This window comes from Salmo trutta, chromosome 2 (genome assembly GCF_901001165.1).
Source record: "Salmo trutta chromosome 2, fSalTru1.1, whole genome shotgun sequence".
Lineage (NCBI taxonomy): Eukaryota > Metazoa > Chordata > Actinopteri > Salmoniformes > Salmonidae > Salmo > Salmo trutta.
Genome location: NC_042958.1, coordinates 23108705 through 23212433, shown reverse-complemented (window position 1 = coordinate 23212433; position 103729 = coordinate 23108705). Strand labels below are relative to the sequence as shown.

The following is a 103729-nucleotide window of genomic DNA, read 5'->3' as shown; positions in this document are numbered from 1 at the left end:
GAGAGACTACGTTTAGTATGATAGGGTACGTTTTGTATGGTATGTATTAATTTGTCGACATCCAACACCCATGTCGTATGATAGGAAGAGTGGCGCTGAAGGAGATGGATGCCGTTTTACTATCCCGTAACCAATTGTGCTATTGTGTATGTTTTTTCGCGTTATTTGTGGTCAGATGAAGCAGATGCTAAGCTACAGGACTGTTTTGCTAGCACAGACTGGAATATGTTCCGGGACTCTTCTGATGCCATTGAGGAGTACACCACTCCTCAATGGCCTCATCAATAAGTGCATCGATGACATCGTCCCCACAGTGACCGTACGTACCCCAACCAGAAGCTATGGATTACAGGCAATATTTGCACTGAGCTGAAGGGTAGAGCTGCCGCTTTCAAGGAGCGGGACTCTAACCCGGAAGCTTATAAGAAATCCCGCTATGCCCTCCGACGAACCATCAAACAGGCAAAGCGGCAATACAGGACTAAGATTGAATCATCGTACTACACCGGCTCCGATGCTCGTCGGATGTGGCAGGGCTTGCAAACTATTATAGACACAAAGGGAAGCACAGCCGCGAGCTGCCCAGTGACACATAAGTACCAGACGAGCTAAATTACCTCTATGCTCGCTTCAAGGCAAGAAACACCGAAGCATGCATGCGAGTATCAGCTGTTTCGGGCGACTGTGTGATCACGCTCTCCATAGCCGATGTAAGTAAAACCTTTAAACAGGTCAACATTCACAGGGCCGCAGGGCCAGACAGATTACCAGGACGTGTACTCTGAGCATGCGCTGACCAACTGGCAAGTGTCTTCACTGACATTTTCAACCTGTCCCTGAATGAGTCTGTAATACAACATGTTTCAAGCAGACCACCATAGTCCCTGTGTCCAAGAACACTAAGATAACCTGCCTAAATGACTACCGACCCGTAGTCTTCATGTAGCCATGAAGTGCTTTGAAAGGCTGGTCATGGCTCACATCAACACCACTCCAATTTGCATAATCTCTATTGCACTCAACACTGCCCTTTCCCACATGGACAAAATTAACACCTATGTGAGAATACTATTTATTGACTACAGTTCAGCATTCAACACCATAGTGCCCTCAAAGCTCATCACTAAGCTAAGGAGCATGGGACTGAACACCTCCCTCTGCATCTGGATCCTGGACTTCCTGATGGGCCGCCCCCCAGGTGGTAGGGGTAGGTAACAACACATCCTCAACATGGGGGCCCCTCAGGGGTGCGTGCTCAGTCCCCTTCTGTACTCCCCGTTCACTCATGACTGCATGGCCAGGCACAACTCCAACACCATCATCAAGTTTGCTGATGACATAACAGTGTCACCAACAACGATGAGACAGCATATAGGGAAGAGGTGAGAGACCTGGCCGTGTGGTGCCAGGACAACAACCTCTCCCTCAACGTGACCAAGACAAAGGAGATAATTGTGGACTACAGGAAAAGGAGGACCGAGCACACCCCCATTCTCATCGACAGGGCTGCAGTGGAGCACGTTGAGAGCTTCAAGTTCCTTGGTGTCCACATCAGCAACAAACCATCATGGTCCAAACACATTAAGACAGTTGTGAATAGGGCACAACAAAGCCTATTCCCCCTCAGGAGACTGAAAAGTTTTGGCATGGGTCCTCAGATTTTCAAAAGGTTCTACAGCTGCACCATCGAGAGCATCCTGACTGGTTGCATCACTGACTGGTATGGCCACTGCTCGGCCTCCAATCGCAAGGCACTACAGAGGGTAGTGTGTACGGCCCAGTACATCACTGGGGCTAAGCTTCCTGCCATCCAGGAACTCTATACCAGGCGGTGCCAAAGGAAGGTTCTAAAAATTGTCAAAGACTCCAGCCACCCTAGTCATAGACTATTCTCTCTGCTACCGCACGGCAAGCGGTACCGGAGTGCCAAGTCTAGGTCCAAAAGACTTCTTAACAGCTTCTACCCCAAAGCTATAAGACTCCTGAACAGCTAATCAAAGGGCTACCCAGACCCCTCTTTTACACTGCTGCTACTCTCTGTTTATTATCTATGCATAGTCACTTTAACTCTACCTACATGTACAACATGTACATATTACCTCAATTACCTTGACTAACCGGTGCCCCCGCACATTGATTCTGTACCGGTAACCACTGTATATAGCCTCGCTATTGTTATTTTACTGCTGCTGTTTAATTATTTGTTACTTTTATTTTACATTTTTTACTAAACACTTTTTTAAAGCATTGTTGGTTAAGGGCTTGTAAGTAAGCATTTCACTATTGTATTCGGTGCATGTGACAAATACAATTTTATTTTATTGGAATTTTCAAAACGTATGACATGTTACAAATTCTAGCTACGTAGCTAGGTGGCTAACGTTAGCTAGGAGGTTAGGGTCAATGATTAGGGTTAAGTTTAGGAGTTATGTTAAATGGTTACGATAAGGGTTAGCTGAAATGGTTATGGTTTGGGGAAGGATTATCTAAAAGAGTTAAGGTTAGGTTTAGGGGAAGAGTTAACCAACATGCTCGTAGTTGCAAAGTAGCTAATTACCTAAAATGCTAAAGTTGTCTGTGATGATACTCAAACTCGCAACCTTTGGGTTGCCTTAAGTAACCATCTGTCTTATGTAACCATTCCAAACGTTACATATCATACTAATACCATATTTACGTTTACTATGTTACGTCTAGTCTGAGACCAGGCTGTTCCAACCTGTGAGGGTGTTACCATGGTGAGAGGAAGCTAGCCAAACACATGTCAGTAGTATCTTTTCAAAGCTTGGGGGACACTGAGCTGTGGGTTGTCAGGGGTATTTTGTTATTTCGTTTTCTTTATCTTCTTTACCCCAAATCTATTATTTTATCCCTAGGGAAATGCAGCTTCATCCCTCTGGTTTGCTGCGCACGGGTATGTTTTGCTTCTTTTAGGTGGTCAAAAGAGAAACAATGTTGCAGTAGCTAGCTATCATGCTAGCATCGGCGGCTAACTTAATAGAGCTATCATGTTGATTCATTGTGCGCACAAAAATTACACTTTGTAGCTAGCTACTTACTGTAGGTGTAGCATCACGTCCTTCCTACAACAATGTGGTGATGACCTTGAAAAAAAAAGTGTTACCTTCTAAGAATATTGTCGTAGCTAACTACAAAAAAATGGATCAACTGCCTGCCAAGTGAAGTTGCTGTTGATTTATTAAGTGCCACATTTATTACGCCAACCTTTATTCATGTATCTCTCATCAGATGATCAGAAATTCCTGGGGATAGATTACACTAATTTGAAGGCTTTGTGCAGAATCCACGGGCTTAGACTCAGAGACAGGTAGGCCTATGACTCTCTACTCTACCTTTAATGAATTAAGCTTCTTTCAGTTTCAGTTTATTCATATCAGTCAGTGACAGTGTACATCGGAGACTGTATTTAATGTGGTGGTTTCTAAAATACCAACAGATGCCTACAATATCAATATTGTAGGCTACCATGGGCACTTTTTAAAAAAATCATCATGATTCAGAATAGCTCTTGCACTCTAAATCACATCATCACATTTAATCAGTTTGTTGTTTACTCCTTTGATAAACTTGTTTTTACAGCAACAGATACCAATCAACTGAAGAGGCCCATAATGATTTCATGAACTCCTATCAAAATATATTTCTCCGGCCAAAGAAAATGGTTGCCCGGAACCCTTTCCAGGCAGATAGCAAAGTGTAAGTATCTTACAGCTAGATAACAACACCCTATGCAAAACCGATATCCTTTTCTGGCTAGACTACTTTATAAATGAATCAAGGACAGCCAGATAGCAGCATACAGTTCTCAAGGATCATCATTTTAAATAAAAAGTTAACATAAGAAAATTGTCAATTTAACAGTAGGAGTGGTTTCCCGGACACAGATTAAGCCCAGTCCTGGATTAAAAAACAAGTTCAATGGGAAATCTTCATCGGAAATAGTTTTTAGTCCAGGACTAGGCTTAATCCGTGTCTGGGAAACCGCCCATAGAAGTTTGTGAAGAAGAAAATGGGATCACTGCGCTTTTTCTAGATACCAGCAGATGTTAGTAGCTAATTGTTTTCATAGCCAGACTAGTGTCGCAAGAAATGATTTAAGTTACATGTTTATGAACCTAAGTAGAGGGGGATGCTTTCTGTAGCATCCAGTTAAAAAAAACAAAAAACAAAAAAAAATGTTTCTCCATGTAGTAAATAACCAAATGGAGAGAGAGAGGCGAGGGGGGGAAGAGCGCAGCTGCACCACTATTTTATACCTTTCCAGTGTTTACTGATGCAAGGAGGGCGGTCATTAGATCTCTCCATCTCATCCATTAAACTGATTAAGCTCAGAATTCGAGCTGCGGACCTTTTCGCCAAAGCTCTCACTCACTCCCTAAGCCAAAAAGCTAAGTGCATGTAGATCTTGCTTTGTACTAATGAATTCACAGAATGTTTAAGAAATAGACCTCTCCATAGTGGAAGAAGAACAATATTTAAAAAAATATTCATAACATTTTACTTTAACTTTGACAAACGTTTAAGCAAGAAAAAATAGGTATACAAGTGAAAAGCAGCGTGGGATGTTTTTACTAAGTGCCCTGGAGTGGAGTGACGCACAGTAGTGAAACCTGTCAATCAAACATGGTTTGACAACACAACAACAAACCCACTCACAGAGAGATGGATGCATTGAGTAATACATAATGTGGTACAGTGGAAAGAAAGGAAGCGCTACTTTCAGCTACTGTAGAAATTAGTGTTCTGGTGGGCAGTGACATATGAGTCACAGCTTTAATTGCCGTGAATATAGATCCGCTCTCAGTCGGGGTTGGGCCGCTTGAAACGGCCTTGCCATGAGAATGCCGGTGCCTGTACTCATTTTCGGTGCCAGTATTCTTTATATTTACACTACCGTTCAAAAGTTTGGGGTCACTTCGAAATATTCTTGTTTTTGAAAGAAAAGAAAATTCCTTGTGCATTAAAATAACATCAAATTGATCAGAAATACAGTGTAGACATTGTTAATGTTGTTAATGACTATTGTAGCTGGAAATGGCTGATTTCTAATGGAATATCTACATAGGCGTACAGAGGCCCATTATCAGCAACCATCACTCCTGTGTTCCAATGGTACGTTGTGTTAGCTAATCCAAGTTTATCATTTTAAAAGACTAATTGATCATTAGAAAACCTTTTTGCAATTATGTTAGCACAGCTGAAAACTGTTGTTCTGATTTAAAGAAGCAATAAAACTGTCCGCCTTTAGACTAGTTGTGTATGTAACAGTGTAGGTTCCGTCCCTCTCTTCGCCCCAACCCGGACTCGAACCAGGGACCCTTGCACACATCAACAACTGACACCCACGAAGCATCGTTACCCATCGCGCCACAAAAGCCGCGGCCCTTGCAAGGGGAACAACCACTTCAGGTCTCAGAGCGAGTGATGTCACCGATTGAAACGCTGTTAGCGCGCACCACCGCTAACTAACTAGCCATTTCACATCGGTTACACTCACCCCCCTTTTGACCTCCTCCTTTTCCTCAGCAACCAATGATCCGGGTCAACAGCATCAATGTAACAGTGCCGCGGCTTTTGTGGCGCGATGGGTAACGATGCTTCGTGGGTGTCAGTTGTTGATGTGTGCAAGGTTCCCTGGTTCGAGCCCAGGTTGGGGCGAAGAGAGGGACGGAACCTACACTGTTACATGTATCTGGAGCATCAGCATTTGTGGGTTCGATTACAGGCTCAAAATGGCCAGAAACAAAGAACTTTATTTTGAAACTCGTCAGTCTATCCTTGTTCTGAGAAATGAAGGCTATTCCATGCGAGAAATTGCCAAGAAACTGAAGATCTCTTCACAGAGCAGCGCAAACTGGCTCTAACCAGAATAGAAAGAGGAGTGGGAGGCCCCGGTGGACAACTGAGCAAGAGGACAAGTACATTTGAGTGTCAAGTTTGAGGAACAGACGCCTCACAAGTCCTCAACTTGCAGCTTCATTAAATAGTACCCGCAAAACACCAGTCTCAGCGACTCCGGGATGCTGGCCTTCTAGGCAGAGTTGCAACGAAAAATCCATATCTCAGACTGGCCAATAAAAAAAAAGATAGGCAAAAGAACACAGACACTGGACAGAGGAAGATTGTTAAAAAGTGTTATGGACAGACTATTCTAAGTTTTTAGGTGTTCCGATCACAAAAAAGAACTTTCGCGAGACGCAGAAAAAATGAAAAGATGCTGAAGGAGTGCTTGATGCCATCTGTCAAGTATGGTGGAGGCAATGGGATGGTCTGGGGGTGCTTTGGTGGTGGTAAAGTGGGAGATTTGAACAGGGTAAAATGGATCTTGAAGAAGGAAGGCTATCACTCCATTTTGCAACGCCATGCCATACCCAGTGGACGGCGCTTAATTGGAGCCAATTTTCTCCTACAACAGGACAATGACCCAAAGCACAGCTCCAAACTATGCAAGAACTATTTAGGGAAGAAGCAGTCAGCTGGTATTCTGTCTATAATGGAGTGGCCTGCAGTCACCAGATCTCAACCCTAGTGAGTTGTTGTGGAAGCAGCTTGACCGTATGGTACGTAAGAAGTACCCATCAAACCAATCCAACTTGTGGGAGGTGCTTCAGGAGGCATGGGGTGAAATATCTTCAGATTACCTCAACAAATTGACAACTAGAATGCAAAAGGTCTGCAAGGCTGTAATTGCTGCAACTGGAGGATTCTTTGACGAAAGCAAAGTTTGAAGGACACAATTATTATTTAAAGAAAAAATCATTATTTATAACCTAGTCTTTACTATATTTCCTATTCGTTTTGCAACTCATTTCATGTATGTTTTCAAGGAAAACAAGGACATTTCTAAGTGACCCCAAACTTTTGAACAGGAGCTCAAGCAGCAAAACATGGTAGGTGCTGGTACTCAGCTCCGGTGAGCTCCTGCCCAAGTCGAGCACTGTTAATAGGATTAGTCTACATAGGACATGCCACTATGATTAACTTAACCTAGTTCAATTAAGTGAGTTTGTCAGTGGGGTCTCTCTGTCTGGTTGAAAGAAAGTTAACATGCTCAATGTGACGTTTCCCCTGAGAGGATTTAAGTGTCGTCAGTTGAAATGTGTTTCCTCCTACACATTGGTGCTGCTGGCTTCCGGGTTAAGCAGGTGGGTGTTAAGGATCGCGGTTTGGCGGGTCATGTTTCGGAGAACGCATGACTCAACCTTCATCGCATGACTCAGGTAGCCTAGTGGTTAGAGCGTTGGACTAGTAACCGAAAGGTTGCAAGATCGAATCCCTGAGCTGACAAGGTAAAAATCTGTCGATCTGACCCTGAACAAGGCAGTTAACCCACTGTTCCTAGGCCATCATTGAAAATAAGAATTTGTTCTTAACTGACTTGCGTAGTTAAATAAAGGTAAAATAAGACTCTCCCGAGCCCTTGGGGAGTTGCAGCAATGAGAGAAGATTGCAATTTGGGGAGAAAAGGTGGGTAAAAAATAATTGTCATTGTTCCCACCAGCGCTCCCGGCCCTGAGAAGCTGAAGGCCAGTGAGAGCCAGGAGCCAGTGAACAGGAGCCAAGGTCATGGGAGACAGACTCAAGAGACCCTCATCAACCAAATGATCAAAACCCTCAAAAAGTTGTGAGTAGAGAATTGTCTGTCAGGGTGATAAAGCCATGGCCTGATCTAATACTGAGGCTAGTTCAACAAAGGCTTGTTTGCAGCGAACATGTTGCCAGAGTGACAATTTCACTTGAACGATTTGAATGAGCATTCCAAAATGTTAGGTGAAACATCAAACAGTTACTTTTTGTAAGGATTACTGTGACTTTTTAGCGACAATATTCAAATGTAAAACAACTTAACTATTCCTACTAAATATAGTAGAAAGTCTACATGGCCACTTTATTATTTTTAATGGCAGTTTAGACCCGAACACACACTTACGCTCGCTGCACATTATCATCTCAGACTGTTGGCTAACACAAAACAAATGGAATATGTTAGCCAATTATTTCCCTTGTTGAACGCACCTCTAGTTATATTGAAGTAAAGAGTAAATACTGTGATGTATGCAAATTAAAGTGCAAGGACATAACTCCTGTCCACTTCCGATATATTATTGCATGCGTTCGTTGCTTCTTAAAAAAAGTGATATTACCTTGAAGTAGTACATATTACTGTATAACATCCCTGCACATAACTTCTGTAGCTTAAATTAATTCAGGTTTTTACTGTACAGTACAGTATCTCTGGTTGAGTCATAGACAATGCTGTGAATATTGCACTTCTCTCCAAAACCAGAAGGGGGCAGTGTATTCCCTTTGTAACTGTCTCAGCATCAACTTTTCTGAACATGTGCTGCGCTGAGCTCCTTCTTCACATTTCCCCCCTTGGCTGGCCAACAGATGATGAAGTACTGTTTTCATTAGAATTAGCCAGATGCAGTCGAGGATCATTCTGGCTGCGTCCCAAATGGCACCCTATTCCTTTTCCCTATACAGTGCACTTTTTGACGGGGGTCCATATGGCTCTGGTCAAAAGTAGTGCACTTTGTAGGGAATAGGGTGCCATTTGGGTCAGAGCCCTGAGTTCTACAACAACAACTCCAGCAGGATGACATATTAAGAATGTCAAATCAATAGCATTTGGTGCCTCTACTACACATGGAACTGTCTCAAAGTAAACGAACCAAATCACTATACCAGCCCCAGACCTCCTTGTAATCATCAAAGCTCCTTGTAGCCTTGATTCATTTGGATGGGACAGAGAGTTTATGTATGCCCTTTTGCCTTCATGTTTTGATTTCCCTGCTATCATGGTTAATCATTGTGAGATTATCCCTGACCAGCATGTTCAGTAAATTAGTTTATTTGGCCCTCCCTGGCCATATCGTGACAAAGGCTGTCTGAAATGGCACCCAACATACAATGCCTTCAGAAAGTATTCACACCACTTGACTTTTCCCACATTTTGTTGTGTTACAGCCCGAGTTTAAAATAGATTCAATTTAGATTTTGTGTCACTTATCTACACATAATACCCCATAATGTCAAAGTGGAAATGTTTTTAGAAATGTTTATAAATAAATAAAAAATGAAAAGCTGAAATGTCTTGAGTCTACTGTAAGTAATCAACCCATTTGTTATGGCAAGCCTAAATAAGTTCAGGAGTAATATTTGCTTAACAAGTCACATAGTAAGTTGCATGGACTCAGTATATGTACAACAATAGTGTTTTATTTTTTATGACTACATCATCTCTGTACCCCACACATACAATTATCTTTAAGGTCCCTCAGTTGAGCAGTGAATTTCAAACACCTATTGGTAGATGGGTAAAAATAAAAAACATACCTTGAATATCCTTTTGATCATGGTGAAGTTATTAATTACACTTTGGATGGTGTGTCAATACACCCAGTCTCTACAAAAATACATTTGGCCTTCCTAACTCAGTCACCATGAGGCCAATGGTGACTTTAAAACAGAGTTTAATGGCTGTGATAGGAGAAAACTGAGGATGGATCAACAACATTGTAGTTACTCCACAATACTAACCTAATTGACAGAGAAAAAAGGAAGCCTGTACAGAATAAAAATATTCCAAAACATGCATCCTGTTTGCAACAAGGCACTAAAGTAAAACTGCAACAACAACAAAAAAATTCAAAGCAATTAAGTTTTTATCCTGAATACAAAATAGTACGTTTGGGGCAAATCAATACAACACATTACTGAGTACCACTCTTCATATTTTCAAGCATTGATGTGGCTGCATCATGTTATGGGTATGTTTGTACTCATGATAAAAAACAGAGTGGAGCTAAGCACAGGCAATGTCCTAGAGGAAAACCTGGTTCTTTTCACCAGACAATGGGAGATGAATTCACCTGTCAGCAGGACAATAACCTAAATCACAAGGCCAAATCTACACTGGAGTTGCTTACCAAGAAGACAGTGAATGTTCCTGAGTGGCCGAATTACAGTTTTGACTTAAATCTGCTTGAAAATATATGGCAAGACCTGAAAATGTTTGGGTGATCAATTTGATAGAGCTTGAAGAATAATGGGCAAATGTTGCCCAATCCAAGTGTGAAAAAGCTCTTAGAGACTTCTCCAGAAAAACTCTTTAATCACTGCCAAAAGTGTTTCTAACATGTATTAACTCGGGGATGAATACTTATCTAATCAAGATATATTAGTGTTTTATATTTAATATCTTTTTTACAAATGTTAGAATTTTTTCTTCCACTTTGACATTGCAGAGTATTTTGTGTAGATTGTAGACAAAAAATGGCAATGAAATTCATTTTAGTCTCACTTTGTAACACAACAAAATGTGGAAAAGTCAAGGGGTGTGAATACCTTCTGAAGGCTCTGTAGTGCAGTACTTTCTTCCTATAGCGAATAGGGTGCAATTTCAAATGCCGAGATGGACATCCCTCTGGTGAAATAAGGTAGCAACACCCTCCTGGATGTTTTTATTTGGGGTGTCTGTTTCCAGCCTGCCTGTGTAGAATTGATTCATTGACACTCCTAGTGTTTTTTTATTTAATCTTTCCTTTTCATCGAGGCAGTGGGTTTCACAAAGTTGCATTATAATGTGGTGTTTTTGGCTTCTCTTTGCCTGGTAGTGTTGGACAGAACAGGCCCTGTGCAGAGAGAGAGGCCTCAGAGTGCTGTAGTATTTCATTGAGGGGATCATTGGGATCTAATGTGTTGTACAGTAGGTGTGTGAAGTACTATTAGAACGAAGCCCCTCAGTGTCATCACCGACTCTCTATTCAAACATTACATCAGGGTTGGGGTCAATACCATTTCAATTAGTCAATGCAGAAAGTACACTGAAATTCCAATAACATTGAATGCTTTTCAATTCGGAAAATTTTAAATTTGAATTTGGTTTTCTTTCTGAATTGACTGTAATTGAAATGGAATTGACCCCAATTCATGTCTTCCCAATTCATGTTCCTGATACAGTGCTCTGTTCAATAAAGACAAAGGATTTAGAGAAAGCAATTTATATTAATGCAGTAAGGCTCCCAGAATTGCTCTGAATCCGAAAAAGCGCCACACAGGTTTGGCAGGGTTTTGTACAAAACCCATGTTACCCCCCTGCCTCGAAATATCCATTGTCTGAAGCAATCAGAGGCTAAACTAACTGCACCAACCTCCCACCAACCTTTGTGCAGTATTAAGCTACTGTATTATTCTTACTTTAAAGCTCTGTCATTGTGTTGTTTTACCATCGGCTTATCTTCTGATCTGAGGTCAGTGTGTCAGCATCAGCAACAACAGGAGGAAGGTCAAGGTTAATGAAAGGTGTTTCTCTCTCCTCTCTGCCACCTGGCCTACACAGATGGAACTACAGATAGCACCATCCTTTTCCTCCCATCCATATGCCTGGTCTGAGTGACTATGCAGCCCTGCCTGCACTTTTTTGGCCATAGGCTCCTGCCCTGCTTGCCTCACTGCTTCCCTAGTTTTTCACTTCCACTCTGTAAACGGTTTGCGCTAGGCTGGGGTATCTTCATATCTAGGCTGTGGATGCCAACTGGAATCTGTCAGGTTTAAGAATGAGTCTGTCTAAATGATCTGCGCTCTGGCATGAGAAAACAAGGGTTGTGGTTGTTTCTATGTTAAAACATTTCTTAGTTGTTCAAATCAAATGTTATTTGTCATATGCTTGGTAAACAACAGGTGTAGACTAACTGTGAAGTGCTTACTTAAGGGCCCTTCCCAACAATGCAGATGTTTTTTTTAAGAGGTAATAAAACGAGGAGTAAATATACAATGAATAACGATAATGACGGGGGTACGAGGTAATTGAGGTAAATATGTACTCAGGTAGTGACTAGGCAACAGGATAGATAATAAACTGTATGTGACGAGTCAAGAGTTAGTGCAAAGGGGGGTCAATGCAGATAGTCCGGGTAGCTATTTGGTTAACTATTTAACTGTTCAGGGTCCTGTTGGTTCCAGACTTGGTGCATCGGTACCGCTTGCCGTACGGTAGCAGGGAGAACAGTCTATGACTTGGATGGCTGGAGTCTTTGACAATTTTTAGGGCCTTCCTCTGACACCGCTTGGTATAGAGGTCCTGGATGGCAGGGAGCTCGGCCTCAGTAGTGTACTGGACCGTACACATTACCCTCTGTAGCGCCTTCCGGTCAGATGCCAAGCGGTTTTCATACCAAGCGGTGATGCAGGCAGTCAAGATGCTCTCGATGGTGCAACTGTAGAACTTTTTGAGGATCTGTTGTCCCAGGCTAAATATTTTCAGTCTCCTGAAGGGGAAGAGGCATTGTCGTGCCTTCTTCACAACTGTGTTGGTGTGTGTGGACCATGTTAATTCTTTAGTGATGTGGACACTGAGGAACTTGAAGCTCTTGACCCGCTCCACTACAGCCCCGTTGATGTGGATGGGAGCCTCCATTTTCTATAGTCCACCATCAGCGCTATTGTCTTGCTGACATTGATGGAACCACACTGCCAGGTCACTGACCTCCTTCCTATAGGCTGTCTTATTGTCATCGGTGGTCAGGCCTACCACCGTTGTGTCGTCAGCAAACTTAATGATGGCGTTGGAGTCTTGCACAGCCATGCAGTCATGGGTGAACAGGGAGTACAGGAGGGTACTAAGCACGCACCCCTGAGGGGCCCCCGTGTTGAGGGTCAGGCCTAGTTTTAATCTATTCTAACAAGTGCAGTTATTGTAGTTCTCTGCCTGTGACATATGTATACTCAAAATAGAGTTAAGGAAATAATCTGTCTGTAGCCCAGTTACAGTATTACACAAGTCTCTTCAAAGAGAAATAACCAAACAGTCGTGTTGAAATAACAAAATAAAATTGGCATCTGTGAAAGGGTGCATGTTGCGCTTCCTATCAATCTTTTGGAAATAGATTCACACTTTTGTTTTGAACATGATGTCATGAACAGATAAATGGGAGTTAAAGGCACCGAATGTGTATTGCACACACAGTGTGATTTCTACATTCTGTGCTGACACACATACTCGTTCTTCAATCCTCGTGGGGACCTAAAATGTTTTCAATTCAAAATCCTGTTTTGCCTAACCCTAACCCCTAAGCTTAAAATAGCCTTTGTCCTCATGGGGATGTGGAAAATGACCCCATGAGGGAGACTTTTCCTTGTTTTACTATCCTTGTGGGGACACTTGGGGATTTCAGGTCCTCACGAGGATAGAAGAACAAGACCACACACACACACACATACATATGTCTCTTGCGCGTCGCTGTGCTAGCACTGGGGGCAGGAAGTGTGTGTGTGTACCTCGCAACCACCCTGCCCCTTCCCACCCGTGCCTCGATGGACAAGCCAGGCCAACGGCCTCAGCGCCGGTGCTTCTGGGTAATGGTCCAAGGGAGAAGGGGGCCTCTGATGCTCTGGCCAGCAGGAAGAAATGGGCTTGTTTTATGAAGGAAACTGGCCCGCACAACCTGCTTTGTCTGCACTTTCACTCTGTTTTTGTTTTATTTCGTGTATTTATTTTTCTTTATGAATCAGCGCCCTGCTCTGTCCTGTCCCACTCCACTCCTCTGTGCTTTCCATTCCGAAAGGATTTCCTCTTCCCAACCGTTCTAGTGTTGGGAGCTTCCTCAGCTACGGGATGCCGGTATGGGTTGGTTTGGGGAAAATGGTGTAACCTACCTACTTTTCTTTTGTCTGTCTGTCTTGTCTGTAATTCAATCCAACCAGGTTGTGTGCAAAGATTTATTGTGCTGTGTACATGCCTTTATTTACACGTGTGTTGTGACTGGTGAAGGGTTGCAAAACCTACTGGTAATTTACCAAAGTTACAGGAACTTTCCGTAATTAACAGGCAATCTATTGTATCGTTGGTCATGTATTTATGTATAGTATTATTTTTTTTGTGTCCATATTTTCCAAGAGTTTCTAGTGGATAGACCATATGGTTCAAGAGAGATTTGGCATTATTTTCAATGAGCTCTACAATTCTCCCAACTATCAACTTTTTTCACAACTGCCACCAGTTTGGCACCAACACTTTTAAAATAAAGAAATTGACACAGTAAAATAAATAAGTGTGTAAAAAAATATAAAGGAGATTTCATGCTGAAACCCTCGTATTAAACACAATGGTATTCACTATGTTGATGGTTTACATTTAGCATCATGTTTTACAGCTTTCCCAGTCTCTTATTTGATTATTTTATATTTTACCTGTGATAAGACAACACAGAGGGCCAGAGATTATTACAGACGTACCCAAAAGGCCACTAGATGTCATGCGATAAAATTTTCCCCAAAACCTGGTAGTTTACCTCTAAACTTCAAAAGGTACCAGTAATATACCCTCTCTTTGCACCCTAGACTGGTGTGTGTTTTGTGACTAGATTCTTGTACCTAGAAGGATTTATATCAATAGCACAATGACATGACATAAACCAGAAATCCAAGAAAATCTTGTAACACCAGAGTCCAGATATAAGCATCTCATTATGAGGTAGTGATGGGAGAGAGACTGCAAGATAATCAAACCATTCAGCATACTGTCTGTCTGCACATTAGGCTTTTTCAATCTATTTCAAAAGATAAGTCAAATACAATAGACACAGAGAGAGAGAAGAGCCAGACAGGCCTAGAATCTACCTCTATGTGATATACTCTCAGAACACAGCAAATCAATGTTGCTGTATGCCTTCAGCTATTAATTTCCCTGATTCATCCTCCACTGATGGGCTGGTGCTCCGAAACCCATCTATTATCATTATCCATCTATTTGGCAGACACCATTATCCAATATATATATATACACACACACACACATATACATATATATATATATATATATACACTGCTCAAAAAAATAAAGGGAACACTTAAACAACAAAATGTAACTCCAAGTCAATCACACTTCTGTGAAATCAAACTGTCCACTTAGGAAGCAACACTGATTGACAATAAATTTCACATGCTGTTGTGCAAATGGAATAGACAACAGGTGGAAATTATAGGCAATTAGCAAGACACCCCCAATAAAGGAGTGGTTCTGCATGTGTGGACCACAGACCACTTCTCAGTTCCTATGCTTCCTGGCTGATGTTTTGGTCACTTTTGAATGCTGGCAGTGCTTTCTAGTGGTAGCATGAGACGGAGTCTACAACCCAGCCAAGTGGCTCAGGTAGTGCAGCTCATCCAGGATGGCACATCAATGCGAGCTGTGGCAAGAAGGTTTGCTGTGTCTGTCAGCGTAGTGTCCAGAGCATGGAGGCGCTACCAGGAGACAGGCCAGTACATCAGGAGACGTGGAGGAGGCCGTAGGAGGGCAACAACCCAGCAGCAGGACCGCTACCTCCGCCTTTGTGCAAGGAGGAGCAGGAGAAGCACTGCCAGAGCCCTGCAAAATGACCTCCAGCAGGCCACAAATGTGCATGTGTCTGCTCAAACGGTCAGAAACAGACTCCATGAGGGTGGTATGAGGGCCCGACGTCCACAGGTGGGGGTTGTGCTTACAGTCCAACACCGTGCAGGACGTTTGGCATTTGCCAGAGAACACCAAGATTGGCAAATTCGCCACTGGCGCCCTGTGCTCTTCACAGATGAAAGCAGGTTCACACTGAGCACGTGACAGACGTGACAGAGTCTGGAGACGCCGTGGAGAACGTTCTGCTGCCTGCAACATCCTCCAGCATGACCGGTTTGGCGGTGGGTCAGTCATGGTATGGGGTGGCATTTCTTTGGGGGGCCGCACAGCCCTCCATGTGCTCGCCAGAGGTAGCCTGACTGCCATTAGGTACCGAGATGAGATCCTCAGACCCCTTGTGAGACCATATGCTGGTGCGGTTGGCCCTGGGTTCCTCCTAATGCAAGACAATGCTAGACCTCATGTGGCTGGAGTGTGTCAGCAGTTCCTGCAAGAGGAAGGCATTGATGCTATGGACTGGCCCGCCCGTTCCCCAGACCTGAATCCAATTGAGCACATCTGGGACATCATGTCTCGCTCCATCCACCAACGCCACGTTGCACCACAGACTGTCCAGGAGTTGGCGGATGCTTTAGTCCAGGTCTGGGAGGAGATCCCTCAGGAGACCATCCGCCACCTCATCAGGAGCATGCCCAGGCGTTGTAGGGAGGTCATACAGGCACGTGGAGGCCACACACACTACTGAGCCTCATGTTGACTTGTTTTAAGGACATTACATCAAAGTTGGATCAGCCTGTAGTGTGGTTTTCCACTTTACTTTTGAGTGTGACTCCAAATCCAGACCTCCATGGGTTGATGAATTGGATTTCCATTGATTATTTTTGTGTGATTTTGTTGTCAGCACATTCAACTATGTAAAGAAAAAAGTATTTAATAAGATTATTTCTTTCATTCAGATCTAGGATGTGTTGTTTAAGTGTTCCCTTTATTTTTTTGAGCAGTATATATATTGCAGTGGTCTGTTAATTTTTCATTCCAGGGTTTTTCTTTATTTTTACTATTATCTACATTGTAGTATAATAGTGAAGACATCCAAACTATGAAATAACACATATGGAATCATGTATTAACCAAAAAAGTGTTAAACAAATCAAAACATATTTTATATTTGAGATTCTTAAAAGTAGTCACCTTTTGCCTTGATGACAGCTTTGCACACTCTTGGCATTCTCTCAACCAGCTTCATGATGTAATCACCTTGAATGCATTTCACTTAACAGGTGTGCCTTGTTAAAAGTTAATTTGTGGAATTTCTTTCCTTTTTAATATGTTTGAGCCAATCTGTTGTGTTTGTGACAAGGTAGGGATGGTATACAGAAGATAACTATTTGGTAAAATACCAAGTCCATATTACGGCAAAAACAGCTCAAATATGCAAAGAGAAACGACAGTCCATCATTACTTTAAGATATGAAGGTCAATCCGGAAAATGTCAAGAACTTTGTGCGGTCACAAAGACCATCAAGCGCTATGATGAAACTGTCTCTCATGAGGATTGCCACAGGAAAGGAAGACAGAGGGTAAGTTCATTTAGAGTTACCGGCCTCAGATATTGGCAATTAAAACTGCACCTCTGATTGCACCTCACAGAGTTCAAGTAACAGACACATCTCAACGTCAACTGTTTAAAAGAGACTGTGACTCAGGCCTTCATGGTCAAATTGCTGCAAAGAAACCACTACTAAAGGACACCAATAAGAAGAAGAGACTTGCTTGGGCCAGGAAACACGAGCAATGGACATTAGACCGGTGGAAATCTGTCCTTTGGTCTGATGAGTCCAAATTCCAACCACCGTGTCTTTGTGAGACACAGAGTAGGTGAACGGATGATCTCTGCATATGTGGTTCCCACCGTGAAGCATGGAGGAGGAGGTGTGATGATATGGGGGTACTTTGCTGGTGACACTGTCTGATTTATTTAGAATTCAAGGCACACTTAACCAGCATGGCTACCACAGCATTCTGCAATCGATACGCCATTCCATACTACAATTTATACAGCAAGACAATTGGTTCAACAGTTACAGCAAGCTCTACAAGTAGATTTGGAAAATATCAGGGAGTGGGTTTGTCGGAACAAACTTGTTTTAAACACAAAGTTATGTTGGTCTGTTCCACCTGGAAAAGGCCAACACAGCGATGGATGCAATTAAGTATGGGGAGAGTACAAATTCAGGAAGTGGCAGAAACCAAACTACTGGCAGTACAGCTAGACAACTGATTATCATGGCCGTCTCAAATAAATCATCTATGTAAAAAAAAGTATTACAACTGCATGCATGATCAAAAGGATAGCTAAATATTTACCGGAAAAAATTCTTAAGCAAATAACCCAAGCATTAATTGAGAGTCAGGTGAACTCCTGTTCTGTGGTTCGTCGGGGGAAATGCATCAGCAAGTGAAATTAGGAGGCTGCAGATTGAACAGAAAAAAAGCAGCAATGAATGTTTCAAGGTGGAGATATGGTTCTTCTGTTGTAGTCATGCTCAATGCTCTTGGTTGGTCATCAATCGACAAGATAATTGAAAAACACATGCTTATTTTATTCATAATATATACCATTTAAAACAGCCAAACTCTTCACAACAGTATTCAGTTGGTAAAAGACAGACATTCAGTAAATACTTGGAATAGATTGTCCACCATCTATGTGTTATCCAGACAAAAAGAGAAATGGGCGAAGAACATTTCGATTTGGAGCAATAAAGAAATATAATAATTTATCTGAGCAAACCAGAAACCTCTCAATATATAAATTCAAACAATACTTTAAAACCATTTAAATATAATACATAGGAAAGTTGTGCTGGACTATGGTCGATGAAGAATCAATCTATCTTTTAAGACTGTTAGAGTATTTATCTGGTGAATATGTCAGTGTATTATGTCTCTTTGTAACAGTGTGTTATATGTGAAAATGTGATCGTATAATAAATTGTATTTTAATGTTTAAGGACTTTTGGAAGATTAGTCCAAATCAGGACTAAAAGATATCCTAATCAAATCAAATCCCATCTCGTTTGCGCTTAGTGGGACTATCATTTGTTTTTCAACAGGACAGTGACCCAAAACACACCTCCAGGCTATGTAAGGGCTATTTGACCAAGAAGGAGAGTGATGGAGTGCTGCATCAGATGACCTGGCCTCCACAATCCACCGGCCTCAACCCAATGAGAAGATTTGGGATGAGTTGGATCGCAGTGTGAAGGAAAAGCAGCCAACAAGTGCTCAGCATATGTGGGAATTCCTTCAAGACTGTTGGAAAAGCATTCCAGGTGACTACCTCATGAAGCTGGGTCTTGAAATTGTACCGCTTGACTGACCTTTGTCTTAAATTAATGATGGACTGTCGTTTGAGAGTTTGCAAATTTGTCAAGGGAAAGAGTGGCTACTTTGAAGAATCTCAAATTTAAAATGTTTTGATTTGTTTAACATTTTTTGGTTACTACATGATTCTATATGTGTTATTTCATAGTTTAGATGTCTTCACTATTATTCTACAGTGTAGAAAATAGTAAAAATAAAGAAAAAACATTGAATGAGTAGGTGTGTCCAAACTCTTGACTGGTACTATATATACAGTGTATTCAGACCCCTTTTCCACATTTTGTTACATTAGTCTTATTCTAAATTTGTGTTAAATACAAAAAAAAATCCTCATCAGTCTACACACAATACACCATAATGACAAAGCGAAAACAGGTTTTTAGAAAATTTTGCCTTACTACATAAGTATTTCCAATCCTTTGCTATGAGACTTTAAATTGAGCTCAAGTGCATCCTGTTTCCATTGATCATCCTTGAGATATTTCTACAACTTGATTGGAATCCACCTGTGGTAAATTCAATTGATTGGACCTGATTTGGAAAGGCAGACACCTGCCTATATAATGTCCCACAGTGCATGTCATGGCAAAAACCAAGCCATGAGGTCGAAGGAACTGTCCGTAGAACTCCAAGACAGGATTGTGTCGAGGCACAGATCTGGGTAAAGGTACAACAACAATGTATGCAGCATTGAAGGTCCCCAAGAACACAGTGGCCTCCATCATTCTTAAAGGGAAGAAGTTTGGAACCACCAAGACTTCCTAGAGCTGGCCGCCCGGCCAAACTGAGTAATCGGGGGAGAAGGGCCTTGGTCAGGGAGGTGACCAAGAACCTGATGGTCACTCTGACAGAGCTCCAGAGTTCCTCTGTTGAGATGGGAATACCTTCCAGAAGGACAACCATCTTTGCAGCACTCCACCAATCAGGCCTGATGAAACCAAGATTTCACTTTTTGGCCTGAATGCCAAGCATCACGCCTGGAGTAAACCTGGCACGATCCCTATGGTGAAGCATGGTGGTGGCAGCAGCATGGTGGTGGCAGCATCATGCTGTGGGAATGTTTTTCAGCGGCAGGCACTGGGAGATTAGTCAGGATCGAGGGAAAGATGAACGGAGCAAAGTACAGAGAGATCCTTGATGAAAACCTGCTCCAGAACGATTCCATCCGGACAATGACCCTAAGCACACAGCCAAGATAAAGCAGGAGTGGCTTCGGGACAAGTATCTGAATGTCCTTGAGTGGCCTAGCCAGAGCCCAGACTATGTATATGTGATATTTCAGTTATATATCTTGAATACATTTGCAAAAATGTCTAAAACCCTGTTTTTGCTTTGTCATTATGGGGTATTATTCTAATACATTTTAGAATAAGGCTGTAATGTAACAAAATGTGAAAAAGTCAAGGGGTCTGAATACTTTCCGAATGCACTGTATATATTGAGAATATCGTTGCAAAGAATATTTAAAAGATTGAATGTGGCCCAAGAACTGAAGGCAGCAGGCTTGTGTTTATGGGTGGGACCGCATGATGCCTATGCCTCATGAGTAAATGGCTTAACCATTATGTCTGTTTAACATCCAGATCCTAATGTGGTTTGTACGCAAAATTAATCAAAGCTGACGACTGCAACATGCTTTATACAGTACAGTCAGTGTGTGTGTACCAAATACTACCCTTTTCCTTATTTATTGCACGTGTTTTGACTATGGCTCTGGTCAAAAGTAGTGCACTATATAGGCAATGGTGTGCCATTTGGGATGCATAAGTGTCATTTACATTGCAAATACTGAGCAGATGGATTGGATGTAGTGGGAAGGTTTGACGCCAGCAGTCTAACGATGCGTCATCTCATGCAGCAGACCCCATGTCGATGTTTCACTCTATGTGAGATCTAGCATGGCTACAGAACAGTAGTTTGCCATGTGTGGTGTTATGGATGACCAGGCTGTTGTATGCAGTAGTCATAAGGATTCACCACATGTGTTTAGAGTAACAGAGTGAGAAGTGGTCATTTATAGCTCAGTTGGTAGAGCATGGCGCTTGGAACACCAGGTTAGTGAGTTCGATTCCCGGGACCACCCATATGTAAAATGTATACACGATAAAGGTGGCATATAAATGGCATATATTATATTATTGTGTATAGGGGTGTACTCGGGGTGGTGTGCATTTGTGCCTGCATGTGTGGTGCCAAGCCAACACTATGCTTGCCTCCGCATGAATTATTAAGTGATTACTTCTACTGGCCCTGTGCATCACTCTCTGGTATTAGACAGGTGCCTGGACCACACTCCCACCACCACTGGTGATAAAACCATCTCCCATCCATAACTACAGTGTAGGAAAAGACTTGAAATACCCTGTCCCTGTAGATTACTCTCTGCTCTTTTTTTCCACCCAATCTGTCTGACAATCCGCCGGCCACAAAAAAAGACTTAGGAACATAAATATCAAGCAGGCGTCCATCTTGTTGTGGAAACATCAACACAGGCGAGGGGAGTTGTTGGAGAGAAACGGGAACCTTCCTGTCTGGTCTGTCTGGTGTGTGAGAGTGAGTCACCCTATGGTAAATGTATTTTCCTGACACAGTGGAAGGTCAAAGGAGGTAGAGCGTCATTTCAGATTGCAAGTGCGGGAACTCTTCACCAGCTGTCTGTCTATGGAGAGACTAGTCACTACACCATCCAACTATGTGAGAAGAGAAGGGAGTACATTAGGTTGTGGAAAAAAGTAGGGGGAGAAGTCAAACTGGAGACAGACAGGTCTGGGATGGCTGGCCACGTTGAGATGGATTGTTGGACCTGTCTCTCTGAGTTTCCATTTAATAAATAATCCTTAAGTCTATTGATGCACCCGTGCGCCAATCAATGTAACATAATAAAGAAATCCCCATCAGAATCAGTCAGTTTAAGCTAGAGATATCTGTTTTTTGCATGGGCTGCGTCTCAATCCACAGCATCCGCTTATGTCGGCCTTCCGCATCTGCGGTGGAAGGCGGCTGAGCTACAGGACTTGTCTGAAGTTGGTACCACCGATGTGCCAACTTCTGTCTGTAGCGTCCGAACCGTTTGGGCTACAAACTAATATGAGCTTTCGTATATCTCCTAGATTTAGGACAGACACTTCAAAACCTTATTCCTTATGATTTATGTTTTGACTGTTTTACCATTTATTAATGTATTATTCAATGTGTTTCTATGGGCTATATTAGTAAAGGCCAAGTTCATTATTTTATCAAATACACTACAACAAAAGTATGTGGACACCTGCTCGTCAAAACATCTCATTCCAAAATCATGGGCATTAATATGGAGTTGGTCCCCCTTTGCTACTATACTATATAACACCATCCAATCTTCTGGGAAGGCTTTCCACTAGATGTTGGAACATTGCTGGGGGGACTTGCTTCCATTCAGCCACAAGAGCATTAGTGAGGTCGGGCAATGATGTTGGGCGATTAGGCCTGGCTCGCAGTCGGCGTTCCAATTCATCTCAAAGGTGTTTGATGCGGTTGAGGTCAGGCCTGTGTGCAGGCCAGTCAAGTTCTTCCACACCTATCTTGACAAACCATTTCTGTACGAACCTCGCTTTGTGTACGGGGGCATTGTCATACCGAAACAGGAAAGGGCCTTCCCCAAACTGTTGCCACAATGTTGGAAGCACAGAATCATCTGGAATGTGATTGTGTGCTGTAGCGTTAAGATTTCCCTTCACTGGAACTAAGGGGCCTAGCCCGAATCATGAAAAACTGTCCCAGACCATTATTCCTCCTCCATCAGTCTTTACAGTTGGCACTATGCATTGGGGCAGGTAGCATTCTCCTGGCATCCGCCAAACCTAGATCCGTCTGTCGGACTGCCAGATGGTGAAGCATGATTCATCACTCCAGTGATTTATACATCTGTCAGCAACGGGTGTAACTGAAATAGCCGAATCCACAAATTTGAAAGGGTGTCCACCTACTTTTGTTTATAAAGTGTACTTTTTATAACTACAGCGGTCCTAAAATTCTAAATGAAATAGCTAAATGATCCATTGTATGACCATCTTTAAACAATTTCATATGTCAGCTTAGTAGAACCCTCAACCCCCCAAATTCTTAGACTTTTAGAGGTTTTTACCCCAGTCAGCAGATAACACAAACAGCTAGAGGTCTCAGTCCCTCCTGTCCCCAAGCTAAACAGAAGAACTCTGATGTTGCGTCTCGTCTGTGAGAGTGTCGATGCCGTAATGTTACTGTATGATCAAGATTAAGATCAGTTATGGATATTGCTGAAATGTAAACAAGACTGAGCAACAGCCACTCTTGCCATACCTACTGGGCTCTGCCATGGAACGCTCTAGTGCTTTGTTGAAGCTGTGTTATTGCAGTCCACTCATATCAGCAGGACACGTATCTGATTGGCGTTTTTAGTAGAGGGGGGTTAAGCAATATTTTTGGAGAATATACAATCTGTCCTTTTCGGTCTGTCACTTATTGCAAAATATCTCTATTTCTGCATTCGTTGTTGCAAGGTGCCCAGTTTTATTTCTACTCCCTCTCTCCCAGCTGACTGCAGTCCAGAAAACCATCCCCCAGATTTGATGACACACACATTGGCCTGGGAATCTGATTTAAACTGAGTTATAATAGTTTTCTAATCTGTGTTTTTTTTTTTTGTCGTTGTCAAGACTCTTTCTGGAACACAGAGGCACATGACCTCAGATCCAGCTGTCTGCCCTGGCCTCCAGTCAGTTCCATCTCTCTCTCTCTCTGACAGCTGCTGTTGGGTTGGGTTTGGGGGGAAACCCACAAAAAAGGACGACTTCTTCCTCTTCTGAATGCCCTGCCCCCCTCTTTCTTTCCCCCTGGAATGTAAACAATAACAGGAGACAGGGTATTTAATCATGTCCAGTGTTAGATCACTTGGCTGGCTGGCGGGATGCTCTCCAAACTGGGTGATGGTGGACAATTAACCTCTATCTCCACTGCCACGGCTACCCTGCCAAGGCCTAGCTAGCTGGTGTCTGTGGTTCCAGCCATACTGTTGAGCTTTAGCAGGACTATCAGTGGCTGATGCAATACAGAACATTTCTTAATGATATGATATTACCTTGATGAAAGTGGTTCACTTGTGACTATGACGATTTAATTTCTGTGTCTGGCTCATTTTAGAGTCTATGTGTTAGGGCTGTAACAGTTCACCAAACCCACGGTTTTGCAGTTTTGGGGTCATAGTTCAGTTTTGGTACAGCAGGAAAGTTAAATTCCGACAGTTACTGTAGTTAATGTTTGTTAAGAAAATACAAAGCGTTGGTGTTCCTAATTCCATATATGATCATGAGTCCTATAATACCTGATGAGAGCACAATCAGGAATCCTAACACTTTGTATTTTCTATAACAAATGAAAACACGATTACTCAACACTAAAATAAAGTGCAATATGCGCCTGATATCAATATGTACAATTGAAGTCGGAAGTTTACATACACCTTAGCCAAATACATTTAAACTCAGTTTTTCACAATTCCTGACATTTAATCCTAGTAAAAATTCCATGTCTTAGGTCAGTTAGGATCACCACTTTATTTTAAGAATGTGAAATGTCATAATAATAGTAGAGTGATTTATTTCAGCTTTTATTTATTTTATCACATTCCCAGTGGGTCAGAAGTTTACATACACTCAATTAGTATTTGGTAGCATTGCCTTTAAATTGTTTAACTTGGGTCAAACGTTTTGGGTAGCCTTCCACAAGCTTCGCACAATAAGTTGGGTGAATTTTGTCCCATTCCTCCTGACAGAGCTGGTGTAACTGAGTCAGCTGGTGTAACTGAGTCCTCCTTTCTCGCACACGCTTTTTCAGTTCTGCCCACAAGTTTTCTAAAGGACTGAGGTCAGGGCTTTGTGATGGCCACTCCAATACCTTGACTTTGTTGTCCTTAAGCCATTTTGCCACAACTTTGGAAGTGTGTTTGGGGTCATTGTCCATTTGGAAGACCCATTTGCGAGCAAGTTTTAACTTCCTGACTGATGTCTTGAGCTGTTGCTTCAATATATCCACATAATTTTCCTCCCTCATGATGCCATCTATTTTGTGAAGTGCACCAGTCCCTCCTGCAGCAAAGCACCCCCACAACATGTTGCTGCCACCCCTGTGCTTCACGGTTGGGATGGTGTTCTTCGGCTTGCAAGCGTCACCCTTTTTCCTCCAAATATAACGATGGGCATTGTGGCCAAACAGTTCTATCAGACCAGAGGACATTTCTCCAAAAAGTAAGATCTTTGATTACGTCTCCGTAATCTAGCATGGGTAGGATGGTCCTCTGAATCAGGGTTAGTTTGGCAGCTTTGGTGAAAGAGGAGCGATTACGCTCTTGTAATTTCTTTGGCCCGGTCAGAATCAACTGTGAAGGGTTGCTTGAATGCAGAGGGGAGACGAAGTTGTTGTTGTTTTTTTGCCTTTCGGTCTTGCTCCGGTGGTAGGAATACTGGGTCGATGTCGGGTACGTAGGGTATTCTCGTTGAGCAGTGGCGACATGCTCTCTCTGTCCATTGCCATTGTAATCTATGGGGAAGACAAAATGTAGCCAAACTGAAGATTTAAACGATGGAGAATTGTCCTGGTTTATCGACCCCACCACTCGCCATCGTACAGAACTAGTTCCTGGCTCTAGTTGTTTTAACGGAAAATCGCCTGAATAGCCTTTCACCTCAAATTTACTCGACAAGGATGTCCAATTCCTCACCCAGCCTATAGTTTTCATTTTTTATTTATTTCTGTAGTCATTCGAGTTCACAGTGTGGACCAAATAGTGGTCCCCGGTACGAATGCATGTACCGTTACACCCCTACTATGTGTAAAGGATGTCACGCTGCTTGCTTAGCGAGTATCGCTTCCCCCTGATTCAGCTCATACAGAGACTCGGGACCTTTGCCTTGCAAACACACGTGACTGCCTTCATTAAGTTTTCCAACACATCAGGCCATTGGAAAAAGCAATTTATAATTGTGTAAGGGGCGACACTCACTGAGGAGTGAGTTTCAGAGATCCCCGTCTGCTACATTCACACCCCAAACTCACTCCACAGCGACCCCAGCGGTTGAGTTGAGCGCAAGTGCAGATCCGGGTCACGACACCATTGTAAAGGATAATTGTGCAAGGGGCGACACTTCAGGCTGAGGAGTGAGTTGGACAGATCCCCATCTGCTACATATGTGTGTGAACATTAATACAGTATATGTGATCTATATGTGTTCACAAAGGCTCTTTGTTTTCCCCTCAGAATGAATTACACAGTGGCAGAAAGGTTCAAGGCTCGCTTGTCTTCTCCCCTCCACCCAAAGATTGATTGGCTTCCTTGCTCTGCACAGGCCGCAGGCATCAGCCATCTCTGATAAAGGTCTAAACTGCTGTATAACACAAATCTTATCACTGTGGTCCCCAAGACATTGCCTTTCTACGTCCCCTCTCCTATGGTAAGTGTATTGTGTGAGTGCTCAGTCAAAGACAAGGGTATCCAATTCCCCCCCTATAATTTTCTTTCCCATTTTTGGAAAAAGTGCAGTTGAAAAGATTAAAAGAAGAAAAGAAACAGAGACGGAGGCCATCGGAGCTGTAATTTGAGTCTTCCTGATTAAATTGATTACCTCGAAGGCCCCCCCCCCCTGTTATCTTCAAAGTGGACTTTGAATTTGAATTAAGTTGGCTAGCCTAGCCAGCTTTTTTTTATTTTTTTGCCCCGGCCGGCCATCTGAAGAAAAGTGCCTTGTGGCTCTAACTTCCAGACAGATAGCTCTTATCAAGCTCTTCTCTCCCTGTGATTTATGTCACTGGCTGGGTCTGCTTTAGGGGCAATTTTCCCCCAGTGTCCTTTGGTGATAGGTGAGAGGAAAGGAAGGTATTTGGTGGGGCGATAAGATGGTGATGGAGCGGCCGGAGCAGGCTGTAGGAGGCTGTAGATAAGGCTGATTACAGTTATTTGTGAGAAGAAAAAAAGCCTTCGCTGCCTCTCCTCTCCTAAAAGCAAGGGTCCAGTGTTGAAACCGATCTGATAGGACTTTCGTCTTGTCTAAAGGCTCTCGATGGTGATGACACTTTAAAAGCCTGTAAGCCAAGGAGAGTGCAGGCCAGGGTGTCTTCTCTCCTGAGCTTCCTGAACTTTGGTAATAACGTTTGTCCTGATAAGACCTTGTAGACCAGCCATACTCAACTGTCGGACAGCAAGTTGAATGCTCTGTTGGGCTTTCAACTTGCTGCAGTTGATGATTGTAGTAGCAGAATGCACAAGGTGGAATTTCAACATTTGGAAGTGCATGGGCAGTTTTCCTCTTATGTCATTCACTGACAGACCCTCGAGCTATTTATAACCTGTCAGACATGTCCAGTTAATCAATTACTAGCCCATGTTAGCCATATAGCTGGTTAGTCTAATTTACATATCTAATTCTTGTAGTTAATATGTCTACATTTATGTGCCCAGGGACTCGACCACCAGGGGTCCCTCATTTGATTTTGGTGAGTCACTTAGGTATGTTTTGAACACACATAAGGGAACACATTTTTTGGTAGAATTGCAGGAAATCTGCAAACATTTCTGCCCTCCAACAAGAGGGGTTTGAACAGTTTGGGGGCGCATGGGTTGCGAGGTTGGGGTTTGTTACTACACCGAAAAATTACAATATCCATCCGGACCTTTGCCACTTAGGAAATTTGTGTGACCGTACATTCTCAATGTAGTTGAGTACCTCTGTTGTAGACGATTTGTGTTTTTTAATTTTCATTTAGTATAAAGCGTGAGAAAATTAGAAATGTGCTGCTTAGTAGGGCTGTGACGGTCATGAAATTTTGGATGACAGTAATTGGCAGCGAAATGACTGCGGTCACCGTAATAACCGTTCGAATGGCATTTTTTGTTTGTTTTTTTTACACAAATTTTCTCCTCTTTTCCACTCCTGATTGCATGTGCTGCAATAGAAATATAATGAATAGAACGGTCATTCCCATTCAAGTCAATGATGGCATAATGGGTGGACTGGCGGTCATTGCGAGTGTACCCATAGCAAAGTAGGAAGTAAAATATGAGCTAAAAAATGTGCTGTGATTTGTTGATTCAACTCAACTGACATTACAAGAAATACATTCCACTGAATGAGCCACATCAGTTAACATCATTTGAATGAAAATTCTACATCATCATGGAAATTATTGCATCACAATATCAGGCAGCCATTGCGAGTGTACCCATGAGTTTACCAGTAAAATTGCCAGGGTTAGAGGTTCCAAACCTGTTCTATTCATTCTATTTCTGTGTGCTGCTGCTGCATTTGTTTCAGCAAGGAGCAAAGTTTCATCACATTGTTAAGAGTCCATGTAACTACCAACACGGCAGTAACATTGTTGTTTTATTTGAACAACAATGTGTGCTTTAGATTCGGCTTGATCCAATGCTTGACTCAAATGCTAGATAGATTGAAAAAAGAGAATGCGAGTCAGGAGTGGAGCAGGCGGATGGACTGTGTCAGCATCCCTCCAGGCCTGAGCTAAACTGAGCTGAGCATCTCTCTCCTTCTCAATCCCTCATGCTGTTCTCTGAGCCACAAACCCTCTGGTGTGTCCTCTACAGGATCTCTTCTCTCAGCTCCTCTAAGCATCACGGTTAGTACAGCGTAGCCAGCAGCCCCCTTCGGCGTGCGCGCACACACACACACACACACACACAGCCTCAGCCCCAGCCCCGCGCCCCGCAAATTAATCTGCCACTCTGTTTACACAACCACCACTTTCTGTCTGCTCAGTTCCTCACTGTGTGTTTGTGAGAGAGAGCGGGAAAAATACATGGGGAGAAAGAACCTTGTGTTTGTGTGTTAGAGGCTACAAATTTTTCACGTTTGCAGAAATGACTTATTCACACAAATGAGTCTTTCCCTGTCCTTCCAATGATAAACCTTCATCCAGTTAATTAGAAACTTATGGAAAGGGATTAGCGATAGCAATTACTATTATCATTGGGGAATTTATGATTAATGCCAGCGTATGGAAATGTCAACTGGAAGTCTTGGAATTGGTGGTGTAAAAATGTTTACATTACCAAAGTGATCCTCATAGTTCAACCTTTTGATTATACATGTATCTTATAAGCTACTACGTTGTAAATCAAGTTAACTGTTTAATTAATCGATTTTTCCTGAATATGACTGAGGACCATTGCAATTTAAGGGACTGATGTTTTATTTTTTTTTAGAAGGGATTAAGTTGAAAGGAAAAAATGACTGATGTAATGTCTATACTGTAAACATGTAGTAAATGTAGCCCTAGGATTTCCAAGGACATCACTACAAGCTAACAATTAAGATATGTAATCAGATGCTGTGGGATGCTCTAATAGGACTTATCTGGATAATTGTGTGGAAGGAAGGCAGTGGTATACACATTTCAGACACCAAAGCATTCCAACGTCCAACTTCAGATGTGTCTGATGATGCAGCGTCAAGCAAGCAGGAAGTGCATAACTCTGGGTCAAAGGTCATGTTGGGGGCACGGGAAGGGTACCAGGAAGTGAGAAGGCAGGGTGGAGGGGTGCTATATGTACTCTCAATGGCTGATGTGGAAGAGAGGGTAACATTTTTACAGATGTGGTCAAATATATTGGCACTCTTGCAATGGAGCAGAACGTTCTGTTTTTTCTTTTCATAACTGGTTGAATGGCTATTTTTACCCTGTAGGCACCTGCAACTTACCAGAGGTGAAATTGCACAGTAAATGCGAATCATTGCCAACAACAAAATTATTTTTAATAATTTAGTCAAGGCCATTGTTTGACTTTGACATTTCTCTATTTCAGTGGTTTCAATTTCAACTTATTTTAGAAGAAAAAGTGAATCTTACAAGGGTGCCAATATATTTGACCACATCTGTATGCCAGTAGTTTTCAAGTCTCAGACAAGGCTAGTCATCACACAAGTGTAGATCACTGAACCACTTCCACCTACACAGACACTAGGTCACCCCGTCTATAGGCCTGTTGTAAAGACAGTCAATGAGGTTGAATGTAGCGCTGCACCGCTTCGACATGCAAAGCGTAATTTGCTTGCAAGTCTCTCTCCTTTCTCCCGATTACAGAATAGATAGTACCCCTACCCCGCCCATGTTAATTTAGATTTTTCCCCTGCACAGCTGCTATAGCAATCATTATATGGTAAGGAAATGGAATACAGATGCCCATAGTCCCTTGATATTTCCCATGGGCTTAGTGTATACTGAGTGTACGCTGTACAGTGTGTGCATATGCATTGATTTAGATGTGATGTGTTTAGAATTATTAGCTCGTCGCTGCTGAACCTTGAAATAGCCTGCTGCGATATTAACCAGAGCTCAGCATAAGTCACGCGTTACTATCAAAGAGGATACTCCCTCGGGATGCTGGGTGGGTTACACCACTGACTTTATTACTCCCGTATAGGGAAAAGTTGTCGCAGTATCATGTTTAAAATCATATTTAAAAGGCATTTTAAAAGGACAAGAACAATGAATTCCCAGTGACAAATTTAGAACAATTTCTATACAGTTTGAAAGCTTAAAGCAGCAATCTGCAGCTTCAAACAGTAACAAAGCCATCACCCGCCTCTGTTTTGGTAAAAAGCTGAGGAACGGGGCTGGAAAATTGTAACCACTCTCAAATGCATAGACGGCTATGGATACAAGGACTTGCCATCCATGATTTTAAAATGATAGTTTTAACTATGTTTTGAGGCTATATACAGTGTTCGTTTAGATGTATATTGTTTGCAAACATTAGAATAAAACAAGCTTATATTTTGGGTTCTGATAGAGAACGACAGTTGACGTAAGCTCATGAAGCATGTATAAAAGTTATATTCTTCAAGAATCAATGTCGTGTGTCAATCGCAGATTGCCCCTTTTTAATGGATGGATAAGGAGATGACCCCGGACCGTTAGGACAGATATGGCGCAAATGATTGTCTAGTCCCGTTTTATATGCAAGCAGGTGACTGGCTGGCTTGTCACGTTTGTCTTTTTTAAGCTCTAAAGGGACCTAATTCAGATCTTAGACGTGTTCTATAACTGTCGTGAAGATGAGTGTTTTAAGAACTTAACTGATAATAATAAGAATCTCACATTGTTATAGTTCAGGTATGGCTAGAGATGAGTGACTGGTGTCAGAAGTCTCTGTCTGAATGTGTGCGATCTTCAATCACACAACTGTCTCTCACCGTATTGATACTTTTGTGCATTGGCCGTTCAATAGGTTGTGTGTTTCTCCATAGTTCAGACAGTCTGACTCAAAGCAAAGTATATGTGAACCATGGTAGGGAGACACCACAATAGCACCCATCTTAACATTGCATTCTGGAGAGTGAGGGTGAAGTCGCTTCCTTCCCGGTCTCCTCTCTCAAAGCGGTCCGTCTCAGTTGTGATTGACTTGAATCTGAGATGAGGGAACAGTTTCTTTTGTCTTTTTACCAGCTGCTCTCCTATGCACCCTCATGCCGTCTCTCTCTGACCACAATATTTAAACATTTAAAAAAAAAAACATTTTTATTTAACCTGTATTTAACTAGGCAAGTCAGTTAAGAACAAATTCTTATTTACAATGTTGGCCTACCAGGGGAATAATGGGTTAGCTGCCTTGTTTGGGGGCAGAACGACAGATTTTTATCTTGTCAGCTCAGGAATTCGATCCAGCAACCTTTCGGTTACAGGCCCAACACTCTAACCACTAGGCTACCTTGAAAAAGTATTCATCCTATTTGGCGTTTTTCCTATTTTGTTGAATTACAACTTGTAATTTAAATGTATTTTTATTTGGACGTCATATAATGGACATACACAAAATAGTCCAAATTGGTGAAGTGAAATAAAAAAAATTACTTCAAAAAGAAAGGAGGACAAAGGCAGTCTTCATATAATTAATTAAAATGCCTTTATTTGTATGGCATGTTCAATAGACACAAAGTGTCAAAAATCCGACGCGTTTCGGCTGCATGGCCTTCGTCAGGGAGTACAAAGAAATAATACAATGTCCTCCTTTGAACAGCTTTTCCAATTAGCCCTAATAGCCCTAAAACTTTGTTTCTATTGAACATGCCATACAAATAAAGGAATTGTAATTAATTATATGAAGAGTGCCTTGGTCCTCCTTTCTTTTTGATGACCAATTCACCCCTTTTACCAATGAGCACCTTCTGTGTACCAAAATTGACTATTGTGTACCTTAGTAGCGCTTCCCTTCCTCTTCTTTCTACTAGAAAAAAAGTACTTATTTAAAAAAATAATTTAAAAAAAACCCGTAAAAGACACTGTAAAGCCTATGCAGAATAAGAGCACCTCCTCCCAGCTGCCCACTGCACTGAGGATAGAAAACACTGTCACCACCGATAAATCTACGATAATCGATCTTTTCAATAAGCGTTTTTCTACGGCTGGCCATGCTTTCCACCTGGCTACCCCTACCCCGGCCAACATCTCAGCACCCCCCCCCCCCCCCCCCCCCCCCCGCTTCTCCTTCACCCAAATCCAGACAGCTGATGTTCTGAAAGATCTCCAAAATCTGGATCCCGACAAATCAGCTGGGCTAGACAATCTGGACCCTCTCTTTCTAAAATTATCCGCCAAAAATGTTGCAACCCCTATTACTAGCCTATTCAACCTCTCTTTCGTATCGTCTGAGATCCACAAAGATTGGAAAGCTGCCACGGCCATCCCCCTTTTCAAAGGGGGAGACACTCTAGACCCAAACTGTTATAGACCTATATCCATCCTGCCCTGCCTTTCTAAAGTCTTTGAAAGCCAAGTTAATAAACAGATCACCCACCATTTTGAATCCCACCGTACCTTCTCCACTATGCAATTTGGTTTCCAAGCTTGTCATGGGTGCACCTCAGCCACGCTCAAGGTCCTAAATGATATCATAACCGCCATCGATAAAAGACAGTACTGTGCAGCCGTCTTCATCGACCTGGCCAAGGCTTTTGACTCTGTCAATCACTGCATTCTTATCGGCAGACTCAATAGCCTTGGCTTCTCAAATGACTGCCTCGCCTGGTTCACCAACTACTTCTCAGATAGAGTTCAGTGTGTCAGATCGGAGGGCCTGTTGTCCGGACCTCTGGCAGTCTCTATGAGGGTGCCACAGGGTTCAATTCTCGGGCCGACTCTTTTCTCTGAATGTATCAATGATGTCGCTCTTGCTGTTGGTGATTCTCTGATCCACCTCCACGCAGATTTCACCATTCTGTATACATCTGGCCCTTCTTTGGACACTGTGCTAACAAACCTCCAGACAAGCATCAATGCCATACAACACTCCTTCCGTGGCCTCCAACTGCTTTTAAATGCTAGTAAAACTAAGTGCATGGTCTTCAACCGATTGCTACCCGTACCCTCCCGCTCGACTAGCATCACTATTCTGGACGATCTGACCTAGAATATGTGGACAACTACAAATACCTAGGTGTCTGGTTAGACTGTAAACTCTCCTTCCAGACTCACATTAAGCATCTCCAAACCAAAATTAAATCTAGAATCGGCTTCCTATTTCGATAACAACGCCTCCTTCACTATTGCTGCCAAACAATTCCTTGTAAAACTGACTATCCTACCGATCCTTGACTTCGGCGATGTCATTTACAGAATAGCCCCCAACACTCTACTCAGCAAACTGGATGTAGTCTATCACAGTGCCATCCTTTTTGTCACCAAAGCCCCATATTCTACCCAGCACTGCGACCTGTATGCTCTCATTGGCTGGCCCTCACTACATTTCCATCGCCAAACCTGCTGGCTCCAGGTCATCTATAAGTCTTTGCCTTGTAAAGCCCTGCTTTAGCTCAGCTCACTGGTCACCATAGCAACACCCACCCATAGCACGCGCTCCAGCAGGTATATTTCCCTGGTCATCCCCAAAGCCAACACTTTTCTTTGGCCGCCTTTCCTTCCAGTTCTCTGCTGCCAGTGACTGGAACGAATTGCAAAAATCTCTGAAGCTGGAGTCTTATATCTCCCTCTCTAACTTTAAGCATCAGCTGTCAGAGTATCTTTACCGATCACTGTACCTGAACACAGCCAATCTGTAAATAGAACACCCAACTACCTCATCCCCATATTATTACTTACCCTCTTGCTCTTTTGCACCCCAGTATCTCTACTTGCACATCATCATCTGCACATCTATCACTCCAGTATTAATGCTAAATTGTAATTATTTTGCCTCTATAGCCTATTTATTGCCTACCTCCCTACTCTTCTACATGTGCACACACTGTACATAGATTTTTATTTTGTGTTATTGACTGTACGTTTGTTTGTGTAACTCTGTGTTGTTCTTTTTGTCGCACTGCATTGCTTTATCTTGGCCAGGTCGCAGTTGTAAATGAGAACTTGTTCTCAACTGGCCTACCTGGTTAAATAAAGGTGAAATAAATAAATAAAAAAGTGGTAGGCATGTTGTGTAAATCAAATGATACAACCCCCCCCAAAAATCTATTTTAATTCTTGGTTGTAAGGCAACAAAATAGGAAAAATGCCAAGGGGGGTGAATACTTTCGCAAGCCACTGTATACACACACACACGTACACACACTCACACATACACCAGGCAGTTTTAAGGGGTCGTTTGATTGATAGTTCTAACATTTTCTGGGCTCAGACGTACTGACACGTCTGCATCCTAATTGCCCGGTCATCATCATGTCTCCAAATTAGTAGAGAAATACCCAGCGATCATCGTCAATTAATGTGCATGTCCGTGCTCCCATGCACACGCAAAAATACACTGTGTGTGGCCATTTTTTAGGAGTATTGAAAGATGTTGTGTTTTCTCTCTCTCTCTCTCTCTCTCTCTCTCTCTCTCTCTTTCTGTGTGTGTGTGTGTTAGCCCTATAGAGCGGTCCCAGTTAGAGCACCATTCTATCCATAAGATGCTGAAGGTGTTCCCGTGTCTGACAGCCCAGCTCTCCAGACATGAGTTACAGCAGATCAGCACCATCGCCATCATAGAGACCTGGGATAGGGCACAGATCAGTGAGTCCCCCACACACACCATATTCTTCTTGCATTGTAAACTTAAACATGCTCTAGCATAGCATTGGCAATATACACTGCTCAAAAAAATAAAGGGAACACTTAAACAACACAATGTAACTCCAAGTCAATCACACTTCTGTGAAATCAAACTGTCCACTTAGGAAGCAACACTGATTGACAATACATTTCACATGCTGTTGTGCAAATGGAATAGACAACAGGTGAAAATTATAGGCAATTAGGAAGACACCCCCAATAAAGGAGTGGTTCTGCAGGTGGGGACCACAGACCACTTCTCAGTTCCTATGCTTCCTGGCTGATGTTTTGGTCACTTTTGAATGCTGGCGGTGCTTTCACTCTAGTGGTAGCATGAGACGGAGTCTACAACCCACACAAGTGGCTCAGGTAGTGCAGCTCATCCAGGATTTCACATCAATGCGAGCTGTGGCAAGAAGGTTTGCTGTGTCTGTCAGCGTAGTGTCCAGAGCATGGAGGCGCTACCAGGAGACAGGCCAGTACATCAGGAGACGTGGAGGAGGTCGTAGGAGGGCAACAACCCAGCAGCAGGACCGCTACCTCTGCCTTTGTGCAAGGAGTAGCAGGAGGAGCACTGCCAGAGCCCTGCAAAATGACCTCCAGCAGGCCACAAATGTGCATGTGTCTGCAAAAACGGTCAGAAACAGACTCCATGAGGGTGGTATGAGGGCCCGACGTCCACAGGTGGGGGTTGTGCTTACAGCCCAACACCGTGCAGGACGTTTGGCATTTGCCAGAGAACACCAAGATTGGCAAATTCGCCACTGGCGCCCTGTGCTCTTCACAGATGAAAGCAGGTTCACACTGAGCATGTGACAGACGTGACAGAGTCTGGAGACGCCGTGGAGAACGTTCTGCTGCCTGCAACATCCTCCAGCATGACCGGTTTGACGGTGGGTCAGTCAGGGTGTGAGCAGGCATTTCTTTGGGGGGCCGCACAGCCCTCCATGTGCTCGCCAGAGGTAGACTGACTGCCATTAGGTACCGAGATGAGATCCTCAGACCCCTTGTGAGACCATATGCTGGTGCGGTTGGCCCTGGGTTCCTCCTAATGCAAGACAATGCTAGACCTCATGTGGCTGGAGTGTGTCAGCAGTTCCTGCAAGAGGAAGGCATTGATGCTATGGACTGGCCCGCCCGTTCCCCAGACCTGAATCCAATTGAGCACATCTGGGACATCATGTCTCGCTCCATCCACCAACGCCACGTTGCACCACAGACTGTCCAAGAGTTGGCGATGCTTTAGTCCAGGTCTGGGAGGAGATCCCTCAGGAGACCATCCACCACCTCATCAGGAGCATGCCCAGGCGTTGTAGGGAGGTCATACAGGCACGTGGAGGCCACACACACTACTGAGCCTCATTTTGACTTGTTTTAAGGACATTACATCAAAGTTGGATCAGCCTGTAGTGTGGTTTTCCACTTTAATTTTGAGTGTGACTCCAAATCCAGACCTCCATGGGTTGATAAATTGGATTATTTTTGTGTGATTTTGTTGTCAGCACATTCAAGTATGTAAAGAAAAAAGTATTTAATAAGATTATTTCTTTCATTCAGATCTAGGATGTGTTGTTTAAGTGTTCCCTTTATTTTTTTGAGCAGTATATCATTTTGTCTTTGGAAAACTCCCTGCATTTTCCTGAATACTGCGTTGACACCTAAATGCATAAAAACACAGCCTTATTTAGAGCGTTTTCTCACACAAACACAGAGAGAAATACTCATACAGGTTTTTATAAGGCCTTGATTTTGTTCTCAGGTATTCATTCTTGTCCATTCCCATGGTCTTTAACAGGAGATGCTGTCTGTCAGAGAGCTCACAGTCGGTGTTATAGCTACTGTTTGTCTTAAGAAGTACTGGGGGGCTGTGCAGGCGCTGATGTTATTGATTGAGACAGCACTATTCCAGCGCTGTAGACCTCAATCATCCCAATTTCACCATCTATTATTCATGCTATTCAACAGTAATCTGAGTACATCACACGTGCTTCTAGGCTGTTCTATCTATCACATTTCACTGGCGGAGGCTGGTGGGGATAGACAAACAACAAACTCTCATCACGCATGCCTAAGTTGATACACACACACGGTTATACATTATGCATAATGTGCATGCGCACACATGCATACAAACACCCTTCAGCCTCACCCCAAAACACACCCCTTCACCCCAAGAAGTACATCGCTCCCTTCACACCCCTGCCCACAGTGCATCTGACTGTGAACATACAGTACTGAAATGGAGTCTTTTTGCCTCCCTTCTGTGAGGCCTGACTGGTTTCACAAGAGCAGTTTTATCTGTGTCCGTTTCTTTTCATCATTCATTCCTCGTGTGTGCGTGTACACTGTGTGTGCGTGCACCGATTTGGGCAGATTGAAACCCCTCTAGCTACTCTCTGAGATAGAACATCTACAAGCGGTGGTGAGATATGCAGCAGAGCACCGCAGGGAAATATAGAAGCTGCTTGTATATGAAACTCTGCGAGCTGGTTTGGCTTCTGAAATGACTGTCATCCATAGAGGCAGGCAGCACTATCAACGGAATGCTTAGACTCAATCCCCTCTCCTGTTATGTTTGATTTGGTGGCTGGATATTACTTTTCTGTTACCTTTCCCAGGAGCTTGAGTCGGGAGGCTGATATTTTTGTAGATTTTGATGAGGGGAGAGAAGTACTCTATATTCTAGAGAGGGAAATGAATACTTTAAATAAATTGATCTCTCCTTATGCACACACAGTGTATATATGTATATATATATATATATATATATATATATGTATATATATATTCATTCATTCATTCATTCATTCATTACCAGTCAAAAGTTTGGACACACCTACTCATTCCAGGGTTTTTCTTTATTTTTAAGGTCAAACCAGATGGGATGGTTTATCACTGCAGAATGCTGTGGAAGCCATGCTGGTTAAGTGTGCCTTGAATTCTAAATAAATGATCTTCTTATTGGTGTCCTTTAGTAGTGATTTCTTTGCAGAAATTTGACCATGAAGGCCTGATTCGCACAGTCTCCTATGAACAGTTGATGTTGAGATGAGTCTGTTACTTGAACTCTGTGAAGCAATTATTTATTTGGACTGCAATTTCTGAGTCTGGTAACTCTAATGAACTTATCCTCTGCAGCGGAGGTAACTCTGGGTCTTCCTTTCCTGTGGCGGTCCTCATGAGAGCCAGTTTCATCATAGCGCTTGATGGTTTTTGCGACTGCACTTGAAGAAACTTTCAAAGTTCTTGACATTTTCCGGATTGACTGACCTTCATGTCTTAAAGTAATGATGGACTGTAGTTTCTCTAGGCTTATTTGAGCTGTTCTTGCTCAAATATGGACTTGGTATTTTACCAAATAGGGTTATCTTCTGTATACCACCCCTACTTTGTCACATCACAACTGATTGGCTCAAACGCATTAAGAAGGAAAGAAATTCCACAAATTAACTTTTAACAAGGCACACTGGTTAATTGAAATGCATTCCAGGTGACTACCTCATGAAGCTGGTTGAGAGAATGCCAAGAGTTTGCAAAGCTGTCAACAAGGCAAAGGGTGGCTACTTAGAAGAATCTCAAATATAAAATATGATGGCAAGGTTTAATGTCTGAGACGTGTGATGTGATAAGCTATTTGAAACGTTCTGAAAAGACGAGACCGGCGCATTTTGGATAATTGTTTTGCCCTGAGAGAGTTGTTTCTGTCTACTGTAGTGTACTGGTCTAAAGTAGTGCACTATATAGAGAATAGGGTGCCATTTGGGATGCAGGCAGATTCTGTGATGTTCCTCTATGTGATGGACAGAGGCATTTCTTTACTTTTTTTAGTTTTTATTTCACTTTAACACTAACATCCCTTTCGTCCTGCAGTATTTGGACACAATGGATTCTACCTCATCCTGAAAGGTTCAGTAACTCCGTACACTCAAGAAACATCCAAGGAGGCTGTCGATCCAAAGGGCTCAGTGGTAAGCAACCACACCATGGCATTGCCAAGATGTTACTCTGGAGTGTTAAAGATGGTATCTGCAGTAGGGTGAAACGGCGACACTGGCCGCCCCACCACCATTGTTATTGTTGCCGAGCTGAGGAGCATTGTGCAGCATGGTAAAAGCGGAAAGAACGGTGTTCGTCGTTTGCAGTAACTTCTCTGTTGTAATATTGCAATCGAATGTGGCTGTTTCACCATTAAGGATTCTTTAACCCTTGTGTAGTCTTAACATTCTGTATACTCCCCTTGTCCTAAGGGTAAACAATGACCCGCCTTCACTAAACCCCTAAAATAAAGCAGCTTCATTTAATTTTAAACCCCAAATCTATTTTGCATGAAGAAACAACCTGTCATTCATCACAAACTTTGTGAATATCTGGGTTTTCCCTCTTCACAATGCAGAAAGACTGCATTTAATCAGTGGACACCACTCATGCTTATTACAACACACCTGTCATAATTGTTTTATTATTTATTATTATTATTGCTAAAGGTACTACATTGGTGTAAACATACATTTTTAGCAAGAGATAGCACTTGTATAGCCAAAGAAAGTAGCAGAAATGTGCAGAAAGTAGTTTTGAATGCATTTTATTGAAGGGAAATAAAATGAATTATTTTTGGTACATAGTGATATATTCTTATATACTGTACAATGAGGAATTCAACTACAAATACTAGTATTCTCCCATTTTTTTAACCATTGCCCCCACCCAGAAGGTGTATAAACAACAACAATAAATAAGAATAAAATAAGATAATAGATACAAAACAAAAACGAACATAAATCAATCAACTCTAATTAGCACATGTAGGACAGTATGCAAGTGTGTGTGCATGAACTTTGCAGATGTATTTCTCACATGTGCAGCACATAGTATTTGTTTTACAGTCCTTCTTTGGGGGGTAGAATTGGCATCTCCTCCTCTTGCCTGCCCCAGCTGTAGCCTCAGGTGGATCAGGACAAGATTCAGCCCCCTGAACAGCTTTCACAAGCGCTGCAGAGGCTGCAGTGTGGGGGAGGCGCTCCCTTTGAATGTGTGGGGTTACAAGTGCCTTTTCCAGCTGCTCCAGGAACACCCTCCTCTTGTTCTGCTTATCAGGCATCCAGGTAGGGTTGATCTTGTTCCATATCACGAAGGCATTGTATGAGGACACATCAATGATGTTATGGAAGATGACCAGGGGCCAGCGGCCGGCAGTCATCCTCCTGCAGCTGTAAGTTCCAATCACCTTGTCCAGGTTGTCCACGCCTCCTTTGTTGTGGTTGTAGTCCAGGAAGATGGCTGGCTTCCTGTCCTCACGATCACTGATCTCAGACGTTATGTGCAGTGTGCGCAGGAGGACCACATTCTTGTTCCTATTTGGGAGGTAAGAAACTAGAGTGGTGGTGGGGGTGAAGGCAAACTTTGCGAGGAGTGTAGGGGGGAGCACAGGCTTGTTCTTTCTAACTGTGCCAACCATGGTGATCTTCCTCTTCAGGAGCTGCTGGCTGAGTTCAATCTCTCTCTGTGTGTGTGTGTGTGTGTGTGTGTGTGTGTGTGTGTGTGTGTGTGTGTGTGTGTGTGTGTGTGTGTGTGTGTGTGTGTGTGTGTGTGTGTGTGTGTGTGTGTGTGTGTGTGTGTGTGTGTGTGTGTGTGTGTGTCTTTCTTTGTGGTTTTTATGGTGTGTAAATTATTTTATAACTCCCGGGTCAATAATGACCCTAAGACAATCTTTGTACCCTGGTGGTGTACAGCTTTCATGGAAATATGAACAAAGGCGATGTTTAACTTTTTCTAATGTTGGGTCACTCATCAAATTTCAAGTTGAAAAAATATAATTTAAGGTGTTTTCTCTGCTGTTAAACATAGTGGCGGGTATTTTTTTTACCCTTAAGACAACACAAGGGTTAAGCTTTAAGGTCTTTTCACAGTTTTGGTTAGTTGATTGATTTGTTGGTTGATTGAGTGATTGATTGCGTGTTTCAGATAGGTGTGGGTGGCAGCTTTGGATCGTTTGAACCTCCTGCAGGTACTGAGACAGGCATCACCATCCAGTGTACATTAACACAGGAACCCTGCGAGATCCTGAAAATCTCCCACTCAGGCTACAGTAAGCTGAAGAAGGTGAAGGAGCTACATTTACTATCCAAAATTAATATGCTACGTACCTGATTTATATGCATAGCTGCATATGTGACTGTATTAATCAACCACAAATACAAGTCACTTATACTTCCACATGTTTCAATGTCTTTAGACATGCCCTCAATGTTTTCAACTTTATTTGTACACTAAGACATGTGTACTTGCCCACTGTCTTGAATCTGTATTGTGCTGTATGTCTTGTTGTAGGAGATCTTGGCCCAGAACTATGCTCTGAAGGAATCTCTGATCCAGGGTTGTCACTTCTACCTGCAGTGGCCCAAGCTCTCCATCGATAGGCTGGCCAACCTCATCCAGATGAAGAACTTACCAGCCAATCACGGTACAGTTCAGTAATAACCTCCCCTCAGTCAGCCAATCACGGTAAACCCATCTCTGTCACCCAATCATGGTACAGTAATACCCTCAGTGAGCCAATCACGCTAATACTCGCCTCACAGTCAGCCGATCATGGTAATACTGAACTACTACCTAATTCCAGTCATGGTAGTACATGGTAATTCCATAGTGCATGGGAGTTAGGCTTTGTGTTCTTGTAATTAATAATATATGTTCTCTTTTCCACACATTCATCTCTGTATGAGTTAAATTAAATCCCTTTGTTGTTTTTTATCTGGGAAAATAAGATACATCATGTATGAAATAAGTCTTTGTAATGTGTGGCTTTTTTTTTTATTACATCTTTATTTGTCAGTAATTAGGTATAGACGCTGTATGCTTCATTGAAAACAAGACAGACTTAGACCTAGACGCAGATGGTTGCATATGAAACAGAGGTTACTATAGTATACCACTAGATCTTAACAACTTCAATACATTATCAAAGCGACAAGAACGGCTTATGCATTAACTTCCCCGCCCTAGTTTGTGCCGTCTGCCAAGCAAAAAGACACAAACAAGCGACAGTAAACATGTCGTCCCCCACGAATGATACAGCGCCCCCCTTCGGCCAATCAGTGTAATTTGTGTAAATGGCGGCTCTCTATGACAAGACGTATCATTCACCCAAGTTTCGTAAAAAATGGGCCAGTGGTGTCTGAGATATTGTGTACGACTAACGTACCAACAGTTGATTACTGTAGCGCCCTCTTGGGCCAGTCAATGTAATTTTGTAAATGCCGGATCACTATGGCAGACGCATCATTTACCAATTTCATCACTCTGAGTCAAACAGATCAAGAGATATAAACATGTGCCCGTTATAGCGCCACCGGGTGGTCAATATTAATATTCTTGCACATGTTGAGTGATGATAGTGTTTGCAACATGTTTGCCACATTTTGTTACAATACGAATATCCTTGACTAATTTCTATTTATTAATGTGCTAGAGCACGCCTGCTTGAATATTTATTTGTCAATAGCGGCCATATTGTTTAAGGTAGTAGTCTGGAAAAATTTGCATTGAGAGACCTTTGTCCATAGATGTCACATATGAAGTTTCGAGCAGATTGGTCATTCGGGGCCAGAAAAGTAGCGTTTTGCACAAAATTCGAAATGGAAGAAAATCAATCATGGCGGACCTTATGGGTCCTTGAGGGAAGTGTTTTCTTTGTGAGAAGAGGGACCTATGTACCACATTTCATCACTAGGTCAAATGGGGTGAGGGGCGTGACCTTTTAAAGTTTGCATTTTCAATCTCCCGTTATAGCGCCACCATCTGGCCAATCAGTAAATGCCAGATCTCTATGACAAGACGCATCATTCGCCCAAGTTTAGTCAAAATCGGGCTCGTGCTATCTGAGATATTGCGTGACTAACGTACTAACGGACAGATGCACAGTCCCCTCCCCAATTAATTTGGGGGGACAACAAATTAGATCCATCCTCTACTTCTGCCTCTCTCTCTCTCTCTCTCTCTCTGTCTTTCTCTCCTCTTTCTCTCTAGCCTCTACCTATCTCTATTCCATCTTTAGATGTTGTCGAGGCGACAGGAGAGCATATGGTGAACGTTGAATGGAGACGTTACGCAGTGCAGCTGAAGGCACCGTAACAAATGTTTTATATCAAACACTTAACTCAGAACCATGTCTTTTCCACTACTTGTAGCTGATCCCCTCCCTCTTCTCTCACCTTTCTTCTTGTCTTTTAAGGAGAGAGAGAGCCAGGGCCTTCCTACACCTCCCTCCAACAGGAGACCATACTCTCTCCATCCCCATTTTCCTCTTCATCCCCTTCATCCCCTTCATCTGAATGCAATGATGCATTCCCTTTATCAGAGGGAGAGTGAAAGAAAGAAAATGGTGGGTGTGCATACGTGCATCCGCTAGTGATGGGATATGTTGGTTGGAGGGTAAGGGTGGGGTATAGGATAGTATCATACTGTCAAACGATAGGATCTCATCGCAGGCTGGAATAAGCCGAGCGAGTGGTGTGTGCTGTGTGTGCCGTTCGTTGATTGCTGTAGGGCCGATCTCTAGCTCTATTTGCCCAGCGGGGAAGCTGAAGTTAGCCAGCCGGCTGAATCTGGCTGGATCTGGGTTTATGTATCCTGGATAGATGAACGGTCTGCCTGGAGGGCAGGACTCCTGTCCTGAGGTTTGTACAGATGAATAACTTGTTTACATGCTGCTGCCTATCATCAGAGGCCTAGTCTGCCTACCAAATGGCACCTTATTATGTATTTAGTGCGCTACTACCCATAGGGCTTTGGTCAAAGGTAGTGCACTATATAGGGAATAGGGTGTCATTTGTAATTCAACCCTATAACACAATATCCCCATTTGTCTCTCTGTACTTTGGCCTGTGACATGGAGAGGATACCTTAACCATCGGGCTTAACTGCCTGCCATGTTAACCTATACGGACGCCTAAGCCTGTCTCTCGATCCCCAACAGGCTACTTGATCACCTTGATTGGCTCCATTTTGATGCTTCAGTGGCTTTGAGAGGGATAGTGTTTCATGTAAAGGTTTGTGAGAGCAGAATGAAGACTGTTATCTGCTGATGCCACCATAGAGACATTCAACTACTGTCTGAACAGACAATAACTCTGGAGGTTAGGCCAGGCCATGACATTTGGGGCCATCTCAATTTGGGTCATCTCTGTTAAAGTAATAGCCATTTAAACATTTTGATGCATCCTAAATCTCTCTATGACCCCTTCCCTCACATATGTTATGTCAGCGCCTGTATACAGTACTATAGGTGACATTTACAAGTCAGTGGAGAAAGACAGTGTTACAGAAGGCTATGACCTCACCACTGCAGGGGGACTCTTCATCTCAGAGGGGTGTGTGTCTAACTCTGGTGTTAACACTTCATGTCACCACAGGCACAACTGTCCTACAGTAGCTGCTTCAAGTCTCCACATACTGATCCTTTGTCTATGACCTCAGTCACAGTGAATGTGTTGGGCTGGCTGGCTGGCCGACTGGCTGGCTGGTTGCTTTAACAGTGCCAACAGCTCTCCAAGCTGGCTCTGGTCCATCCAGTACCCTTTTTACATTACTATGCGTTTCACATTGTCCTTTCCAACATGGTTCAAGCAACTAAGCAACTGTAGTTGCGTAAACAAGCCAGGTTCGGCTCGGCTTGGTAGTGTAAAAAGGGTACATTTGTTTCCCTTCTGGCTCCAACACAACAGACACAGCAGTCTGGCTGGAGACCAAGGCGTTTTCCCACGCGAGGCTTATTCAGAACGTCCGATAGACAAGACTGTCTGTATGGGAATACTGTGTCCCCATCCCAGACGGTCATGCTTGTCCAAGAGCTCTCCTCTGGAATGTAGTCCTCTAACACACGCGGGTGCATACAAACACAAACACACACACACACTGCACATAGTCTGGCAGATTGTTTTACATTGATTGTTCACGGGGATCAAACATCCAGCCGGTATCTTAATCCAAGCAAGAGATGGATTACATTACGCTTTGTGTGTAAAGTGGTTGATGGATATTTTCATAGTGGTGCATGGCATGAATGAAACGCATGTTTTCGGGGTATTGTAAAGAGTTGAGTGATTCACCATGCCTTTAGCTTAGTCTTATAGACTCGCATACGTCTTCAGCGAGGTATCCTGTTACACTTAATTGAATATGACCGCTCTGCCTTATGACGTACATCGAATGCCTCCGAGGCCGACAGGTAGAGTTGTGGTTGATCACAAGCAGATAAGTATGCTTTTCCCCTTCCTGGAATCTAGTGAAGCCAAGACAATTTCGACGTATACTGGTAATAGAAAATAAAACGGTTAATTTTGAAAATATCCCTTTCCTTCCATTGTAGGCATTTCCTCTTCTTAATAATTCTCAGCTGTCATCTTTGTGCCCTTCTCACCCCTTCTTCAACCACCTCACCCTCCTCCCCTTCTCCAAACTGTGGCAAGGCTCTTCTATCCATCATTGGCTGATTATTGTTTCAGAGAGCTCATTACTGTAGACGAGGGCCTCAAACAGACTAATAACTGACTATTAGGGCCCTATTAGAGTGGCTAATTCCACCCCTATTTGGGTTTCCTCCCTCAGTCCCTATATACAGTGAATGAGGTCTACCACAGTGTTTGGACAAAACTCCCTTCCGAATCTTTCTCTGTCTGGCGCATGAATGCACATGCACACACAGAGAAGAAGAGAGAGGGTTTGGCTGTCCCCCATCACACCAGTAAAAACACTGGCATTAACTACCCATTAGTTCTGTGACAATCAAAAGTCTGTCAGGCAGCAACTTAAACGTTAAGGGGAGAGGACAGGGAGGCTAGAGACGATATGGCTTGTCAGTCAAGAGGTACTATCAGCTCCAGGAAAGATTATGGACTGCACGCTTGTTGTTTTCATTTCACGGTAGATGCTGTATGCTTGGAGATATAGTAAGCACAACCAATGCACTCTGATGTATGGGAAAATCATACCAAAGACAACCTCACACTAACCCTGCCATCTAGCAGTTTATCCTAAATACCCTGCACATTGTCTATTTTTCATTTTCTATGTGAAAAAGGATAACAATACAGACATGGCCACTAAATTAACCTGATCGCCAGGGGGAAACAGCCCTCTCACTTAATATGTGACGGCAGTTTGAGTGAACCTTGACCCCAACCTGTTCTGGAGAGAACATTGACTATGGCTGTGTTAGAAATTACACCCTGTTCCCTATAAAGTGCACTATTTTTGACCAGAGCCCTGTGCGTCCTGGTCAAAAGTAGTGTACTAGGGTATAGTGTGATATTTGGAACGCAGTCTTTGACAGAGAGTTGGAGCAGACAGACACAGTCCAGGGGATCCTACTGGGTAATTTCCCAGGTGAGGCCCTGTTAACTGTTTGATTATTCTGGGGCCTGAGTGAGTGAGAAAGGTCAAAGGGGATCTTGAGGTTCTGAGGTCTTAAATAAAAGCTGCCAAGCGTTTCATTGGAATAGGCCGGGATGAAATTAGGCCCGAGAAAGACACACACACACACACACACACACACACCATGGCTCCCCCGGTGATGTCTACCACTGTACGTGAGGCTGGTCCCTCCCGTACTGTCAGCACACATAACAAATGGGCCCTGTTTGTCCAACTTTCCCCTACATAGAGATAGCGTTTAAAAACACCTGTCAGCGCTAATATACCGTGTTTCTCCTAGCCGTTAAAGGCTAGAGGGCCGTGAATCAATATAATGCTCACCTCCCAATGCACACAAACCAAAGATTTGTCACATGAAAAAATAATCCTCCAGCCCAGACTTTGGGGCCTCTTGCTAAAACAAGAGGACTTCTTCTGTCATTTACAGTGTAGCCTACTTTTTTTTGCACAATACTTTTGGTAGATATAGTCGGTTGTGATGCATTAGTCAAAGAAGCGGTGGACTGGGTGTTGCTGTGGGGGTTAGTAGGATGTGTGTGTGTTTGTATGCGTGTGCGCGCAGTAACCCCAAGAGTGTTCGAGGCGATGTGTGTGTGTGTGTGTGTGTGTGTGTGTGTGTGTGTACAGCTTCAAGTAAGGTTAAGGGGGAGGTGTGTGTCTCTTTGTTAACTACAGCTGGTGAGCTGGTGAGCAATCTCTAATGCTAAGGAAGTCTCAAGGATTTACTCGCCTGAGTCAGAATACCTCATGATAAGCTGCAGACCATACGTAGATGTCTGTTTACTTGAGCGAGCTAAGGCCGCACTCAACGAGCTGTATAGGGCCATAAGCAAAAAATAAAATGCACATCCAGTGGTGGTGCTCCTAGTGGCCGGTGATTTTAATACAGGGAAACTGAATTCTGTCTTACCTCATTTTTACCAGCATGTTTCCTGTGCAACTAGAGGCGACACAACTCTAGATCACCTTTACTCCACACACAGAGACATACAAAACTCTAGATCACCTTTACTCCACACACAGAGACATACAAAACTCTAGATCACCTTTACTCCACACACAGAGACATACAAAACTCTAGATCACCTTTACTCCACACACAGAGACACATACAAAACTCTAGATCACCTCTACTCCACACACAGAGACATACAAAACTCTAGATCACCTTTACTCCACACACCGAAACACATACAAACCTCTAAAGCACCTTTACTCCACACACAGAAACACATACAAAACTCTAGATCAAATTTACTCCACACACAGACACATACAAAACTCTAGATCACCTTTACTCCACACACAGAGACATATACAAAACTCTAGAGCACCTTTACTCCACACACAAAAACACATACAAAGCTCTCCCTCATCCTCTGTTTGGCAAATCTGATCCTCTATCCTCCTGATTCCTGCTTACAAGCAAAAACTCAAACAGGAAGTACCAGTGACACCCTAATTACGGAAGTGGTCTGATGAAGCGGAAGCTAAGCTACAGGACTGTTTCGCTAGTGTTACGAACCGGCTCAGGGTTCGCAACAAAAGGGAGACAACGTGGAGACAAGGTGTATCAAAAATATATATTTATTAAATAAAGCAACTAAGAAGGTAACAATGGCATGTGTAATCAGTAATCAGTAGTGTAAGTGAGTGTGTTGCATACTTGAATGTAATAATGCAGAGTGTTGAAAGGTGCTAAAGCAAATAACCAAAAAAACTACACAACCAAAATCAACAAGGTGTCTGTGTGGAGAGAGTCTCTTCAATGAATGTGGAAGAGGTCCATTTATCCTGGGAAACACCCGAGCCCAGGTGTTTCCCATTTATCTGACGACCCTTCCAACTCCGCCCACCGGCCTCCTAATAAAGAAACAAGAACAAGAGAGAATACGGCAGACAGAGTGGGAGGGTCGTCACACTAGCACAGACTGGAAAATGTTCCAGGATTCATCCAATAGCGTTGAAGAGTTTACCACATTAGTCACCGGCTTCATTAATAAGTGCATCGTCCCCACAGTTACCGTACATACATATCCTAACCAGAATCCATGGATTACAGGCAACATCCTCAGTGAGCTAAAGGCTAGAGCTTCCGCTTTCAAGGAGTGGGTCACTAATCCGGACACTTACAGTTGAAGTCGAAAGTTTACATACACCTTAGCCAAACAAATTTAACTCAGTTTTTCACAATTCCTGATGTTTAATCCTAGTAGAAATGCCCTGTCTTAGGTCAGTTAGGATCACCACTTTATTTTAAGAATGTGAAATGTCAGAATAATAGTAGAGAGAATGATTTATTTCAGCTTTTATTTCTTTCATCACATTCCCAGTGGGTCAGAAGTTTGCATACACTCAATTAGTATTTGTTAGCATTGCCTTTAAATTGTTTAACTTGGGTCAAATGTTTCAGGTAGCCTCCCACAAGCTTCCCACAATAAGTTGGGTGAATTTTGGCCCATTCCTCCTGACAGAGCTGGTGTAACTGAGTCAGGTTTGTAGGCCTCCTTGCTTTCACAAGCTTTTTCAGTTCTGCCCACAAATTTTCTAAAGGATTGAGGTCGGGGCTTTGTGATGGCCACTCCAATACCTTGACTTTGTTGTCCTTAAGCCATTTTGCCACAACTTTGTAAGTATGCTTGGGGTCATTGTCCATTTGGAAGACCCATTTGCGTCCAAGCTTTAACTTTCTGACTGATGCTGCCACCCCCGTGCTTCACGGTTGGGATGGTGTTCTTCGGCTTGCAAGCCTCCCCCTTTCTCCTCCAAACATAACAATGGTCATTATGGCCAAACATTTCTATTTTTGTTTCATCAGACCAGAGGTAATTTCTCCAAAAAGTACGATATTTGTCTTCATGTGCAGTTGCAAACCGTAGTCTGGATTTTTTATGGCGGTTTTGGAGCAGTGGCTTCTTCCTTGCTGAGCGGCCTTTCAGGTTATGTCGATAGAGGACTCGTTTTACTGTGGATATAGATACTTTAGTACCTGTTTCCTCCAGTATCTTCACAAGGTCCTTTGCTGATGTTCTGGGATTGATTTGCATTTTTTGCACCAAATACGTTCATCTCTAGGAGACAGAACGCGTCTCCTTCCTGAGCGGTATGACGGCTGCGTGGTCCCATGGTGTTTATACTTGCATACTATTGTTTGTACAAATGAACATGGTAACTTCAGGCGTTTGGAAATTGCTCCCAAGGATGGACCAGACTTGTGGATGTCTAAAAAAAAAAAATTCTGAGGTCTTGGCTGATTTCTTTTGATTTTCACATAATGTCAAGCAAAGAGGGACTGAGTTTGAAGGTAGGCCTTGAAATACATCCACAGGTACACCTCCAATTGGCTCAAATTATGTCAATTAGCCTATCAGAAGCTTCTATAGCCATGACATAATTTTCTGGAATTTTTCAAGCTGTTTAAAGGCACAGTGAACTTAGTGTAAACTTCTGACCCACTCTTATTGTGATACAGTGAATTATAAGTTAAATAATCGGTCTGTAAACAATTATTGGAAAAATTACTTGTCATGCACAAAGTAGATGTCCTAACCGACTTGCCAAAACTATAGTTTGTTCACAAGAAATTTGTCGAGTGGTTGAAAAACGAGTTTTAATGACTCCAACCTAAGTGTATGTAAACTTCTGACTTCAACTGTATAAGAAATCCCACTACGAACACCGACAAGCCATCAAACAGTCAATACAGAACTGAGATCGAATCCTACTAAGTTGGTTCTGACGCTCGTCGGATGTGGCAGGGCTTGCAAACTATCATTGATTACAAAGAGAAACCCAGCCGCAAGCTTCCCAGTGACACGAGCCTACCAGACGGGCTAAACGCCTTCTATTCTTGCTTTGAGGCAAGCGACACTGAACCATGCATGAGAGCACCATCTGTTCCGGATGACTGTGAGATCTCCGTAGCCAATGTGGGTAAGACCTTTAAACAGGTTAACATTCACAAGGCCGCAATACAAGGCAGATTACCAGGACCAGCTGGCAAGTGTCTTCATTGACATTTTCAACCTCTCCCTGATTGTCTGCAATACCTACATGTTTCTAGCAAACCGCAACAGTCCTTGTGCCCAAGAATGCCAAGGTAACCTGTCTACATTTTTTTCCTTTTTATATAACCATTATTTTAGCAGGTAGGTTGACAGAACACATTCTCATTTACAGCAGCAACCTGGGGAATAGTTACATAAGAGAGGAGGGGGATTAATATCGCCCTGTAGCACTGCTTTGAAAGGCTGGTCATGGCTTACATAAACACCATCATCCCAGACACCCTGGACCCACTCAAATTCGCATACCACCCCAACAGATCCACAGATGATGCAATCTCTCTTGCACTCCACACTACCCTCTCCCACCTGGACAAAAGGAACACCTTTTTGTGAAAGCTGTTCATTGACTATAGCTCAGCGTTCAACATCCTAGTGTCTTCCAAGCTCATCACTAAGCTCAGGACCCCGGGACTGAACACCTCCCTCTGCAACTGGATCCTGAATTTCCTGACGGGCCGCCCCCAGGTAATGAGGGTAAGCAACAACACATCCGCCACCCTTACCCTCAACACGTGGGCCCCTCAGGGATGCGTGCTTAGTCCCCTCCTGTACTTCCTGTTCACCCAAGACTGCATGGCCACAAACGACATCATTAAGTTTGCTAACGACACAACGGTGGTTGGCCTGATCACCGACGATGAGGTGATCAGTGTGGTGCCAGGACAACAACCTCTCCCTCAACGTCAGCAAGACAAAGGAGCTGATCGTGGACTACAGGAAATGGAGGGCAGAGCACGCCCCCATCCACATCAACAGGGCTGTAGTTGAGAGGGTTGAGAGCTTCAAATTCTCGGTGTCCACATCGCTAAGGAATTATCACGGTTCACACACACTAACACAATCGTGAAAAACGTACAACAATACCTCTTCTCCCTCAGGAGGCTGGGAGAGCATCTTGACTGTGTTAGTGTGCACCATTGAGAGCATCTTGACTGGCTGCATTACTTCTTGGTATGGCAACTGCTTGGCATCTGACCACACGGCGCCACAGAGGGTAGTGCGTACAGCCCAGTATATAACTGGGGCCGAGCTCCCTGCAATCCAGGACCTCTATACCAGGCGGTGTCAGAAGAAGGCCCTAAAGGACTGCTCTCTCTGCTACCAATTGCAGTGCGGTAGCAGAGAGAACAGTCTACGATGGGTGGCTGGAGTCTGATATATTTTTAGGGCCTTCGTCTGATGCACCAAGTTTGGAACCAACAGGACTCTGGACAGCTTATACTCCCAAGCCGTACAAATGCTAAATAGTTTATCTGGGTAGCTATTTAGTTAACTATTTAACTATATGCGTTGACCCTTTTTGCGCTAACTCTTTTGACTCCTCACATACGCTGCTGCTACTGTTTATTATCTATCCTGTTGCCTAATCACTTTATCCCTACCTATATGTGTTTATCTACCTTAATTACCTTATACCACTGCACATCAACTCGGTACATACCCCGTGTATATAGCCAAGTTTTCGTCACTCAGTGTGTATTTATTCCCCATGTTGTCATTTTTCAATTTTTCTCTCTGCATTGTTGGGAAGGGCCGTAAGTAGAATTGCATTGTTAGTCTACACCTGTTGTTTTCAAAGCATGTGATGGATAACATTTTGATTTGAGTACAGAACATACTGACAAAGTCTCTGTTACACACACCGACCCATACTTCTCACGTAGTGTATGCTGGTTCATAACCTCATCCATCCTATGATAAAGGAGCCCACACTCTGAACTGAAGAAGCAGGAGAACATTACTTGATCTAAAATGAGTAGGCATGCAGGTAAAGAACTTATTTCCCTATTTCCTCCTCTTTTTCATTCTCTCTTTCCTTCTCTCTTGTTTCTGTAGTACTGGTGAAGGAAGGTAAGGTGTGTCCCTTTGTGGCCTACATCCGAGAGGGGGAGTGTTACATCCTCCAGGACATTAACTCGCTGATGAGGACCCCACAGGAGAAGGTGTCAGTCTGCACACACACACACACACACACACACATCACACTGTAACAGTAGGCCTTCCTCCAGGCTGCTGAATGTTCCCTGTTTGATTAAAAACCACTTCGTCTAAATCAAGGAGTGAAAGAGCAGGACTTGATTTGAATATTAATTACATGGTTAAGACTGATTACCATAATTGTGTTACATTTTATACCGGGAAATGGGAATATCAATTCCAAGAACATGTCATTTGTGATAATGATTGGGCCTTGGCTATTTTTCCCTCATTGGTTGTTGGTTTCCAGGGCAGCAGGATAAAGTTTGTTGTCGTGGGGAAGCTCGGACCAATGGAATCGTTCGGTGAGGTGAGCATCCTGCTTGATCAGCCCTCCCCCTGCAGCATCGTCACGATGACAGAGGTGCAAGTAGGGATCATCCAACCAGATGCTCTGAAAGGTTAGTCACATGCTCGTATATCATATCTGGTAGCCTATACAATCTCTTAAACTGTTGGATGTTTGAAAGGAAATAAAAAATGAGTTGACTACTGTGTGTTAATTTGATTTATGTTCATATTTGGCTTAGGACTTGATTCAGTGACATCGGCACTGATGTTACAAACAGCACAGCCGACTTACGGGAAGTTGAGTCAGGTGCTGCAGTCAATTTGTCCAACATATTAACCTTCCATTATTCACCCTTTCCCTTTACCCTGCTACTATTGTGTTATAGAACAAGTGGAAAAGCACTGGTTCGAATAGTGAATAATATTCTGTTGTATTCACCTAGAATACTGTTGACCACTTGGTTCTGTATGACTTGTCCCTGTCTTATTCCAGGAAGAGATTAACAAGGAGTACATCAGACAAGAGCGGCACAAGGAGTGGGACCACATAAAGGTGTAGTATATAGTATGTCAGTAAAGCATATTGTTACAGTACTTTCTTTCCTTGTCTCACTAATGAGCCTTTTCATTCTACTAAGCCTTTTCACATTACAGAGCTGTACAACACTGGCCTGATTATGCATCCACCATAGTTTCTGGACCCGTGCTGTGAAGGACAATGTGAATGGAAAATAACAAGCCAGCACAGTACGGTTCGGCTCAGTAGTGTGAAAAGGGTCTCTCTCTGTCTTAGGTTCTTATGGAATACCCAGCTCAGTACGTTATAATCCCTGTGCCTTGTCCAAACCCAGAACACAAACACAACGTTTCTTCTGAGAATCAGCAGCCATGCAGCTAGCCCTAACTAATTCCCAGGCCTGAGTGCCAATGTCTGCCTTTGTTCTCAACCAACAGTGTGTGTGTGTGTGTGTGTGTGTGTGTGTGTGTGTGTGTGTGTGTGTGTGTGTGTGTGTGTGTGTGTGTGTGTGTGTGTGTGTGTGTGCGTGTGCGTGTGTGTATATATTTGCACATGTTCGCTTGTGTATGCGTGCCAGTTTCCCATAGATGATTACACAACTGTGTAGCTCTGCTCTGTTATTGCCATGGCAAAATCCTTACTTGGAAGGAAATTCATTATGGACGCTGGCTAACTGGCTAACCGGTCCAGTGCAGTCCTCTCTGAGGTACCTTTCTACAGCTACAGCTTGTGTATCTCCCACGTAATAAAGACAGACGGACAGGCCGGCCAACCTCCCATTCTCTGGCTGCTTGTTTCACAGGAATATAACCTTTCAGACCCTTCCCATGTAGCTCTGGGTTGTAGGCCAATAGAAAGGGTCTCTTTGTGCATTTTGTCAGGAACACTATACAGTTTGTCTGTCAGGAGGCTAAAGTGATCATCAGCCCCAGCTGTCTGCCTCTGTCATGGTTTGGTTTGGTTTAGTGTGTGTGGTCTGGATCTGGGTCTCACTGCCAAGCTTTCTCGGCTGAACAGACAGGAGGCGTTGGAGGTTCGGAGCCCCCGGTCTGTTGGGGTGTGGTGGGAACCGACATGCAGTGTCCCACGGCCAATGAGAGAGGCGGATCTCGACCGATGAAAGCCTCACAAAGCAAACCGTTACCGTAACGATCAACTGCCATGAACAGTGTTCTGATAGTGACATAGAGCTCAGTGGGGGCAGGGTGTTGAGTGTTGTCATCCTAGCTAACACATAAAGACCACAGACAGGTGGAGCTAGTTGTTTCAAACAGCATGTTGTTGTACAGTATATGTTCTGCACTGGTATGAATCGGCCCGTTGTTCAACAGGGAGGCTTCTGTAGCACCACTGTAGCTTCTCTCTTATATTCAGCCTTTTCCTGATCCCAGATCTGCTTGTGCTATCTATCCAACCCATCAGGTTAATGCAGCCTCTCTCTGCATGGAGCCAGATACGTCTCCTTCTCATGTTAAATGCTTTTTGAACTGTGGTTCATGCCATTTAACGTTTAAAAGACATTTAAAGCTCCAGTGTCAGTGCTTGCTTGTATGTCATGCTTGTTTATCGCAATTACACAGTCTGACAAATGGACACTGATGAACCTAAACAGAAACAAAGGATATGTCAGTATTAAAACCTTTCGTTCTTGCTACATCTGATGGCATTTTCCACCTGCCATCGCTAAATGGTGTTAGATCATTTCTGATCTGTAGCAGGAGCACAGAGCTGGAAAAACGACTGTTTACATGTCTAGCCTCTCTTTGATGGAGACGGGCAGTTATTATGCCTGTTTGATTGCTAATTTGACTGTTGAGCTGACGAATGACAACAGTCACAGCGTTTGTTTGCTGTCAGGCTTTATTTTTCAGCTCCAGAATAAGGACATATTTGTTTGTTTATGCTCCAATATGGAGAACCCAGAGTGGCTATGATTAATAGGACTGTGAGTGTTCACGTTTCTGACGTGAACACTCAATTTTTCTCTCTGCATTGTTACACTCACCCCTTTTTTAGCCAAACATCGGAACAATTTTTTTGCCTTTTAAATAGATTTAGGAGTTAAGAGTTTCCAAAGTATTGGGACAAGGGTGAATCACCTATAAATTATGTGTAATTCCTATGTTATGCTCAGTAATCTAGGCTGAGTGTGTGTAATTTTGGGCGGTGGAATTTTACGTCAGACGGTAGGTTCTAAATATGGGTTGGAGAAGAGGTTCTGTGTCTTCCTGGTTTATTTAGACTCCGGTCACTGTTACTACAGACATCTGCATGAATGTGGGTGTGGTGGGGGAAAAAACGCAAACACTATTCCTTACTTGTGTGACCTTGTCTGAGACCTAATGACTTGAATTGGCTCGCCGAGTCACAAACGGACAGCGTTTGAAACACACTGTACTCCTAGGTAACAAAGATAGTGAACAATGCTCACTTGATGAGTAACCTTGCTTGAGACCTGAAGACTTCTATTAGCTCCCGGAGCTAATGCCCAGTTTTTGGCTCAGATCGCTAAACAGTCTTGTGGTACACTACCATGATTGCAAGTGTCATGCCCTTGAGAATATGGACGGATCACTCCAAAAAATAAATGACAACGACAACATGTTCATCAGCTTTTCCTTTCAGAATGTGCCGATTTACATTTTGTTATTAAAGGTTTTGAGTCCCTAAAAATATCACTCAATCCACACAAAAGAAAAAACCCTAACAAATACATGATTGTCTAATAGGAAAATAATAATGAGCAAAGCTTTTTGTTCAAGAAATTCTTAACATTCCCCAAAATAACAAGTCCTAACCCTTATGTGATTGTTTCATACTGAGGAATTGCATGAATTAATTTCTCAGACAGAACCATCTGAATTGAACCAATCAATATCTGACCAGACTGAATACAGAGCACCAGTTTGCAAGAGAGTGTTTGGGCAAGATAAAATTCTGCAGCGGAATATGAAAATGGTCCTGAAGTTACATCTTAGCCACACTGATATGTAGGATGATGATGATGATTGTGTTGAATGCTTCACTTATAACCAGTGCTATATAGTGGGAGAGCGTGTGTGTGTGTGTGTGTGTGTGTGTGTGTGTGTGTGTGTGTGTGTGTGTGTGTGTGTGTGTGTGTGTGTGTGTGTGTGTGTGTCGAGCAAGGGAAAAGGTGTCAGAAAGACAAAATTCATCCACAGACAGAATGGATTCACTTTAATCATTGCAAACTTTAAACATGGTGGCCCTTTGAAAATTTGTGTTCATAAACAAAATGGATATTGATCTGTGATTTGTGTGCTCACACACATCTGTTTAGACTGCAGCCCAAATAAAGGCTTCACAGAGTTCAAGTAACAGACACATCTGAGCATCAACTGTTCAGAGGAGACGGCGTGAATCAAGCCTTCATGGTCTATTTGCTGCAAAGAAACTACTACTAAAGGACACCAATAAGAAGAGACTTGCTTGGACCAAGAAACACGAGCAATGGACATTAGACCAGTGGAAATCTCCAAATTCAAGATTTTGGTTCCAACCGCCGTGTCTTTGTGAGATGCAGAGTAGGTGAACGGATGTACTCCACGTGTGTGGTTCCCGCCATGAAGCATGGAGGAGGAGGTGTGATGGTGGGGGGGTGCTTTCCTGGTGACACTGTCAGTGATTTATTTAGAATTCAAGGCACACTTAACCAGCATGGCTATCACAGCATTTTGCAGCAATACACCATCTCATCTAGTTTGCGCTTAGTGGGACTATCATTTGTTTTTCAACAGGACAATGACCCAACATTTTACGAAGAAGGAGAGTGATGGAGTGCTGCATCAGATGACCTGGCCTCCACAATCCCCCGGCCTCAACCCAACTGAAATGGTTTGGGATGAGTTGGATCGCAGAGTGAAGGAAAAGCAGCCAACAAGTGTTCAGCATATGTGGGAACTCCTTCAAGACTGTTGGAAAAGCATTCCAGGTGAAGCTGGTTGAGAGCATGCAAAGCTGTCATTAAGGCAAAGTGTGGCTCCTTTGAAGAATCTCAAATATAAAATATATGTTGATTTGTTTAACACTTGTTTTGGTTACTACATGATTCCATATGTGTTATTTCATAGTTTTGTCTTCACTATTATTCTACAATGTAGAAAATAGTAAAAATAAAGAAAGACTCTTGAATGAATCGGTGTGTCCAAACTTTTGACTGGTACTGTATGATTGGTTATCTGTTTCCTATAATCAGACCCATGTTGTGTGGGATGCCAAAGACCAATGTAATAACGCTCCATTGATTAGTGCTTCTGATCTTTAGCACTGGGCATACAGTGTGATATACGGCAGGGGCATCATGCACCTAATAAATCAGAGGAGGCACAAAGTATGTGAGGATGGCTGAAGCATGGTCCGTAGGGGCGCTCGGCTCCCCGTCCGTAAGTTGGAGAATTTAGCATTTTTCAAACACGTGAAATAGCCTTTTCCTGCTATCTACAGCCATAATCGTTATGCTTAGTTCTATGTAAAAAATGTTTTTCTGCAGATTTGTCTGCATATCGAAGCATACCTCTTGAGCTCTCTCCTTCTGACTGGTGGTTATTTTCTTAAAGAAACAAAATATGCTTCTCTGCTAAAATCTGGGTAAAAGATTCAAAGGAATTTGAGTGTTATTTGTACATTTAGTTATTGATTGCTTTTCTAAAGTCTAACCAACCTTGCCAGCAGGCAAGTCAGCGAAGATAGACAAGCTAGCTACTCTAACTAGATTGATTGCCTAAAATGGCTTCTTGAGGTTGGGAAATTGTGAAACCATCTGGGCTAGCTAAAGCCAACTTCCTAAAATTGCTAAGTCGCTAGTAGTATTACAGAAGGAAAACAAATGTGTAATTACAATTTGTGTGATTATAATGTTTTTTTTACAGGACAATTCTGAGGGAGCACGTACCCCTGTGCCATTATGGGCATGACACCTCTGTACTGCTATGCAGTGTCACATCCTGTAATGCTCATCATAAGTGTGTATTTTAACGTCATGTTTTGTCTCTTATTTCCTCCACAGAAGAGAGTGTTGTCGGATGCCCTGCTCTACAACGGGATCAAGCAGGGGAACGGGAAGTGGACCTTCATTAGGGGAGGTGGAAGAAGATCTATGGACAAGAGCAACCCCATCCAATGAACACAGCACACACACCAACACCCCAGCGTATACTGCCTGCTTTGACTCCAGATGTTACAACAACAACGCAAGAAAACACAGGAACTGACATTGCCAAACCCTAATTTGCTGTTTAAAAGTATAACTCCAGTCCCATGCTCCAGTCCAAATTCTGACACCACACCCTCCAATATCCCGCCACATACACTTTAATTCTCTGCCTGTATCTTCGGACTCCACTCCAGATGTACACTAATATAGCATCAAAGAAAATAAACTGTTATTCTCCCCAGCTTTTACTCTCACTCAAAGCCTTTCAAATAAGAGGCAGTTATTGTCAATCAGCTAGCAGCTTTCACTGCAGTACTTCCTATATCCCTGCCAGGGCCAGAGGAACTCTGAGGACAGTGACACATCATGTTGCTTTTCACCCACTTAGTATAACGTAACCAGACATGTCCTACGTGTGCAAATACAGAGCCTGACCCAGCCCAAAACAACCCACCATAACCATACACCCCCAACACAGGCCAGAACAACACAGCCTTATTGGATCTTATACTTGTGTGAAACAGTGTTGTGTAAGACAGGCAACAAGTCTGCAATGACATACAGAGCCCAACAGAGCCCAACACAACATCTTGTTGCACAGACACTGTGAATACTGTAGAGAACGAAAAACCATTCTTTATGAAAGAGAAAATAGTGAACCGTACGTATCATAGAGAAACTGAAATGACATTTGACCATATAATTTGTTTTATGTCTAAGTATTTGGGTCGAGACATAGACTTTTTAGATTGCTGGAATCTGAATGGAAACAGAAACACAGACCTTAAAATACATGGTGTTTGTTTAGATCTGAGAGACCGTAACTGACCTTGACAGAGACTGTTTGTTTCACATTCCCAAAGGAAAATAGCTCTTTATTGCTTCTTTGTATATATTTTTGTTTTCTCCTCAGATGACAGTTCTGTACTGAAATGACCTACTGAAATTGTCCCTCAGTCTGGAGAATGATTTGAGATGAGAATGGGCTTGAAACAAGCTGTGGTAAATGACATGGTTTTATTGTAGCGAATATTGTAGCATCTCCTCGTCTGCATAAGCCTAATTTGATTAAATGTTTTTGTGCGTCTGTGTGTTATGGAAATTTTACCTGAATAGAAATACATTTAGCAATTTTTGCTCTATTCATTGGTTAATCTTCACCTTTTATCCCTGCCAAAAGTGTTCCTTCATGTTAGCAGAGATTTCAGAAACTCAAACAAATAGCTAATTTCCAAGATGGGTGAGGCTCTTAACCCTTAACATTGACACAAGTAAGATTAATTATGCTTTTCAAGTGGTTTTGTCCGCACACATACGCGCACGCACATACGGTCATTTCACACAGTCCAAGAGCTGCTTTCAATACAATGTTTGGGAGGTTAGGTTGGTGAGGTGAGATGTTTTCCCTCAAGGTGCAGGGGGAAATGACAAAGCTGTTTCCTTTGTTTGGACAAGGCTCTGTGAGAACGTAGTTCAAGGCTAGAGGAGAGGTGTTGCATGTGTCTCCAAGGCGAGAGGAGAGGTGTCACAAGGTGTGGTGCGACACAGTCACGGTAGGGGGTGTTACTAGGAAACGAGGTGATGAAGCCTGAAATATCCCATTCACTTCCCATGACCTCACAACAGGACATGCTATCCCACACAACACTTCACTGGACTCCAGTGCATTTCACCACATGTGTATATAAAAATGTTAATAGCCACGCATTGTGGAGTTTTCATTTAGCCTTCTCTTATCTGTAAAATACCAGAATACTGGTCAGATAATTGATTGGTCAGATCAGATGATGATTCCAAAAATGACTGGTGCATATCTTGTTCAATTACACTCTGCATGTATTTCCCTTGGGATTTCATACAACATGTTATAATAAACAGAGTGTAGACTATATGGAACATGGGATAGACCTAAATGGCACCCTATTCCCTATGTAGTGCACTATTTTTAAATAGCCCTTATGGCCCTGGTCAAACGTATTGTACTAGGGAATTAGGGTGCCATTTGGGAAACCCCCACTGTCTTGGGCCTGTCAAGGTGATCCATCATAGCTGCTGCTGACCTGTTAATTTCTTGTTTATTAAGCAGAAGAGAGGCTGGAGCTCTTCCCAAGGATATACACATCACACATACTGTATGGGAGTTGTCTGCCTGGCTGTGTCAGTGAATCTGCACCCATTGACATCAACCATTGTTTCTCTACTCTGAGAAAGGAACCGTAATAGATAAACACAGCCAATTATTTTGGCACAGAGTTTTGTCTTCTTCATAATGAACTCTAACCCCTGAAGTCAGGGGCATAATCTATCATGGCTCTCTCTGCTGTGTGTCCCCAAGTAGGAAAAATCACTCAAGTTGTTCTACAGCAAGACGAAACAAATAGCAACTGATTTGTCCCCCCCACAAAATGCGGGGGGGCTTATTTGTGCTGTTTGGCTGGGAATTCGAAATCCACGTTTCCTGGTTCTTAGATGGCAAATCGTATGTCTAGCTATCGGATCTTCAAGTATTTTGATAATTTTCCATTCCTGTTTTATATAAAGTAGTGTCAAGACTTGTCATTGTTCCAGATATACCCTAAGTGCATGGGAGAATTTCAGATATTGTTTAGTTGAAGGCAAATCTTCCGTACTGTATGTGGACATCAATTCTCTTCCACACACACACACTTTCATAACCCAAGGTAACACTAAGCGAACTGGGTCATGACTCATGTTCAGGCCTAATGTCTGCTATGTAGTGTTGTGTTGTCTGTGTCTGTAACCTACATCTCACATCTCAATGGGATCTCTCTTCCATATCTCGTGGTTTCCATTTAGCTCTACTATGTCTCTGTTATCAATGCAGTGTCACAGAGGACCCAGGGGAAATAAGGATGCCCTTCTTATTGTTTCCTACATCGGCAGACAGAGACATCGGCAGACAGAGGTTGTGTCCCAAATTGCACCCTATTTCCTATATGGTACACTACTTTTGACCAGGACCCATAGGGAATATGTTGCCATTTGGGACACAGGCTGAGAGGTAGCTAGTTAAACCATATGGGACATGCTCCACATCCCCTCAGAAGCAGGCACCTCAAATTCATTTCCTATCATAGATTAGATTGGCGTCTGTGATGTTATTGTCTTCTGACAGGTGGTGTCACTCCAACAGGACGCAAAGTCAATGCGCTATCTGGTGTAAGACAATGTTGTGATGTTGGTTAATGCATGTCTTGAACAGTCTTTTTGATGTGATTTGATGCATCTCTTTTGTGTATCTCAACTCAGTGGCATTAAAGGCAAAGGCAGGTTTGAGTCAGGTTGATGTACAAAAGAGTACATTTCGTCAGAACAAACGTGATTCAGTTCAAGTTTTTCAGAATAAGTGTATTCTTTCGTTAAAATGGCAGTGCAGTCAAAAACATGATTTCCCTATGTTTTATATACACTGAGTATACCAAACATCAGGAACACCTTCCTAATATTGAGTTGCACCACCAGTCCCCCCTTTTGCCCTCAGAACAGCCAGGCGGTATAAGTTAATACACAAATAACAAAGAGAGTTTTCCCTCCTCTCTGCCGATAACAGCTAGTTTTCAGTTTACACATCCCTCCCATTAGGCTCCTCCAATTAGACCCCTCTCTCAAACCACTCCCAGACAGTCCTAGCAAAAATCTTGCTTGAGAAATGGCATTTTGCTAACAACCTATTTTTGTTTCTTTTAATTGAAAACAATCAAAGTAAGGTACATAATTATTGTTACCCATAAATTATTTGATATTGACATAAAAACACCTGCATTAGAGCTTTAATTTGTGAACAGAGATACTCCTGCATATTACACCTATTGTATAAAAGAAATGTAGACATAAACAATGGCGGTTAGAACACACACTTAACTGTTGCCTGTACCAGATGGGGGAGGTCAAGTGAGTCTGGGGCGGCATCCTTATTCCCTATAGCCCATAGGGATCTGGGCTAAAAGTAGTCCACTATGTAGGGAATATGGTGCTAGTTGAGACGCACCCTGGGTTCTATTAAATCTGTTTCTAAATCGAGAATGTACGGTTGAGAAAGGAAGAAAGTCCAAAACAAAAAAAGTGGGTAGCCTTTAGGGCATTGGCTCTGTTGGAAAGTGGAACCATATGGTAGGAAGCAACGTCCCTGTTCAGTCATCCAAACCAACAAATACAGCCGTTTGGTGTGGTGACTCCTTCCAGACTGGAGTCAAATGCTTTAGTGTATTTCTGGTTTAGAGCACTTTCAAGGAAAGAGATGGATATGATTTTTTGGCTGTGCTTAATGTGTTTTATTTACATTTCAATTTGGTTCTGATGATGTAAAAGATGAATGATTGCATACAAATTCATAGTCTAAGCAGAAATGATTCCAAGGAGCACTATTGTCTGTTGTCCGTGTAATGCCGTATGGATTGCTCTTAACATTGAATGGAATACTATTCAAATATTTTCCTCACAACTTCTATGGTAATCACTCATTCAACTTGGTGAGAGTCATCTGACAGATATAAACAAAGATGGTTGTCATCAGACATCAGAGATTAAGGTTGGAAAATTGGGATAACTTTCCCAAATTTTCCAGGTTTTACAGAAATCCCGGTTGGAGAATCGCTAGATTCCCAGTTTATTCCCTCCTTACTCCAGGAATCTTCCAACCAGGATTTCTGGTAACCTGGGAATTTTAGGAGTTACCAGAATTGTGCAGTCCTAATTGAGATGACCTCATCAAAGTAAAGAATTCTTTTTAGAAAAAGTGCCTATTAGTTGGTGTAGCCTAATACTGTAATTCTTTGTGGTCAGAGGGTAATATGTCACGTTGTGGTATATTCAGACCACGCTCCAGTTTGATCCTCCTCCGGTAGTGGTGAGTTTGTAGTCTGTATCCATGGCCAGGAGACACTGGCTGTGTCTTAAATGACACCCTTCCTTTTATGGTGCACTACTTTTGACCAGCACCCATAGGGCTCTGGCCAAAAGTAGTGCACTACATAGAGAATAGGGTGTCATTTTGCAACCACTGTAAAACATTGGTTCCAGTCCTCCCAGTCACACTGTCTGAGGTTAAAGCTTCTCTGAAGAGTCTGTTGGATTTGGTACTGTTAATACACCCCTGTAAACTGCACCACTTTGCTGAAAGAGAGTTCTCAACATGTGCACCCCCCCTTCCTCCTCCTTTTCCTCTGACTTCACAATAGAATAAGTAAATGGATGTCATATCATTGAAACCTGTTTTCATCTCAATTGTTGATGGATGGTAGAGAGCTTCTGGGGGCTTAAGCAAATGAGACGTGTGTGAAATTGAGTCTGAGAAAAGCTTGATCTGCATCATTCCTTCTCCTACAGTACATCTATCTCCATTTGGATCCCAGAGCAGAAAGGTCAGCTTTGAGAGAGAGAGAGGCCCTCTGTCGTCAGCTCCAGTAGTTTTAGATTATAGACAGTGATCCAAATGATGGATTGCATGGCATCACATTTGGCATTTAAACTGGCCTAAATATTCCTATATGCCTAAGATAGGCTACTTGCTTCACTATTGTTTTTGGAGTTTTTGGAGTCATATTCAACAATAATTTAGCGTTGTCGAGTTGGACATTATGCAGGCAGACAGATATGGTCATACCACTGATTACAGCCCTAAGCACTAATCCTAAATATAATGAAAAAACAACACTTTTCATTTAATTCTTTGAGGTGGAAGCCAGACTAGCCTCAGAGCAGTGGTCAGTGGAATGATTCTGTCTCCCGCTGTGTCCTCTGTCTTATAGAAGTTACCTTATTCATTTATACTACACTGCACAACTCAGGACATTACTTCATTGTCAAGAAGAAGCATTTCAAGCAGATTACATGTCTGGTAAAAGAAAACCCATTTGTATTGTGGCTTGATTAGGTGGCAAGAAAACTACAATAAACCAAATTACATTCTGTCAGGAGCGCTGTCAAAACCAAACGGGAGCCTATGGTGCCGCTACGTACAGTGACACATCTCACACCTTGCCTCGACAGTTCTTAGATGTTTCACTCTTTCTTTAAAGAATCGATTAAAGACGCTTATGTCATTCTTTGACACATACACTACTATCCAATCTTGTCTTTTATAAAACAATATTTACTCTATCTAACATTACTGTTGCCAGCTACAAACTACCATATTAATACTCAGATCAGGGATTCATTTACTCACTGATTTTATGACTGTCTGCATTGTCATTTCTTTTCATTATCTACAATATAAAGGTTGAGCATGGTTCATTTCTCTGGCCCCCTCTGGCCTGGACACCACATCGGTTATACTGTCATCTCGATGCAGTCTACTGTCATGAAGATGTATGTATCTCTCTCTCTCTCTCTCTCATATATGTAGTGGTCTGGTTACTAATTATTTATGATGTCATTAGCCACACAGGGAACTGACTCAGGGAACTTTAAACACTCCATCAGAGGAGGGGAGGTGTTTTGGTATCTCTGACCTAATTCAGAGTTTTCTTTAAGTGGATTCTGTATCCCAATATCATCCAGGTACAACTTCATGATGCCCTGTCCATTTGAGCCAGTTCCTGATCGAACATGATTGTTTTCCTCCTTCCACCCATTCACAAACAAGCAAAACATTGTTAATATGAATTACATTTGTCAAAACTATTAATAGAGTCTATTGATGCACCAGTGCATCAATCTAAGTAACATAATAAAATAAAATACATTTTGCATGGGCACCGCATCCCCTATGTAGTCCTTTCGCATCTGCGGTACAAAGTGGCAGAGCAACAGCGCTGTTTGTCAAACCAGGAGACATCACGAAAATCAGTCTTCTCACAAAAACTAATATGACCACTCTATAGAAAGGGGAAGAGTCTCACGGACACGATGGTGTTCTCCGTTTTGCTCTACGATCCACACAAGTCCTACAGGACTCGTCTGACGTCGGTAACGCTGATGTGTCAACTTAGGTCTGTAGCGTCCAAACTGTTTGGGCTACAAACTAATATGACCCCACTTTAGAATAGTTGGCACGCCCCCCCCCCCCCCCCCCACACAAAATGAGGCAAAGGTGTGCATTCGGACCATGTGGACGCCTCCGAGCGGTCAGTTAGGCTGTTTTGGAGTGTTTATCTGTCAAGAAAAAAAAGAAAAACACAAGTAATGTCCTCCCCCCCTTCTAAAACCAAAGTTGCGCCTCTGCATTTATGAATGTATTATTCAACGTGTTTCTATTGGCTATAGTAGTGCAACAATATGATGAAGTGTGAATATTTCTGCCACCCCCACACAGGTAAACGGTTTCAAATAAATGATATCATTACGTGTACCACCACCCATGTTATTTACATTATTAAATGTCCATGTGGGCTCTGCTATGTCGGTAAAACCTCCCGCTCTCTCAAACAGAGAATTAGTGAACACAAAAGTTCAATCAGGAGAAACGACAGGGATTATCCAGTCGCAGTACATTTTAATGACCTAAAGCATGACATTTCTACCTTTAGATTTTGTGGCATAGAGAAAGTCAAGATATCAGACAGGGGAGGTGATATTAATAATACTCTGAGCAAAAGAGAATGTTTTTGGATTTTCACCCTCCAGACATTATTTCCTAAAGGACTTAATGATGAAATGCCTATGTATGTTATGTTGTGAATTTAAAATATGTTCCTATTTAAGATTAATTTGTTTTTTTCGTATGATGTACCCAATGATTAATGAAAACTTGCTATGTCCTCGTTATGATTTTATGGACGTGTTTGGTGCGTCTTGTCTATACACTTGTAATATTTGTGAAATGCATATTGTTATGTTTGGTAGCACTTTTTTATTTTTTCCTTAGCCTCCAACTCCTTTCCATATGTGGAACGGATGTGGGTGGGGCTAGGTCTACATAGAGGTGCTGTTTTCGAAAATTCACAAAAGTTCTGACGAAGGCCGTTGGGCCGATACGTAAGCTTATTAAATACCAGTGATACTATCAAGAGCAGTGTGCGGTTTCCTTCATCCTGTTTTAATTGGCTATAGTAGTAAAAGCCAAATTCAATATTTTATTTAAAAAATTGGTATACCTAAAGGGGTCCTAAAATTCTAAATCAAATATCTAAATGATCCATGGTATGACCTTCTTAAAACAATTGCATATGTCAACTTAGACTTTTAAGAATTAAATAACTTGGATAGAATTTAAAAGAAAAATATTGAAACATTTGTTTTCACGAAGTATAATATTTTCATGAAGTATAAACACTCGGAACGCCAACCTTTTATAGCATTAGCATTCTCATACAATTTGACTGGGTGAGTTAGCTAGTTAGCAAATTAATCTGTTTATAATGGTTGTTATCCATACAGGCTGTAGGCCTATCCCTTTTCAATCAAAGATCTATGCTTGAAATTACAATGTTGTTAGACACAGGTGCCAAAATGTGTATATGAACATTAAGATAATTGTTGTTCTACAAAGCTAACTAGCTAACAAAGGTTTACATTTTTCAGTAATTTTTCTCAACATTAAATTAACATATCTTTAAAATTCTGTGCACATTATTTCAGAGTTTTTACAAATGTAATTCATATTTAACTTCTTATGGATGGTGGCAGTATTGAGTCGCTTGGATGACTGACGTGCCCAGAGTAAACTGCCTCCTACTCACTCCCAGAAACTAAGATATGCATATTATTAGTATATTTGGATAGAAAACACTCTGAAGTTTCTAAAACTGTTTGAATGATGTCTGTGAGTATAACAGAACTCATATGGCAGGCAAAAACCTGAGAAAAAATCCAACCAGGAAGTGATTTGTAGTTCTTCTATCTAATCCTTGTTCAAACTACAGTGTCTGTGGGGTCATTTTGCACTTCCTAAGGCTTCCATTGGCTGTCAACAGCCTTTAGAAACGTGTTTCATGTGTCTCCTGTTACTGGGCAGAGAATAGGAGCTCAGTCTATCAGTGGACTGCCTGGGACCAGTGAGTTGTTTACTGCGCGGTCACGTTTGGCGCCCCGCTCATTCTTTTTCTTCTGAAATGAATACGCTATTGTCCGATTGGAATATTATCGACGTTTTATGTTAAAAATACCCGAAGGATTGATTGTAAACATCGTTTGACATGTTTCTACGAACATTAATGGAACTATTTGACTTTTTGTCTCTTATTTTACGCTCACTCGTTATGCCTTTGCATAGTGATCTGTACGCACGAACAAAACTGAGGTATTTATACATAAATATGGAGCATTTCGAACAAAAATAACATTTCTTGTGGAAGTAGGAGTCCTGGTAGTGCAAGATCAGCAAAGGTAAGGGAATATTTATAATACTAATTCTGAGTTTAGTTGACTCCAGAACTTTGCTGGTATCTGTATAGCTTGCTTTGATGGTTGAGCTCTGTACTCAGAATATTGACAAATGTGCTTTCGCCGAAAAGCTATTTTAAAATCTGACAGAGCGGTTACATTAAGGAGTAGTATATCTATAATTCTTTCAATAACTGTTGTAAATTTTATCAACATTTATGATGAGTATTTTTGTAAATTGATGTGCTCATTCACTGGAAGTTTTGGTGGGAATACATTTTCTGAACATCACGCGCCAATGTAAAATGGGGTTTATGGATATAAATATGAACTTTATCGAACAAAACATACATGTATTTTGTAACATTGAGTCCTGGGAGTGTCATCTGATGAAGATCATCAAAGGTTAGTAATTAATTTTAGTTGACTTTCTGGTTTTTGTGATGCCTCTGCTTGCTTGGAAAATAGCTGTGTGGTTTTTCTTGTTTAGGTGCTGTCCTAACATAATCTAATGTTTTGCTGTCGCCGTAAAGCCTTTTTGAAATCGGACACTGTGGTTAGATTAAGGAGAATCTTATCTTTAAAATGGTGTATAATACTTGTATGTTTGAGAAATGTTAATTATGAGATTTTTGTTGTTTTGAATTTGCCGCCGTGCACTTTCACTGGCTGTCGTCATATCGATCCCGCTAATGGGATTCAAGCCATAACAGGTTTTAACAATGTTTTGCTTGTTTGCGAATGGGCCGGAAGTAGGAAAATAATCACAACAAATTGAATGCACCCTTTTTGCCAGGCGTCATAAAGGTGAATTATGTGAATATGATTGTTTTATATTTGCCTCAGTTAAGGTGGGAGATTCTAAGTAGGGGAGAATGGGGTAAGTTGAACCAAAGGGGTAAGTTGAGCTGCCCTTGTTTCTAGGAAACCATACACAAAATTAATAATTTGACCAAAATATTTAGGAAGATGTCATCATTTCATGGAGTCTGTGAACAAAGAAACCACATGGAAAAAGTGGTATTTGTATTTAGTAGGGATCCCCATTAACCTAGACAGCTGCCCTGAGGAATTCCTGATTCTACCTGGATTATGTTGGAGAGGCTTCCATTAAAGAACACCTTCTGTGTTCTGTTAAACAGGTAACTCTTTATCCACAATATAGCATGGGGTGTAAAGCCATAACCCATATGTTTTTCCAACAGCAGACTATGATCGATAATGTAAAAAGCTGCACTGAAGTCTAACAAGACAGCCCCCACAATCTTTTTATCATAATTTTCTCTCAGCCGATCATCAGTCATTTTGTGTTAGCTTGTTGAATGTCCTTCCCTATAAGTGTCCTGAAAGTCTGTTGTCAATTAGTTTACTGTAAAATAGCATTGTATCTGGTCAAACACAATTCTTTCCAAAAGCTTACTAAGGGTTGGTAACAGGCTGATTGGTCAGCTATTTGAGCCAGGAAAGGGGGCTCTACTATTCTTAGGTAGCGGATTTACTTTTGCTTCCCTCCAGGCCTGAGGGCACACTCTCTAGTAGGCTTAAATTGAAGATATGGCAAATAGGAGTGGCAATATCGTCCGCTATTATCCTCAGTAAGTTGTCAGACCCCGGTGGCTTGTCATTGTTGATAGACAACAACAAAAAATGTCAACTCTTCCACACTCACTTTACAGAATTTGAAATTACAATGCTTGTCTTTCATCATTTGATCAGTTATACTTGGATGTGTAGTGTCAGTGTTTGTTGCTGGTATGTCATGCCTAAGTGTGCTAATCTAAAAAGTCATTAAGGTAATTGACAATATCAGTGGGTTTTGTGATGAATGAGCCATCTAATTCAATGAATGATGGAGCTGAGTTTGCCTTTTTGCCCAACATTTCATTTAAGGTGCTTCAGAGCTTTTTACTATCATTCTTTATATAATTTATCTTTGTTTCATGGTATAGTTTCTTCTTTTTACTCAGTTTAGTCACAATTTCTCAATTTGCAGTAAGTTTGCCAATCGGTTGTGCAGCCAGACTTATTTGCCATTCCTTTAGCCTCATCCCTCTCAACCATACAATTTTTCAATTCCTCATCAATCCACAGGGATTTAACAGTTTTTACAGTCATTTTCTTAATGGGTGCATGCTTATTAGTAACTGGAATAAGCAATTTCATAAATGTCTCAAATGCACTGTCTGGTTGCTCCTCATTACACACCACATACCAACAAATATCACAACAAAACGTATTGTCTGACCTATACGCAATATTAGTCCCAGCCTTTGGAACTTTGGTTTTCATAGATATGGCTAATATATATTGTGATCACTACATCCGATGGATCTGGATACTGCTTTCAAGCTAATTTCTGCAGCATTCATAAAGATCTGATTAATACATGTTGATCATTTAATTCCTGTGCTGTTTGTAACTACCCTGGTAGGCTGACTGATAACCTGAACCGGATTGCAGGCACTGGTTACAGTTTGAAGCTTTTTCTTGAGTAGGCAGCTTAATGAAAGCCAGTCAATATTTAAATCACCCAGAAAATATACCTCTCTGTTGATAAGCATTTCACACATTATCCAGATACTGACTGTCAGCACTTGCTGGTCTATAGCAGCTTCCCACTAGAATGGGCTTTAGGTGAAGCAGATGAACCTGTAGCCATATTACTTCAACAGTATTTAACATGAGATCCTTTCTAAGCTTTACAGGAATGTGGTTCTGAATTTAAACAGCAACACCTCCACAATTGGCATTTCTGCTCTTCTGTAAATGTTATAATCATGTATTGCTACCACTGTATCATCATAGCTATTATCTAAGTACGTTTCAGAGATACAATGTGAATGTCATCTATTACTAGCAAGTTATTAATTCCATGAACCTTGCTTCTTAAGCTACATATGTTAATGTGAGCTATTTTTGCACTTTTCTGGGATGCTTGATTGTTTCATTGCTTTCCTGGGAAGCTTAGCAGAAGTAGACATGCTCATGTTATTTATGTTAGTGCAGGGTTTGCTGCACACAGTAGACTTCCTACTAGGGCACAATGCCTCAGTGGTAACAGAATAACTCTGGTTCATAGGCACATGATTACTGCAAACAATAGCTGTAGGATCAGCAGCAGCATTCAGGGCAGTTAGAGGGACATAAATTAGGTTACTTACATTGTGTCTACCAACGCCCCTGTTATAATGTATTTTTGCTGAAACATTATGACAACACAGCGACACAATGGTAAGGATTAACTGACCTGGGCTTGGGCCATTGATAAGTCATTGTCTCAATGCAGCCTTATAATGCTGTGAATGGATCCAGGAACATCCTCTTTATAAAACGTGCTTTGTTTTCAAAAGGTTTTGAAATTGTCAACAAAAGTTACACACATTGAGCTGCAAAAATCATGTAGCCAATTGTGAAGAGAAAGAATCCTGCTAAAGTGTTCAATGCCATGATTCAGAGAGGCCACAGGGCCAGATATGATGGGTCTTTTATTAGTGTCTAGAGAAAATCAGCTCTTTAACATCCACTTTCAACTGTTCAGAGCTGCCCTTCATAATTTCAATAAAATCCCCATTGACTATGATAGAATCGCTTTCCATGTCCTGGCGTAAAACATTCGGGAGCAGTTTAGTAATGTAATTTACTCGAGCTCCAGGATAGGACATTGTTTTTGCACCAGGAACAGTCACATTTCTTACCATGGAGCTGCCCAAAATCATGGCTGGCAAGAAGAACGAGGAAATCCGCCCACTCCCCACTTCACAGGATCCGGAGAACCCTTTAAGGACTGGCGAGAGGCAGTTTAACTTAAACCCGTAGCTGCCAGGCATCAAGTGCAGGCCTCTGACAGATTGAGAAGCACAGCTCGATCCAAAACAGGGACAGAAGGTTGCCAACGTTGACTTCGGAATCGTAGGGGAAGGTGTAGACACAGCGGCCGCAGATACAGGTACCCTCAGGGACAAAGGTCTCGGAAGATCAGGCTCCTGGGCGTCAAAACTATTTGTTGGTTGTATCAGCTCCAGGCCTCTCGTTGGGGGTATAGCCTACTTTGCGGGAGTCCGCTATCTTCGGTTTCCACGGCTCGTGACATGCAACCATCGTTGAGTAGCATACTCCTCTTGCTGTGATCCTTCTACTCCACTATCAGATGGGGAGGAGAGGCAGGAGATGGCTCCTCTGGCGAACAAACTCCAGGCTACACCAATCAGTCGGACAAAGACAAACGACAAGGTGGAGATGCATCCAACAAGAGCGAACGCCGTCCAGCAACTGGCGTGGAAAAGGTAAACATTCAACTCTGAGTTTTCCCCAGTTTCTTACTTAGGCTGGTGACCTACTTGATCAAGAAAGCAACTTGAATTCTATTATCCTCGGCAAGCAAACAATTGCCGCATTGGAACTCTGAGTGATCCAGATTGTCCCGAAACAAAGTGTAGTAGATACAGCTCCTACAGCGCTGGAACCGTTCATTTACTTCTCCAGACAAAGAGGGTTCCATTGCAAAACTCATCTGGGACTAACTTCGTTAGCTTGATGGCTAGCACTGTAGCTAGTTAGCTAGCTAAGGCTAGTGGCTCTGTCAAGCAGGCTTCAACCTGTTTGCTAAGTGGGATTCCGGGACAAGAAATAGCGGTCCTAGCTGATAATTCCTAGCGTTGCGGAATCCATGCAAAAACATGTTCAGTATTTATATTTAACGAAGATTGATTATGTTTTCATCAAAAACAACAAACCAAGTGTTCAGCTGAACACTCTGATGCTGGCACACAACCCAGTAGAAACCCTAGCGAAGGGTTGATGCTGGTAAGCAAGTTAGGTCCAAAAAAACGGATCTTCACCAAGTCAAATACATTTATAATTTTATACGTTTCATGATTCTTGTATCTAAACCAAAGTAGATATGTTTAAGATTGTTCTATACATCAGTTGGGGTCTCTATAACCTTCAATATGAGGTCCCTCAACCTAGCATGAAAGTGCATCATTGTAGCTGTGTGGGCTAATGGGTAAGTTGAGCCAATGGCAAGATGAGCAAATTGAAGTGTTTTCTTCCCAGGCGTAATGCAAGGCATTATCACTGGGATATAAAGTAACAACAGATCCCGGCTTATGTTAAGTGTTTGTTAGTTGTTAAGCCTGTGCTAAAATGTACTTAACATTATTAAAAGACAAAAAGCGATTGTGATTGTGTTGAATTGTGTTTGGGAAATAAAGATAGACATGATTTTAAAAAGGTTGTGGTAATAGTTGTAGGAGGCTTAATTCACAGTGCATTTGGCAAGTATTTTGACCCCTTGACTTTTTCCACATTTTGTTATGTTACAGCCTTATTATAAAATTGATTAAATAAAACATTTTCCTCAATCTACACACAATACCCCATAATAAAAAAGCAAAAACTGTTTTTTAGAAATGTTTGCAAATGTATATATATATATATATATATATATAAAAAATGTAATACACTACTGTTCAAAAGTTTGGGGTCACTTTGGAGTCACTAACATCAAATTGATCAGAAATACAGGGTGGACATTGTTAATGTTGTAAATTACTATTGTAGCTGGAAATGGCAAATGTTTTATGGAATATCTACATAGGCGTACAGAGGCCCATTATCAGCAACCATCACTCCTGTGTTCCAGTGTCACATTGTGTTAGCTAATCCAAGTTTATAATTTTTAAAGGCTAATTGATCATTAGATTAGAGTGTCTAGTTTGAACAACAGACGCCTCACAAGTCCTCAACTGGCAGCTTCATTAAATAGTACCCACAAAACACCAGTCTCAATGTCAACAGTGAAGAGGTGACTCCGGGATGCTGGCCTTCTAGGCAGAGTTACAAAGAAAAAGCCATATCTCAGACTGGCCAATAAAAATAAAATATTAAGATGGGCAAAAGAACACAGACACTGGACAGAGGAACTCTGCCTAGAAGGCCAGCATCCCGGAGTCGCCTCTTCACTGTTGATGTTGAGACTGGTGTTTTGCGGGTACTATTTAATTAACAGTTTTCAGCTGTGTTAACATAATTGCAAAAGTGTTTTCTAATGATCAATTAGCCTTTTAAAATTCTAAACTTAGATTAGCTAACACAACGTTCTGTTGGAACACAGGAGTTATGGTTGCTGATAATGGGCCTCTGTACGCCTATGTAGATATTCCATAACAAATCTGTCGTTTCCAGCTACAATAGTCATTTACAACATTAACAATGTCTACACTGTATTTTTGATCAATTTGATGTTATTTTAATGGACAAAAATGTGTTTTTCTTTCAAAAACAAGGACATTTCTAAGTGACCCCAAACTTTTGAACTTTTGAGTGTACGTTATTTACATAAGTATTCAGACCCTTTGCTATGAGACTCAAAATTGAGCTCAGGTGCATCCTGTTTCCATTGATCATCCTTAGGATGTTTCTACAACTTGATTGGAGTCAACCTGTGGTAAATTCAATTGATTGGACATTTGGAAAGGCACACAACTGTCGGTATAAGTTCCCACGGTTGACAGTGCATGTCAGAGCAAAAACCAAGCCATGAGATCGAAGGAATTGTCCATAGAGCTCCAAGACAGGATCGTGTTGAGGCACAGATCTGGGGAAGGGTGCCAACAAATTGCTGCAGCATTGAAGGTCCAAGAACACAGTGGCCTCCATCATTCTAACATGGAAGAAGATTGGAACCACCAAGACTCTTCCTAGAGCTGGCCGCCTGGCCAAACTGAGCAATCGATGGAGAAGGCCCTTGGTCAGGGAGGTGACCAAGAACCCAATGGACACTCTGACAGAGCTCCAGAGTTCCTCTGTGGAGATAGGAGAACCTTTCAGAAGGACAACCATCTCTGCAGCACTCCACCAATCAGGCCTTTATGGTAGAGTGGTCAGACGGAAGCCACTCCTCAGTAAAAGGCACATGACAGCCCGCTTGGAGTTTGCCAAAAGGCACCTAAAGACTCTAGGACCATGAGCAACAAAATGATGTTGTCTGATGAAACCAAGATTGAACTATTTGGCCTTAATGCCAAGCGTCACGTCTGGAGGAAACCTGGCACCATCCCTATGGTGAAGCATGGTGGTGGCAGAATCATGCTGTGGGAATGGGAGACTAGTCAGGATCGAGGGAAAGATGAACAGAGCTAAGTACAGAGAGATCCTTGATGAAAACCTGCTCCAGACAGCTCAGGACTTCAGACTGGGGCGATGGTTTACCTTCCAACAATGACCCTAAGCACACAGCCAAGACAACGCAGGAGTGGCTTCGGAACAAGTCTCTGAATGTCCTTGAGTGGCCCAGCCAGAGGCCGGACTTAAACCTAATCGAACATCTCTTCAGAGACCTGAAAATAGCTGTGCAGCAATGCTCCCCATCCAACCTGACAGCGCTTGAGAGGATCTACAGAGAAGAATGGGAGAAACTCCTCAAATACAGGTGTGCCAAGCTTGTAGTGTCATACCCAAGAAGACTCAAGGCTGTAATTGCTGTCAAAAGTGCTTCAACAAAGTACTGAGTAAAGGGTCTGAATACTTATGTAAATGTGATATTTCAGTTTTATATATATATATATATATATATATATATATATATATATATACACACAATGTGCAAACATTTCTAAAAAACAGTTTTTGCTTTGTCATTATGCGGTATTGTGTGTAGATTAATGAGGGGAAAAAACTACTTAATCCTTTTTTGAATAAGGCTGTAAAACAACAAAATATGGAAAAAGTCAAGGGGTCTGAATACTTTCCGAATGCACTGTATATACCTGTATATACTCGGTGGTTACACTTGCATGCTTCAACACACACATACACACACACACACACACACACACACACACACACAAAATTACTTCAAGCGCTAATCTCAGTCTAAGGCTATTTAGACAAAACCTTCCTTAACTTTGATGGGAGAACTACGCTACTGCTCTTATCCATCGAATCTATCCAAATGTCTTTTTACTCCAAACAAATGTTCAACATTCTGTCAGTGTAAAACCTCCCTTCTGCTGATAGTTTAATGCTTAGTCACACGTGTTAGAGAAGGAAGAAGCAGTGAATTATGTGACTGTAATTAGTTGAATAATGAGAGGAGGGAATAAGGGGATTGGAACAGGATACAGCTAGTCAATTTTCTCATTGTATTACAGATGGAAGAAAGGGACATTATCTATCAGGGAGGTGGAGGGGAGTTGGCAGCTTGGCGGAAGGAAGGAGTGGTGTTGGGAGGCCTTGTTGGTAAAACAACATTAAACACCTGTTACTGTTCCAGATTGTTCTCCCTCTGGGTCACAGCAGCCAGCCAGAACATCCTTCTCCCCTCCACCCTAATTCTCCTCAGAGGTTGCGTCCCAAATGGCACCCTATTCCCTATTTAGTGCACTAATTTGGCCAGAGACCCAGGCCCTAGTCAAAAGTAATGCACTACATATGGAGTAGGGTGCAATTTGGGATGCATCCAGAACCTCTATGGCTGAGCTCATGTTTGGCCTTAGTATAGAGCTGCATGGGCGATACCCCTGCAGCTAACACTAACAGGCCTAACTCCTTACACATCTGTCAAGAAATAAAAATCATCCTCAATGGGATACAAATGATATTTTATAAGATATTCTATCATTTTAATGTGATGCAGTTAAAAGTCTTTTTTTTGTATTCTTCAACTTTTTGTATTGCCAGCTATGCTGTTTCCTGGCCACATGGCGCTGCATCTTTCACCATCTCTTTAGCGCTGTGGATTTCTCACCTTTTTTTTATGCATCAGTTACACATCTTCAGCTAAATTGGGTGGTATATAGCCAGCAGGTTACTAAGTGCTAAATGCAGCCAGGTTTTGTAGCCTTCCTCTAAAAGAATGGAAGTGAGAGATTTCCCACCAGGTTGTTGGTGTTAAATGCAGCCAGGTTTTGTAGTTTGTAGTTTACCTACTACTTTATGAAAGGAAGAGGGAAAGAACGAGAGCAGAGAGAGAAAGGAGAAATGCTTTGTTGTCCCCCTGTTTACTTTCAGCCGCTGGCTAACTTTATCTGTGTGATAAATTCTCCTGCCAGTCTGAAGCAGTGGTAGATTGACCAGACAATACTGTGTGATGCAGAAGTAGCATGGGAGAGCTTTGTTGGTTCCGCAACATTACACCGCTGCTTTTTATAGGACGGCTGTGGAAGGTGAACATTAATTCTCGGAGAAGATAAAAAGAGAAATATAACAAAATGGACAGGGCTTGCATCCCAAATGACACCATTTTCTCTTTATAGTACACTACTTTTGACCAGGGCCCATAGGGGCCCATATAGGGAATAGAGTGTCATTTAGGATGCATACAGGGTATTTTTATCTTCCCTGTAGTTTCAACATCCATACTAGCATGCAATGTATGACAAATACAGTAGTGCAGTGTAAGTAGAATGGTAGTATGGACATAGAGCCTGTGTTCCCATTGAAATAGAGCCCATGTTCAGTTCACTGCCATATTGCATCTGAACAGTTAATGAGTGTTTTAATGTGTTGTTGGTTCTCCATATAGCTAAGCAGGGATTTATATCTTACAACTACAACATACAAAGTCTTGGTCTACGCCTCTGCTATTCAAATGTGTTTATTTGTTTGTAAATTAGGTTATTTTCCAAGGCAGCAGTCATGAAGACATATAGGCGCTGCAACAATTTTGAAATGGCTCCAAGGTTAGTCGATACAAACTCTCTTCATCATATTTTCCAGTTGCCAAATGTCAAAGCGTTCCCCCTCCCCCTTCATTTCCTCTCCCCGTACAGAGGGCAGACACTGAAGAGGAGAAGGATGAGGAGACGGAGGAAGAAGAGGAGAAGGAGATATGAGTGTCCTTCTCTGTCTGTCTCTTTGATACCCAATGTTCCATCATAGTGTTTCGACAGCGTTGGGGTTCATGGTGCGCCTCAGGACCCAATGGACTGTTAAATGTGCACCAGCTGGTGTTTGTGTGTGGGGTGGGCGGCTGTGCTGCGCCGTCTCAGCGCAGATCAGGCAGCTCGACTTTACTGTGATGTCTGCCGCCATGAAAGACAATTTTTGTGGAACCATGTCCATATAATGGGATACATCTGGCCGGGCTTTCTGAGGAGGCTTCAGACGGCCACTAGTGACAGGAGCTGGCGCTCCCACACCAGATGGACCAGAGGAGGCGGGAGGGGGGTGGGGGGGGCATGCTCAATTTGAGGTGAAGTGTGTTGTGTTGAGTTGTGTTTTATGGGACAAAGTATTGCTGTATGTGTGTGTATTAGACCTAACTTGGGAATCTTATTCTCAGACCAAATCTAAAGTCATAGCCGTTTGACCGTTACCTCTCACCTTTGCTTTGGGTTGTAAAATGGCCATATAATGTAATGGCTTTGACGAAGGCAAGTTCACTGAATAAGATGTCTTGTTTTCATGGTCGCCCCCTCATTCATCTCTCCTCAAAATTATCTATTAATCACCGGGGCCCTTCAGCACCTGCTCATTTTAAGACTATTAGACCAATAAGGGAGGCCCATTCAGGGAGATGCAGGAAGGAACGTTGTAACTCAGCCAACCAGCCAACCGCTCCGCTCTTACGTACCAAATGGCACCCTATTCCCTCTTTAGTGCACTACTTTTGACCAGAGTCATATGGGCCATGGTCAAAAGTAGTGTACTATATAGGGAATAGGGTGCCATTTGCGATGCATATTCAGTGAGGAGAATCAGCTCTTAGTTCTCACCAGCTCCCTTCCCTCCCATCTGTAATGAAATGTGGCCTCCAGACCTAGCCTCTCTCCTCTTCTTTGATGTCAGTTTAGGGGAATTGAGGGCTCCTGGAAATATGAACCTGCTCCACAGACAGGACAGACAGTGGGGGAGATTGTCTTTGGGTGGATGGATCTGTCATTGAAGACATTCACAAGGACCCACTGACAGGCTTGACAAATCACTGTGGGTGGTTCAGACTCACTACTTGCTTGGGATCCAAAGCCATCCTCCCCTTTTTGTGTTATCCATGTTGTTATAGCTGATATCTACTGCATCTCCTTGACCAATGTTAGAATGTTTCTTTGGTGATACTGTAGGCCTGAAACAACAGTCAATCTTGTGTCTTTCCTTGGCACATGCTGTCACATCAGGGAATTTCCCAAACTTTCCAGTTAGTTGTTGCTTTATCTTTGTGCCCAAGACACCAAAAAGTAATCACATATATGAGCTCTACCTCCACCGTTCTGGAGGTCCTCACAGTAGATCATCACATTACTTCCACAAAACACAAGCAGATGGTGGGTGAAACGGAAGATGGACACTACTCAATTGGTTTATCTCATTTCCTTCACATTGGAAAAGAGTTTGACCTCCTGCTATTTCCTGTTGAGCGTACTTTTATTTGTGTAACTTTTTTCCGGATACACATTGCATGCATCCTAGACCTACTTCCATAAACAATTACAAACATTCTATTGAGATTAAGGATCTGTTAATGTTCAGCTGACATGTTTGTGTAGACAGTCCTCTGCAATTGAACCTTCCTATTAAATGGTAACAGTCAGCTGTGAGAGATTGTAAACCTTCATTTCAGTGGTATTAGTCTGTTTCAGTGGTATTAGTCTATTGCAGGAGTAAGCTGGTTGTCAGTGCAGGCCATTTGATCCTGTAGGGACCATCCAGTATTGATGTCTGTAGAAGGAGATTCAATACCTTGGCTTTACACATTACAATTAAATGGGCTTGGGTTGTCAGGCTCCGACTGGATTCCCACTGTCACCATCTACATTGATCAATGGCTCTCATTCTATGTATTGACTTTCAATCACGTTTCCCCAGTTTTCTTGTTCCACACGAACCACACAGACCAATGACGCAGTAAAGGGTAAATAAACGTATCTAGGGAAACAATCTGAGCTGAAACACAATGGGCTGGCCTAATGGAAAGTTTCACTCGTCATTTTACATGACTGTCCAAGCTTCCGTCTGTCCCTCTGTCTGTCAGTCTCAATCGTCACACTTTCCAAAATGGTGTTGGCCTTTAACGCCAGCAGTAACAATACATATCCGCTCTGGTTTCTGTTAATTCAGCAAAACGAAGTCTCTGAGGGACACCACAAAAAGAAAAACAGAATCATCTCCTTTGGAAAATATTATTGGTGCACTCCACGGCTGTGTACACAGGGTCTGCCTTCTGCCGTGTATACAAACACAGATGACTTTTACTGTCTCTCTGGCTCCCTCTGAGAGGTCAATCGGGACCATTTCCTGTCTCCTGTGACCCACCGTTCACTGAGTTACGAATCAATGACATCTTTTCTTCCATCGTGGTGCTTTTGGAAACTAGAAAGGTTTAAGATAGGAAGAGAGAGAGATGTTGGCTCATGACTTTCATCGTTTAGGCGGGTTAGAACATCAATTGAGCGCGTTGTGGAACAAATAATAAAAAGATGAGAGGGATGACATCAGGATGGGATGGGGGAGACCCAGGGAGTTGTGGTGAGGAGAGGAGCCATATGGAGGAGAAGGAGGATCTGGTCGGCAGGGGAATTCCTTCTCGTTTCTCGTCCCTCCTCCCTTCTTTTCCTACTGAAGTTGATGGAGATTGAGGCATTAAAGGGATTATGATCACGTTTCTCAGGGGGACAATTGATGTTGATGTGGCAGGGCCTAGGAAAACAAAGAAAAACAATCTCAACCTGTCGTTCCTCCATTTATCATTGTTTAGACGACAGCTGCAGTACTCTCACCCTGGTCCCCCCAGAGTCTCTCTAAGCTGCAGCTCTACTCTATTGTCTGGGACCATATTTCTACACGATGAAGACAGTTATTTCACCAGAGTAGGCTGGCTATTTGAATGGAATCAGGAGAGGTAAAGGAAAGGTGGGTGCCTCTCAAATGGCAACATATTCTGTATACTCGACAGTGCACTACTGTGTTTCCAGAGCCCTGAAGTGCAGTAAAAAGAGAATATGGTGCCATTTGGGATGCACACCATGTACAGTAGGGGGAAAAAGTATTTGATCCCCTGCTGATTTTGTACGTTTGCCCACTGACAAAGAAATGATCAGTCTATAGGTTTATTTGAACAGTGAGAGACAGAATAACAACAAAAAAATCCAGAAAAACACATGTCAAAAATGTTATAAAATGATTTGCATTTTAATGAGGGAAATAAGTATTTGACCCCTCTGCAAAACATGACTTAGTACTTGGTGGCAAAACCCTTGTTGGCAATCACAGAGGTCAGACGTTTCTTGTGGTTGGCCACCAGGTTTGCACACATCTCAGGAGGGATTTTGTCCCACTCCTCTTTGCAGATCTTCTCCAAGTCATTAAGGTTTCGAGGCTGACGTTTGGCAACTCGAACCTTCAGCTCCCTCCACAGATTTTCTATGGGATTAAGGTCTGGAGACTGGCTAGGCCACTCCAGGACCTTAATGTGCTTCTTCTTGAGCCACTCCTTTGTTGCCTTGGCCGTGTGTTTTGGGTCATTGTCATGCTGGAATACCCATCCACAACCCATTTTCAATACCCTGGCTGAGGGAAGGAGGTTCTCACCCAAGATTTGACAGTACATGGCCCCGTCAAATGATGCGGTGAAGTTGTCCTGTCCCCTTAGCAGAAAAACACCCCAAAAGCATAATGTTTCCACCTCCATGTTTGACGGTGGAGATGGTGTTCTTGGGGTCATAGGCAGCATTCCTCCTCCTCCAAACACGGCGAGTTGAGTTGATGCCAAAGAGCTCCATTTTGGTCTCATCTGACCACAACACTTTCACCAGTTGTCCTCTGAATCATTCAGATGTTCATTGGCAAACTTTAGACGGGCATGTATATGTATTCTTGAGCAGGGGGACCTTGCGGGCGCTGCAGGATTTCAGTCCTTCACGGCGTAATGTGTTACCAAATGTTTTCTTGGTGACTATGGTCCCAGCTGCCTTGAGATCATTGACAAGATCCTCCCGTGTAGTTCTGGGCTGATTCCTCACCGTTCTCATAATCATTGCAACCCCACGAGGTGAGATCTTGCATGGAGCCCCAGGCCGAGGGATATTGACAGTTCTTTTGTGTTTCTTCCATTTGCAAATAATTGCACCAAATGTTGTCACCTACTCACCAAGCTGCTTGGCGATGGTCTTGTAGCCCATTCCAGCCTTGTGTACGTCTACAATCTTGTCCCTGAAATCCTTACATTTACATTTTAGTAATTTAGCAGATGCTCTTATCCAGAGCAAAATGAGCATAATGAGCAAAATGCATACATTTCATGCATATTTTTTTTTATTATTATTATTTTATACTGACCCCCCGTGGGAATCGAACCCACAACCCTGGCGTTGCACACACCATGCTCTACCAACTGAGCCACATCCTTGGAGAGCTCTTTGGTCTTGGCCATGGTGGAGAGTTTGGAATCTGATTGATTGATTGCTTCTGTGGACAGGTGTCTTTTTTACAGGTAACAAGCTGCAGTTAAGAGCACTCCCTTTAAGAGTGTGCTCCTAATCTCAGCTCGTTACCTGTATAAAAGACACCTGGGAGCCAGAAATTGTTCTGATTGAGAGGGGGTCAAATACTTATTTCCCTCATTAAAATGCAAATCAATTTATAAAATTTTTGACTTGCGTTTTTCTGGATTTTTTTGTTGTTATTCTGTCTCTCACCGTTCAAATAAACCTACCATTAAAATTATAGACTGATCATTTCTTTGTCAGTAGGCAAACGTACAAAATCAGCAGGGGATCAAATACTTTTCCCCCCCACTGTAAGTGGAATTGGGATAGGGGAAAGGAAAGAGAAGCTTGTGAAAGAATTAGTGGAATGAATGTAGGTTTACCTATGGAATGTGTGACTTGCTGGTGAAAGAGAACAGTATGCTTTTCACATTCAATGTTTGCTTGTTCGGACATTGTTTGTCATCAAACGTTCAGTGTGTGTGTGCTCATGCGTGTGTGTGTTACAAACACTCTGAGGACGTCCCGGGCAAGACATGAGTTGAATGCTGAGTCAGTGCATTACTGTCATTGCCAATAAATCCCCTAACAGCCCCTGGGCTCCCGTGAATGTCCATGGAGACGTATTCATCTGCACTGTGTGGTACTCTGCCTGATGAGGCTGCTGTGCAATGGCCCCACTAAGAACTGATGTCCCCATTTGGGTGTGTGTGTGTGTGTGTGTGTGTGTGTGTGTGTGTGTGTGTGTGTGTGTGTGTGTGTGTGTGTGTGTGTGTGTGTGTGTGTGTGTGTGTGTGTGTGTGTGTGTGTGTGTGTGTGTGTGTGTGTGTGTGTGTGTGTGTGTGTGTGTGTGTGTGTGTGTGTGTGTGCGTGTGCGCTGTGTGCGCGTATAGTTGATCGAAAGAGGAGAGGTGTACTGAACAGTGTACTTGTACGGCTAACTGACTTCCATTCCAGAGATCAGGATATGCTCTTTTAGTATAGCCCACTCAGGGCTTTCATTATCACGACAAATTTATTAGGAGAGAAAAAAAATCTATTTTCCAGAATGTACTGTAAGAATCGATGACTCTCACATCATACTTGGAGAGCGCATGCTGTTTTATGACCTGCCCATCTTTTGAGTGCCTGTTGTGGGGTAGAAAAAAGGAAAGCTATGTGATTTGCAATGTAAATCCATATCGCTGGGACTTACCTAGCTACAAGCCAACAGGAGAAAGCTTGCATGTTAAATATACAGGAATTAACAACAGGAAGAGTGATTCCCTTCATTTGCATTTTGCTTCTCAAGGTTAGTAATTTAGTCCTTCCTTCATTGAGGCAACAAGTGTCAGTAACAGTAACAATGGATGGAAACAGAGACGGTAGAGGAAGCGAGACCCCTCGCAGTTTTTTTCTGATTATTTGTGTTTCAATTGAAGTCAATGAACTAAATATACCAGACCCAGATGCTATCGCATTGGTCTTTATAGGAGAGCCACCCCGTTAAGCAGACAGGAACTGACCATTTTTTTGCTATAGTAAAAAGCCTGAGTGAACTCTTCATTTATCAACCATCTTTGGTTTAAAGCAAGGGGTTCATCCCCATAATGTCTCCTTTCTCCTGAAGTGTGCACTCGTTCACCACTTCCCACCAATCTAAAAGCATTGGATTGGTGGAGGTATGAGCTAGTGTGGGTTTCCACCATATGTATGTCAATTACTTTCATATCAGTGAAGGGAAATAAACAAAAGCACACTTTGGGAGGAAGGAGAGATAAATGAGACATAGCCATATAGTTTACTAGAAAGATGTGCCCTCTTTCTATGCAACTCTATGCACCTCACCACCATAGTTGGTTTCCTTGGTTTAAAGCAACAATGTTAAATAAAAAAACATATAGGGCTCTAACCTATTCAGATTAACTTCCAAAAGATAATGAACAGTCAAACTAAAAAGATAATAGTTCTTGAAAGGTTAGCGTCTACATTATATAATTTTTCGGCAGGTCTTTCTTTCTCTATTTCTCCTTATAATCTTCCCATTTTCATGGTGCACAGCATGCCTTTGAGTGAGTGTATCTCTGTTTAGTCTTGGCTAATTTAGAAATTATTTGAGTGATTCAGGGGTGCGTTCAGGGGCGAGGGAAGGAGGGGACGTTCATGTTCGTTTGACACACCTCTGATTCATCAGCTCCTTCCTGCTGTACGCACTCCGTTCCTTCGTTAGGAATCGGTAATTAGCAATTAGCCCCAGTCCTATTAACGAGGTGAGGCAGGAGTGATTTCTACATAAAGTCTGGCTGTGTGTGTGTAGGCAGGTGTGGACTGGGACAAGAATTCAGCCCTGAAATGTGATCCACACCAGCCCACATCACTCTTGTTCTGTCTTTCTGTCTGTCTGTCTGTCTCTGTCTGTCTGTCTGTCTGTCTGTCTGTCTGTCTGTCTGTCTGTCTGTCTGTCTGTCTGTCTGTCTGTCTGTCTGTCTGTCTGTCTGTCTGTCTGTCTGTGTCTGCTTAAAGGGTAGGAAGCATGATTTTGAATCACCAAAGTAACAACAGTGTGGTCAAAGACTTAGTAACTTAGTTGTAGTCACGATCTGGTTACCTATAACTACAAGCTAGCTCAAGCTTGCTAATGTTAGCCACACCTCATGCTCTTCATTGACTTCGTGACTTTTATCTATTGGGAACGCGTTAGCACTGCAGGCTCTGGTGCCTTCTTGCCATGGGCTCAAAACGAGAAAAAAATCAAACCTGCTTTCTCTAACGGCGGTACCTTGTCTGTTCTCCGTTTTGTTTTGTCAACTTTTCAGCCTACATCAGAAAAACTCCCAAAGCAACTTGTCTTAGTGCTAGCACGCTAACTGACTGACATCTGCAATCTACATTGGATTTTTCGCTATAGCAATTGGCTTGGCCTCCAGCCGACAATCTGTAAGTCTCTGCTCTTTTCATCTGCGGTTATGTGTTAGTTGTGTTCTAACTGGACATTTAACCCAACCCCTGAGCATCAATCAGAATGCAAATGAGGATATGGAGAAGGAATCCAGTTTCACACACACACAGGAAGGAACAGAGGACGGTGAGGAAGGATGGGTTATGAGTTGTGGCTTGTAAAGCCATGGAGATAGAATGTGGTGGTTTTAGGAAGGATGTGTTTTAGGATGTGGTGGTCTGGAAGGGAAATACAAAAGGGAAACATTAGGCACAAAACATAAAGGTTCAGGGGAATGGACTTAACAAACTTACAAACTAAGGAAGCTGCCATAATGGGGCATTAGCATAATCAAACTGAGGACATAGATATAACGTAGGGCAACAAATTATATATACTGTACAGTACCAGTCAAAAGTTTGGACACACGTACTCATTCAAGGGTTTTTCTTTATTTTTACTATTTTCTACATTGTAGAATAATAGTGAAGACATCAAAACTATGGCATAACACATGGAATCATGTAGTAACCAATAAACCAATAAACAAATCAAAATATATTTTATTTTTGAGATTCTACAAAGTAGCCACCCTCTGCCTTGATGACAGCTTTACACACTCTTGGCATTCTCTCAACCAGCTTCACCTGGAATGCTTTTCCAACAGTCTTGAAGGAGTTCCCACATATGCTGAGCACTTGACTGTTTTTCCTTCACTCTGCAGTCCAACTCAACCAAAACCATCTCATTTGGTGGTTGTGGAGGCCAGGTCATCTGATGCAACACCATCACTCTCCTTTGTGGTCAAATAGCCCTGGAGGTGTGTCATTTTCCTGTTGAAAACAAATGATAGTCCCACTAAGAGCAAACCAGATGGGATGGCATATCGCTGCAGAATGCTGTGGTAGCCATGCTGGTTAAGTGTGCCTTGAATTGTAAATAAACCACCGACAGTGTCACCAGCAAAGCACCCCACACCATCACACCTCATTTACATTTACATTTTAGTCATTTAGCAGACGCTCTTATCCAGAGCGACTTACAGTAGTGAATGCATACATTTCATACATTTTTTTCCTCCATGCTTCACGGTGGGAACCACACATGCAGAGATCATCTGTTCACTACTCTGCGTCTCACAACAAGAAGGAGGGTGGAACCAAAAATCTAGAATTTGGACAGATTTCCACCGGTCTAATGTCCATTAATCGTGTTTTCTGGCCCAAGCAAGTCTCTTCTTCTTATTGGTGTCCTTTAATAATGGTTTATTTGCAGTAATTCAACCATGGCCTGATTCACATAGTCTCCTCTGAACAGTTGATGTTGAGATGTGTCTGTTACTTGAACTCTGTGAAGCATTTATTTCGGCTGCAATCTGAGGTGCAGTTAACTGTAATGAACTTATCCTCCGCAGCAGAGGTAACTCTGTGTCTTCTTTTCCTGTGGCAGTCCTCATGAGAGCCAGTTTCATCATAGCGCTTGATGGTTTCTGGGACTGCACTCGAAGAAAGTTTTAAAGTTCTTAATTTACCGGATTGACTGACCTTTATGTTTTAAAGTAATGATGGACTGTCGTTTCTATGAAGGAAAGAAATTGCATAAATTAACAAGGAACACCTGTTAATTGAAATGCATTTCAGGTGACTACCTCATAAAGCTGGTTGAGAGAATGCCAAGAGTGTGCAAAGCTGTCATCAAGGCAAAGAGTGGCTACTTTGAATAATCTGTGTTTACAATTTTTAGGTTCATTCTTGATTCCATATGTGTTATGTCATAGTTTTGATGTCTTCACTTTTATTATGTAATGTAGTAAATAGCAAAAATAAAGAAAAACCATTGAATGAGTCAGTGTGTCCAACCCATATATATATATATATGTGTGTATATTTATGTGTATATATACACACATACACACACATATAGTACCTTCGGAAAGTATTCAGACCCCTTTACTTTTTCAAAAATTTTGTTAGGTTACAGCCTTATTCTAAAATTAATTAAATACACTGCTCAAAAAAATAAAGGGAACACTTAAACAACACAATGTAACTCCAAGTCAATCACACTTCTGTGAAATCAAACTGTCCACTTAGGAAGCAACACTGATTGACAATACATTTCACATGCTGTTGTGCAAATGGAATAGACAACAGGTGGAAATTATAGGCAATTAGCAAGACACCCCCAATAAAGGAGTGGTTCTGCAGGTGGGGACCACAGACCACTTCTCAGTTCCTATGCTTCCTGGCTGATGTTTTGGTCACTTTTGAATGCTGGCGGTGCTTTCACTCTAGTGGTAGCATGAGACGGAGTCTACAGCCCACACAAGTGGCTCAGGTAGTGCAGCTCATCCAGGATGGCACATCAATGCGAGCTGTGGCAAGAAGGTTTGCTGTGTCTGTCAGCGTAGTGTCCAGAGCATGGAGGCGCTACCAGGAGACAGGCCAGTACATCAGGAGACGTGGAGGAGGCCGTAGGAGGGCAACAACCCAGCAGTAGGACCGCTATCTCAGCCTTTGTGCAAGGAGGAGCAGGAGAAGCACTGCCAGAGCCGTGAAAAATGACCTCCAGCAGGCCACAAATGTGCATGTGTCTGTTCAAACGGTCAGAAACAGACTCCATGAGGGTGGTATGAGGGCCCGACGTCCACAGGTGGGGGTTGTGCTTACAGCCCAACACCGTGCAGGACGTTTGGCATTTGCCAGAGAACACCAAGATTGGCAAATTCGCCACTGGCGGCCTGTGCTCTTCACAGATGAAAGCAGGTTCACACTGAGCACGTGACAGACGTGACAGAGTCTGGAGACGCCGTGGAGAACGTTCTGCTGCCTGCAACATCCTCAGCATGACCGGTTTGGCGGTGGGTCAGTCATGGTGTGGGGTGGCATTTCTTTGGGGGGGCCGCACAGCCCTCCATGTGCTCGCCAGAGGTAGCCTGACTGTCATTAGGTACCGAGATGAGGATCCTCAGACCCCTTGTGAGACCATATGCTGGTGCGGTTGTCCCTGGTTTCCTCCTAATGCAAGACGATGCTAGACCTCATGTGGCTGGAGTGTGTCAGCAGTTCCTGCAAGAGGAAGGCATTGATGCTATGGACTGGCCCGCCCGTTCCCCAGACCTGAATCCAATTGAGCACATCTGGGACATCATGTCTCGCTCCATACACCAACGCCACGTTGCACCACAGACTGTCCAGGAGTTGGCGGATGCTTTAGTCCAGGTCTGGGAGGAGATCCCTATGGAGACCATCTGCCACCTCATCAGGAGCATGCCCAGGCGTTGTAGGGAGGTCATACAGGCACGTGGAGGCCACACACACTACTGAGCGTCATTTTGACTTGTTTTAAGGACATTACATCAACGTTGGATCAGCCTGTAGTGTGGTTTTCCACTTTAATTTTGAGTGTCACTCCAAATCCAGACCTCCATTGGTTGATAAATTGGATTTCCATTGATTATTTTTGTGTGATTTTGTTGTCAGCACATTCAACTATGTAAAGAAAAAAGTATTTAATAAGATTTTTTCTTTCATTCAGATCTAGGATGTGTTGTTTAAGTGTTCCCTTTATTTTTTGAGCAGTATATTTCAATCTACACAAAATACCTCATAATGACAAAGCAATAAAAGTTAGATTTTATTGCATAAATAAATAAATAACTGATACATTTACATAAGTATTCAGACCCTTTACTCAGTACTTTGTTGAAGCACTTTGGCAGCGATTACAGCCTCGAGTCTTCTTGGGTACGACGCTACAAGCTTGGCACACCTGTATTTGAGGAGTTTCTCCCATTCTTCTCTGCAGATCCTCTCAAGCTCTGTCAGGTTGGATGGGGACCGTCAATACAAAGCTATTTTCATGTCTCTCCAGAGATGTTGGATCGGGTTCAAGTCCGGGCTCTGGCTGGGCCACTCAAGGACATTCAGAGACTTGTCCCAAAGCCACTCCTGCGTTATCTTGGCTGTGTTTAAAGTCGTTTTCCTGTTGGAAGGTGAACCATCTCCCCAGTCTGAGGTCCTGAGCGATCTGGAGCAGGGTTCATCTAGGACCTCTGTGTACTTTGCTCCGTTCATCTTTCCCTCGATTCTGACTAGTCTCCCAGTCCCTATCAGTGAAAACCTCCCCACAGCATGCTGCTGCCACAACCATGCTTCACCATAGGGATGGTGCCAGGTTTCCTCCAGATGTGATGCTTGGCATTCAGGCCAAAGAGTTGAATATTGGTTTCATCAGACCAGAGAATCTTGTTGCTCATGGTCCAAGAGTCTTTAGGTGGCTTTTGGCAAACTCCAAGAGGGCTGTCATGTGCCTTTTACTGAGGGAGGGGCTTCTGTCTGTTCACTTTACCATAAAGGCCTGATTGGTGCGGTGCTGCAGAGATGGTTGTCAGAGTCACCATCGGGTTCTTGGTCATCTCCCTGACCAAGACCCTTCTCCCCCGATTGCTCAGTTTGGCTTAGTGGCCAGCTCTAGGAAGAGTCTTCGTGTTTCCAAACTTCTTCCATTTAAGAATGATGGAGGCTACTGTGTTCTTGGGGACCTTCAATGCTGTACACAATTTTTGGTACCCTTCCCCAGATCTGTGCCTCGACACAATCCTGTCTCACAGCTCTGGACAATTCCTTGATCTCATGGCTTTTGGCTTTTGCTCTGACATGCACAGTCAACTGTGGGACCTTATATAGACAGATAAGTGCCTTTCCAAATCATGTCCAATCAAATTAATTTACCACAGGTGGACTCCAATCAAGTTGTAGAAACATCAAAGATGATCAATGGAAACAGGATACCCCTGAGCTCAATTTCGAGTCTCATATCAAAGGGTCTGAATACTTGTGTAAATAAGGTATCTGTTTAAATATACATTTATAAACATTTATAAAAAACAGGTTTTGCTTTATCATTATGGTGTATTGTGAGGGATTGAGGAAAATGTTTTATTTAATCCATTTTAGAATAAGGCTGTAACGTAATTAAATGTGGAAAAAGTCAAGAGGTCTGAATTCTTTCCGAAGGCACTGTGTGTGTGTAATATAAGGGCATAAGGTGAGACCCAAATGCAGACACAGGAGGCAGATGGTTGATCTCCGATATTTATAACAAAAGGGGTAGGCAAAAGGCAGTTCGAGGACATGCGAGAGTTCATAAACCAGGTCAGAGTCCAAACAGAACCAGGCGTTAGGCAGGCATGAGGTCAGAACAGGCAGAGTGGTCAGGAAGGCGGGTTCGGCATCAGGACAGACAAGGGTCAAAACCAGGAGGACTAGGAAAAAACAGAGACTGGGAAAAATAGGAGCTAGGACAAACGCTGGTTGACTTGGCAAAACATGATGAACTGGCACAGAGACAGGAAACACAGGGATAAATACCCTGGGGATAATAAGCGACACCTGGAGGGGGGCGGAGACAAGCACAAGGACAAGTGAAACAGATCAGGGCATGACAGTACTGGGCGCATACCTGGTTGACCGGGGTGTCGGCGGTGGAAGTCGTCGATGAGTGCTGCATCCAGGATGTCTCTAGCGGGAACGCAGGACCTTTCCTCCGGGCCGTAACCCTCCCAGTCAACCAGGTACTGGAAACCCCTGCCCCTTGGTCGAACACCCAGCAGGCGTTTCACCGTGTATGCCAGATGGCCATAAATGAACCAGGGAGGAAGGGTGGGCCTGGGGACAGAAGACAAAGGGCTGTGAGACACGGGCTTAATCCTAAACACATGGAAAGTAGGGTGAATATGGAGGGTACGGGGTAACAAAAGACAGACAGCAGTGGGACTAAGGACTCTAGAGATGGGAAAAGGGCCAATAAAATGGGGGGACAGTTTGCGGGACTCCACCCGAAGGGGCAGGTCACATGTGGAAAGCCATACCCTCTGCCCAATGCGGTAGCAGGGAGTTGGAGTCTGGCGATGGTCCGCTTATTGACAATACCTGGAGTTGGTCTTGAGAAGGGCCGCCCGAGCTCTTCTCCAGGTACGTCGACAGCTGCGGACAAACATCTGGGCTGAGGGTATGTTGACCTCCTGCTCTTGGTCTGGGAAGAGCGGAGGCTGATACCCCATAGAGCACTCAAAAGGGGAGAGTCCCGTGGCTGAACAGGGAAGGGTGTTCCGGGCATAGTCCACCCAGACCAGTTGTCGGCTCCAGGTAGTGGGGTTGGTTGACACCAGGCATCTTAGGGTGGTTTCCAGGTCCTGCTTAGCTCGCTCTGACTGGTCGTTGGATTGGGGATGGAATCCGGAGGACAGACTGGCCGACAACCCAATAAGGTTGCAGAACGCCTCCTAGAAATGAGAGGAGAACTGAGGACCCCGGTCGGAGACCATGTCCACCGGGAGTCCATGGATCCGGAAGACGGGCTGCACCATAACCTGGGCTGGCTCCTTGGCAGAGGGTAGTTTGGGGAGAGGGATGAAATGGGCGGCCTTGGAGAACCGATCCACAACCATCAGAATGAAAGTGGTGCCATCAGACGGAGGGAGCCCAGTTACAAAGTCCAGAGAGATATGGGACCAGGGACAATGAGGGACAGGTAGTGGCTGAAGGAGGCCAGAAGGAACTTGCCATGGAGTCTTGTTCTGAGCACATACAGTACACACGCTTGGCATTCTCTCAACCAGCTTCATGGGGTAGTCACCTGGAATGCATTTTAATTAACAGGTGTGCCTTGTTAAAAGTTAATTTGTGGAATGTCTTTCCTTCTTAATGCGTCAGTTGTGTTGTGACAAGGTAGTTGTGGTGTACAGAAGATAGTCCTATTTGGTAAAAGACCAAGTCCATATTATGGCAAGAACAGCTAAAAATAAGCAAAGAGAATTGACAGTCCATCATTTCTTTTACCTCTTAAAGATCTCTACAGATCAGTGTCCCACCCTTGGGCGCTAATGTGATTAGCATGACGTTGTAAGTAACAAGAACATTTGTCGGGACATAGACATATCTTATATGGGCAGAAAGCTTACATTCTTGTTAATCTAACTGCACGGTCCAATTTACAGTAGCTATTTACTGTAGCTATGAAAACATACCATGCTATTGTTTGAGGAGAGTGCACAGTTATGTACTTGAAAATGTATATATTGACCAATTAGGCACATTTGGGCATACTTGATACAACATTTTGAACAGAAATGCAATGGTTCATTGAATCACTCTAGAACTTTGTACATACACTGCCGCCATCTAGTGGCCAAACTCTAAATTGTGCCTAGAGTCCTAAGTCAGATAATGGCCTTTCTCTTGCATTTCAAAGATGATGGAATAAAAAAAATCATGTTTTTTTATTTTCTTATCCGATCTAATGTGTTATATTCTCCTACATTAATTTCACATTTCCACAAACTTCGAAGTGTTTCCTTTCAAATGCAATCAAGAATATGCATATCCTTGCTTCAGGTCTTGAGCTACAGGCAGGTTCGATTAGGGGTATGTCATTTTAGGCGAAAATTGAAAAAAACTGTCCAATCCTTAAGAGGTTTTAAGACATGCACCTCAGATTGTGGGCCAAATAAATGTTTCACAGAGTTCAAGTAACAGACACATCTCAACATCAACTGTTCAGAGGAGACTATGTGAATCAGGCCTTCAAGATCAAATTACTGCAAATAAACCACTATTAAAGGACAACAATAATAAGAAGAGACTTGCTTGGGCCAAGAAACACAAGCAATGGACATTAGACCAAATTTGAGATTTTTGGTTCTACCCTCCTTGTCATTGTGAGATGCAGAGTAGGTGAATGGATGATCTCCCCATGTGTGGTTACCACCGTGAAGCATGGAGAATGAGGTGTGATGGTGTGGGGGTGCTTTGCTGGTGATGCTGTCGTGGTTTGTTTAGAATTCAAGGCACACTTAACCAGCATGGCTACCACAGCATTCTGCAGTGATACGCCATCCCCATCTGCTTTGCGCTTAGTGGGACTATCATTTGTTTTTCAACAGGACAATGACCCAAAACTCACCTCCAGGCTGTGTAAGAGCTATTTGACAAAGAATGAGAGGGATGGAGTGCCGCATCAGATGACCTGGCCTCCACAATCACCCGACCTCAACCCAATTGAGATGGTTTGGGTTGAGTTGGACCGCAGAGTGAAGGATAAGCAGCCAACAAGTGCTCAGCAAATGTGGGAACTCCTTTAAGACTGTTGGAAAAGCATTCAAGTTGAATCTGGTTGAGAGAATGTTGCTATTGAGCTGAATATTGAGAGTTGAGAAATAAAATGTATATCTACAGACATTTGAGACCCTCCTCTTTTCTACAGGGACAAGGGAAGAAGTTTCCGAAGCTGTGTTTTTCCCGCAATTGCATTTTGAATTGTTATACGATCCGAATAAATTTTTCTCTCAAGCCCATGGAGGGAGGGGAGAGTTGCTCGCTCATCACAGCAGCAGGCCCCAGCGAGGGCACAGGCACAGGGACAGGGCAGACACTTTCATTACAGGAATCATGAGGGTAATGCACTTTACTGTTTGACTAAATCATGTTTTGAGTCGCACCCCCCCCCCCCCCCCCCCAAAAAAGGAAGTTAAGTGAGGTGACAATGTAAAATGTGGTCTTTCTACATTTATAGGCACCTTTTCCGTTTTTTCCAATCCATGATCTAACTGATGACAGAGTCGGAGCAGGTCTCTTTACTGATGGCGCGTTTGACTTTGAATGTGAGATTGTGTCATCAGAAAACCATGGCGGCCCATCTTGGAAGGGGACCGGTTGTTGGCCACGGATCAGCCAAAGGCTCATTATAGATTAGTATAACAGAAAAATTGCTCAAAAATCTATTGCGTGAAAACAAATTTTAACAGGCACATGGGCCACTGTGTGTGTGTGTGTCAATTTCGACCAGCCCAAACAACAACAAAAATGGTCCAGCACATCTGGCATTTGCCAGAATTTCCAGATGGACAATCCGCCTCTGTGTGTGTGTGTGATATCTGCATAAAGTCTGGCTGATGAGCGGAGGAGTCCATGGAGGCAAGAGCCAATCAGAATGGCGCTCCTAAGTGGCCTATAAACACAACTTCCTGCCTCTGCTCCTACCGCTCCCCCTGACCTGCACAGCTTGATTATCTTAGCGTTGATTTCCGCAAGGACACAGCAGTGCCGCACAACACTGCTGACGCTAAAGACTGACTGCTACTGACAGCTTAATTTACAGATTAAGAGGGAGGGAGGGAGGGAGGGAGGGAGGGAGGGACAGACAGACAGACAGACAGAGGGAAACAGAAAATGAAATTCTCTATTCATGCTAGTTACACTTATACATGTTACACTTATACATGTTAGAACGGCTCATAATAATGGCTGGAGTGGAGTTTAATGGCTGGAGTGGAATGACTGGAATGGTATCCAGCAGATGTTTATGATACCATTCCATTCCATTCACTCCATTCCAGTCATTATTATAAACCGTCCTCCCCTAAGCAGCCTCCACTGATTGCAAAGTGTGATGTCCCAGCCTAATATGTATGCCCTAATAACTCATTTATACTTTTGCATTTAAGCCTTCAGTTTGGATTTTCCCTATCTTTTCTATTAGTCTCCCAGACCCAGTATTGCTCTGTATCTTGCTCTTTGAAACCGTCAACAGTCTGTCTCAGAAGAATTGGGGAATATCGTTGTTTGCACCTGTTGGAGAGGTAACCTGATCCAGCCTCTTAAGCAGAGGAAGGAGCTCTATGATGAATCAGTGATTATGAAACTCTCCCTAGAGAGGTTAGATATGTCAGTTCCATCATAGCCCAAGAGAGGGGCACACACAGCCCTCTCAGCCCCCTGTACAATCCCATCTTGCCCCCCATTATATCATAGTCATGTACTGTCACATGTTCTCGAATGGAACTGCTTAGCATTCCAGAACCCCACACTCCTCCACACCTCACAACCCCTCTCACACCCATAGTCATTAACTTCCCATTAACCATTAGCCCTTCTCAGAACATCATAACACTTAAGCGCTAATGTTATGATTATGACCTGCATTCCTGCATGGACCAAAGAGGCAGCAACAGCAAATAGCCAGCAGCAGCTGAGATTTGGTATCCTTCCATTTTCCCTGAAAGAGAGAAACAACATCAGAAATGACTACTAGACATTCTCCTGCTGTGCCCGAATGTCACCCCCTACCTCCTAGATACAGTGCATTCTGAAATAATTCAGACTCCTTGACTTTTTCCATGTTGTTACGTTACAGCCTTATTCTAAAATGTATTAAATTACTTTTTTCCTCATCAATCTACACCCAATAATGACGAAGTGAAAACATTTAGAAATGTTTGCAAATGCATAAAAAAAAAAAAAATGAAATACCTCATTTACACAAGTATTCAGACCCTTTGCTATGAGACTCGAAATTGAGCTCAGGTACATCCTGTTTCCATTGATCACCCTTGAGATGTTTCTGCAACTTGGAGTCCATCTGTGGTAAATTCAATTGACTTCCTGTTGAATGCAGAATGAGGGAGAGCTTGGTTTGTTGTTTTGGAAAGTTTTTTAGTAGCTAGCTAACATTTTATTTTGGATCCCGCTGTCACGTCCTGACCAATAAAGGTGTTATTTGTTATTGTAGTTTGGTCAGGATGTGGCAGGGGGGTGTTTGTTTTATGTGGTTCGGGGTTTGTTGGGATATGTGTTTATGTAGAGGGGTGCTTGTTTAGAGTATTCTGGGGTTTTTGGTTATGTTCTAGGTTTTGTCTTTCTATGATCTGTCTATGTTGTGTATTTCTTTGTGTTGGCCTGGTATGGCTCTCAATCAGGAACAGCTGTACATCGTTGTTGCTGATTGGGAGTCATACTTAGGTAGCCCTGTTTTCACATGTCCGGCACATGTGACGGAGAAATCAGAGGGACATTCAAGGCGGAATAACATGGTTGTGGACGGAATTGCAGAATCTCCACATGAGACCTGGATGAGTCTGAGGACAAAGTTAAAGAAATTGAAGATGGACCATAGGAAGATGGAGGTGGAGCGCACCCACAGGACTGGAAAACCCACCACCGGCCCAGGTGACAGGCCCAGGCCAATAGTGGTCAAGTTCCTGAGATTCAAGGACAAGATAGCTATTCTGGAAGCCAAGAACTTGAGAGGAACGTATATCTTCCTCAATGAGGACTATCCTGAAGCTGTGCACCAGAAGAGGAAAGAACTTATCCCAGCCATGAAATCTGCCAGAGCACTTGGGGTGATTGCTTACATCCGCTATGACAGGTTCATTGTCCACCCTCCCTCCCAGAAGCCTGGAAGGGATGAGAGAGCCAAACCCATGGGTTTGTAGCTTAAACCCTGCAACACACACACCAATTGATTAAATGGAGTGCTGCATGTATATTTTCTTTCTCTTGCTTTGTTTGCTCTTTTCCATATGTCTCTCTCTGATAAGCTAACCAGGAAAGGGATGAAAGTAGCCCATATTAATATATATATTATCAATTTCTGAGACTCACATAGATAATTCATTTGATGATAGGGCAGTAGCAATACAAGGATATAACATCTACAGAAGAGACAGACATGCTTATGGGGGAGGTGTTGCTATATATATATACAGAGCCATATCTCTGTAATGCTTAGAGAAGATCGTATGTCAAGTGTTATTGAAGTGTTGTGGTTGCAGGTTCACTTGGCACATCTGAAGAATTTTCTTTTTTTCTATAGGCCACCAAGTGCTAATAGTCAGTATCTAAATAATGTGTGTGAAATGCTTGACAGTGTATGTGATCTAAACAGAGCAGTGTACTTTCTTGGGGACCTCAATATTGACCGTTTTTTTTCCAAGAGGAAGCTTCTCACCGTAACCAGTGCCTTATCAGGTATGAAGGTAAGACCCAGATGCAGACCATGTCGGATAACCAACAGTTTAATGATCCCAAAGGAGCAGGCAAATAGACAGGACAAGGCAGGCAGGGGTCAATAGTCCAGAGAAGTTGGGGAGAGGTACAGGGCAGCAGGCAGGCTCAGGTCAGGCAGAGGTCGGTAATCCAGAGGTAAGGCAAAGGTACAGGACAGCAGGCAGGCTCAGGCAGAGTGGTCGGTCAGGCAGGCAGGCTCAGAGACAGGACAGGCAAGGGTCACTGGGGAAAAGCAGGAGCTGAGACAAAACGCTGGTAGGCTTGAACAAACAAGACAAAACACAGGTATAAATACACAGGGGATAATGAGGAAAATGGGCGACACCTGGAGGGGGGTGGGGACAATCACAAAGACAGGTGAAACAGATCATTTGCATGTATCGATCACATTTTTATGAATACTGTAGAACTTTGTTCTAAAGCTGTATCCGTACCCATTGGATGCAGTGATCACAATGTAGTAGCTATATCCAGGAAAGCCAAAGTTCCAAAAGCTGGGCCTAAAATAGTGTTTAAGAGATCATACAAAAGATTTACTGAGACTGATGTGATTGATAAGGAGCATCCAGACCCTGCACTTGATGAATTCATGAAATTGCTTCTTCCAATTATTGATAAACATTCACCTGTTAAGAAACTAACTGACATAACTGTTAAGGCTCCATGGATTGATGAGGAATTGAAAAACGTTATGGTTGAAAGAGATGGGGCAAAAGGAGTGGCTAATAAGTCTGGCTGCACATCTGACTGGCTGACTTACTGCAAATTGATAAATTACTGTATGTGACTAAACTTAATAAAAATAAGAAGAAACTGTATTATGAAGCCAAGATCAATGATATAAACAATGCTGGAAAAAAACTTTGGAGTACTTTAAATTAAATTATGGGCAGAAAGACATTCAACTCCATCTTTCATAGAATCAGATGGCTTTGTTGTGGAAATTCTTACACAAGGACACTCAAAGTCAATCTTAAATGAATCATCCTTTATTTGTCAGTGCACTGGAGAGGTTCCAACCATCTCAATGCACCATAGTACACATGTTAATCAGAAGCTCTGCCTGGGCAGTCCCAGCAGTTGTCTTATATACAGCTATACACATAAACGTTATATTTGCATGATTTAGCATAATTCATTAATCATTACCATTTTGTTTTATTCATGTGACCGACCAATATGGTTCATAACATGTGGCAGACCAATATCTCACGAGGCTTCTTCTCTCTAAGCTGAGACCTTGAAACTGAGATATTGTAACGGCCGACGCCGGAGATGAGAAGCAGGTACGGAGAGTCAACATTTATTCAGGAACAGACAGATAATAAAACAGGAACAGTGTCAGCACACAGGTAAACAACGACAAACGACAATTAATGCTGAAGCAGGGAACAGAGCGGGGAACCAGACAGATATAGGGGAGGTAATGACAGAGGTGATTGAGTCCGGGTGAGTCGAATAATCGCTGATGTGCGTAACAGGGGAAAGGCAGGTGTGCGTAATGATGGTGGCAGGAGTGCGTAATGCTGGGGAGTCTGGCGCCTTCGAGCGCCAGGGAGCGGGAGTATGTGTGACAGATACCTTCTTTCGTTCTCAAAACAAGGTCTGGGCATACTGCCAAATTGCAGCTATTGATAGTGAGGATTCTTTCAGTCAGCCACTTGCATGAACACAGAAATTGGTTATTAGAACAGCACAAACATTAAAATTCCCATTACAGCTTATTCATCACAAAACCATTTGATGTTGCCAATTATTTGAATGATTACTTCATTGGCAAAGTGGACACACTTAGGCAGGAAATGCCTAAAAAGAACAGTGAGCCATCGTACTCATGCATAACAAAACAAATAATGAAAGAAAGTTTGAATTTTGTAAAGTTAGAGTGGGAGAATTGTTGTTATCGATATATAATGACAAACCTCCTGGTATTGACAACTTAGATGGAAAGCTACTGAGGATGGTAGCGGAATCTATAGTCACTCCTATCTGTCATATCTTTAATCTGAGCCTAGAGGAAAGTCTTTGTCCTCAAGCCTGGAGGGAAGTCACAGTAATTCCGCTACCCAAGAGTGGTAAATCAGCCTTTACTGGTTCTAACAGCAGACCTATCAGCTTTCTGCCAGCTTGTAGCAAAATGTTGGAAAAAAATGTTCGACCAAATACAATGCTATTTCTTTGTAAACAAATGAACAGACTTTCAGCTTGCTTATAGAGAAGGGCACTCAACATGTACTGCACTGACACAAATGACTGATGATTAGTTGAAAGAAATTGATAATAAGTAGATTGTGGGAGCTGTACTGTTAGATTTCAGTGCAACCTTTGATATTATTGACTATAACTTGTAGTAGAAAAACACTTTTTTTGTCCATTCAAATAACATTAAATTGATCAGAAATACAATGTAGACATTGTTCATGTTGTAAATGACTATTGTAGCTGGAAACAGCTGATTTTTTATGGAATATCAGCATAGGCGTACAGAGGCCCATTATCAGCAACCATCACTCGTGTTCCAATGGCGCGCTGTGTTAGCTAATCCAAGTTTATAATTTAAAAGGCTAATCGATCATTATAAAACCCTTTTGCAATTATGTTAGCACAGCTGAAAACTGTTGTTCTAATTACAGAAGCAATAAAACTGGCCTTCTTTAGACTAGTTGAGTATCTGGAGCATCAGCATTTGTGGGTTTGATTACATGCTCAAAATTGGCAGAAACAAATAACTTTCTTCTGAAAATCATCAGTCTATTCTTGTTCTGAGAAATTAAGGATATCCCATGCGAGAAATTGCCAAGAAACTGAAGATCTCGTACAATGCTGTGTACTACTCCCTTCAAAAAACAGCACAAACTGGCCCTAACCAGAATAGAATGAGGAGTGGGAGGCCCTGGTGCACAACTGAGCAAGAGAACATGTACATTAGAGTGTCTAGTTTGAGAAACAGACGCCGCACAAGTCCGCAACTGGCAGCTTCATTAAATAGTACCTGCAAAACACCAGTCTCAACGTCAACAGTGAAGAAGCGACTCCGGGATGCTGGCCTTCTAGGCAGAGTTGCAAAGAAAAAGCCATATCTAAGACTGGCCAATAAAAAGAAAAGATTAAGATGGGCAAAATAACACAGACACTGGACAGAGGAACTCTCAGAGGAACTCTTTTTTTAAAACCATGTGACTTGATTATGAAAAACTGGTCCCATCATAGCCCATATAAAACATTTTTATGATGAATCACTGTCATACCTTATAGGGTCCAGAGTTTTCCTAGTTCGGTTAATTAACATATAACGAAAAACTCCAGGCCCCATGAGGTAAAAATTGCCCCACCGCTCTGGGATCTATGGTGCCACCAGTCTGCTTGCAGTTGTCAGTTATCGTCAGGTATGTGGATGATCAGGGCTTTATTCACAAACGTTTCTTGGGCTACTTTTATGTGTCAAGTGGGCGATATGCGCAGTCTGTGTTTGACTTTATGAATTTTGAGATGTCTGAGTTGAACTTCATAGAGAAACTCGTTGTCCAAACCTACGATGGCACAGCTGTAATGGAATGTATCTGCTATTTATATTTACAGCTAAGTCCCCTCATGTTCCCTGATTAAGAGGTGATGACTACTCCACTCCACTACCATTGTCAACTTTCTCCTGACATGAACTGAAGCCACGATGTCTCATGTGCCCACTCATCCACTGGCACATTGAATGGTTCCCTTCCAAGCACTGTGAGTACCCCTATCAATTTTCTCTCATTACTGTATGTAGAGTCAATCACATACACAATCACATTATTACACATCAACGATTTTACTCCTTGCTTGGACTAACTCATTCTTAGCTCTTTGTCTAACTGTGTAGTGTCTTGTGTTATTGTTGTTTGTCTTCCCAGTAAAATCTTGTCCTGCACTGGTCAAGCCTCTGAACACCTCAACTCATGCCTCACACCCTCATTCAATCATTGCTGTGGTCCCTTTCCAACACTTTGTAAGTAGCCCTCTCATTCCCCTTCCCCATAATACTGTACTATAAATGTCTTAAATGCTTTAGGTTAAATTAATTAGTCTTTGATGATTTTTGAAACACACCTTGTGGTCTCTGTGCATTCCGGGCCTATACCGTGAGTCTCCCATCCTCCTAAATTGTTCAAGTCACCAGCCTCCACTGGTACAGAGAAATCCTTGATAGAAACCTGCTTCAGAGCACTCAGGACCTCAGACTGGGGCGAAGGTTCACCTTCCAACAGGACAATGAAAATCAAACTGGATGGACGTCAGAAATAGAGGAAGGACTAAAAACAAAGAAAATATAACTATTGTAAAATAGATTGTGTCTGTAAAATGTGTATAAGATGTATAAACTGAAGATAGAAGCCTAAGTGATTATAGGTTTACTCCAATTGGGGGAAGGGTGGTAGGGTTTGCGGGGAATAATTAAGGTATATTCTTAAAAAAGTATGTATATCTATATAGGTATGTGTATGTATATATGTGTATATGTATGCGTACGTGTATATATATGGATATATATATTTACCCCAAAAATATATGGGGGATTGGAAATGATCCAGACAATTACATTGATGGAAGCAACAGTCTTTCCGCAATATTAAGCTGATCCACCCTTTAAAAAAAATAATAAATGACCCTGAGCACACAACCAAGAAAATGCAGGAGTGGCTTCGGGACAAGTCTCTGCATGTCCTCGAGTGGCCCAGCCAGAGCCCAGACTTGAAACCGATCAAATATCTCTGGAGAGACCTATTTTTTTGAAAATAGCTGTGCAACGACGCTCCCCATCCAAGCTGACAGAGCTTGAGAGGATCTGCAGAGAAGAATGGGAGAAACTTCCCAAATACAGGTGTGCCAAATTTGTAGTGTCATACCCAAGAAGACTCTAGATTGTAATCGCTGCCAAAGGTGCTTCAACAAAGTACTGAGTAAAGGGCCTGAATACTTATGTAAATGTGATATTTAAGTTTTGTATTTTTAATACATTTGCAAACATTTCTAAAAACCTGTTTTTGCTTTCTCATCATGGGGTATTGTGTGTAGATTGATGAGCGAAAAAAAATTATTGAATCCATTTTAGAATAAGGCAAAACAAAATGTAACAAAATGTGGAAAAAGTCAAAGGGTATGAATACTTTCAGAATGCACTGTATATGCACCCTCCTTTAGTCCAGGGTCCATGTGTCCCAAATAGTGCTTTTGACCATGGGTCCTGGGTAAAAGTAGCGCACTAAATAGGGAATAGGGTGCCATTTCCTAACAACTTTGAAGAAAGGGAATGTTTGACCTGGGTCCACTAAAGCCTCAGTCATTAGTTGGATGAAGACCTATTCCAATACCCAATTATTTCCACCAGCTAATGCCTCTCTAGTTGATCCTCTCCTCGCTTCTACTCTGAGCGAAACTACCCAGCTTTAATGGACTTTCAGCTATCCTGTAAAGTATGGCTAATGCCCGTTTATGTGAAGGGATGATGACTGTATTACTTGTGTGTGCAACGAAACCTCTTCAATCGTAATTCGAGCTCAATTTGACAAAGCCATCTGGGATATAGGAATAATGGAATGTATATGTGTATGGTATATGTTTTGACAGTTTGTTTGATAGAGGGTTGATTAATATTTTGTGTTTGCTTATGATACCATAATACTAAGATGTGATTTTACCGTCAGTCAGTGTGATTTTTTTCACTTTGTATATATGATTATCCAATACATTACATTTTTCTAACTTTCCCAGGGACAGACTTAAAACATCATAACTTACTGACTTGTTGATACATTATCTTTCCCCAAGGGTCCTTGGAGAGCCAGTGGTGTTTGCTGAGGTGGGAAATGGATAAATACAGTATGTACTGTATGGATTCAGTGAATATTTTATACATTTTTTTACTAGGTAAGCTGACTGAGAACACATTCTCATTTACAACAATAACCTGGGGAGTAGTTACAGGGAAGAGGAGGGGGATGAAGGAGTCAATTGGAAGCTTGGGATGATTAGGTGGCCACGATGGTATGAGGGACAGATTGGGAATTTAGCCAGGACACCGGGGTTAACACCCCTACTCTTACGATAAGTGCCATGGAATATTTAGTGAGCACAGAGAGTCAGGACACCTGTTTAACATTCCATCCAAAAGACAGCCCCCTACACAGGACAATGTCATTGCCTTGGCGCATTGGGATATACATATTTTTTGACCAGAGGAAAAAGTCCCTCTTCTAGGCCCTCCAACACAACTTCCAGCAGCATCTGGTCTCCCATCCAGGGACAGGCCAGGACCAACGCTGCTTAGCTTCAGATACAAGCCAGCAGTGGGATGCTGCTGGCAATGTGATAGTCTATTAGACTTTCCTTTGTTTCAGTATGACAAGTTTTCTCACAGGCTGGTCATGACCTCAGCAGAACTGGTAGTAATTATGGCCTATAACGGAGCCATTCTTTACCGCCGTTACCATAGCAGCGCCGCTGACAGCTAATACCATTAAGTTTGTCTCATCAGAATGAGATTGTTAAAAAACATTGAAATGTTAGAACGGGTGGAAATCCCCCTGTTCAAATGTCGACATGTGTTCTCTCTCTCACTTTCCTGTATGAACTTATGTTCAAAGATATTTACCACTAAATATGCGTTTGTCTTGTGTTTTCTGATGATTGGTTTAACATGACCGCATGTTGCAGCTGGGTTCAATTTTATCATGTCAAATGTAATACTCCGGCAAACTCGAATTGCGAGGATAGCAGCACTGAGCCTTGTTTTATCCTGTAGTTAACAACACACAAGAAAAACATATTTTCTATATGTCTGAGGTTACTTCATTTATCCTTTCACCCCAATAACTATTGGAGTGTTCTCCAAAAGAACATCATGAAATGTTTTTATTAACGACTTATACACCCTCTATAAATTCTTTATTATCA

The 103729-nt window shown here is 42.6% G+C and overlaps 1 protein-coding gene across 5 annotated transcripts; it reads left to right on the top strand.

The window, feature by feature from the left end:
* The first annotated feature begins 2780 nt into the window (after window positions 1–2780).
* Window positions 2781–58522, top strand: cnbd1 (cyclic nucleotide binding domain containing 1). Of its 5 annotated transcripts, none has more exons than XM_029698917.1 (13): window positions 2781–2914; window positions 3250–3328; window positions 3601–3717; window positions 7523–7645; window positions 34686–34831; window positions 38741–38838; window positions 40832–40969; window positions 41198–41330; window positions 52204–52310; window positions 52595–52745; window positions 52875–52942; window positions 53129–53188; window positions 58179–58522. In XM_029698917.1, the coding sequence occupies exons 1-13, from the start codon at window positions 2881–2883 to the stop codon at window positions 58293–58295; spliced, it is 1371 nt and encodes a 456-aa protein (XP_029554777.1). In that variant the 5' UTR covers window positions 2781–2880; the 3' UTR covers window positions 58296–58522. The 5 variants fall into 5 exon arrangements, with proteins under 5 accessions (XP_029554777.1, XP_029554785.1, XP_029554794.1 ...); XM_029698925.1 differs by having other exon boundaries at window positions 53129–53200; window positions 58179–58265; XM_029698934.1 differs by lacking the exon at window positions 52875–52942 and having other exon boundaries at window positions 58179–58215.
* Window positions 58523–103729: the final 45207 nt, after the last annotated feature.

What these genes read in the sequence shown, in the direction of transcription:
- cnbd1 (XM_029698917.1), top strand. Translation starts at nt 2,881, where the DNA reads ATGCAGCTTCATCCCTCTGGTTTGCTGCGCACGG. An exon ending in CTCTGGTTTGCTGCGCACGG is followed by an intron (nt 2,915 to 3,249) that starts GTATGTTTTGCT and finishes ATCTCTCATCAG; the next exon opens with ATGATCAGAAATTCCTGGGG. An exon ending in TTCCAGGCAGATAGCAAAGT is followed by an intron (nt 3,718 to 7,522) that starts GTAAGTATCTTA and finishes TGTTCCCACCAG; the next exon opens with CGCTCCCGGCCCTGAGAAGC.